This window comes from Capra hircus, chromosome 24, assembly GCF_001704415.2.
Source record: "Capra hircus breed San Clemente chromosome 24, ASM170441v1, whole genome shotgun sequence".
In the NCBI taxonomy this organism is placed as follows: Eukaryota; Metazoa; Chordata; class Mammalia; order Artiodactyla; family Bovidae; genus Capra; species Capra hircus.
The window spans coordinates 5,573,793-5,717,971 of NC_030831.1; positions in this window are offsets into that span (position 1 = coordinate 5,573,793).

Below are 144,179 nucleotides of genomic sequence, written 5' to 3' on the forward strand. Positions count from 1 at the left end.
ATTTGATGGACAAGAAGAGGCAGCACTGACATAAAATTTTCTTGCCCACCTATATGATGCAAGCCAGCTCAGGCTACTCTGCTGGAGAGTCTGCCACAGCCAAATGCTCAAATTCACAGGCCTTGGCCCTGCATGTAGGTGGGATTGTGACATTTAGGTCTTTTCTGAATAAATTTTGAAAAAAAAAATAAAGTCATCACAGGTTTTCCTCTGAAATACTTTTTTCACTTTATGTTGGTTGATAACTCTCCAATTCATTCCATTTTACTTTGAATAATGGGATTCAAAGATCTTCACAATTCTAAAATGAAACACATCTGAAGCTGCCTGGTATGGGGCTGAAACATGAAAAGCCTTCTGAAACTTTTGAAATGGAAATGAAAAAAAAAAAAAAAACGAGCAGATCAAAATGCATTTCATGTTCAAAATTTTTCCAAAGAAACAGACTTCCTGAAACTACTTTTCATAAGTTAGCTTTTGGTTTCAATTGGTCAGTATAAGATAATAGAATCAAACATTACAGTGTTTATTACAGTTTTCTACACACAAAAAAGGAAAGACAAAGAAGCATTATGTTTTTCCAAGCAGTTCTAAAGGCTAAAATTGTTTGCAACACCATTATCTTATATTTAATGCAAGAGTGCTTTTTATTGTTTAATGATTGAAAGTTAACTCTCATTGACTGCTTTTTTTTTTTTTTAATACCTCTGGATACAGCAGTCAGTAATAACGCAAATTGTAAAATAAAGTGAAATGCTGACATTATATTATTGTGATGGCTACTGTTACATTTCCATGTGGCTGAGCCAAGATGCCCAGAAATGCGGTTAAATGATATTTAGGGATGTTTCTGTGAGGGTGTTTTTCAATGAGATTAACATTTAAATTGGTGGACTTTGAGTAAAATAGATGATCTTCCCTAATGTGGGTAAATCTCATTCAATCAGTTGATGTCCTGAATGGAGCAAAAGCCAGGCCTCCCTGGAGCAAGAAGCAGTTCCACCAGAAGACTGCCTTTGGATTCAAACTCCATAATTGCATGAGTCAATTGCTTAAAATAAAGCTCTGTATGTGTATGTTTTTCCTGTTGGTTCTTTCTCTCTGGAAAACCCTGACTAACAGCTAGATAGGTGCTCTGTACAAGCAAAAAAGGAGTGATTCTTAGAAACTGAATGATTTATCATATAAAATCAGAACTTAGTTGAGTTCATTCAAAGGATTCAAAGGTACTTGAACTAATATAAAATGTTATATCTTAATGACTCAGTGTCTAGGGTTCACAAAAATATAATCATGCATTGATCTAGAAGGAATGTTGCTGCTATTGTTTAGTTGCTAAGCCCTGCCCAAATCTTTTGCAACCCATGGACATAGCCCATCAGGCTACCATGTCCATGGGGTTTCCCAGCCAAGAACCTAAAGTGCCAAATACTAAGTGAAAGAAGCAAAGCCACTTTATTGATAATTGCCAAAACTTGGCAGCATTGTGTCAAAAACAGAGTGACACGACTGAGCAACTGAGCAACAATGGCATTCTACACAAATGAAAAATGTGCAGTCAGTAAGAATATGTCAGTGGCTGCCAGAGGCTTGAGGAAGAGGATCCCTATGTAAAGCACAGAGGCTTTTTAGGGCCATGAAAATACCCTGTCAAATCATGTGGAATAAAATCCATTTTATAACTTGCAAAAATCATTCAGTTCCTCTAAGCCTTAATTTTCTGACTGTGTGATAAAGATTAAAGTGATCCTGCCCCATTACCCTGAGAGGTCAGCTTCTAGGTGTGAATTTGTCTTTTACTAATGTTTTCCATTTTATTTAATTTATTTATTTTTATTTTGGTGATAACACTCAGCATTAGATCTACTTCCTTAACAAAATTGTAAGTGTATAATATGGTAGTTGTAACTACAGGCTTGATGCTGCCCAGCAAACCTCTAAAACTTAATCATCTTTCATAATAGAAACTTGATACCCTTTGAGTGACACTGCCCTCACCATTTGCATTAATGGATAAAGGAAATGTGATAAGTATACATCGATGGAATATTATTCAGCCATTAAATGAAGGAAGTCTTTGCCACTTGCAACAACATGGAAGCTCCTTGTGGGCATTAAGCTAAGTGAAACAAACAGAGAAACACGAACATTGTATAATCTCACTTATATGTGGAATCTAAACTACAAACAGACAAACTCACAGATACAGAGAACAGACGGTGGTTGCCGAGGTAGGAGCGGGAGATGGGCAAAATGCATGAGGGAAGTCAAACAATACAGACTTCCAGTTATCAAATGAATAAGTCATGGGACAGTAATGTACCATGTAGTGACTATAGTCAATAATATTGTATTGAATATTTCAAAATTGCTAAGTGAGTAGATTTTAAATTTTCTCATAACAGGAAAAACAATTATAACTGAGTGGTAACAGATGTCATGCACCTTAGCGTGCTGATCATTTTACAAGATATCAAACCGAATCATTATATGGCACCCCTGAAATTAATATGATGTCATATGTCACTGATAAGTCAAGAAAACACACAAAAATAAAAACAAAACACAACCGAAAATCAGTCTCAGCGACAAAATCTTTTCGATACCACATTGTTTCCCTCTCATTATTCTATTCTTCTGCTCACCCTAAAGCAAACCTATTAAAATTGCTTGATACCTATTCGTTCTAGTTTTTCTTATTGTTCACTCAAGCATGTCTAACTCTTGATCTTGCTGACCACAATTTGCATGCCGCAGCTATTCTCAACAACAAAAACGTAAAAGTGAAAGTATCTGTCACACAGTCCTGTCCAATTCTTTGTGACTCCGTGGACTGTAGCCCTTCAGGCTCCTCTGTCCATGGAATTCTCCAGGCAAGAATACTGCAGTGGGTTGCCATGCCCTCCTCCAGGGGATCTTCCAGACCCAGGGACTAAACCCAGGTCTCCAGCATTACAGGCAGATTCTTTAACATCTGAGCCACCAGGGAAGCCCTTTTCTTGATAAATCTAATCCCAAATGCAATGCCTACATTTTTGTCCTTAGGAGCAGGTCTTCCATTTCCTACCTATTTAACTACAGTTCACAAGGCTCTGTTCTTTCTTGCAATCTCACTTTTGTTGGATTTTCTTGGATGCAGCCATCTCCCAGATGCTTTTTCTGCTCTACATTGTCTCCATATTCTACCTTCCTTCTGCAGACTGTGATTACTAAAGATCCTATAGGATAGGCTCCATCACAGATAATTCTTCCTTCTCTTCTCACCTCATTCTACGTGATCACATGCATTCTTATGCTTAAAACAGGCCATTTATATTCTGAAAGAGAAGAACAAACTTGACAACCTAATTCCACATTGGATCTATTCCTTTTGCTCCAATTTTTGTGCTCTGTTGCTGTGCTTAGTCATACTGGTTCTGCATTTTTGTGAAAGAACACTGCCTATATCCGGAAATGTATGGATGTGAGAATTGGACCATACAAAAGGCTGAGCACCAAAGAATTGATACTTTTGAATTGTGATGCTACGGAAGACTCTTGAAAGTCTCTTGGACTGTAAGGAGATCAAGCCTAAACAAATAAACCCTGAATATTCATTGGAAGGACTGATGCTGAAGCTGAAGCCCCAATACTTTGGCCCCCTTAGGTGAAAAGCCGACTCATTGGGAAAAGATCCTGATGCTGGGAGAGATCGAAGGCAAATGGAGAAGGGAGTGGTACAGGATGAGACGATTAGATAGCATCACCAATTCATTGGACACGAATTTGAGCTTAAATGATGTGGTCCATGGGGTCACAAGAGTGGGACACAACTTAAGAGACTGAACAACAACATACTGAGTGGCCCTTTCTCATGGCTCTGCCTCCTAGGCTTGACCTTTAAAGGTGTAACACTTTTCATTTATATAGAGATAAAAAGCTACATAATGGAAAATAACATTGGTCTTGTTGGAGGTTTACAGGAGCATTGTAACCAGACCTATGTGTTCAACTGCCAGAACAGAGATTATCACATCTCTACCAGGATTTGGAGGACTCCAGGAAGCTTGCAACAAGCAGTCACATCCTATCTTCCTTTAGTATAATAGAAGACTGAATTCTGACTCGAGTAAGATGGTTCTTTGGGACAATAACTCAGCGGCTGTCTTCTCATTCTGCTCACTTTCCTAGTGAAGTCACTATTCCTTGCCCCAACACTTTGTCTCTTGATTTATTGGCCTGCAATTCTGAGAGCAGGGCTTCCCTGGTGCCTTGGATGGTCAAAAAATACACCTGCCAATACAGGGGATGTAGGTGCAGTCCCTGAGTGGAGAAGGTCCCCTGAGGGAGGAAAGGCAACCTACTGCAATATTCTTGCCTGGCAGGCTACAGTCCCTGGGGTCACAAAAGAGTCGGACACGACTGAACAACTAAAACAGCAACAGCAAATCTATGAGCAGGAGGAACTTAGACTTGGTAACATACTCTAGTCGACAGCTCTTCTGAGTTCCAGACCAAGGTTTGCCACTGACTCCTCAGTGTTCACCTTGTAAGTCTGAAAAGCACTGCAGGGCTCCCCAGGCGGCACTAGTGGTACAGAACCCACCTGCCAGCCCAGGGGACTCAACAGAGGTTCAGTCGCTGGGTCGCAAAGACCCCCGGGAGGAGGGCCTAGCAACCCAATGCAGTGTTCTTGCCTGGAGAATCCCATGGGCAGAGGAGCCTGGGGGGCTACAGTTCACGGGATCACAAATAGCTGGACACGACTGAGGTGACTTAGCACGCATCCACACACAAATCTAACACACCCCACCTTCACTTCTTGATGGTTTTCCTCCGTCTCCGGTATGCTCCAACTCAATAAAATGCTTTGCTTCTTGTAATTTTTATTTTTCCACTTTTTAGTTCTCCGTTTAAGTAAAAACCTCGGGAGTCCTCCTTGATTCCATCTCTCCGAACACCAACAAATCCATGGCTAAAACTTGCCAAGTTGACTTTATAAATATGTATAACAATTTTCCACTTTGTTTCCTCTCCATTACCACCACTGAGGGTCAAAATACCTGTGTTTACCACTTAGCTTATTAAGATAAACTATGTCTTTGTTGTATCTCCTATAAGGTTACAACCATACTCCATAATGTGATCTTTTACAAATGCATAATTAATCATATTACCTCTCTCTTTGAAACTCATCAGAGGATTTCCAACTCTCGTTTAGATTTAATTCAGAATCTTTAGAGTAGCTGAGGTCCTCAGTGAACTTAACTCTTAGATTTCCAAGTTCGGGTTAGGCAACGCTTCTTTGCCTGCTAACCATAGTTGACATTTTCACTTAACTTCTCAGAAAGGTCTCCCTTGACATAGTCTAAAGAGCCCCACTTTCCCTGAATTTATACTAGCGCTCCTCAGCCTCAGCCTTACTGCAGTGTATGCTGGAGAGCTCTTTGTCGGGATGGGACCTTCCCGTGCGCTATTTAACAGCACACCTGTCCTCTGACCACTAGAGGGCAGTAGCACTCCCACACCCCATCTCTGCTGTGACTGTCAAAACGTCGCTGGAAATCGCCCTGTCTTTGCCAGCCAAATCACCCTTGCATTAGAACCACTGATTGATATTTTTAACAGCATGCAGATTTTTTTAAAAATCAATTTTGCAACAGGGTTTGTTTATATTAGAATTTGATAATTTACTGTATACTGTGATGCTATGCTGCATAAAAATGTAGAAAATATTTTGTTCATTTTTCATGAGATCTCACAATATCTTTATCACAATGATCTTTCACAATGTCTCACACATAGAAACACCACCTAAAATTATTTTTAGTAAATGAAAAAAAAAAGGGGAAATACCTTAATTCCCTGAGAATTAAAGTGGATTATAAACCCAAAATATTACAAAGCTGATCCATGCAAACTCAACTGAAACAGAATCTACTCCCAGCAAACAAACAAAAATAGTAACAGTATTGATTTAATTAACATATATTAAAGGAAGACTGTGCAGAGCAGTTTAAGAACTGTGGAGCTAAGATAAAAGTTGAAAAACAAACATTTGTATAGAATTGAATGTGTTCATGTCAAAATAATCAGACTGAAAATTATACTTTTCTCTCTACTCACAGCAAGAAATACATTTCAAGTGGACACAGATTTTCATTTATTTCATTACGTCATTGAATTTTAAATTTAAAATGTGACTAAATAGCAAAGAGCCATGTGACTTCATGTTATTACACACTAATATGTGTTGAATATTTTGATGTATGCAAGTAAATATCATGCTACATAAATGTTTGTCTTTATATGGAAAATTACTGAGATGCTAAAGAAATAGATTGCTTTACATTATTAAAATGTTTAAAAGCATATGGCATATAAAAGAACATCATTTTGACATATCAATATAGAATGGCTAACACTATTCTAGAATTGCGTTATATATAGCTTAAACTGGTATTTCAATTGTTCTCAACTCCATTTCCTGTCCTAACTGCAATTGCTGTCCTCAGGGTAATCACTTCATATATTTTTGAGGTTTGTACTAAGTTGTCAAGCAGCTGGAGTCAATATAAAGAGAAAAGAAGCATTTTCCTTTCTAAAGGTAAAGATACCTTTAAAAAGTTCAATTTTTTCGGTTCTAGATATGATCGTTCTATTTCATATTCTAATGGGATTGCAAGTTATTTTTATTCTATGAAGACAGTTCACTTTCTATATTTTCTTCAATTAACAGAAACATATTTAATGTCTCAAATAGCCATGCTTATAAATCAACCATGCAGTTTTCAGACCATAAAGAGAGTTTTAATTATTTTCCCCCATTTTATTTTTCTTAATTAAAAAAAGAAAAAGTCAAGTGAGTCAGAAAATCAAAAACTGTAGGAAAAAACTTAAGATTCACATTTGAACTTTGATGACTCTTGTGATTACAAGGGTCAAACCGTCTATCTCTCAAGTAAAGAACAAACGTGGTGTGTTGTAAATCTGCTTGAGATTTACAATATGAAACGTTACAGTCATAATAAGGTTATGGCAACATACTGTTTTCCAATATATTTAGAATATGTGTAATTGTGGCAAAACAGGCCTAGTTAGTTTTTAATATTCTTCCTGGTATTAAATAGAATGTGGCGTACATGGTATCAATATAAACTTTTAATGAATTACCTCCTCTAATATATAAGAGGAGCTGGATCTAGGAAATGCTGTTAAGAGTCTGCTGCTGCTAAGTCGCTTCAGTCGTGTCTGACTCTGTGCGACCCCATAGACGGCAGCCCACCAGGCTCCGCCGTCCCTGGGATTCTCCAGGCAAGAACACTGGAGTGGGTGTTAAGAGTCTAGAGCTGTCCAATCACTTAATCATTTATGGCTCTATAAATAGATGCCATCAGTGTCTTCTCCTCTCACTCTTTTTCTTACTATTTCACTGTGTTTGCGTCAACAATTACATGCTGGTCGTTTACTTTGGAACTAGGGACGGGAAGAGCTACAGTGGGTCTGTCCAATGGCCACTGACCCTTCCAGTGTGTCTGCGTCCTTTTGCTCCCAGGCCAGATGTTCTGCAAACATGTTTCTGGACTTGAGAGGCTGGCTCATCACTGTGAAGACTGTAGGCACAGCTCTGTACTCAGTCCTCACAGCTCTCTACTTAGTCCTCATAAATGCTTTTAGGAAGATACTTCTGTCTGGTCTAGAAAAGTTATTAGAAATAACTTTGAAGTCTATGCATTTATGGGGCACAACTGTTAGGAGAATGGCCATTAATCATGTAGAACTTGTAGGTCAAGAACGAACAAGTGGTAAAAACAGAAATACTTCAAACCTCAGTGGTTTCCTCGTACCATTCTTTACTATATACATTGCCTCTCATCACTCTGAAAAAGGGACTTGGTAACTGCAGCTGAAACATCCAGGGTATGCTGCCTCACTTTTCTGTGCCATCATTAGAATATTGTTGCTGAGTAAGACCTGTAATTTCATGTGAATCTGTTAGACAGCACGGCCCTTTGTAGAAATGCAAAAAATAATATTTTTTAAATGCTAATCTAAGAACATTACTAAGAGAAGACACAGATAGACAGGTAAATAGACAATAGATAGAGATAGATATTTTATTTCTAGACAGATAGGGCTTTTATTTTTAATATGCTGTAATTTTTTAAACACCATTAACAAATAATACGGTCTCTTATGTTTCACCAAGAATAATGTCTCCTTTTGGCAGTTGGGAGAAGGAAAGTTAGATCTTGTTGTCTCTATTCTTCCCCTTTTAATTTATGCCCTATTTTTTCTTTTCTTTTCTTTTCTTTCTTTCTTTTTTTCTGGCCACATAGCATGTGGGATCTTAGTTCCTCAACCAGGGATTAAACTCACAGCCCCTACACTGGAACTGTAGAGCCTTAACCCCGGACCACCAGGGATGTCCCTATCCCCTGATATTCTTGGTGCTGTCTAGGCTTGGAGTCTGTTGTCAAGCACACTGTTTCACGCAGGAATGAAGAGTAGCCGATTTTAGGTCCAGTCATGAAGCTTACCCTCTACCATGATGTGCTATTAGAGAGTGGGTGAGCATTTCAGAGGCAACAATAATCACATTCCAGAAGGACTGATGCCAATACTTTGGTCACCTGATGCGAACAGCTGACTCATTGGAAAAGACTCTGAAGATGGGAAAGATTAAAGGAAGAAAGAGAGGACAGCAAAAGCAGATGAGATGGTTGGATGGCATCGCTGATTCAATGGACATGAACTTGGATGAACTAAGGGAGATGGTGAGGGACAAGGAGGGCAGGCGTGCTGCAGTCCATGGGGCCACAAAGAGCCAGACACCACTTGGCATCTGAGCAACAACAACAAATAATGAAACATGAAACTACTGTTTTGCAGAGGACAATAATAATGACATTTCCAGCTGTGCTACCAGTTTTCTGTAAATTATTGAGTTTTGACTTCTTAATATTCCTGAATTAAATTCTGTCATATGAACAAACAACCCTTCATCTTTAGCAATATTAAACTCAGAGAAAGAAGAGTTTACAAAATCATCTGGAAAGTGTAAGGGGTGTTGTTTAAGTACATAAGTGTGTCCTTATATTCAAGTGTTTAAAATAGACTTTTAGAAAATATTTTATTACCTGTTGGCCCTCTTGAGTGGTTTTTCTTGGTCAATAAAACTAGTCAAGGAGATTTTAGCTAAATTGTGTGAAATATACTAAAATATATTAAAATGAAATTCTGTGAGGAAAATGAAAAAATATATGTATTTGCAATTAGCTATGGAGTCCTGCCTCCAGCCGCTGGACATTCACAACCTGCAGTCACATTACCACCAAGGACATACACTTCCTGCGCTGTGCTCAGCTGAGAACTGACCGCAAGGGGAATGGCAGACGTGAGTCACTTCCGGCAATAAAGGAGCCCTCTAACCGGCGATCTTTGATCACGGCCTCCCGGTTAGTCTGTCCATGGAGATTTCCGCAGGACAACTCTCTAGTCAGCGGTCCTCTCTGGCTGCAACATTTTCCTCCTCCTCTTTCAAGAGTGTCAGACCGTCACGGTCTGATGGCTTGTCCTACTCCCTCTCCTTACAGCTCACAGACGATCCTCACCATAAATGCCTTGCCCTTCTAGTTCTTCCTTGGCATTTGCTTTCCAGACACCACAAACTAGAATAGTTGGAGCCAGGAATGGTCCAGGAGTATAAAAGCCTGAGAAAAGTAGCGGCTCATAGTGGGCAAAGTGAATCCTAGAGAAAGATGATGCTGAAGTCCGGTTTGGTGGGGGTGAGGGGATGGCTATGCCCTCTGAGACCAGAAGCTCTGCCAGAAGGGTTATGTTCCCCAGAAACAGTTTCAGTGGCGTCAGCTTTCCTCTGCCAGAAAGATGGATGGTCCCAGAGTCAGTGTGTTGATAGTAATGAGGGTTATAGGGTTCCAAAGCACTAGAGACCTGGTTGTGGGTTTAACTGTCAAAAGCCAATGGTCACAGTTATTGCCACATTGATCAAGGTCAAAAGAGCAGCCAGGGGGCGTGGTCCCATAAGAGTTGCGGAGTGGCTGATAGAACACAGCATCACTAGAGGCAAAATAGAAAGGCCGCCAACAGAGATGGTGCTTGGCATCTACAATCACACTAAATGAAGAATGGTGGAGACCCAGGGTGTCACCTTAATATGAAGTTTGGCTCAGCGAAGGAATTTGAGCCAGATTTCAAATGTGGCACCCCTCACTGAAGACATGGCTCTGCTTCCAAAAGAAAGAATCTTGCAAAATCACAGTAAACATATATACTGCAAAGATTTCCTATCAAGCAGTTTCAAGGAGTATGCATAATTTGATTAAGAAAAAGATGATGGACATATTTACACTTCTATCAAACTCAAAGGGTCTAGTTTTAGACACCAGTGTGTAAGTAAGTAAATTAGTAGTGGAGCATACGAGAATCCCAAATGTACTTGGGATTAGCCAGGAACTCTTCTCAAAGGGTTGGTATGGGCTTTAAAGGATGACTGTGAGTTCACTAAGTAAATATGAGGTGAGGTGAGGTCTCTAGAGACACTGTGTGGCTGACATTTTGAATTTACAAATGGCTTCTGAAAAGAATTCATTTTGGAAATACCATTTTAGTTTTGCCCATCAGGACTGAAATATATTTTGCGTAAGAAAAAAATGTAGGCTACTTTATGAACACAAAATTTACAAGATTTTTAGGTCCTATTCTCAGTTCTGTTGTTCTTTTATATACCTGATACCTACTCAACACACTTCTTGTTCAAAAGTAGCTGTTTGTTCTTGTTCAAGGGTATCGATGAAAAGTGCCATTTATGTACAAAGGAAAAGCCAGCATCATATGAAATATATTCTTCATGAACTACAAAAGGTAAACCTGAGCAAGTAGTTTAACCACTTAAAAATAGAGTGTTTCTTCTTTCTGTTACTAAGTTGTAGACAAAAACAGCTGCATGGATTCTGTGTAGAATATGAAGAAATTACATTACTGTATAGCCTTAATTTATTTTCAGATTCTCTGTTCTGCAAATGTACATCTATGAATACAATTTAAGTAAAATTAGGCTCCATTGTATTTTCCCCTGATAATGGCTCATTACATTTCTAAATATATTTTGCTAAGATTACAAATTTCAATTCTGGCTTTACTAAAGATTTTGAATTTTTACTAACCCAATACATCTTTATATTTTTTTCTGCTCATATTCTCCCCTTTGGTAGATATAAGGACTTTGCATTTATGTGAAGAATTTTCTCCAATTCTATTAAGGACTCACTTGAAAACAAGTAAAACAACATGTATAAAAAATAGCTATCATACTTAACATAGAGTACAAACTGATGTTACTTATAAAACTTTCAAAGAAACAAAAAGTAATAATTTTATTGATATTTTGATTTAAATTTCTGCTTTATTCTACTTGTATATTTATGTTTATTCTATTATAAATTATGTAATACCAACCATTAATAGGGTTGGAATATATATGAATGTATGTATACATATCTATATACAGGTTAGGATGTTAAAAAGCTTATTGATAGCAATACAAAAAATAATTAAATGACTATAGTAATTTATAAATATGATTTATTTCTTTGCTTCCTTGGTGCTAGTATTAAAAAAAAGGAATGACCCTGGTCTCAATGGATTTCAGGGAAAAGAAGCAAACTACTTTTGGCAATAAATTAGAAAAAGGATTTATTACATACATCCTTATAAAAGTGAAAGTATGGCACAACCCTATTAAAATCCCAGTAAACTACTTTGTAGATATTGACCATCTGATTCTGAAATGTACCTGGAAAGGCAAAAGCCTAGAATAGCCAACCTTATACAAAAGGGGAACAAAGTTGAAGGATTCATGCCATCTGAATTCCAGAATTATTATAAAGCTACAGTAATCACACAGCATGATATTGGCCAAAGAATAGCACATAGATCAGTGAGACAGAACAGAGAGCCTAGAAATGCACCCGCACAAATATATTCAACTGATTTTTGACAAAGGACATTGGGTACAGAAAGGACAGTCTTTTCAACAAATAACACTGGAACAACTGGATGTCCATATGCAAAAAATAAACCTAGACCCACACTTCACACTTTCTACAAAAGTCAGTCAAATCAAATCTGTATCTAAATGCAGCATTGTAAAATTTTCAGGAGAAAATCTATGTGACCCCGAGATTAATAACGAGTGTTTAGATAAAATACACACACACACAAAATCATGCTACATGAAGTAAAAAAGTTCATTTTTTGGAAGTTATTAAAGTTAAAAAGCTCAGCTTTCTGAAACACCCTGTTAAGAGAATGAAAACTCAAAGCACAGACTAGTTGACAACACTATCAAAAATTATCTGGCAAAGCATTTGTCCCAGAAATACCCAAAACACATTTAAAACTCAGTAATGAAAAACAAGCAGCCCAATTAAAAATGGGCCAAAATCTAAACAGACATTTCACCAGAGAAGATATAGAGAATACAGAGAACACATGAAAAGATGTTTGATAGCTTTTGTCATCAGGGAAAGCAAATAACAATGATGAGTTACTACTATATACCTCCTAGCGTGGCCCCCGTCCAAAAACTGACCGTACCAATTGCTGGTGAGATGCAGAGTAAAAGGAATACTCAGGTATTACTGGTGGGTATGCAAATGGTATAGGAACTTGGAAAGCAGCTTCACTTTCACATGAAGCTGAATTCAATCATGGAGCACTATCCAACAGTCACGCTTCTGAGTATTTACCCTACTGATATGAAAATCTAGATCCACACCAAAACCTATTTGCAAATGTGTACAGTAGTTGTGTGCACAATTGGCAAAAAACTGGAAGCAGCCAAGATGTTCTGCAATAGATGAATGGAGAAATAAGCTTTAGGATATCTCTAAAATACAACACCACTCAACAATAAAAAGGTGTGGGATATGAAGCCATGCGTTTATAGACATGGATTTATCTTAAATGCATGATGCTAAGGGAAAGAAGCCAGTCTGAAAAGACTGCATGAATTTATTTATATGACATTCTGGAAAAGGCAAAAACATAGAGATGGTAAACAGACCTGGGTATAAGATATTCTGAGTTTAAGAGGATGCTGCAGACTAGATAAAACACAGAATTTTTTCAAGACCAATGAAACTATTTTGTAGTCTACTATAGGGCTTCCCAAGTGGTGCTAGTGGTAAAGAACTTGCCTGCCAATGCAGGAGACATAAGAGATATGGGTTCGATACCTGGATCAGGAAGATCCTCTGGAAAAGGGAATAGCAACCCACTCCAGTATTCCTGCCTAGAGAACCACGTGGACAGAGGGGTCTGGTGGGCTACAGTCCATAGGGTCACAAAGAGTCAGACACGACTAAAGCAACTTAGCACACACAGTCTACTGTAATGGTCTATACATGACATCATACATCTCCGGAACTTAGAACGAATCTTGATGTATACAAATAATAATATATATTAAAAAAAAAAACCTGTAGGAAGTTGGAGAATGTCTTGATAGAATGCAGAATGTGTCAGAATAATTTTACTGGATTAAAAATGTCTGAAACCACCTCCTTACTAAATGGGGTGGGGGAAAGAACTGTTACCTAACTACCATTGTGGAATCTGTAAGGCTAAATGCAAAAGGACCTTTAGTCAAGCACTAAGTTGTAGGATATAGTTATTTACCGGGGGGTGGGGGTGCGGGGTTCAGGCTAGAGCTGCTTATACTTATACTTCTATATATGAATCCTGAAAGTGAAGCATGAACTCAGTGGCCGGCAGAAAGTGGTGACCGGGTGTCTTCCTGCTGAGTGAGAGGTAACAGGTATTGGGGTAGATACAAGCAGTCTTTACATTTTTAAGGGATAATAATGATGAAAAGAAGAAGAAGAACAAGCATAAGTGGAAGCAGCACCGCCACAAGGCTGTGTGGTCACAAAATCTAACATTTATTATCTGACCTTTAACAGAAAATGTTTGCAGATTTCCGACCTGAAGATGTGGTTTTGTGGTTTCACTTTTCTCTTGTTGTTAAATTATGACAACTCTGTCTATGAAGGTAGGATTGTGGTTTCAGGAAAACTAAAAATAAAAACAAATAGAACTGAAGTTGATAAATTGATGAGTAATACACATTAGAAAATCATAACATGAAAAAAAATACAGCAAAGATGTCTTAAATACAATGGGGAGAAATTATGCTTGAAGCTTAGAAATTGTAAAGTTAGTCACTATCAAGAGAATCATTTAAGGAAGCATCAACTTTTGGGGAGTTATTTCCCTGAGATGTCCTACAGATATATATAGATTCAAAAATGTCTTGCATCTTCCATACTTAGAAAAACACTAAAATCATAACTGAGATATCCATTCTAGCAACCTGCTATTTAGATGTGTGCTAGATTGCACTCACCGTTTTGCAAAAATCATATATATACTGACCCCCAACCCTCTTCTCCAGGGTAGAGCTCCTCAAAACTATCTGCAAGGTGTTCTCCTGGGCTATAGTCCTCAATAAGACAGTGAAAAAGCTAACTTCAGAGCTCTTTACATTGTGCTTGTTTTTCTTTTTTTCCCCAAGTTGCCTTGGAGATACCATGTCTCTGTTCCTGTGGATGATAAAACAGAAGTGTAATCACATGTTCACCTCCATTATACATGTGAGATCACCAGGAAAACTGAGCAAAACCCTGAAATGACCCAAACCATCACCTTAAATATTGTCACTGGATATAAGAAGATGTTGGAGTGGGGGCAGCCAAGGGAGGGAGGGGACCAGGAAAAGCCTAATGAACACAAGACACGGTTGTAATGCAGATTTAAATCCTTGCTTGCTGCATGGATTTGAATTTCTAAAGATATGGTCCTCCTCCTCTTCCTCTTGGTGCAGAGAGGAAGACACCCTTCCAGATGGAACTCTCTTGATAAATGTCAATTTCTCTTACAAACAGATAACTTGTACTCCACTTTCAGAGATTCTCTGTGTTTACTGTTTCTTAAAAATAATGAGCCTGAAATAATCCTTCTGCAGCAGAGGTGTATTTTGGGCCATCAAATTCTACTCTCCTTCAGATGGCCTAATGAAACATATTTGAATATGCCAGTTTTAAAAATAATAGATTTTACATAAAATAGGAAAAGATACTGTTAACACATTCTGAAGGGTTAATATGTAAAACTGAGATTAAAAAAAAGTATCACTTTTTCCTAGTGGAGTTTGGAAATGTATTTTACAAAAATAATCATTAAAAAACATACCATATATTCTGAGCTATTGAAAATTATTTAAGGCTGTGGGGCCCCTCATGACTAATACAATAGAAAGAATAACAGTAATAAAATATTAACATGTTTCTCTATTCCTGGCAATCTTCTTGTTTTGGCTCAGATTTGAGCCTCTTGAACATCCCTGAGCTGTAAAGGAAATGATTTTTGCATGTTTCAAGCCCATCAGAGTAATGTAGATTTCAAACTTAGAAATGAGTTTAAACTCCCAGGGGTTTGAGTTCCATTTACAGTTGGCAAAAATCTACCTTTCAAAAAAAAAAAAAAAAAGGTACTGTGAGAAAAGCAAATTTCTACTACCTGAGCTGTTGAAAAATGTGATAACTGCTCTTTTGAAAGACCTGGAGCCTACATCAACCACCTGCTATGCAGCCCAGCACTGCCCTGAGAAATAAAAGAACACAGAGGCAAGGAGGAGAGCTGAAAGCTGAAAACTCTCTGCAAATTGAAATCTGGATAAGAAGGATGAAGATGTTCTCCAAGAAAAAACACTCTGCTTTTATAAGAGCTAATCCCTAGTTCCTAATTGATTTAAAAGTTCAAAATTATCCCCTCTGCCCTCGGTTTATTAGCAGATGGAAGTAGGAGGCACAATTTCTAACCCAAATATTAAACCTGTGGAAATATCTTGTAAAAAGTTTGAGAAGAGTCAAAAATGAGTTATTCTGCTTTCAAAAATGATTTCATATTCTAGAACAAGTCTAGGAGATGATGTTGAAAACACAAGAACCTCAGTATCATAAAAACTTGGGACACAAAAGATGAGTTTCCAATACAATTTTATTCCTGAGTGCTCATTACCTAACATGATGATTTAAAATACTGACCCTGGCTATGCTAAGCTATATCAATGAAAGCATACAAGAAAAACATGTTATAAAGTCTGTGCAACTACCCTTAGGCAAGGCTGACGTTCAGCTGGGGTTCATTCTGTGGTCTTACCAATTGTTGATATCCACTGTCTATTCTTTTATATATTATTGAAGTATAGTTGATTTGCAATGTTGTGTTAATTTCTGCTGTACAGCAAAGTGACTCGGTTATACATGTATATTCTTCTTCATATTCTTTTCCATCATGGTTTATCACCGGATATTGACTATCGTTCCCTGGGCTCTACCGTAGAACATTATTTATCCTTTCTATGTATACTAGTTTGCATCTGCTAATCCCAAACACTCAATCCTTCCCTCCTCTGCCCCCAAAGTGTCTGTTCTTAATTGCTGAGCCCCACATTGCTCCAGTTTTTAAACATTTTAAGTATTACCTTTGCTTAATGGTATGTCCACTACCACCCCTGTCTACTTGAGATTATAAAGTCCTTGATCAGCAAAAGCTTTACTTAATCACTGAGGAATCCGAGTCTGTGTGTGTTAGTCGCTCACTTGTGTCTGACTCTTTGCAACCTCATGAACTGTAGTGGGCCAGGCTCCTCTGTCCATGGGATACTCCAGGCAAGAATACTGGAGTGGGTTGCCATTTCCTCCTCCAGGGAATCTTCCCAGTCCAGGGATTGAGCCCAGGTCTCCCACACTGCAGGCTGATTCTTTACTGTCTGAACCACCAGAGCAGTCCCAAGAAATCCTTATAGTACTGTGAAATGATTCAAATTTATGGAGTCTGTGAACTGCTTCTGAAGTAAAAAATTTCTCACTGATTCCTATTATTACTTCCCTGAAAAATACTATTAAAACATGTAGAAATGTAAAACTAGGTACAAACACATTCCTAAAATTGGTACTCAGATGTTCCTAACTGGTATCTCATAGTCCCCCCAACCCGTATTCCTCTCCCGGTCTCCCTCAGACCTGCAGCCTGCCCTGAAGCCCCCACCCACAGGGGCGTTGCAGAAAGCAGGGTCCTTGCTGGCAAGACCCTTGGTGTGTCAGCTGAAGCCTATTGAGAAAGATAGGTTTTGCACAGAAACAAAGCAGCTTACTTTTTTTTTCTTCTTCTTCTTTCAAGGCTAGAAAGAGTTTTCACAGTATGGGAGGTGGAAAGGAGAATGGGCAAAAGGCTTGTCTTTGGAGCCTGGAGACTCCTATTCCTCATTCTGGAAGCACTCTGAGAGAGATTGACCCCAAAAATGGAATGGCTTTTTCTATGATGCAGAAAGCAGAGGATCACATCCATGGGGGTGGAAAAAAAAAAAAGACTTTCTCGCAGTTGTACCACAGAAGCAATAGGGCCTTTAAACCTCACCAAAGAATAATTTCTAAACCATGATGTGTATGTGGATGATTGTAGAAGCCTTATGTTTAATAATCCCAATGGGAAGCAGCTCAAATATTTGTCACTAAGTGAATGGACTAAAAAATAAATAAAAGCATGGTGTATTCAAACAATGAAATACTACTCAGCAGTAAAAAGGAAGTAAATAACAATTAGCACAACATGAATGAATCTCAAAATGATAATAATTTTCTCAGTCAACTATAAAAATATTGCCATCTTTGTTCTTTCAGTACCATGTTATATGGGTGGTAATTCAGCTTTCCTCTGCTTCCACATTTACAGCATTGTTCACTTGATCTTCATGTGCTATGAGCTTATCACTTGGATATTAAATGCAGTCCCTTGTTTCTTGATTTGCTAAGAAGTAAAATATAAAATCATTTGGCTGCACAGTGATCATAAACACAGGTGCAAAGAAAAGCGCTGGACTCATATCAGCAATAAGACATTTGGTGGTCATTCTCCCCATCCACAATAGGCTTATTAATCAGTTTTATATTATAATCAAAATGAAAGCATATAATTAAAAAAGAAACTTCTCAGAAAGAAAAATGAGCTGCAATACATCCTTGGAACCCAATTTTAGAATCAGTATTATATTGGGAAGAACACACATATAATCTGAAATGCATCTGTATAAATATATAATATAACTCCACAATTAAATAGCTGTATAACCTTGAGAAACTACTTACATTCTTTGAGAATTGTTATCCTTGTCTGTTGATAAACATAATATTACCTATCTCCTCAGACTTGGTGTGAATTATATTAAACTGCATAGCCTTTAATTATATCAACTAGCTAAGCATTTCTAGATCCAAATACATTTATTAATATGCAAATTAGTGCTGAATTATCATTTCCATTCCAAAGTTAAATACCTATTTTAATAAATTATTATAGCTTGAGACAATTTAAAATGTGGGACTATGGTTCATCTAACACAAAGTCTTTTCTTGGTGTTTCTTTTTTATTTTGTTTAAGAAACATTTAAGAAATAATGGAGCATTGAGCTGTAACCTCAAATGCAGAAATTAGAATTTGCTCAATAAATTTTGGTCCTTAAATTTTAAGCAAGCGTACTTCTTCCTACCTGGGGGAATAGTGATATTGGTGTGGTGGTTTAGCGGTGGCAGTGGTTTAGTCAGTAAGTCGTGTCTGATTCTCGCAACCCCACACACTGTAGCCCACCAGGCTCCTCTGTGCATGGGATTCTGCAGGCAAGAATGCTGGAGTGGGTTGCCATTTCCTTGGGCAAGGGATTCTTCTTGACCCAGGGATCGAACCTGCAACGCCTGCATTGCAGGTGAATTCTTTAATACTGAGCCACCAGGAAAGCCCTTCTAGTGATATTACTAAATGTCAAATATATGTTTTGTATTTTTCTAATTTAATTTTACACACTTATAATCTGGAAAGTATGAGTATTTTTATTGAATAAAATGTTCTTTGAAACTCTCGAATAAACTAAATGAACTTAATAAAATGGAAGTAGTGTTTCACTGTTTTGTGTATATTTGTCCAAAACTACTGAAAATAGGATATGATGTTCAAAGAGAAAAAAACATTCGGTTTCCAGAAAACTGACTATTTCCTGTCATTTGTCCTGTGGCATCTTTTTTTTAAATCCAACTTTGAAATGGACATTGAAAAAACACTAGAGGGAAAAAGCATCAAGGTGGAGTCAGTGTCTCAACCCTAGGTGAGGCAGACTGGAACAAGTGCATATTTAGTGCATCTTGTAGTTTATTGCAATGGTTATTGGAAGTTTAATGCTTAATTTTTTCTTTAATAATGTTAATTTGTAGGAAATTATAAAAATATCCATTTGATAAATTTCATCAATGAGAAAATGTTTAATGATGACAGTGCACTGAAATAAATCAAAGAGAGGCTACACGATAGTACATGAAAGTGTTAAAATCAAAGAAGTCTTATTGTTTAGGATCTTTATGAGATGTAATGGAGTCCCATAACAGGCTTCATGAGTTCACGTGCATTGTTTTCGTTTGGGTGATGGGTTATTGGGTTATTAGGGCTGCAAGAAACAATTCTTAATGTTACTGTAATAATGGTACACTTTCATCTCAGAGGTGATATGGACACAAGTCTGCTTTGGGACACAATTTACCTTCTGCCTACAGTTGCATTTTGTTACTACTGGATTTAAAATACAGGGAGGATCGATTGACTTAATTGGTCCCAGATTTTCTCAATAACCATACACACTTGGAAAATTCATTCAGCCTCTCTTGTTATTGTTTAGTCGCTGAGTCATGTCCGACTCTGCGACCCCATGGACTGCAGCTTGCCAGGCCTCCCTGTCCTTTAGTCTCTCCTGGAGTTTGCTCAGATTGATGTTCATTGAGCACTATCTCTTCTGCGGCCTGCTTCTCCTTTTGACTTCAATCTTTCCCAGCATCAGAGTCTTTTCCAGTGTGTCAGCTCTTCGCATCATGTGGCCAAAGTATTGGAGCAGGCTTTATTTTTTCCCATTGCCTGTGTGAAATGGAATGACCTCTTAAGATGCCTCATAGATCTAAAAATTCTAAGTTATATAATTTTCCATGAAGTCATCCTGAATGATAAATATATTAGTCCAGGTGCCCCAACAAGCATGCACCAAGATGGAATTAAGTTTGCAATATATGTGGCAGGGGCTTGGTACTCATCTCTAAGATGAATTTGAGAGGAGACTAGAAGAGACCAGGAGAGCTATCAGATGCTGCTCTGATCCGTGGGCAAAAGAAGGGAGGTAGATTGCAGTGCAGTCCAGGAAAGTCTTGTCAAATTCAGTAGCGAGCCATTGAGTCACAGTTCCCCATCAGCGGGATCTCCTTTCTGCTGATGTGCTGTTTCATTGGCTGGGAAACTTGATCTGAAAGCAGTGCTTGCTGGATTTCAGAGCTCTGGAGCCCTTAACTGTACTCATCATAGTAGGCACATCCTAGAGGCATATGTTTATAACTGCTATAATTTCTTTTCATAAAAATAGTACTTTTAAGCAAAATTATAACCTAAATGTACTGATGAATGCATACAGAAACTAAATAAATGCAACATAGATATTACTCTATAGTCATAGTCCTCAGTCACTTGGTGAAAGTTGTTCATACAGACAATGTGTGTGTGCTTTGTGGCTGAGTCATGTCTGACTCTTGTTACCCCGTGGATTGTAGCCAGCCAGGCTCCTCTGTCCATGGGATTCCCCAGGCAAAAATACTGGAGTGGGTTGCCATTTCCTTCTCCAGGGGATCTTCCCAACCCAGGGGTTGAACCCAAGTCTCCTGTATCTCCTGCAATGGCAAGCGGATTCTTTACCACTAGGGCCACCTGGGAAGCCCATACAGATATGATAATGCTTCTCAACACTAACGCTCATTTTGGTGAAAATGGTATATAAGATTATTGCTAATTGCAAATGTATAGAATTTTAAACCATTTTTGATTCACACTCAGTAAACACTGAGTAACTAGACAAAAATAATTTTATGACACATGTTCTCAGGTCATATATCCCTGGGGAGTACTTGTTTATTTTATTGAATATGCAGTGTCCTTGATATGCAAAGTTATCACCTCCATTATGTTACTTGGTTTCTTTGTCAGGTTGCTAGAAAATCCCTGGATGTTGTCCATTACAACTGTTGTCATAGTTTACTTTATTAAGTATATGATGTTATATTACCCAAAATAATTTGCTTGAATGATCATGGTAAAAATGAGCTTAATTATAAGGATGAGATGATTTTTCTTCAGCAAAATAGTAACTAGAACTTATGCAATACCCTTTTATATTCATTTTAACAAGTTTTCTAAATGTCATTTCATTGGCATGCAACTAAGCTTCCAAAATCTTGTAAGACATTTTGTATTATTTTCCTCATTAAGCAGCTACCAAAAAAAAGAAAAGAAAAAAATGATTTGACCTAGGTCAGATACTAATTGAGACTGGTGTCTTTATTTGAATAGATCTGCCTTTGGATAGCCTCAGCTAGAATAAAATGTAGGACATTTTTAAACCACATTATTTTCCCCAGGAAAATAATTGTCCCTCAGAATACTCTAGCAATGATATGTACATATTAAAAAAGTATTTATAATTGATTTTTTTATTCTAGTAACTTTACATGTCCAAATAGATCATAATGTTTTGACGGCTTTGACTTATATATTGCAAAGCGGTCCGATATAATTAATATGAATTATGTAGCTTTCCTTTCTTCTTCTACTTCTATATTTTTTTCTAACAAGACTGCATCTATTGACTATTATACAAAAGGATCCTTCACAGATTTTTAAAATTTATGTATTAGACTACAGTTTTAACAGATCTTTTCTATGATGTCTAAGGGCATTTCTGTTAACACTGAATAATTTGGGTAACCTAGTTTTTCTCAAGGCATCTTTTTAGGCACTATAACCAAACTTTTCTAAAAAGTTTGCTGTGATCTCTCTTTTCTCCCTGCTTTTCACATATTCCTCCTCATACTCAAATTGCCAACCATTTCTCTGTCAAAATTGCTTCCACTAAGCTGGGAATTTACCTACAAAAGGTAAATCATAGTTAAGATTCTCCAGGGAAACATATATATATATACACACATACATATATATATGAAGAAGTATATTATATACTATATACTATATACTATATACTATATACTATATGAAGATGTATATATGATTATGCATGCAATCATATATTATGATTTACATATATATTCATATTATGCACATATATTATGATTCATATATACATATATGATTCATATATTCATATTATATATATTTCATATATTATGACTCAGATATATAAATAAAGAGATTTATTATGAGGAGTTGCCCACAAGATTATGGAGGCTGAGAAGTCTCCCTGCAAGACAAAGCCCCAAGAGAGTTGGTGGAGTGATTCCATCTGAGTCTGAAGGCCTGAGAACCAAGGGAGCTGATAGCGAAAACTGCAATTAAACAGCAGGAGAAGAGCCATGAATCCGTTGAGACAGGCAAGCTGGAAATAGAACGGGGCAAATGCCTCCTTCCTCAGCCTTTTCGTTATATTCAGCCGTCTGGCGTCTGGGGGGATACTAGAGGAAGCTAGAGATGATACTAGCAGAAACTAGATACTACGTGATCCTAGAGGAAATGAGCTAGAAACAGGCAGATGGGAACCCCAGCTGCTCTGTTCCTCACTTTCCTTGGTCAACTATTTCCTGATGGGGATTTAAGTTCTCCTAGGATTTCAAAATACATTAAAGGTTACCTTCAAAGCTGCCAGATCTCATGGATTTTAGTCCAGGCTGGGAAGTGGCAGAGACTGAGGGTGTGTTAGCTACTGGCCTAAATGACAGTCATTCAAATGGGGCCAGCATTCCCTGTATTTCAGATGATAAAGAATCTGCCTGTAATGCAGGAGAACTAGGTTCAGTCCCTGGGTCAAGAAGATCTCCTGGAGAAGGGAATGGTTACCGACTCCAGTATTCTTGCCTAGAGAATTCCACGAACAGAGGAGCCTGGCGGGCAACAGTCCATAGGGTCACAGAGTCAAACACAACTGAGTGACTAACACTTTCTTTCACTGTCACTATGGAACAGGTGACTGACAGTTACATTCCACATTGCCACTGCAGTGCTCTTTGCAAATGGAAATCTGATTATGACAAAAAGCCTGCTGTAATTAATTCCCACTGCTTTTTGACCGAAGATCAAAAAGTTAAGTGGTCTGCACTGGTTGACAGGGGCCACCTGCTATTCAGTGCTTTCTGACACCACCTGGAATCCACCCCTTTTGTGCCCCACTGGCCATGGTCTAGAAGTTTCCTTGAATTAGATCACTTCCTGTTTGCTTAGTCACCTCCTGCCCTTCTTTTTACTCATCACTTCCTCTGCAAAATTTCTCCCCCAATTTTTATTACCTTTAGTCTAAAATGTATCATCATATGGTCTTAGAAAATACAACTTTCTGGGATATGATTTTCAAAGTTTAAGCTTTATATTTATTTGTAATATTCTCTGACTGGTTGCTTCTCTGATAGATCTTTCATAAGGAAGACCAAATACACCTGTTTTAACTCCTCTATTGAATTCAATGTGGTTTCACCACTGCCCAGCATAGTGAAACAGTAAAATTGAATACATGTCTTTGAATTAATAAATAAGTTAAATTCTCACTTTAGAGAGTAAAACTGAGATAAGATATTTGACATTCCCTTTAAAAAAAAGCATCTTAAGAGCAAATAGCTTCTTCATATTTATTTCAACCACCAAATAAACAAAATGTGTTTTACATAATTTTTTCAAATATTTTAATATGTCATAAAGGAATAATTAATATCAGGATATAAAGGTGTCAACTATTAAGCCACCAATGTCCCAACTATTGGTTTAGATCCAGATAAGTAATATATTTTGATTTCCTCTCCTTCAGACAATATATCCAGCTAAGAATTTTAATTGAAGCTGGTAGTTGGTCAAACAACATAAACAAAATAAGAGTGTTCTTTTCTTTGACTTAGGAAAGAAAATATCAGACCACAGATGTGATTTTTAATGAAACTATTGTAAAGAGTTGGCTGCTGCCATTGATTTTTCCTAGCAAAATACCAATATATGGGCTGGTATAATTTGAAGCAATCGTGCTGTATTGTATTCCCCTTAAGAGCTTTTTCTCTGTCTAAATAGAAACTGAGTTTCAACAAGAAAATAATGTTTGAACAAATCATATTTGGAAATATATTCAAAAGAATAAAATTGATAATATTTTGGACCTAATGCTGTTTGTCTTGCTTTTGAGTACTACTTTGTATGCCTTTCCATATTTATAGTTATATTCTCTCCCCCCAAATTGGCATTTAACTCACTTGAAATAACAATAGCTTGGAAAATAAACCTTTTTTAAAGAGCATGTTTTCTACAGACAACTATAAACATTTGGAAAAAATTCATGTCTACCCTCTGAAATAAATACAATAAAAAATAAATGTGTTAACTGTATTTCATATGGTTTAAGAGTATGTGTTTGGAATTTATATTAAGCCTTAGCTAGACTCAAAATCATAAACTGACTTGTTAAGCAAGGTATTTCTTGGTATCTTCCATTTATTTTCTTATTAATAAAACTTAAACCATGTGTTAAACATATTCTGTTCTATAGGAAATATTTTTGTATGCTCCATTCAAGGTTTATCAAACTTCAGAAGTGTATTTAGTCATTTTACAGTAATATATCCTTTTGTGGAATAAGGCTTGAATATTATGACTAGTATAGGAATTGTGTACAAGTGTGATTGTCTCTAATATCGTTCACTATTTAAAACCATTAGTTACATGGGCTGTTCTTTCTCTTTCATCTATCTTATAAACTGTTTTATAATAAGAAGCAAACAAGTATACTGCTTTAGTTTTATCTACTTTTATTAAAAACACTGCATTTTTAAATGATAGAAAGATTAGAATTAAAACTTTTTGCAATATGGATGGGAAGCAAACTGACAAAGCTATGGGTGTTATTGAAAAGAAAACTTTTTGAGTGCTTTGCTAAAGTAAAATTTCAAACTATGGGGACTACAGTCATCATCACTATCAGTAATATGCATGGGAGTGAAAAAGCTGGCTTAAAGCTCAACATTCAGAAAACGAAGATCATGGCATCTGGTCCCATCACTTCATGGGAAATACATGGGGAAACAGTGGAAACAGTGTCAGACTTTATTTTTGGGGGCTCCAAAATCACTGCAGATGGTGACTGCAGCCATGAAATTAAAAGATGCTTACTCCTTGGAAGGACAGTTATGACCAACCTAGATAGTATATTCAAAAGCAGAGACATTACTTTGCCAACAAAGGTCTGTCTAGTCAAGGCTATGGTTTTTCCAGTGGTCATGCATGGTTGTGAGAGTTGAACTGTGAAGAAAGCTGAGCACCAAAAAATTGATGCTTTTGAACTGTGGTGTTGGAGAAGACTCTTGAAAGTCCCTTGGACTGCAAGGAGATCCAACCAGTCCATTCTGAAGGAGATCAACCGTGGGATTTCTTTGGAAGGAATGATGCTAAAGCTGAAACTCCCGTACTTTGGCCACCTCATGTGAAGAGTTGACTCATTGGAAAAGACTGATGCTGAGAGGGATTGGGGGCAGGAGGAGAAGGGGACAACCGAGGATGAGATGGCTGGATGGCATCACTGACTCAATGGACGTGAGTCTGAGTGAACTCCGGGAGTTGGTGATGGACAGGGAGGCCTGGTGTGCTGCGATTCATGGGGTCGCAAAGAGTCAGACACGACTGAGCAACTGAACTGAAGCATGTTTAGAATTTTAGCTTATATTATCAAGCTAAGATCATCATTTATCTAAAGATCCAGCTATTTTTTTCTAATCTTTCAAAACAGAAATGTACTTTTGAAATCTTTGTATTAAAATACAGTCTTGGTATGCTTTTACTAACTGAAATGATTTCAAACCACATCTTCATGACTCCCTTTCGCGCCCTGAGTTGGCTGCTTGTAGCTCCGCTATTCCCCAGGGCTCTGAGTGCTGAGCGCAGCTCCACGCTCTGAGATCTTTATCCTTCTGGGAGGGCCCCTCTGACCCATGAGCTCAAGGATTTGATCCGGTGCCACGTTGTTCAACCATGGGAATCATTTATCTTCCTCACTGAGCCGATTGGTCGGGTTCCCGCTTGTTCACCGAGTTTGGGAATAAAATTAGTTCTTCCGTGTTCCTCAGGCCCCTCACCCATCAACACCATCTAACTAGGGCTCTGAGGGTCGAGGCTGGGGCTAGAACAGGGCGATGGGGCTTTTGTCTGTGAGCTCTTATGTGTTGGTTGCTATGCTGGATGCATCGACATGCCCCCTTCCCCTAAGCTCTCTGAGCTGATACCTACTAAGCCCCTTCCTGTCACGGCCGTTGCAGGCTGCCTCACCTTCCTGGCACCCGGACTCTCCACCACAGTACAGGGCCTCCTCCTGGGGGGTTTCTCCATGTCCCCATCATCCGGAGGTCAACTCTGCCACACCTCCAAGGCTTCCGGTCTCTGCTTAGACCTCCCCTTCCGGCCTGGAGACTGCCATGGACTCTAGCGTCCATGGGGTTGCAAAGAGTCGGACACGACAGAAAGACTTTCACCGTCACTTTCCACCCTCTCTTACCCCATTTGCTTATTTGAAGGCCCAAGGTCATCACAAGGCCTGATCCGCGGCTCCTTCGCATCAGTCCTCTCTTGGCCCACTTTTCTTCGTGGACAGGCCATTTTTACCATCTAACGTGCAATATATCCCATGTATTTACTTTCTAAAGATTATGATGTGCTTCCCTCCAACCATAATAATAAAAAGGCTGGGGTTTTTTGTTTATTTTGTGAACTGCTGTTTCTCAGACCTGAAGCAGTGACTTAGAGCTACAGATGATAAACAGATAGTTGCTGGATAAATGCATTCCTTCAGCAGTACTAAAACAAACGATTTTGGCATCTAGTTAGCAAGAAAAATCTAGTTAAATAGAAGGACAGATGGTGAGTGTTATTGATTACACTGACCTGTGAGCCACATAATGAACTGTAAAGCTGTTGAGAGGGTACGGAATCTAGCATGGTTTGTCCTGAGCATCAGAGTTACTGATCTATTTGGCAGAAAATTTCCTCCAAATCGCTGTCACAAGAAGTGCAGTCTTTCACATCATGACCCCACGACTTTGGCCGCTTTTTCTTATTTCACATTTCTCCCTGATATTGTTATGCCTGTATCATATTTTGCCTGGATGATGACAACAAATATTTGACTTTCTATCAATAAGATGGCATATTTGAAAACACTCAGTATAAAAACATATATTTCAAAGTAGTTAGTATATGATTACGTTATATCAATCTATTTTCTAATAATTAAGCATAGATAAAGAACAACAGTTTGGCCTTGCTATTTTATTCTTTTAATGTAGATCTCCATGGTTTATTTTACACAAAGTGACTAGATGACTGGTTTATTCAAAATTGTACAAGAAAATATACAAAATATTTGTATAACAAATATTCAACATAACAAATCTCATACAAATTTTTAATAAAGAGAAGTCAACATTTATTAGAAAGGGATACAAATATTTGGTTGAAGTATATTAAATAAGCACACTGACAAAGGCAGAACAACAAAAGAGCAGCAATAATTCCCTACAAGCACTTTTACGTGACAAAACACATCATAAAAACTGAGAAAGAAGTTTAAAAAGTGGAGAAAGAGTAGTTCCAACATTGTAGTGAGGGCCGACTATTTTTTACTTTTTTCACTTTATTTTACTTTACAAAACTGTATTGGTTTTGCCATACATTGACATGAATCCGCCACGGGTGTACATGAGTTCCCAATCCTGAACCCCCCTCCCACCTCCCACCCCATATCATCTCTCTGGATCACCCCCATGCACCAGCCCCAAGCATCTTGTATCCTGCATTGAACATAGACCGGTGATTCCTTTCTTAGATGATAGTATACATGTTTCAATGCCATTCTCCCAAATCATCCCACCCTCTTCCTCTCCCTCTCCCTCAGAGTCCAAAAGTCCGTTCTATACATCTGTGTCTCTTTTGCTGTCTCACATACAGGGTTATCACTACCATCTTTCTAAATTCCATATATATGTGTTAGTATACTGTGTTGGTGTTTTTCTTTCTGGCTTACTTCACTCTGTATAATCGGCTCCAGTTTCATCCACCTCATTAGAACGGATTCAAATGTTTTCTTTCTAATGGCTGAGTAATACTCCATTGTGTATATGTACCACAGCTTTCTTATCCATTCGTCTGCTGCTGGACATCTAGGTTGTTTCCATATCCTGGCTATTATAAACAGTGCTGCAATGAATATTGGGGTACATGTGTCTCTTTCAGTTCTGGTTTCCTCGGTGTGTATGCCCAGTAGTGGGATTGCTGGGTCATAAGGCAGTTCTATTTCCAGTTTTTTAAGGAATCTCCACACTGTTCTCCATAGTGGCTGTACTAGTTTGCATTCCCACCAACAGTGTAAGAGGGTTCCCTTTTCTCCACACCCTCTCCAGCATTTATTGCTTGTAGACTTTTGGAGAGCAGCGATTCTGACTGGTGTGAAATGGTACCTCATTGTGATCTTGATTTGCATTTTTCTGATAATCAGTGATGTTGAGCATCTTTTCATGTGTTTGTTAGCCATCCGTATGTCTTCTTTGGAGAAATGTCTATTTAGTTCTTTAGCCCATTTTTTGATTGGGTCATTTATTTTTCTGGAATTGAGCTGCAGGAGTTGCTTGTATATTTTTGAGATTAGTTGTTTGTCAGTTGCTTCATTTGCTATTATTTTCTCCCATTCTGAAGGCTGTCTTTTCGCCTTGCTTATAGTTTCCTTTGTTGTGCAGAAGCTTTTAATTTTAATTAGATCCTATTTGTCTATTTTTGCTTTTATTTCCAGTATTCTGGAAGGTGGATCCTCCTGTGATTTATGTCGCAGAGTGTTTTGCCTATGTTCTCCTCTAGGAGTTTTATAGTTTCTGGTCTTATGTTTAGGTCTTTAATCCATTTTGCCGGTGGTCCAGTGGTCAAGAGTCTGCCTTGCAAGGCAGGGAACACAGGTTGGACCCCTGGTTGGAGAACTAAGATCCCACATGCCCCAGAGCAACTAAGCCTGTGCACTGCAACTACTGAGCCCCTGAGGCACAACTAGACAGCCCACGAGCCACAGGGAAAGATCCCCCAGGGTGCAACTAAGACCCGAAGCAGCCGAACATTTAAAAGATTGTCACAAAAAAGGTGTTCACAACTTTGAAAAATCAGATGGTTGGGTAGAAAGATGTAGATTTAATGGTAGCCTAAGTCACACACACACAAAATGCAGATGTAAATAGAATAAAGGTACAAATGATGAGAAAAAGGAATGCATATTCTAAGGGGCTTGTGCAAAAGTTGTTTGACATCCTTAATCTTGTTAATAAATGCAAGTAGGACCATGTTCTTTCTGATATTAGCAAATAAATGTAATTCCATTGGAATGTTGAGAAACAGTCACTTTGGGGCACTGACAGAGTGCAAACTGACCTGTGAATTCTGAATGGTTTTCTTTCTATGATTTCTATTGATGCATGTTTTCTAGTCATTTGTTTTCAATAAATAATCTCTGACTTCGTTAAGATTTAGTTAAATGGGAACACAAAGAATTGGACGTGACTGAGCGACTCTTTCACACACTTTCATTACAATGTATTAGAGTAAATGTTTACTATTAATACTTCACAGTCACAGTTGTGAGAACTTTACATTATTAACTGATTTAATCCCCAGAACGAAACTAAGGTATAGGTTTTATTGTTCTTATTATTTTATTAAAATGAAGCTAAAAGGCATAAAGAAGTTACTATCCCAAAACCTACAGCTAAATAACCAGAAGAATGGTGATTCAAATTCCACAAATTTGAATTAGAGCTTGTTCTATGAAATGGATAATGTTAGATCTCAAAGACAAAAAATGGATAAAATCTTGGTAACCTACTCCAGTATTCTTGCCTGAGAAATCCCATGGACAAAGGAGTTTTGTGGACTACAGTCCATGGGGTCACAGAAATTATGGAACATGACTTAGTGACTAAATAACAACAACAGCAATGGTACCTTATCAAACATTGGTTTGATCATAGGAGTTCTATGTAACTATTGAAGTTGTTTTACATAAGAATATGTATAAAATTAAGTAATATTTAAATAAATATTTTGAAACTCATATTTACTAAATTCACTTATATTTAATTAAATTTAACTAAAATTATATATTGTATATGAGATTAATTGTTTTTATTATTTTTATATCTATTTTTGCTTTACTCTCTAAAGTACAGATGGCTTCATTGGGATACAAGTTTTTTATAAAAGAAAAAATAAATTAAATGAAGTTTTTTTCCTAGGTTGTAGATTTATATTCTACTATTTTTAAAATATTCATAAGTCATAAGTTTTTTTTGAATTATAACTAACAGCCCTCTATAGGCTGGTAAACCTGGTAATGATTGTTATAAATAGAAGTCATCAAAGGTCTAAAATCCTTCTTAATTTTGCCTATAATGTTCATTGATTTATTTTTAAAATATTTAATTGAACTAAACTGGTAATTTCTATTGGTTTTGTAAAATAGAAAAGAATTCTCATTTAACATACCTTGAGGAATAAAAGTCATTTCAACATAAAACTGGAGTTATTTACAAAACCTGGAGAATCCCATGGACAGAGAAACCTAGCTGACTATAGTCCATGGGGTAGCAAAGAGTCAGACACGACTGAGCAACAAACACGTACACACAGAGAGCTTTGATTTAGACTGAATAATATGATCATTTTTTACCTGGTAATATAGCCTAAATATGTAAGTAAATTCAAGATTTAAACTATGTAAAAATTTATGAATTCATGCAGAATATTTTAAACAAGTGTTTGTTCAGGTTAGATCTTAATTCTAATGAAAATATTAGGGAATTTTGACCCACTGGCTTGTTAGCAATATGGAATAACTAATTCCAGAAAAAAAATTTTCTTCAAGCAATCAATTCACAGAGGAGTTGGATGAGGACAGTGTAAATCACTGACTCAGCCAACAGGAGCACATCATAAAGTTTTTTTTTTTTTAATATAAATAATACACTTAATATTTTAAAAAGCATGGCCTTAATATTGTTAATATTAAGAAGAATTCATGCCTTCAAACTGTGGTGCTGGAGAAGACTCTTAAGAGTCCCTTGGACCACAAGGAGATTAAACCAGTCAATCCCAAAAGAAATCAACCCTGAACATTCATTAGAAGGACTGATGCTGAAGCTGAAGCTCCGATACTTTGGCTATCTGATACCAAGAGCAGACTCATTGGAAAAGATCTTGATGCTGGGAAAGACTAAAGGCAAGAGGAGAAGGGGACAACAGAGGATGAGATGGTTGGATGGCATCTCCGACTCAATGGACATGAGTTTGAGCAAACTCCAGGTGATGGTGAAGGACAGGGAAGCCTGGCGTGCTGCAGTCCATGAGGTCTCAAAGAGTCGGACAAGACTGAGCAACTGAACAACAACAAGAACACGCTGTTAAAATTTTGTCTATTAATTAAATTAAAACCAGAACAATGTACACTAATACATCAATCCTTTTGCTTGACTCAGTTTTCCATGTTTTTAATTTGTGGCAGGACTTATTTGAAAGTAAATAAGCATGATTTATTATATGATAAAGTGTTCTCTAATTACTAGATGGGTAGCTTTCCTGGTGGCTCAGTGGTTAAGAATTTGCCTGTCAATGCAGGAGACTCGAGTTCAAACCCTGGGTTGGGAAGATCCCCTGGAGAAGGAAATGGTAACCCACTCCAGTATTCTATTCTTGCCTGGGAAATCCCATGAACAGAGAGCAGTGGGCTACAGTCCACAGGGTCACAAAAGATTTGGAATGGACTTAGCAACTAAATAACAACAAAATTACTACATGAAAACATTTTATTTACATTTATACACGTTAACCTAAATTTAAATTATAGGGGAATATTAAAATATGTCTATTTTAAAATATTTATGTATATTCTCATACATCTTGGAAGAAATAATAGATTTTCATTTGTACCCTGCTATTTGAATTTATATCTACAGGAGTGGTAGGGGACAGCTAACCTACCCTCTTCCTACTGTTTCTCCTAGTTCTCTCATGTGATCTGTCTAGTGGTCTGTTTCATGTCATTGTACCTTAAGATTGCTTCCTGAAGAATGATTCTATGATTTCCAGTTCTCTCATTCCTCACTTTTGGCAGTGTTCTCACTTTAAACTAATCCTATCCAACAAGAAAGGTTTAAAACATCCTCCATTTCATGTATTATACAGAATATCTAGAAATTCCCTCCTAGGGCAGATCGCTAACCTCCAGTTTTCAAAATTTGCACAATAGTGACCTAAGCAATGGACCAGGCAATAATGGTGATCAGGAGGCATACTGAGAGCAGAAAAATAATTTTAGTGCCACTGTGATTTTTCCATGATCTGAAGCTTTTCTTCACTAAACTCTTTTATTATGAGTAATAAAGAGAGATGATCCAAAGAATATCTTAATGCACTGACTCTGGGTCATTATAGCCACATTTCCACAGAGACATTGTTTCATTATAAGAAAGCACTCAGCTTCATATACATTGATTATAATTTCAAGTCCTTTGCTAAATTGCATAAGTAAGTATGGGAATTTTATCACTTAAACAGTTTTAGCATTTTTTAAATTATTCAATTTAAAAAATTAAAGAGGATATTTCAAATAACCTGCCCTCTACAAAATATAAATCTTAGCAATGATGTTAAAAACATTAGTAGCATCTCCCAGTTATTAAATATTTACTCCTTTTAAGCTTAGAGTCATTATATTATGCCTAAGTGGCTAGATGGTATCACTGACTCGATGGACGTGAATCTGAGTGAACTCTGGGAGTTGATGATGGACAGGGAGGCCTGGTGTGCTGCAATTCATGGGGTTGCAAAGAGTTGGACACGACTGAGCAACTGAACTGAACTGAACTGAAGATTATTGTTCAGCAAAATGATTATCCCTATTTTTAAGAGTAAAGAAAAAAAGATGAAACTAAAAAAAGTGACACTTAGAAACATTTTGATAAAGTGTTACAGGAAACATGAATCTGATAACCTGAACTTTGAATCTGCCTTCTGCATCATGACTCGCTAAACACCTCAACCAGCTCTGACACATCCTCCAATTATTGGTCCAAGAATGCTTGGATGCTATGGAACAATGCATCAGAGACAGGGACATGCTTTTACTCAACTCCCTATTCTTCCTTCATCTCAATCTTTTTTCAGCTTGTTGGAAGCTTACCACTCTAAGTCTTTACTAGCAGAGCGGTTCATACTTCCCCAAGGACTCAGCATTTCTCTCAAACAATTCAGTCCATGGGAGAACAGTACCGCTGAGGAAACTGAGGCACTGAGTTGTCATTTGTCCAGGGTCACCTAGCCAGGGAATGCTGGAGCTGAAATTAGAACCCAGGTCGTGTGAACTCGAAACTCATATTCTTAATCTCTCTGTCCTAGTTTTATCTCACCCCATGCATGTCCATCTTCTTGCTGGGGAGACTCAGTGGACGCTCCCACTAGTCTTTACTAGTGGGGCATTTCACACTTCCCCAGGGACTCAGCATTTCCCTCAAGCAAATCAGGCCACAGGAGCAAGTAATACAAGTAGAAAAAAAGTAGAAAAATAAAAGTAAAAAATATTTCCTATCTTGACTCGTTTCCTTTCCTACCTTGACTCGTTTCCTTTCCTACATATCAACAGTCAATCCTTTCCCATAGTTATAAAAGTGATTACTTCAACTTAGTTTCAAAATGTTTTCTTTCCATCTAAACGTGATCACTAGTATTTCCCAGCTCTTAAGGGGATGATAGGAGGTGCGCACTGTAATCTTTTCTTTGTCTGAGAATGGCGTTCTAGGGGGAGGGTGAACGTATTTTTCACTGACACTCTTACAAATTATGATTGTTTCTTTCTGTGTCAGTACTCAAAAGGAAGCCTGGAAATGATAGTTTTACAGATTTAGAAAATAATGAATAGAGTCTCCCAGAGGAGACTCCCATGGGGGCTGTTTGCTCACTTTAATGATGACATTTGACAGCAGTTTTGGTTTAGCACTAGTTTCCCTTGGCAACTGTTTTATTGGAAAACTGGAAACTTGCAGTGAAAAAAAAAAACAAAACTGGGAAAAAGAAAGCACTGAAATATGCATTTTTATTTTAATAGCATTGTTTTTTTTTTCACTCTCTTATTTTTTGCTCCTTTTTACTGTGGTGTAATAATTTAGGAAGATTGACCATTAATCTACCATTAATTTCAGCAAAGCATAGCTATATTTTTAAGGAATGAAAAGAGGCAGGAAGTGCTTTGGCTTCCATAAATTTACCCAGTGTGCATGGTTCTTCTTTAGGATTGCAGCTGTCATGATAAAAATGGTGGGAGGTCATGAGGTTCCCTACTTCCCATTCCAAGTATGATAATGCAGATTTATTTTTCATTGACTGGATGTGTGCTGTAAATAATCACTATGAAAGCCATACATGTCAGGGAGGATCCAGTCTTTTCTTTGAAAGTTGGATCACTGCAAGAAATTACTTCTTGTGTTAAAAAGAAAAAGGTGAAATGATTAATGAAGAGTAGAAGCAAGCATTGCACCATAAAACCTAAGCCGAAGTTTTAATGCGGGTATTAAGTCTCTGTGTAATGAGACTGCAAGCCAGAGTATAATAGAACATTTCTTAATTATAGTCAGTTTAAATTGCTTGCTGGTTTTATCTTCGGTCTCCATGTAAAATATGCTTGCCGATGCCCTAGGAAAATAAACTTCTTACAGCAGGTAGATGACTCTCTAGAGCGAGTGTATATACTCCTGAATCTAACACTTGAATTACATGCCTAAGATTCATTTGTGTTTGTTCAAAACATGCCTGTGTCAACTGAGTTCGTTATTTCTAATATTAACTGAATTAAATATTTTATAATATTATGAACTATACGTTCAATAAGAGATCATTACTTTCCACGAAAATTAAGTAGAATCTGTTGGAAAAGAATCAGTTAATTCAAAACTCTCAAAAAGGCAGTTCTTAAAATAGATGTTGAATGCACAGCCTTGGTAAAATCACTGGTAAGGATGTAAAATGATGTAACAGAAACTACCCAGGAACAAGATCTGGGGTGGGAAAACCTGAACTTTAGTGGATGAGTTTCTATAGGTTCAGTATGGAAAATTTTGAGAGTTAAACATTCCTGGGGACTCAGGTATAGGGAGGGCCCCACAGTGTCTTGAGGTTTAAGGCTAGACCTTGACCAGTTTCCCATGTAAATATCAGAGCAAAATCCCCTTGGGCTTCCTGAAGGAGGAGGAGAAAAGGAACCATTTTGAATACACCAGAGCACTCTGTTATTACAATGCCTTACTGTGAGCATTATCCAGTCATTTCTTCTATAATTTTTGAAGAATTTTGTATCATTGAGAAACAATTCACAATAAACTATATATATTTGGAGTGAGTGAAAGTCGCTCAGTCATGTCTGAACCTTTGCGACCCCACGGACTATACAGTCCATGGAATTCTCCAGGCCACAGTATTGGAATGGGTAGCTGTTCCCTTCTCCAGGGGATCTTCCCAACCTAGGGATCAATCCAGGGCCTCCTGCATTGCAGGTAGATTCTTTAGCAGCTGAGCTACCAGGGAAGCCCATATATATATTTAAGGTGTATGATTTAATACATTTGAACATACATACCCATGTGCACACCAATGAAAATGAGCATAACCAAGCAAATGGTAATATTAATCATTCATAAATGTTTTCTCATGCCAGTCCCTCTAGGTAATCTCTCTCTCTCTTCTTTCTCCCTCCCATATCAAAAAATAAATATATAAAATAAAGGATATTTTACATCTTAAAGGTTTGATTTAAATGAAATCCTAGAACTCTTGTTCTTTCTGTCATGTTTCTTTCATGGAGCCTAAAGTTTTTGAAATTTATTTATGTTGTGTGTGGTAAGGATTCATTCACTTTCAATTATAAGTAGGTTCTGTTACATAGGTAAAGCATGACTCCTATGTTCACTGACTTGTTGGTAGGTATTTAGGTTGCCTCCAGGTTTGGTTGTTACAAATACAGTCACAACTTTATTTGTACATTTGGACATGCAAGCACAGGTTATTGTATGGTCTGTGCTTTCATTATTTTCAGGCCCATAGGAAAAAAGTGTTTGGATTATGTGTGTTTACCTTTTTAAGAAATTGCTAAACTGTGTTCCAAAGAGGTCCTCCCACTTTACATTTCACTAGCTGTGTTTGAATTTCAGTTTTTCCATATCCTCACCAATGTTGACATGGTCTGTCTTTTCAATTTTAGCTATTCTAATGCAGGTTCATTGGCATCTCATTGTTGTTTTAACTTTTATTTCCTTCCTGATTAATGATGTTGACATGCATTTTCGTGTGCTTATTTCCTATGCTTCAGTTCAGTTCAGTTCAGTTCAGTTCAGTTCAGTTCAGTCTCTTAGTTGTGTCCAACTCTTTGCGACCCCATGAATCACAGCATGCCAAGCTCCCCTGTCCATAACCAACTCCCAGAGTTTACCCAAACTCATGTCCATCAAGTCAGTGATGCCATCCAGCCATCTTATCCTCTGTTGTCCCCTTTTCCTCCTGCCCTCAATCCCTCCCAGCATCAGGGTCTTTTCCAATGAGTCAACTCTTCATATGATGTGGCCAAAGTACTGGAGTTTCAGCTTCAGCATCAGCCCTTCCAATGAACACTCAGGACTGATATCCTTTAAGATGGACTGGTTGGATTATGTATCTGATAAAAGGGCTATTCAAATTTCTTAACTGTTTTTTAATTGGGTTGTTTGCTGTTTTCTTATTAAACTTTACACATTATGAATACAAATCTTTTATCGTATATATGATTTCCAAATATTTCTTCCAGACTCTGACAGGTCCTCTCATTCTCTTAGTAGTATCTTTTGAAGGGCACAGATTTTTGGTTTTGATAATGTCCAATTTACAGTATCTTTTCTATTTGATATTTTACCTTAAACGTATTTGCCTAGCCCAATGTCCTATGTCTTCTTTTAAAATGCGTGTTATCTTAAATTCTACATTTAGTATTATGATACTCTTTAATTTCTGCATGTATGGTATAAAGGTTAATGTTCATATTTATACATAAAGAAGTCCAGGTTTTAGCAACATGTGGCTTGAAGAGACAAACCTTGTCTTGAAAGAGGCATATGGATGGGCATGTGGTCGGGAGGACAAAGCATAAGCATCTTCATATCACATGACAAAGCCCGCTGGAGCATACCTGCGAGAGAGGTTAACAGAAGTAACGCCCCAGTGATGCTCATCAGTCTATATCATCCACTCCTGGATTTTCAAAAGGGCCTCCTGGGTGTAGAAATCACACGGCCAGCAACAGGACCAACATCTAGGCCCAACGATGTATGGCCCCCACTCACATAGGCTGATTTAGCCACTGCTGCTGAGGAACGTCCATGCTTCCAGCCATTTAACCCAATGCTAAGCCCTTATGTGACTATCCCACCAGGAAACCAAACCACTTTCTGGTGGCAAGTTGATAATGTCAGGCCCCTTTCATCCTGCAAAGGGACAATGATTCACTCTGACTTGGATATGACACCAGATCAATACAAGAACTTGTATTTCCTTCCTCTAGAGTCTCAGCCAACTAGGCTGAGGAGGTACAGAATGTTCAGTCCACTGAGTGCCAGGTCCTGTACGTCACTGTCTTTGGACCAAGGGATTCGCCATTACAGCAAAATAGGGACACTGGTTTTCTAGATAACACACCACTTAGTGATGATGGCCTGTTGCAGGCAAAGCACTAGCCATTGAATGCTGAAGCTAAGACATCAGGTGCAAGATCAGTTCAGTTCAGTTCAGTAGCTCAGTCGTGTCTGACTCTTTGTGACCCTATGGACTGCAGCATGCCAGCCTTCCCTGTCCATTACCAGCTCCCAGAGTTTACTCAAACTCATGTCCAGGGAGTTGGTGATGCCATCCAACCATCTCATCCTGGGTCGTCCCCTTCTCCTGCCTTCAATATTTCCCAGAATCAGGGGCCTTTCAAATGAGTCACTTCTTTGCATCAGGTGGCCAAAGTATTGGAGTTTCAGCTCCAGCATCAGTCCTTCCAATGAATATTCAGGACTGATTTCTTTACGACAGACTTGTTGGATCTCCTTGCAGTCCACGGGACTCTCAAGAGTCTTCTCCAACACCACAGTTCAAAAGCATTATTTCTTAGGTGCTCAACTTTCTTTATAGCCCAACTCTGACATCATACATGACTACTGGAAAAACCATAGCTTTGACAGACGGAACTTTGTCAGTAAAGTAATATCTCTGCTTTTTAATATGCTGTATAGGTTGGTTACAACTTTTCTTCCAAGGAGCAAACATCTTTTAATTTCATGGCTGCAGTCAACATCTGCAGTGATTTTGGAGGCCCCCCCCCAAAAAAAAAGTCTGACACTGTTTCCACTGTTTGCCCATCTATTTGCCATGAAGTGATGGGACCAGATGCCATGATCTTAGTTTTCTGAATGTTGAGTTTTAAGTCAACTTTTTCACTCTCCTCTTTCACTTTCATCAAGAGGCTCTTTAGTTCCTCTTCACTTTCTGCCATAAAGGTGTAGTCATCTGCGTATCTGAAGTTATTAATATTTCTTCCTGGAATCTTGATTCGAGCTTGTACTTCATTCAGCCTGGTGTTTCGCATGATGTACTCTGCATATAAGTTAAATAAGCAGGGTGACAATATACAGCCTTGATGTATTCCTTTCCCAATTTGGAACCAGACTATTGTTCCATGTTAGGTTCTAACTGTTGCTTCTTTACCTGCAAACAGATTTCTCAGGGGGCAGGTCAGGTGGTCTGGTATTGCGATCACTTGAAGAATTTTCCACAGTTTGATTAAATCCACATAGTCAAAGGCATAGTTAATAAAGCAGAACTAGATGTTTTTCTGGAACTCTCTTCCTTTTTCGATGATCCAATGGATGTTGGCAATTTGATCCCCAATTCATCTCCCTTTTCTAAATCCAGTTTCAGTTCAGTTCAGTCGCTCAGTCATGTCCGACTCCTTGCGACCCCATGAATCGCAGCACGCCAGGACTCCCTGTCCATCACCATCTCCCGGAGCTCACTCAGACTCACGTCCATCGAGTCCGTGATGCCATCCAGCCATCTCATCCTCTGTCGTCCCCTTCTTCTCCTGCCCCCAATCCCTCACAGCATCAGAGTCTTTTCCAATGAGTCAACTCTTCGCATGAGGTGGCCAAAGTACTGGAGCTTCAGCTTTAGCATCATTCCTTCCAAAGAAATCCCACGGTTGATCTCCTTCAGAATGGACTGGTTGGATCTCCTTGCAGTCCAAGGGACTCTCAAGAGTCTTCTCCAACACCACACTTCAAAAGCATCAATCTTTGGCTCTCAGCCTTCTTCACAGTCCAACTCTCACATCCATACATGACCACTGGAAAAACCATAGCCTTGACTAGATGGACCTTAGTTGGCAAAGTAATGTCTCTGCTTTTGAATATACTATCTAGGTTGGTCATAACTGTCCTTCCAAGGAGTAAGCGTCTTTTAATTTCACGGCTGCAGTCACCATCTGCAGTGATTTTGGAGCCCCAAAAAATAAAGTCTGACACTGTTTCCACTGTTTCCCCATCTATTTCCCATGAAGTGATTGGACCGGATGCCATGATCTTCGTTTTCTGAATGTTGAGCTTTAAGCCAACTTTTTCGCTCTCTTCCACTTTCATCAAGAGGCTTTTTAGTTCCTCTTCACTTTCTGCCATAAGGGTGGTGTCATCTGCATATCTGAGGTTATTGATATTTCTCCTGGCAGTTTTGATTCCAGCTTGTGCTTCTTCCACTCCAGTGTTTCTCATGATGTACTCTGCATAGAAGTTAAATAAGCAGGGTGACAATATACAGCCTTTACGTACTCCTTTTCTTATTTGGAACCAGTCTGTTGTTCCATGTCCAGTTCTAACTGTTGCTTCCTAACTTGCATACAGATTTCTCAAGAGGCAGGTTAGGTGGTCTGGTATTCCCATATCTTTCAGAATTTTCCACAGTTTATTTAAACACCTGGAAGTTCATGGTTCATGTACTGTTGAAGCCTGTCTTGGAGAATTTTGAGCATTACTTCACTAGTGTGTGAGATGAGTGCAATTGTGCAGTAGCTTGAACATTGTTTTGCATTGCCTTTCTTTGGGACTGGAATGAAAACTCATCTTTTCCAGTCCTATTGCCACTGCTGAGTTTTCCAAATTTGCTGGCATATTGAGTGCAGCACTTTCACAGCATCATCTTTTAGGATCTGAAATAGCTCAACTGGAATTCCATCACCTCCACTAGCTTTTTTTGTATCGATACTTTCTAAGGCCCACTTGACTTCACATTCCAGGATGTCTGGCTCTAGGTGAGTGATCACACCATTAGGATTATCTGGGTCATGCATATCTTTGTTGTATAGTTCTTCTGTTTATTCTTGCCACCTCTTCTTAATATCTTCTACTTCTGTTAGGTCCATACCATTTCCATCCTTTATTGTGCTCACCTTTGCATGAAATTTTCCCTTGGTATCTCTAATTTTCTTGAAGAAATCTCTAGTCTTTCACATTCTATTGTTTTCCTCCATTTCTTTGCATTATTGCTGGGGAAGGCTTTCTTATCTCTTCTTGCTATTCTTTGGAACTCTGCATTCAAATGGGTATATGTTTCCTTTTCTCCTTTGCCTTTCACTTCTCTTCTACTCACAGCTATTTGTAAGGTCTCCTGAGACAACCATTTTACCTTTTTTGCATTTATTTTCCTTGGGGATGGTCTTGATCCCTGCCTCCTGTACAATGTCACAAACCTCTGTCCATAGTCCTTCAGGCACTCTGTCTATCAGATCTAGTCCCTTAAATCTATTTCTCACTTCCACTGTATCATTGTAAGAGATTTGATTTAGGTCATACCTTAATGGTCTAGTGGTTTTCCCTACTTTCTTCAATTCAAGTCTGAATTTGGCAATAAGGAGCTCATGATCTGAGCCACAGTCAGCGCCTAGTCTTGTTTGTGCTGACTGTATAGAGTTTCTCCATCTTTGGCTGCAAAGAATATAATCAATGTGATTACAGTATTGCCCATCTGGTGATGTCCATGTGTAGAGTCTTCTCTTGTGTTTCTTGCTGGAGGGATGGTCACAGGACCTTAAGACTATGTAAAGCCTTTTGTCTCATCTTGATGGACGTGTTTACTTTAGTCTGTTTCTTAGACCCAGTCACCTGTGGATAGAATAAAAGTATGATTTTGCCCCAAATTCCATGCCCCTTAATTAAATGGGGAAGACTGACAGAGAGCAGAGAGTAACTCCAAATCTTTTGTCTATTAACTACAGGACTAAATTTCCAGTCAATCATTTTACATTAGGAACAAACAGATTTCAGCAGGTCCACTGTACTGTTGTTGATCATGATTTTATTTTCTACCACTGCTTGAAGAAATGTGATAAAAGTAACTCAGCGAGAATTGTTTCTCCTATTGATTTTGAAATGCCCTTCGATTTTGGACAGATTCTGACTATGGGCCAAGTTATGTCAAAATTACTTAGACTTTTCACTTAATAATGCTTTTGGAAATTAAGCTTTTACTACCATCAAGGATCAATGAAATGAGGTTTGCTCTTGTGCAGATAGAGAGATCAATAGATAAAATACATTTTAAAGCATCCTACATACCATTCCAAATATTATGTTAAATATTTTAAAACACTTTAGAAGAGTCAGACACATTCCCATCAAGAAAAGATAAAAGAAAGATGAATTTTCTCCTTCAATCTAATGCCATCCTTTTATTAATGTAAACCCAGCAGTGCAGCAAGGAAAAATGTTGTCCTCAGTATTTCAGGCATGAAAGAAATCGCCAACGATATGACTCTCAAGTATGACATTGATAATTCAGAATTCAACTGATGGATGGGATTAGTTGTACCCAGTTAGTGTCATCACTTACATTGTGCTGTCTTTTCCAGCTACTTGCCTCCGTCGGCAAGCCAGAAACAGAGTGCCTGGGACGGTCTGTGGAAGCACTGCTGGGCTGGCCTGGACCACGTGACGGGATGCGGCTGACACCTGCTTTGATCTGTTTCCAGGCTTAAGTTCTCTCTCCCCTGCTGAACGGTTGCAACACAGGGGGCTCAATCAAGCGTTTGTGTAAGAGCTAGTGCAGCACACACAACCCCCGAGCAGACTTCTTGCCCTGCTGTCCCTGAAACCCCGTGGCCACACCTCTACACATGGGCAGTCTTTCCATTTTGGAAAGAAAAATAATCCTCCGGCTCGAGACAAATGTCAGTCTTACCACTTGCTTATTTACTTTTCCAAGGATAAAAGCCGTCACTAATTATTAATAGCAACACAGAATACCGGGGAGTTGTTTCATCAAAAGTATTCATTTGCTAACTCTAAGGATGTTATTTTATAATAAAGTATGCAAACTAGAATAATGACTTTATTTTTGGATTCCACAATCCTAGAAGTCATAAGTTATGGAGAATTTCATGATAAAGAAAAAAATATTCTTCATATGAACTGTGCTTTCTTTTATAGGACCTGCTTCTACAAGTAACTGAGGATTCCATTAGAAGCGACAGTTGATCAGAAAGTGAAAGCAAAAGTGTTGGTCTCTCAGTCGGGTCCAGCTCTTTGTAATCCCCGTGGACTGTAGCCCACCAAGCTCCTCTGTCCAAGGACTTCTCCTTGCAAAAATTCTGGGATAGGTAGTCATTCTCTTCTTCCAGACTTAGGGATAGAACACAGCTCTCCTGCATTGCAGACATATCAGAAGGAAATCACATATTCTCTTCCAGAGTAAAGTGTTGGTCCTAGGCTTCACAATTGTCTCATATTTCATCACTCTGGTTCTTTTGGCAATAATGGAGAATTATTGCCAATTACTTAATTTCTCTGCACCCAAAAATGATGAATAACATAAACTTGCTTCAACAAAACACTTAATTTTTTAACCAATGATCTCAAATAACCTGGGTTGCAGTATTTTTTTTTATGAATTTGCCATTACATTTTATTTTAATTTAGTATTTAAATTTAAAATAATTACTCAGAATATAATGTATTATTAAAAAAGCACAACTGAGCTTCACTGCACACGCAAAAACATACAATACCCTTTGGCTCCAAGTGGCAGTAGCTTTACATGCTGTCTCCTGCTGATATAGAAAAAAGATGAAATAATGGCTTTAATTTGCATCTTTTGCTGCTGGCGTCTTGAGCTCCAAACATGATATTAGTTAGTCATTGCTTTCAGTGTTTCATAATGAATTATTACATGCACATTGGATCAAATGTTATCATTTCTCCAGGAGAAGAATGTAAAAGTTAGGAGTGTGCCTGTCATTAAAAGACCTGAAGGACTCTTATGCAAATTATGTGATCCGCAGTATTAAATGGATGCATATACAGCATTAACACTTTTCCTTGTTCTTCTCAAGTGATTATTAATATAAAAAGAAAGCATCAAAATTAGCATTGCATTGCCACACCATCTTAGGCAAGCTTTGCCACTGGTAAAACCATGTATTACTAATCCTATTTTAAAATAGTTACATTATTTTTTAAACTAATTTAAAACCAAAGAGTTATGACTAAAATTAGATTTTTACATTCAAAAATACATTTGACTCCTTATCTCTTTCCACTATTAACTGGTTCTGGAGAGCCTTCTAGCCTTTTCAAATTGGTTTCTTTGCCTGTAAAACAATGAGAATAATAACTGATTTTCCTTCATTAAGTATGTGTTTAACATTTCCCATGGACAACTTGATAGTCACCAATACGGTGGAACAATAAGACATATTTCCTTTATAGCCACGCAGCTTAAAATCTGGGAATACTGGTCAGTAATGTACTATACAAGGCTTATAAACATGCATAAAATGTGAGTTAATATTATATATAACTATGTTGAGCCATCAGTAAATAGATACCTGTAGAGTAGTTGCTATGTGTTAATGAAACATCAATAAGCTGCTTCTGTGGAAAAAAAAAAAAAAGGCTACCAGATATTTTTCTAGCAAAAGTTGATATATTCAGGATCAGCAGAGAATGGCTATTCTGGGGTCTGCAACGATGGAGAGCCACATGCAAGTCCCCTCATGGGTAGGGAAGGAAGACACTTTACATAAAGGACAAGGACATTGGGAGTGCCCCATCAAACAGAGTCCAGGATTCTTCATCGGCTGAGTCCTTGCCAGGAAAGATGTGTCTTTCTTCTTCCTATTGGGCTCACTTATCCTTATAGGATGGGAGAGCACCGCTTTCTGGCAGAAAGCTCTACTTAACTGAGGTTTCTACTTATTCATTTTTTCTCAAAACAAAACAAAGATTATCCCTCTTGTGGCTGTTAACATTCTAGTAGAGAAAGGTCAAAAATAATCAATAGCCACTGTAATAAATAAAGTGTGGGCTTTCCTACTGGCTCAGTGGGAAAGAATCTGCCTGCAATGCAAGGAATATGAGTTTGATCCCTGGGTCAAGAAGATCCCCTGGAGAAGGAAATGGCAACCCACTCCAGTATTCTTGCTGGAGAATCCCATGGAGAAGAGCCTGGTGGACTATGGTCCGTGGGACCACAAGAGTCAGACACCACTTAGTGACTAAACCAACACCACCATAACGTATGTATTATGCTGGAGGGTGATGAATGCCACGCGACAAGACAAAGTAGATGGAAAAGAATTGAGACTGCAGAGGTTATGGCAGTTGACAGTGTTCAACAAAGCAGTCAGGGAAATGCTCATTGAGAAGGCGATATTTGAATGAAATACTGGAAGGAGGTGGGAGAGTTACTCAAAGGATGGTTGAGTGAAGGGGGCTGGAGGGAGGGGAGAGCCTGGAAAAAAACTCTCAGCCAAGATTCTCACCTATGTCTTGGGAACCACCTGGGGGCCTGTGTAGCTGAGAAAGTAAGCAAAGTTCTGAGTAATCAAGGTTGAGACTAGTGAGGTAGCTTGGAACCAGGTTGCGTGGGACCTAGAAAAGCATTGCCAAGGCTTTGACTCCTGTCTGAATAGTAACAGGGGCCAACTGTTGGATTTTGCACAGAGGAGTAAGATCTGCATACATTTTGGACCACAACGCAGCAAGGGGAGAAGCAGGGAGAACTATTATCTCCTAAAAACCCAAGGACTGTTTCTTGAGATAAATTTGGGAACATTAGAAGATCCACATTGTTGCTGAGTCATCATGGTCTCCCCAGGTGGTGCTAGTGGTCCAAAGTATCCAGTTGCCTGCGCAGGAAACACGAGACACAGGGTCAGTCCCTGGATCAGGAAGATCCCGTGGAGTAGGAAATGGCAACCATCTCCTGTATTCTTGATTGGAGAATCCCATGGAGAGAGGAACCTGGTGGGCTACAGTCCATGGGGTTGCACAAGAGTCAGACACAACTGAGCAGCTGAGTACACACACACACACACACACACACACACACACACACACACACACACACACACACACCCATTTTATGATCCCTGAAGAGAACACCAAAGTGATTGGCTTCTTAGATATGTGTCAAATACACGGTCACAACAAAAAAGGTCTTCATTGAAGTAGTATATAATGTAAACTTATTTTGGGAAAGATGAGAAAATCATAAAAATGGAAATGTCTTTTCGATTAATGGGAAATAATTCTAAATGTGTCCTTTATATAAAACTCAATAAATAGAAGTTTACTCCAGTATTCATGGGATGCCTGGCACATCCCATGAACAGAGGAGCCTGGCAGGCTCACAGAAGAGTCAGACATTACCTACCGACTAAAGGAACAGCACGCTGTTCTTCGGACATTGATTTAGGTAAAAGTCTCAGAAACAGTTTTCATTAGCTTTCCTTTAGATAATATAAAATAAAACACATTAAACAGACCGATATGCATTTATATAAATTAACTTAAGTTAATTCAAAACTCATTTTCTAAACATTTTGAAAGTCAGGTCAATTCAAATAGCACTCAGTGCCCAGAAACAAGCCACATGAGCAGAACAGTACTTGACCTCAAGGCCAACTTGAGAGACTCTGTACAGAGTTCTAATTTACTCCAAAGCTTGTAGCCTCATAGATTCAAGTTTTTCCATGCTTTTCAAAGAAGTCCTACATTCCATATCATTTTGTTATTTTTTATTTTTGGTTCTTGAAGCTTTATTTTTTTTAATTGAAATTTTTAATTTTAATTGGAGGCTAATTACTTTAAAATATTGTATTGGTTTTGCCATACATCAACATGAATCCACCACAGTGTACACGTGTTCCCCATCCTGAACCCCCCTCCCTCTTCCCTCCCTGTACCATCCCTCTGGGTCATCCCAGTGCACCAGCCCCAAGTATCCTGTATCCTGTATCGAACCTGGACTGACAATTCATTTCATATATATTATACATGCTTCAATGCCGTTCTCCCATATCATCCCAGCCTCTCCCTCTCCCACAGAGTCCAAAAGACTGGTCTATACATCTGTGTCTCTTTTGCTGTCTCACATACAGGGTTATCATTACCATCTTTCTAAATTCCACATATATGCGTTAGTATACTGTATTGGTGTTTTTCTTTCTGGCTTACTTCACTCTGTATAATAGGCTCTAGTTTCATCCACCTCATTAGAACGGATTCAAATGTATTCTTTTTAATGGCTGAGTAATACTCCATTGTGTATATGTACCACAGCTCTCTTATCCATTCATCTGCTGATGGACATCTAGGTTGCTTCCATGTCCTGGCTATTATAAACAGTGCTGCAATGAACACTGGGGTACATGTGTTTCTTTCAATTCTGGTTTCCTTGGTGTGTATGCCCAGTAGTGGGATTGCTGGGTCATAAGGCAGTTCTATTTGCAATTTTTTAAGGAATCTCCCCACTGTTCTCCATAGTGGCTGTACTAGTTTGCATTCCCACCAACAGTGTAAGAGGGCTCCCTTTTCTCCACACCCTCTCCTGCATTTATTGCTTGTGGACTTTTGGATCGCAGCCATTCTGACTGGCGTGAAATGGTACCTCATTGTGGTTTTGATTTGTATTTCTCTGATAACGAGTGATGTTGAGCATCTTTTCATGTGTTTGTTAGCCACCTGTATGTCTTCTTTGGAGAAATGTCTATTTAGTTCTTTGGCCCATTTTTTGATTGGGGCATTTATTTTTCTGGAGTTGAGCTACAGGAGTTGCTTGTATATTTTTGAGATTAGCTGTTTGTCAGTTTTGAACAAAGGAAACTAAGTTTTCATTTCAAGAAGGACTATTTTTTTTTTAAGAGGTGGAAGACATTAAGTTTAGGATGTATTTCTGAGCACAATGCGCAAACTTTTTTGTTTGTTTGTTTAGCTTGATGCACATTTCAATTATTAAAAAAATTAATAAAAAAATGAAAAGCGCCTGTAGTCCAGTTGTGTCTGACTCTTTGCCATTCCATGGACTGTAGCCCAGCAGGCTCCTTTGTCCATGGAATTCTCCAGGCAAGAACACTGGAGTGAGTTGCCATCGCCTTCTCCAGGGGATCTTCCCTACCCAGGGATGGAACCTGAGTCTCTTTCATTTCAGGTGGATTTTTTACCCTCTGAGCCACCAGAAAGTGAAAGTGAAAGTCACTCAGTCATGTCCAACTCTTTTCGACCCCATGGACAATACAATCCATGGAATTCTCCAAGCCACGATACTGGAGTGAGTAGCCATTCCCTTCTCCAGGGGACCTTCTCAACACAGGGATTGAACCCAGGTCTCCCCCATTACAGGTGGATTCTTTACCAGCTGAGCCATCAGGGAAGCAAAATATTAGTGCTAGTTGCTCATTCGTGTCCAACTCCTTGATGGCTCAGCTGGTAAAGAATCTACCTGAAATGCAGGAGACCCACGTTTGATCCCCTGGAGAAGGGAATGGCTCCCCATTCCAGTATTCTTGCCTGGAGAATTCATGGACAGGGGAGCCTGGTGGGATAGTCAGACATGACTGGGCGACTAAACAGTAATGAGCCACCAGAAAAGTCATTAATTAAATTGTAGAAACCTTAATAAACAGACTCTTGAGAGTCCCTTGAACAGCAAGGAGATCAAACCAGTCAATCCTAAAGGAAATCAACCCTAAATAGTCATTGGAAGGAGTGATGCTGAAGCTGAAACTCCAATACTTTGGTCACCTGATGCGAAGAGCTGACTCATTGGAAAATACCCTGGTGCTGAAAAAGATTGAGAGCAGGCGGAGAAGTGGGTGACAGAGAATGAGATGATTGGATGGCATCACCAACTCAATGGACATGAGTTTGGGCACACTCCAGGAGATAGTGGAGGACAGGGAAGCCTGGCGTGCTGTAGCCATGAAGTGGGAAAGAATAGACAAGACTGAGCAACTGAACAACAACAATAAACAGAAATGTGAATTAAATAAAGTGGGGGAGACCTTCCAGAAGGGGATACTGTTGTACCCTGTGAGGACAGCAGAGTCCAGCAGTTGGAAGAAAAACTCCTTCCCTGGCAAGGACTCAGCCAGTGAAGAACCAAAGACTCTCATCATGGTATCCCTCCCAAATCCCTTCATGAAAGTGTCATTCTTCCCTTGCCATGAGGGGACTTACATGTAAGTTTCCATGGTTGCAGACCCCAGAATTGCAAATTTCTGCTGATTCTGAAAACACCCGTTTTTACTGGAGATATACCTGACAGTCTGTTTGCTTTAGATCAACAGTCTTGGAAGGAGTGAAATACCGGGATCGAGAGAATAAGGGGCTGTACTGAGGTCTTGCTGGTCCCTATTATTCTTGCAATAATCTTTCATTAGAGAAGTGAATCATTGCAGCCTTTTTTGTAGCCTTAAAGGCATGAGTAAAGGCCATCGTAAGATTTGACAAGGACTCTCAACACTTTTAATAAAAGAATTAGCTGGCAGTTACTTGTGGATTTGTTAGTTCACCACTGGTTAAAGGCACATGACAATAAAAATGATGAAAATACATAGCAAGTCACTTTCAGATATGAGATGTACAGTTCTTACAAGAGGAAAATGGATTTCAGAGCTTATAAAATGACTCTTCTGAAATGGAATCACCCTTCTTTCATCTACTGTGTTTGTGGTAAATGGGTCATTCTTTTTTTTTTTTTTTCCTTTTTTCTCTTGACTAATGTGAAATAATGTTACTTTCCCCTGTTTTTCATATGGTGTCCCTTTTATTCTTTCCTCTGTTCAAACACCGTTAACAATTTCCCCTCCTCTTTTGCTCTGGGCAGGAGAAAAAAAGAGAAACTGGGTGACTGATAGAGGAACAGAGTTGATTAATAAAACAAGTACATAAATTAAATGCAATACTTCATATTCCTATCACTCTTGACTATTTCGGCTTTGCTGTCAACCTATGGACATGACTATAAGCTTCTTTGAAAAAACTCAGGAAGATCAGGATCAGAATAGGTTTTGGTGTCCATGGTGCATATAGGTGAGGGGTGCGTATTTGGGCACTTGTGTATCTGAGGTAGGCCAGCTTTAACCAGAAACTCTGAGTGAATTTTCCTGACAACTTTGTTTGCAGACTTACCAATAACTTCAAGCTATGTCATTAAGCTGTCTTCATCAAGGGTACAGTGTTTCCAGAGAATGATCTGAAAGCCAAAGTGTCAAGAGACATTTCACACTCAGAGATTCTACCATATTTCAGCTCCTTATTCGAAGTCCACTTTATTTTTGAGAGCTGCAAGTTCAGCATCTTTAACCAGGCCCAATTAAGAGAAAGCCTAAGGAAACCCTAAGGAAAACAGAGAACAGTGATGTAAGTAGAAGAAAGTTGTTCCCTTGGCAAGTTTCAAAACTGATCATAATTTAAGTTTGGAAAGAATTTTTACAAGTGACAATTTTTGTTGTAGTTTCTCAGATTTTTATAGATAGCTTGCAGTTACAGTTTTCACATAATAGACTGCAAAATAATATGTACTTGATATTTACAGGAACTGTATCATCCATTTTCAAAATAGCTTTATTGAGATATGATGAATATGCCATCATATTCATCATTTTAAGTGTAAAATTTAGTGCTTTTAGCACATTCACAAAACGGGCTAGCCATTGTCACTATTTTATTCCAGAAGTTATCAAACTCCAAAACAACCCCACACACATCAGCTGTCAGTCTTCTGTGCCCCAGATTTCAGCAGCCTCATGTCATTTTTGTGTCTATGGATTTTTGCTCCCAGAGGTTCATATGAATCCTGCTTTTGCCGGTTGTCTTTTCACTGTGTGATGTCTGAGGAAAGAAACTTTATATCAAATGTCTTGGTAGTTCCCTAGATCAACTGGCATCTACTAGGTGCTCAATAAATGTGAAATGGACAATATAAATACAAATCATACATAGAAATACATCAAAATGACAACTATAATTGTAAAAAAAAAATCACATTGGCTTTGTTTAAATGTGCATATAGCTAGATCACATATTTCCATGAATATCTTTCCAATACGACTGGACTATTTTTCATTTGCAGAAATTTTAATTTGCTATAACCAATAAAGCTACATCCTGTTTCTTCTTTTTAAAGGAAACATTGTAAACATTTGGTGTAAGTCTGTGCCATCCCCTACTGGTGTGAACAGAAGACCTGCCTACTCTTTAAATAGGTAGGTGATTTGGGGGTAATTTCATAGAAGTATATGTATGTCTTTCTGTGTGTGTCTGATTTTAAATACTTGCATAACTATAATTTGACAAAGGCTTCAAAGAAGCACCTGCCTGATGCAGTTCAGCATATTCCTAAAGATCTGCTTCTTGGGGAAGGCATCATGATTCACTATTACTGTCAGCTGGAGAGAGCATCTTCCATGGCCACCAACACAATGCAACTGGAGAGCACACCCAGAAATGCCATCACAGGCAAATGTCTGTCTTTCAGCACTAAAACACTGTGTAAGTTCCCCACGGTGCTCTTCTCGCAACTGTCTGAGAGAGCGTAGTGGGAATTACTGAAGAGAAGAACAAACGCTTCTCTTACCCTTGCGGCTGGAGAGAAGAAAGAACTGAATTGCTGGAAGATGGGTCTAGGAGAGCAAATGGGAAATCGCCTTCATTTATAACTTGCATTTTTCCAGATGCCCTCAGCTGGATTTACTTTGCATGTTTGCCTTTCCAGGTTTTCAAAGCATCTCATTTCTCTGTTATCAACACACGTGGAGTTCTTGTGAGAGCAGAAATTGTTATTTTTTAAAGACCAGATACGTGTCTTTTGTCAGTTTTGTATGTGGAAAGCTTATGTAAAGTGAGATCTCGGGTGGTGGTGTTGACTGTCAATGAAAGCTCTCCTTTGCTGCTGAAGTTTCAGGCTTAGTAAAGTGAAGTTTCAGGCTTAGTAATGTGGAGTTTCAAGTATTTATTGTTACATGTGGCTGCTGTTATATAAAGACAAATATGAGAGAAGGGAGAAATGCATGTAGCTGCCCTGGGCCATTGCTAATGCCTGTGATTTGCATTTCTCTGTGTGTGTGTGTGTGTGTACTCAGTGGTGTCCAGTTCTTGGTGGCCCCATGGACTGTAGCCCGCCAGGCTCCTCTGTCCATGGGATTCTCCAGGCAAGAATACTGGAGTGGGTTGCCATACCCTTCTCCAGGGGATCTTCCCCACCCAGGGATCAAACTTGCTTCTCCTGCATGACAGGCAGATTTGTTACCACTGAGTCAGCTGGGAAGTGCTTTGCCCTGGCATTGGTCAAATTGTGCATCACCCATGGTGATTTCTGTTCTGTGAAGAGATGTGTGCATTATTGGATGGAGGAGACAAGAATGTCAGGAGTGAATGTGCTCATTGAATCAAATGCCTTCAATGTTCACATGACCTTCATCCCTGCTTTTATGCTTCTCCCCATAAATGGCACCTAAGGGGGGTGGGGGGGGAACATAGTTTCATGGACTAAAAATCTAGTCTGAGTCCACTTTAGAGTTTAAATATTGTCTTTAATCCAAGTATCTCCTCTTTCCCACCTCAGAAAAATTAGTAAAAGCAGAAAATAAGCGGATGGAATAGGAAAATGTTGTTGTTGTTTAGTCGACTCTTTTGTGACCCTGTGGACTGTAGCCTGCCAGACTCCTCTGTCCATGGAATTTTCTAGGCAAGAATACTGGAGTGGATTGCCAATTTCTTCCCCAGGGAAACTTCCCGACTCAGGGATCAAACCTGCATCTCTTACACTGGCAGGCAAATTCTTTACCACTGAGCCTTCTGGGGAGCCCTGAGTACGAAAGTAGTCACATAATAAGTAGAATGTACTTCATTTCTAAAATATGGGGATAATTTGGCTAAGTGGAAATGGTCAGTTTTAGATTCTGGACAGTGAAGGATCATTTCAGTGGTCTTCCGGTCCAAATTCCTTAATGTATAGACAGAGGAAATAACACCCAGGGGGGTGAAGTATGTGTCACTCAGATCCTACACTGAGTCAGAGGCAAAGCTTTGGTGGTGGTTTAGTCGCTAAGTCGTGTCCGACTCTTGCAACCCCATGGACTGTAGCCTACCAAGGCTCCTCTGTCCATGGGATTCTCCAGGCAAGAATACTGTAGTGAGTTGTCATTTCCTTCTCCAAAAGGCAATGATAAAGGCATTTGAGTGGAACCCCGGGTCTTCATAGTGCTTAGGACTATGTTTCAGAGTCATGCTTTTTCCAGTGTTTTTATCCATTTTGTCTCTATTCCTCTATACATTTCCCAGTTCTCAAATTCACAAGGAAATAATACTAGATGGACAATCACAATGGCCCTGTTTACCAAGTGTTGTGTGTATGGTTAGTGATCCAAAAAAGAAGTTTACATTTGTCATTTCCTTATTAGTTTCCTTATTAGAATCTGCCTGCAATGCAGGAGACCCTGGTTTGATTACTGGATGGGAAAGATCCACTGGAGAAGGGATAGGCTACTCACCCCAGTATTCTTGGGCTTCCCTGGTGGCTCAGATAGTAAAGACTCCACCTGCAATGCGGGAGACCTGGGTTCTATCCCTGGATCCAGAAGATCACCTGGAGAAGAGAATAGCTACCCACTCCAGTATTCTGGCCTGAAGAATTCCACAGATAGAAGAGCCTGACAGGCTATAGTCCATGGGGTTGAAAAGAGTCGGACATGACTGAGCGACTTTCACTTTATTAGTTTCTTAGTTATGATTGAGGGCAACCTGTTAATAGAGCACCATTTATTTAAAAGCATAGCTGTACAATATGTGATCTCTTCTGGAAGATGAAGGATGGCCAATGTTCCTTTGATGCCATCTCCCCAAGGACAGAGAGGTGACCCTATGGTCTTCTTCCTTCAATCTGATTGGCCTGTGTTGGTTTGGTCAATCTAGTGAATCTCTTCCACTTTCTGGACTGTTTTGCAAACATACTAGGAGCTGCCTTTCCCTCTCCCTAAAAACTCTCACCCTGGCAACCCTGATCCATTGTGCAAGAAGTCCAGCAACTTCAATGAAAGGATGGGAGTGGAGGAGAGCAGTCCAGCTGAGCTCAGGCACCTGCCACTTCCAACCAGGCACCAGACGTGGCTGAAGCCATCATGGTGTCTGCTCTCCGTCCACCAGCCGTGTTCCATCAGTGCCCTATGATGGCAACGATGGCACTGAATAATTGCTCACTCTGTCCCTGGCCAAATTCCCGGCCTCTGCATTTGTCATGTATTTGCTTCCTAGGTGGCACTAGTAGTAAAGAACTTGCCTAGTATCCAGGAGACATAAGGGACGCAGGTTTGATCCCTGGGTTGGGACGATCCCCTGGAAGAGGAAATGGCAACCCGCTCCAGTATTCTTGCCTGGAGAATCCCATGGACAGAGGAGCTTGGCAGGCTACAGTCCATGGGGTCGCAAAGAGTGGGACATGACTGAAGCGGCTTAGCACTCATATTTGTCATGTAGGGAAAAATAACTTTATTTTAAGCAACGAATGTCCGAGGTGGTTGTGATGCAGCATGGACACCTAGAATAGCATATCCTGAATCACGAGGCTCTGGCTTCTGGGCTGGGGAACAGACGCTCAAGGGCTCTGAGCAGATTGTCTGTAAAGCACTGTTATTTCTTCTACCTGGAATACTCCCCCAGATTTCTGGATGACTAATGCCTGCAGATGTTTACCTCAGTTATGTCCTCCTCTGTGTGATTTATTTCATTTATCACAATGCCCCCCAGGTTTATTCTTGCTGTCACAGACGTCAGGATTTTTTTTCTAATGCCTGTATAATGTGCTCCATTGTATACATACCACAATTTCCTCATGCGTCCCTCCAGCAGTCGGCACTTAGGCCGTTTCTATATCTTGGCTATTTTGACTCACGCTGCAGTGAACATGGGAGTACAAATATCTCTTTCAGATACTGACTTTGTTATTTTTGGACTTTCTACCCCAAAGTAGGCATGCTGGTAAGGTGTGTCTCTACTTTTGATTTGTTGCGGGAATTCCATACTGGTTTCCACAGTGGCTGGACCAACTAGCGCTCCCACCAACAGTGCATGGAGGTCCCCTCTCTGCACATCCTCACCAACACTTGTTATCTGTAGTCTTTTTGAGAACAGTCATCCTTACAGGTGTGAGGTGATGTCTCCTTGCAGTTTTGATTTGCATTTCTCTGTTGTTTATTGTTTATTTTATATCTAGGCTCCAATGGCTTTATCCCAGAACTCATGTGGCTCAAAATACTCCACATTCTTCTGTCTCTGATTTCCTGAGCAGCCAGTGTTCCTGTGACTGTCTCCACATGTGGCTGCTTTAATTGATTCTCAAAATATATCTGAGCTTCATGTAAGTGATTATTTTATCATGAGTGGGGAAAATAGAACCAAAACACCTGAGACAACACAATCTTTAACTAGAAGGTGTTAATGTCTAAGGATGAAGCTACACTTATTCATTCATAATTCAGTGTCTTGCTCTTGTTTACTCACTACGTCATATCTGACTCTTTTGTGACCCCATGGACTGTAGACCTCCAGGCTCTTCTGTCCATGAAATTTCCCAGGCAAAAATACTGGAGTGGGTTGCCATTCTCTTCTCCAGAGGATCTTCCCAACCCAAGGATTGAATTCCGGTATGCTGCTTTTCCAGTGCATTCTTTGCTGCTAAACCGGGGAAAAATTCAGAGTCCTAAGCTTTTACCAGAAGAGATGGTTTGCTCCAATTATTTCCATTAATTTATTATGAATATATTTTAAAACATATTATTTTAGTTGATATTAAGTTAAAAATTAGAAATTAACTTGCTATTATAACAAGGTCAAGCAGTTGATTTTACCTAACATTTATTTCCCTTCATTCTATATAGACACTGAGACCTTCCATCACAGACATGTATTCCATCCTCTATATGCTTGATAAGAAGTTCTGCTAGGGTTGGGAAGATCCCCTGGAGAAGGAAACAGCAACCCACTCCAGTATTCTTGCTTGGGAAACCCAAAGGACACAGGAGCCTGGTGGGCTGCAGTCCATGGGGTCGCCAAGAGTCAGACACAACGGAGTGACTGGCACAGTGGGTCTTTCTATATGTCTTATCGAAACCTTCAAATTGATTTAGAAGAGATATACTTTAAATCCAGTCCAGTATCTATATTACAATATCTGGGGTTTTTTGTTTGTTTGCTTTTTTTTTTTTTCTCATTCCTATCCCTCTGAGTGTGTGCTCATCAATCATACTGAGAAGCTGACTTCTATTCTCCACACTTCGCCACTAACTGAGTTACAGAGCTGAAAAACTTACTCAAAGTTTAAAATGTGATAAACATAATCAAATTGCTCTAGTCAAATTCTAACAGTGGTGAATAGATGACACTAATTACCTTTTCTTATTATGCTACAAATGTGGTTTACTCCATCTTTATTCATGAAGAAATATCTTGCCTGCCACTAAGGGGATTGTAGCAGGATGCAATATTGGCTTATTTGTTTCCTTAGTTTTACTTCTTTCTTTTACCAGCATCCAAGAGATGTAATTTTAAGCTGTAATATATTTATATGCAGTATTTTTTTTTACCCGCTTTGGAAGATAATTGTTACTCACTGCAAAGGTTCACAGTTCTAAAGAGACAAGTGCTTTCAAAACTCCAGTAAAGCGATAACTTTGTGTGTGTGTGGAATCTTATTTTTGTTTTGGAGGGAGTGAGATTGTTTCCAATCAGTTAACGCAGAAAACAAATGTGGCCTTGGCAAGGAAAATGCATCACTAAGAGAGAAATGGTACCATTTTTTTCAGATAAAAATGTAAATATACCACTTTTCAAATGTATCCTATATTATTACATGGGGAAATTTCTCAGTAATTCACCTTGAAAATAATTTATGGACAATATCTAATCAAACTTCCTTACATGAAATTTGGCGTAAATAATTTACTTCGCTATTTCCAGTGGTCAAAATGGAAGTACTTTCCCAGACTTGTCACCTGGTGATTATACACTCCTTCTGCACATCAAATGCTATACAACGAAATGTTTCTGCGAATGCTTGTTTTTATTTGTCAGACAGCCAACCTCTGGTCTGATTGTTTGTTTGCAAGGTGAAACCACCTGAAATTTCCTCAGGAGTCTCCAAAACTTAATATTAAAACAATAAATATGATAACAGAAATACAGTTTAATGAATTTTGGAATCTTGGAATTTTGAACATGCCAGTGGGAAGTTCATTCGCAGTTCAGTGGAGAATATTTAAATAAAGAGGGAAATTTGGGAGTTATTAACACTTAGAAATTAAATGTGTGTGAGCGATTTGTGTTTCCCCTAGAAATAACTCACATAGGGATACAAAATAAGAACTAAAAATTAAACAAAACTTACAAAATGACTGCAGGGTAGAGAAAATATACAACCAGAACACATAGGGCAAGCTGGTTTACACCTGTTTATACCTGTAGTTCCAGCTTATCACCAACACTTTCTTTCAGTTTTAAAAGTGACTTGATTGAGATGGTAAATTAGGCAGACACTCTGCTTACAGACAACTACAATGGAATCATATTTTGTTCTCAGAGGCAAAGAAGTCTTATTATGGTTCTTAAAAGGAAGTGACTTAGTATTACCCATATTGGAAATCCCCTTGACTCTGGGTAAATGATAGAGTGGATGAAGCAGAGAGCAGAATGAGGCCAAGAGTGAGAGTGACTCTAACATGGGGGGAGATGGGGTTAAGGTGTTAAGGGACCCTGGTCTTGTTATCCTTGATAAGCCATGATAGGAAGTTTGAGGTTTTTTTCCACTTTATATAATGCAAAGATTTAGTTAAGGATTAAGTAGATTAATAATAATATCAACGCCATGTTTCTTTAAAGAATGATTTTGGTTTCTGTGTGGAGATGAATTGTAGTGCCACAACTGTGAACAGTGTGTGGTTGACAATGATTGTGATGCTCCAACCAGAAGCAGCGGGGTTGGACTGGGACCACAATCATGAAAGCTGTGGATGGGTATAACGTGTGTGTTGGAGACAGAGTGGACAAGACACACTAATAGGGGCAATAAGGCTGGTAAGGAAGCAGTCTCAAGGATACTCCTGGATGGGATGGTGTTCTTTAGACGATGGTGTAGGAATGTACAGGATTTAGAGATAAAAATGTGATCTGGTTGTAATGGTAACTGGTTAAGCAATGAGCTGAGTGGTGCCCACACATTACCTCAAACCTCCAGACAGGACGTTTCTGAGAACAGACCACAGAAATGTCAGCCACTTTGCAGAAGAAAAGAACAAATACTTGGAGGACACGTGGGTCCAGATGCTTTTCTCCTCTGGCCACCAGCATGTGAGTCCTGATACTCCTTTCAGGAGCAGCTAGTCTAAAGAAGCAAGCAAACCGTGTCAATGCCGGAGACATGGTTTCAATCCCCGGGGTCAGGAAGATCCCCCTGGAGAAGGAAATGGCAACCCACTCCAGCATTCTTGCCTGGGAAAATCCTATGGACAGAGGAGCCTGGTGGGCTACAGTACAGGGGTCGCACAAAGTCAGACATGGCTTAGCAGCTAAACAAAAACAACAGAAACCTTACCACACAAAATAACAATTCCTGGTCGAGATACTTGGTGGTTTTCTCAGCATAGAAAACTGAATCTGTCCCCATAGTGACTGGCCTCTTCCAAAATCAGCTCATCTTTTCCACATCATCTCTGCAACACACCTTCCCCGCTCAGCATGTATTTCTTTATTACTATTTCCATCCTGTCCAACACCCAACACATCACTCACCCTGTCCATCAGTTGGATTGGTTCCAAGTCCACTCCTGTCTGTCTCCTTCCCACTCTCCCTAACGCCAAAGCCAGGCCTTGAGGTCTCATCATGGCTTGAGTAATTATCCCAAGTCCCCTTGATGTGACAATCTTCCCTAGGCCATGACAAAGCCCTCTGCTTACAATGTATGTCTATAGGTAAATTCTGAGCTACAAGTGAATTGCACTGAGTCACACAAGAATACTCCCAATCAAGGACAACATAAGAAATAGTCTACTGATCTCTATTAACTTCCAGGTTCTTTAGTCCAAATATACACTGAAAAATATGGCAAGAAAATGTATTTGGCAAAAATGTGAAAGAAGATTTCAGGGAGCAATAAAGGCTAAACAATACTGAATTGCCTATTTTCACTTTCATTTTGATAGAAAAATACTGATATACTGGAAAGCTTATGTTATACAAGCACATTTTTGTGCAAATATACTTTGTTCCCCTTAACAGTCTTATCTATAAAATATATGAAAGTAGAAATATAAGATACTTGCCCTCTTCATGGAAAGTAAGGCTGACAAACAGAATCACCTGGACAAAATGCAAATCAGATTCACAAATATCATAAATGCAATTCTACTCTTAAAAGCAGTACTTTTCTTAACTTGGACACAAATACTTAAAGGTTCCTCAAAATGTAAAGATATCCATTCATCTTTAACTCTACTTTATTAAAAAAAAAACAACAATTTTCTCTTAGTGCAAATGGGGAAAATAGATCCCACAGATATTGAACCTTAACCAGGGTTTCTCATATGAGTATCTTTCATGACAACATCTGGCCTTGAGCAGGTAGGGGGAAAAAACCCTGCTTAGGTGCAAAGTATACTTTAATTAACTGTCAACACTTCTCAAGGCCATCTTTAAACACTTGTACTTCATTGCAAGACAGAGAAACAGTAATTAATAAAAGAGTCTCTCTAGAAAAGAAATTAGTCAGGAAAAATTCTTTGTTAAAATTCTGGGGCTGATGACATCCAGTATGACAGGTGTTGGCCGCCTCCATCTGCTGTCGGGCCCTGTCTCTGTTCCCAGGACACTGCTCCAAGATTGCCTGGTACCCTCCTTCCATCTAGGTACAAAAGTAACAAGCAGCAACTCCATCGAGTGAATGGAGGTGCAGCTAGCATTGGATAGGCATGAATAGCTGGGTAAAATCATTGCTTGCGTCTGCTCTTTTTTTTCCCCTTTCTTTTGTATTTGAGAATATATATGTTAGACACAGAAATCACCTTTCCCCAGTGACTGCTACATTGGATTCCAACGGCTTTTTCTGTTTCATTAGAAGTGGAAAAATGTGTTCACACTTAATGACTGCCCACCTAATTCACTATTTTAATCAATGAATATAAAATCCTGTTGACTTGATTAGTAAGTTATTGCTTACGACACACGAACCCTGAAAGTCACACTAAATATAATTTGCCCTAAGTTCCAAGAACACAAAGATGTCTCAGCATGTTCTGAATTGCTTTTATTTTATATTGAAGAATAGTTGATCCTTCTAAAGTGAGTAGACGACGACTCCTGTCTTCCTAAAATTATTCTATTAAGATGTTCTTCTAATATGCATCAATTATAAAAAGAAAAAAAAAAACAGAACACTGAATATAGATAAATTTAGTCCAAAATGAATTTGAAGTGTTTCAAAAAATTTAAAAGCCTGCAGAGACCCTAACATAAAAATCTTCAATACATATAAGTTAGTTGTAAGAAGGGGAAAAAAAAGCATGGTAACCAGAAAGTTGTATTTTACCATAAACTTGAATGTCGAAACAGTCTTCTTTTAAAATTCTCACTTCTAAGGGTGTTTAAAATAACAGGTGTTGTGAGAATTAATATGAAATTGGCAACCCACTCCAGTACTCTTGCCTGGAAAATCCCATGGGCAGAGGAGCCTGGTAGGCTGCAGTTCATGGGGTTGCGAAGAGTCGGACATGACTGAGAGACTTCACTTTCACTTTTCACTTTCATGCATTGGAGAAGGAAATGGTAACCCACTCCAGTGCTCTTACCTGGAGAATCCCATGGACGGGGGAGCCTGGTAGGCTGCTGTTTATGGGGTCACACAGAGTCGGACACAACTGAAGTGACTTAGCAGCAGTAGTAAAGAGGGTTGAGTATCCATTTTGAAACATCAGTTTTTACTTTATGGTGGCCATACAGTAAAGGCAGGAGAGCCCTATGAACTTTGCGATCATGATATAATTTCAGTTCAGTTCAGTTTAGTTGCTCAGTCATGCCCGACTCTTTGTGACCCCATAGACTGCAGCATATCAGGCTTCCCTGTGAGTCACCAACTCCTAGGACCTACTCAAACTCATGTCCATCACATCGGTGACGCCATCCAATCATCTCATCCTCTGTTGTCCCCTTCTCCCACCTTCAATCTTTCCCAGCATCAGGGGCTTTTCAAATAAGTTGAATTTTCATTGTGATCCACACAAAGGCTTTGGCGTAGTCAATAAAGCAGAGTAGATGTTTTCCTGGAACTCTCTTGCTTTTTCAAGGATCCAATGGATGTTGGCAGTTTGATCTTTGGGTGGCTGTGTGGCGCTGGAGTGGCTGTGTGGAGACACCCCATGTCCAAGGGAGAAGCCCCAGCAAGACGGTAGGTGGGGCAAAATCACGTTTAGAATCAAACCCCATACCCGCCAGAGGTGCTCAGAGGCTTAAACAAACCTTGTGCACACCAGGACCCAGACGCCCCACAGGCCCCATAGAGACTGAGACAGAACTGTGTCTGAGTGTCCCCTGTGGAGGCATGGGTCAGCGGTGGCCTGCTGCAGGGGCAGGGGCTCTGGGTGCAGCAGACCCGGGTGTGGCATAAGCCCTCGTGGAGGAGGTCACCATTAACCCCACCATAGAGCCACCAGAACTTACACAGGACTGGGAAACAGACTCTCGGAGGGCACAACAGAACCTTGTGTGCACCAGGACCAGGAGGAAGGAGCAGTGACCCCACAGGAGACCGCCCTGGACTTGCCTGTGGGTGTCCAGGAGTCTCTGGTGGAGGTGTGGGCCGGTGGTGGCCTGCTGCAGGGTTGTGGGCACTGACTGTAGTAGCGCGTGCCTGGGACCTTTCGAGGGAAGTCACCATTACCTTCAGTACCTCCATCATAGTTTGGCCCCAGGTAAATAACAGGAAGGGAACATAGCCCCACCCATCAACAGAAAATTGGACTGAAGATTTACTGAGCATGGCCCTGCCCGTCAGAACAAGACCCAGTTTTCCCCCTCAGTCAGTCTCTCCCATCAGGAAGCTTCCATAAGCCTCTTATCCTAATCCATCAGAGGGCAGACAGAGTGAAAACCACAGTCACAGGAAACTAATCAATCTCATCACAAAGATCACAGCCTTGTCTAACTCCATGAAATTATGAGCCAGGTCATGGTGGAGAGTTCTAACAAAAGGTGGTCCACTGGGGAAGGGAATGGCAAACCATTTCAGTATTCTTGCCTTGAGAACCTCATGAACAGTATGAAAAACTAATAATTTACTGAGGGCTAACTGAGCGTCAGTTACCCTACAGGACGCTCAGGATTGCAAACTGAGGATTATGGGAAACAAAGTTTCTGCCTTCACAGAACCGTATTCTAACCATCAAGTGACATAGAGACAAGTGAATACAGAACCAGCCAGGTGTATTTGTGTGTGGGGGGAATGACTCTAGGACACTGTGTGGAGGGCAGGGTATGAAGGACAGTGGTCAGGAAAGTTTCTCCAGTAACGGGGTGTTGAGCTAAGCAGAAAGACTAGGCGGGGAAAAAATGGAAGGGAAAGAAACAATCTGTACACAATCCGCAGTGAGAAAATCAGTTTAAAATTTTCAGTAAGTAGTAAAGCAAACTAAATGTCCCTGATTATTTACATATCAACTTTACATACTGAAACCTGAGTATCAATAGAAATGACCCATCCAGTGAGGGCCCTCTGCTATTTGAACACTTCCTACCCACTGCATGTACTAGATTTCTTAACCTCCAACCTCCATAATCATACCATTTAAATAAATCACCACCCATTATACTCCAGCTCCAGATTTTCAAATTATGCCTTCAAGCATTTGACTCCATCCTACCTTCCTCCAGGGCTTCTCTCATAGCTCATTGGTAAAGAATCCACCTGCAATGCAGGAGACCCCGGTTCGATTCCTGGGTTGGGAAGATCTGCTGGAGTAGGGATAGGCTAGCCACTCCAGTATTCTTGGGCTTCCCTTGTGGCTCAGCTGGTAAAGAATCTCCCTGCAATGCGGGAGACCTGGGTTAGATCCCTGGGTTGGGAAGATCCCCTGGAGAAGGGAAAGGCTACCCACTCCAGTATTCTGGCCTGGAGAATTCCATGGGGTCACAAAAAGTCAGACACAACTGAGTGACTTTCATCATCATCATACCTTCCTCCAGCTTACTTGTAAATGCACCAAATAAAACCAATTATTTTAGTTTAGTTTATTGATGTATAGTTGACATACAATATATTAGTTCCAGTATGCAAAATGATTTGAATATTTTTGTAATTATGCATCATATAAAGTTATAACACTATTATTAAATATATTCCCTGTGCTATATATTATATCCCAATGACATATTTATTTAATACCTGGAGACTTGTACCTCTTAGTCCCTTTCACTTATATCACCATCCCCTGACCCTCTCCTCTCTGACAATCACTAATTTTTTCTCTGATCTGTGAGTATTTTTCCACTTTGATATATTTGTGTATTTTATGATTCCCCATGTAACTAAACACATATATTTCTCTTTCTCTGTGTGACTTATTTCAGTTAAAATAATATCTTCCAGGTCCACCCATGCTGTTAAAAATGGCAAGATTTCATTTTTTATAGCTGAGAGGTATTCCATTGTGTGTAAGCGGCCATGCAAGGTTTTGAGAGCTGAACTGTAAAGAAGGCAGAGTGCTAAAGAACTGATGCCTTCAAACTGTGGTGCTGGAGAAGACGCCTGAAAGTCCCTTGGACAGCAAGGAGATCAAACCAGTCAATCATAAGGAAAATCAAGAATGAATACTCATTGGAAGGACTGATGCTAAAGCTGAAGGTCCAGTATTTTGGTCTTCTAATGCAAACAGCCGACTCATTGGAAAAGTCTTTGCTATTGGGAAAGATTGAGGGCAGGAGGAAAAGAGGGCATCAGTGGATGAGACAGCTGGATATCACCAGTGCAATGAACATGAGCTTGGGAAAACTTCAGGAGACAGTGAGGGACAGGGAGGCCTGGCATGCTGCAATCCATGGGATTGCAAAGAGTCAGATATGATGGGCAACTGAACAACAACAATACATATGTAAACATACTCATCACATCGTAATCCATTTATTTGGGGACAGATAATCAGTTTTATGCCATTTTGTTATAGTATATCAACCAGTGCATTACTTTTCTCAAATTTTATTGATAAACAGGGTGCATTCTCAGGTAGAATATCACAGTGGCAATACATTGGAGGTGTAGTGGCTTCCCCAGTGGTTCAGTGGTAAAGAATCTGCCTGCCAATGCAGAAGCCACAGTAGACACAGGTTCAATCCCTGGGTGAGGAAGATGCTGTGGAGAGGGAAATGACAAGAAACTCCAATATTTTTGCTTGGAAAATTCCATAGACAGAGGAGCCTAGGAGTCTACAGTCCATAGGGTCAAGAAAGCTGGATGCAACTAAAGCAACTTAGCACATGGAGTCATTCATTGCTCTGTTGATAATTTTATGGCTTTACATCATGCTTACAACAAACTCTGGAACATTCTTAAAGAGATGGGAATACCACACCACCTGATCTGTCTCCTGGGAAATTCGTATGCAGGTAAAGACGCAACAGTTAGAACTGGGCATGGAACAACAGACTGGTTCCAAATTGGGAAAGGAATATGTCAAGGCTGTATATTGTCACCCTGCTTATTTAACTTATATGTAGAGTACATCATGAGAAATGCTGGACTGGATGAAGAAAAACCTGGAATCAAGATTGCTAGGAGAAATATCAATAACCTCAGATATGCAGATGACATGACCTTTATGGCAGAAAGTGAAGAAGAACTAAAGAGCCTCTTGATGAAAGTGAAAGAGGAGAGTGAAGAAGTTGGCTTAACGCTCAACATTCAGAAAACTAAGATCATGGCATCCAGTCCCATCACTTCATGGCAAAGAGATGAGGAAACAGTGGAAACATGGAGAGACTTTACTTTGGGGGGCTCCAAGATCACTGCAGATGGTGACTGCAGCCATGAAATTAAAAGATGCTTGCTCCTTGGAAGAAAAGCTATGACCAACCTAGAGAGCATATTAAAAAGCAGAGACATTACTTTACCAACAAAAGTCCATTTGTCAAAACTATGGTTTTTCCAGTGGTCCATGTATGGATGTGAGAGTTGGACTGTGAAGAAGGCTGAGAGCCAAAGATTGATGCTTTTGAAGTGTGGTGCTGGAGAAGACTCTTGTGAGTCCCTTGGACTGCAAGGAGATCCAACCAGTCCATCCTAAAGGAGATCAGTCCTGGGTGTTCTCTGGAAGGAATGATGCTAAAGCTGAAACGCCAGTACTTTGGCCACCTGATGTGAAGAAATGAGTCATTTGAAAAGACCCTGATGCTGGCAAATATTGAAGGCAGGAGGAGAAGGGGACGACAGAGGATGAGATGGTTGGATGGCATCACTGACTCGATGGACATGAGTTTGGGTAGGCTCTGGCAGTTGGTGATGGACAGGGAGGCCTGGCATGCTGCAGTCCATGGGGTCGTAAAAAGTCAGAGACGAACAACTGAACTGAACTGAACTGAAATTATTAATTTAAAAAAGTAAAAAAAAAATCTACTAATCAAACATGGATAGAAACATATTAGTTGTGCAGTAAATGCACAGAAAACAAAAAAACAGGAGGTTAGAAGAAAATGATCATGGAAATTGCAAAATATAAGCATATAAAGATACGTGAAAAAAAATAATAAAGCTCTTTCAAACAGCTTCTCCTCATTGACTGTCCATATCCAGATGGTTTTATGGGTGAATTCTTGTAAATTCACTGGACTAGGTAATTCATCCTCTTTTTTATACCTTTTGGCGGCTCACCGGGATAAAAGATAACTTCCCAATATATTTACAAAACAGTGCTAGGCTGACAAGGATGGCACATGGATGTCTTGCTTATAAATATTGATTCAAAGTCATAAATAAAACAATAACACAGAGAATCAAATAAAACAACACATGAATAATACACTCAAACAAACAGGATTTATTTTGGCAAAGTAGGAATTATTCAGGACTAGGAAATTAGCTATATATATTTCACAATATTAACTGGTCAAGATAAGAAAGAAAAATTTTTACTGATGCTGAATAGGCTTCCCTGATGAAATAGTCAACTGAAATATGAGAAGAGGAATACTTTCTTAGTACAACAAAAAGTGCAGACAAAAATGCAGAAAGCTTAACAGTAAGACATGGAAAGCATGCTAATTAAGAAATAGGAGAAAGATGAAACTTACTCTATTTTTTAAAATTTTATGGTGTTCTGAAATTTCTAACCAATTTAATTGGACAGATAAATAATACAAAAGATATATATGTATTTTAAAATGACTAAAAAGCCAATAAAAAATGAAAAGATGAAAGAATTCAGTAAGTATTCTATTTACAAAACAATCCACATCAAATAAACTTCTAATATACAGAAAATATTAGGTCAGTGGGGAAAATTCCATTTGCAATTGTAAATACAATATAAATGGAAATAAACTTAGCAAAATATGTTCAGTATACATAATCATATGCAAAAGTACAGAGGGGGTGAAAAATTATATACATGGATAAATACAAATTTGAATGATAAAATATTTTGTGTTAATTATCTTAAATTTATTTGAATATTTGTGAAAACCACACAACTAAAAATAATTGAATAAATCCTTAATTTTGAAGTATAGTTTAAGCAGGCAATTAAGAAAGTTATAATATGAGGCATCTTGTTCTACTTAAAACATTTACAGTTCCAATCATACAAACAAAGGAATAATACATTATGTAGATGAAGGAAATAATAGAAAAACAGGCCTAAGAGTATACAAATTTTGTATTTCATAGAAGTTAAATTTTGTATTAGTGGAAAAATAAAAGTAATGCTGGGATCATTGTCTCACTTTAGTCATTACTACAAAACAAACTCAAGATATCAATAAGTGATCAATAAGTGATATGGAAAATATCTTCAAAGAATATATGCATGATACACATGTAATTTTGAGTTGAGGAAAACATTTTAATGATTATTAAGCAACCAGAGTTGATTTATTTCAATATTCCAAACAATATTGGTAGCAAAAATATTTGCCTAATTGACAACACAAACTTAGAAGGTCACAAATGTTCTACTTAAGGTCAACATAGGATGTTGTGGCAAAAAAGATAAATTGCATTTAACGTACATATCTGTGTAGAATTATGTTCATACGCCCATAAAAGAGAACCATTTGGGCCTGAAAAAATAAATCCAGCAATTGTGATATACTTAGATTCTGAGATGTGGTACAAGAGAGATGAAAAATACATTCAATGGAGCTCATAACTGGCCTTTACCTCCAGCTTAAAAAAATAACTAACATGTTATCCTGAAAACAATCAGTTCAACTCAGTTGCTCTGTCGTGTCCGACTCTTTGCCACCCCATGGACTGCAGCATGCAAGGCTTCCCTAGTAGTAGTGAAGTCGCTCAGTCGTGTCTGACTCTTTGCGACCCCATGAACACTAGCCAACCAGGCTCCTCCGTCCGTGGGATTTTCCAGGCAAGAATACTGGAGTGGGTTGCCATTTCCATCTCCAGGGGATCTTCCTGACCCAGGGATCGAACCTGAGTATCCCACATTGTAGGCAGACGCTTTACCGTCTGAGCCACCAGGGAAGGCTTCCCTGTCTGTCACCAACTCCCGGAGCTTGTTCAAACTCATTTCCATTGAGTCAGTGATGCCATCCAACCATGTCATCCTCTGTCGTCCCCTTCTCCTCCTACCTTCAATCTTTCCCAGCATCAGGGTCTTTTCAAATGAGTCAGTTCTTCGCATCAGGTTGCCAAAATATTGGAGTTTCAACTTCAGCATCAGTCTTTCCAATGAATATTCAGGACTGGTTTCCTTTAGGATTGACTCATTTGATCTCCTTGCAGCCCAAGGGACTCTCAAAGAGTCTTCTCCAACACCACAGTTCAAAAGCAGCAATTCTTCAGTGCTCAACTTTCTTTATAGTCCAACTCTTATATCCATACATGACTACTGTAAAAACCATAGCTTTGACTAGACGGACCTTTGTCGGTAAAGTAATGTCTCTGGTTTTTAATATGCTCTCTAGGTTGGTCATAGCTTTTCTTCCAAGGAGCAAGTGTCTTTTGATTTTAAGGCTGCAGTCACCATCTGCAGTGATGTTGGAGCCCAAGAAAATAAAGTCTGTCCACCTAAAAGCAATGGTGGAGCATTAAATCATAATTTTGACGATGTAAGCAACATTATTGGAGAAGGAAATGACAACCCACTCTAGTTTACTTGCCTGGAAAATCCCACGGACAGAGAAGCCTGGTGGGCTGTAGTCCATGGGATCACAAAAGGTTGAACACAACTTAGTGACTGAGTACACAAAACAACATTATTAGATCTGTGCTCTTAGAAATATCATGCTGGCACTAGGGTGTTAAATAAATTAGAAAGAGAGGATGGGAGGCAATAAAATCAGTTAGCCTGCTGCCAAAGCAATTCAAGTAAAAAAATGATAAGAGACTACATTATGGTAGTGGCAGGTGGAATGGAAAAGTGGATAGGTATAGCTCACACTTTGTGTTTTTATTTGGCCCAGCAATTGTTTTGCTTCTTTGCTTGTTTCATTTGTTATTGTTCATTCGGGCCCAGCTCTTTGTTGATTCTCTGGCTGAAATTGCCAACCAGAGACCTGCTCTCCTTGATAGAGGGATGGCTACAGTCTCTATTTTTGACTCATTGAAATCAATCCCTTATGCAATTGTAATTGGTCATAAATGTGCATACATCCCAGGAGGGGGTCAATCAGTGCCTTTATAATTGTCAGAAATTCATGGAAATCGGGGATAAATGCAGTTAACTTGCAATCTAAACAACAAGGTGATAAGAAGCTTATGTTAGTGTCATTATGCAGGTGAATATTTTATAAACAGATATAATCTTGGCATATGAACATATAGGTCAAAGGTAGGAAGAATGATAATATATTCTCCATATATTTACACTTTGCAAACATAGCATCAAATACAAAACAAAACAAATCATAACAACACCATCGAGAACCCCATACAGTATGCAATGATTGACAGATTTCAGTGCATATACAGTTTAAATGTATATATATCTGTTGCTTTATAAAAACCACATTGAAATATTAAGAAAGAAAACTCTTTGGAAATAGTAAAAGGAAGATGATAGGTGGGCATAATGTATCCTTGAAACATTTTTAAAATCTCTTAACTCCTAATCAGAAAAGATAAAAGTCTTCACAGGAAAATGACTAGACGACATGGTCACTCACAAAGAAGAAATGCAAGTGTAAATAAGAAGACAAAAAAACCCCAGCCTCATTAATAATGAAAATATTAAGTAAATGTAACATTTAATAAATAGTTTTTGTACAAAAAGGTAAAAAGAAAAAATGGAAAAATTACAACATCCATTAATAACTGAAAAGTAGATGAAGAGAAACATGGTGGGAATATAATTTGCTTAAGTATTTGGAGTAAAGAACTATTATTAACCCAACAGTACCTCTCAAAAACTCAGTATTTAGTATGCCTTTTAAGTCATAAATCTAATTTACCGAAAGGAAACACCTATGTGTAAAAATTACAAGAAGATTTTCATTATAGAGAATTATATTATCCCAGTTAATAATTGTCATCTTATTTACAGTCATCAACAAGGCTAAATTTTGTTTCTTCCATGCATTGAGATTTATTTCATTAATTAAAAATGATACAGTGGTAGAGTTTATGTATAACATTAAAAATGGAAATACTTCTTCTTGAAACATTGGCTTCCTACTATTATTCATTTGAAAATATCTTCATCAGGGGAAAACACTTCATAATACAGAAATATATAGATTACATCAATAGTTTCACCATATAATGACCGAAAAAATCCAGTAATTAAAGTAGCTAACATATGTCAGCAGTGACATACAAAAGCATCACTAGTGCTAATTTTCATTATTCAGCCTAAAATGTCAAAGATAATTCAGTTGATTTGATATTAAGTTTTGTGTCATCATATTTTTCACTCAGTACTCTGTTTCATGTGTCAAAACCTGCTGCCTTTCTCAACTTTCTCTCTATGTCACACATGCTTCCTAAGAGCTTTTATCTTTGTGAAAATTGGATTTTTATCTATCCTTCTACACACATATTCTCATTCTTTTTACTTTTCCTTCAAACTCTCCTGGAAAGGAAAATTGACCCAATGACAGTCATTTCTTTGGCAGAGCACTTGTACTGTAGCTAAATCATGTACATTCAAAACCCATGATGACTTACACTCAAAGAGCCACTGTTCAGTGATTTGCTATGTAAGCATTAACTCACTGGTATCAAGATAAAGAGTCACAGAGAATGAGTACCTCTGTGAATAATGATACTATCAATGTAGATGAGACCTAGAAAGGACCAAATAAATTAATGATTCAGACTCTTCTTCAGTTTTCTACTTTGAAGGCTATATTGTTGTTGTTCAGTTGCTGAATCATGTTCGACTCTTTGCAATCCCATGGACTGCAGCACACCAATCTTCCCTGTCCTTCACTATCTCTTAGAGTTTGCTCAAACTCATGTCCTTTCAGTCGACGATGCCATCAACCACCTTATTCTCTGTCGCACCCTTGTCTTCCTGCCTTTAATCTTTCCCAGCATCAGGGTCTTTCCCAAAGAGTCAGCTCATCACATGAGGTGGTCAAAGTATTGGAGCTTCAGCTTCAGCATCAGTCCTTCCAGGACTATTCAGGGTTGATTTCCTTTAGGATTGACTTCTTTGATCTCCCTGCAGGCCAAGGGGCTCTCAAAGAGTCTTCTCCAGCATCACAGTTAACAAGCATCAGCTCTTTGGCACTCCGCCTTCTTTATGATCCAACTCTCACATCTGTACATGATACTGGAAAAGCGATAGCTTCGACTGCACAGACTTGGTCAGCAAAGTGATGTCTCTGCCTTTTAATATGTGTCTAGGTTTGTCATAGCTTTTCTTCTAAGGAATGAATGCTGTATTATACATAAATAATCATTGTGTGGTTATTCAAAGTAAAAAATATATATATAAACTTATAGTTCACAGATGTATTTTCTAACTCTTAGTCTAAGTTCAGTATGTAGTGAAAAATTAAGACCAGGTGACCTAATCCCCAATTAGGCCATAGATATTCGGTTAGACATATTTGGTTAAACATTTGTCATAGATATTTGGTTAAACAATAGATAGGGAGGAAAGAATACTTGCTAGGCTAGGCACAAAAGTATGGTAATCAGTGTGATAAGAGACCCAGGGTAAAATATAATGGGTACTGAAGCTTAGAGATATAATAGTATAGCTCTCGTATTCTTGCCTAGAAAATTTCAGAGACAGAGGAGCCTGAGAGGCAACAGTCCACAAGGTCACAAAGAATGGGACACAACTGAGCACACACACACACACGCATCTCATCTTAAATCAAGAAGAGCACTTACACAGACCTTGGGTGGCACGATCAACACATCACTGGCATCTTCTGCAGTTAATTCTACAGGCAGAATGCATCATTCAGAAACACTACTGACCAGCATCAAGTTAAGGAAAATGAAAAATAAAAAATCCACTATGGAGAAGGTACTTACAGTGTCTGTTAAGCAGTGTGGTACTCAGAAGTCTAAGACGTCCACCATTATTCCAGCATCCTTGTATCAAGGCCTTTTTACACCGATTCCTCTTCTTGAGTGTGGTGTAGAAATAAATGAAAACCCATCAAGTAAGTTTTTTTTTTTTTTTTTAAATCTGAGCTTCTATAGCAGGAATCTCATAGCTCAGTTGGCAAAGAATCCACCTGCAATGCAGAAGACCCACTTCGATTCTTGAGTAAGGAAGATTCATTGGAGAAGGGATAGGCTACCACTCTAGAATTCTTGGGCTTCCCTTGTAGGTCAGCTGGTAAAGAATCTGCCTGTGATACGGGAGACCTGGGTTAGATCCCTGGGTTGGGAAGATCCCCTGGAGAAGGGAAAGGCTACCCACTCTAGTATTCTGGCCTGGAGAATTCCATGGACTATGTAGTCCATGGGGTCGAAAACAGTCGGACACAACTGAGTGATTTTCACTTTCTTTCTTTCTATAGCAGGGGCGTGCATTCTTGTTGTTGTTCAGTCACTCAGTTGTGTCCAACTCTTTGTGACCCCATGGACTACAGCACACCAGGCTTCCCTGTCCTTCACCATCTACCGGAGCTTGCTCAAACTCCTGTCCATTGAGTTGGTAATGCCATCCAACCGTCTCATCGTCTGTCACCCTCTTCTTCTTGCCCTCAATCTTTCCCCGAATCAGGCTCTCTTCTAATGAGTCAGTTCTTCACATCAGGTGGCTGAAGTATAGGAGCTTCAGCTTCAGCATCAGTCCTTCCAGTGAATATTCAGGACTGATCTCCTTTAGAATGGGCTGGTTGGATCTCCTTGCAGTCCAAGGGACCCTCAAGAGTCTTCTCCAGCACCACAGTTCAAAAGCATCAATTCTTTGGCGCTCAGCTTTCTTTATAGTCCAACTCTCACATCCATCCATAGCTACTGGAAAAATCATAGCTTTGACGAGGTGGACCTTTGTTGGCAAAGCAATGTGGCGCGAATGCATGCATGCTAAGTCATTCCAGCTGTGTCCGAGTCTGTGCTACCCTACTGACTGTAGCCCTCCAGGACCCTCTGCCCATGGCGTTTTCCAGGCAAAAATACTGGAGCGGGCTGGCATTTCCTACACCAGGGGATCTTCCCAACCTGAGATCAAACTTGAGTCTCTTGTGTCTCCTGCTTCGTCAAGCGGATTCTTCACGACTGTGCCATCTGGGATGGAGAAGGCAATGGCACCCCACTCTGGTACTCTTGCCTGGGAAATCCCATGGATGGAGGAGCCTCGTAGGCTACAGTCCATGGGGTCGCTGAGTCGGACACGACTGAGCGACTTCACTTTCACTTTTCACTTTCATGCACTGGAGAAGGAAATGGCAACCCACTCCAGTGTTCTTGCCTGGAGAATCCCAGGGACAGAGGAGCCTGGTGGGCTTCCGTCTGTGGGGTCGCACAGAGTCAGACACGACTGATGCGACTTAGCAGCAGCGGTAGCAGCAGCAGCAGTGCCATCTGGGAACCCCAATATGTGGCACAGCAGTACACGTATTAGCCTTGCAGAGCTTGAGATTTTCAGGTTCCAACTTGAAACTTCCCTTACTGTGAAAGTATTAAAGTTAAGTATGTATGTATGTGAAGTCAGTAATGCACTTTGAATATTTTTAGCCTGCCAATAAATACTCACTTTCTTTTCTTTTCTTCTCATCTCATGACTTTGCAGTGCAGAGTCAGGTCAGCCTAAGAGTAGCAAATATGCAGATAATTACAGATCATAAGAGAAATGAGCATTTCTCATTATTCTAGTTAGAGATATCTCAGAGTAAATCCATAAATAATGTTTGGTTTTGACTTTTTCTCTAGTAGTTTACCAAAAGAAGTGAATGAATTGTTTCTTGTAAATAATTTCAATTTGTGCTACTGTTGCATTTGTCTTTGTTAACAATAAGCTGTTACTTTGATGTCAAGCCCTGTTGGTGTGCTTTTAATTAACTTTAATTTTCCTTTGGGCTCAGTCATCCGTAGACCCCAGCAAAGACATGTCTCTCTAGGCCTTGGAAGCAAAAGCCATGATAAAAACATGGCTTGATGGAGTTATTCTGAAAGCCTGAGCCCACCGTGCACCCCATCTTTCCCTGGTCCCATGATACTTGGTAAGTGCTTGGAATCCTGCAGTGGAAGAAGAACAAAGGGGGAAAATATACATATGATGGATTTCACACCTCAACTAGTGAGCAACCCAGGTAACAGGAAGAAGGAATTTGAAAAAAAAAAAAAAAATTCTAGCTGATAGCTCTAATAGAAATGCAAATGTCATTTTACTTTGAGGGGTTGAGGGATGTCATGAAGTTTCCCTGTGGTTAAAGTGGGTTCAGGAATAAGAGCCAGCATCTAAAGGTTGTTTATGAGGTTTTCAATAGCCCCCCGCAAAAGATGTGTGACATTTTTCAGCTGATAATTTCAGCTGGCAGTGGAATGGGTCCATTCTTGTTCATGTTTGCGTGTGTTATGTTACTTTGTAAAAGGGAATTTGGAAAAAGAAAGAGGTAATTAGGAATAAGTAACTAAAGAGGAAATATCAATTAAGAAAGAAAAATGGTCTCCAAGAGATGGGAAATAGAAGAGGTGAGCTGTATGATTACTGTGGATTATGCCAGGGAATTTTCCTGGCTGTGTCTGTGGCAGGGGCTGTGGAAACCAGGCAGAGCCCTGCAGTATCCCTGATTTCAGGAGATGATGCTGGAGAACCCAGGGGGCCAAGGAGACCAGGGATTGCAGGGTCTACAGTGTCTCCTCAGGGTACTCAGTTGAGAACTCATCAGCACACTTGCAGGAGGAAACTACCTGAACTGGGCAAAGCATCACTCGAAACACCCAAAGACTACATAGGACCTGCAGGAGTAAACGATCCCCAAACACAGCATGGACATTTCCATAACCCAGAACTCTCATAATTCAGGAGCATCAGTTGCAATCCTGATCAAACTTTGGGAGATGACCAATATATTATTATCTCATTTTGGTGACTGTTTCATGAGTATACTCATATGTCAATACTTATCTAACTGTATGATGAAGTGTATATAAATTACACCTCTTAATTTAAATAAAGCTCTTTATATAAAGACCAGAAGAAAGTTTGTCTTGCTATTAATAGCACTTAAGAAATATTTACTCACATAACAATATGAATATATTTTACAGAAATAATATTGAGCAAGTTTTCATTCATATGAAGTGAAAGAAAGAAAGAAAAAAAGCAAAACTAACTCATTATGAGGGCTTTCCTAGTGGCTCAGATGGTAAAGAACCCACCTGCAATGTGGGAGACCTGAGTTCGATCCCTGGGTTAGGAACAACCCCTGGATAAGGGCATGGCAACCCACTCCAGTATTCTTGCCTAGAGAATTCCCATGGACAGAGGAGCCTGGTGGGCTACAGTCCATGGGGTTGCAAAGAGTCGGATTTGACTGAGAGACCAAGCACACAACACACAAAACAATATATATCCAGGTCTGATCTCTGGGTTGGGAAGATCCTCTGGAGAAGGGAATGGTTACCCACTCCAGTATTCTTGACTGGAGAATTCCATGGACAGAGGAGATGAGTACAATTTAACTAAAAATTTAGACTTAAGATTTGTACCTTTTATATATGTATATAATATTTCAATTGAAAAAAATCATCATCTTTATTTATTTAGTCTTTATAACAAACTGAAGATCAGTTCAGTTCAGTTCAGTTCAGTCACTGAGTCGTGTCTGACTCTTTGCCACCCCATGAATCGCAGCACGCCAGGCCTCCCTGTCCATCACCATCTCCCGGAGTTCACTCAGACTCACGTCCATCGAGTCCGTGATGCCATCCAGCCATCTCATCCTCGGTTGTCCCCTTCTCCTCCTGCCCCCAATCCCTCCCAGCATCAGAGTCTTTTCCAAAGAGTCAGCTCTTCGCATGAGGTGGCCAAAGTACTGGAGCTTCATCTTTAGCATCATTCCTTCCAAAGAAATCCCAGGATTGATCCCCTTCAGAATTGACTGGTTGGATCTCCTTGCAGTCCAAGGGACTCTCAAGAGTCTTCTCCAACACCGCAGTTCAAAAGCATCAATTCTTTGGCACTCAGCCTTCTTCACAGTCCAACTCTCACATCCATACATGACCACAGGAAAAACCATAGCCTTGACTAGATGGAACTTAGTTGGCAAAGTAATGTCTCTGCTTTTGAATATACTATCTAGGTTGGTCATAACTTTTCTTCCAAGGAGTAAGCGTCTTTTAATTTCATGGCTGCAGTCACCATCTGTGGTGATTTTGGAGCCCAAAAAATAAAGTCTGACACTGTTTCTACTGTTTCCCAATCTATTTCCCATGAAGTGATGGGACCAGATGCCATGATCTTTGTTTTCTGAATGTTGAGCTTTAAGCCAACTTTTTCACTCTCCTCTTTCACTTTCATCAGGAGGCTTTTTAGCTCTTCTTCACTTTCTGCCCTATTCCTCAACCAAATAAACAATTACTATAGTAAGACTGTATACAGGTATATTTATACAGTGCTAATATTAGATCTTTAAAAGTTAACTGCTTTTTCACTAAATTTAGAAGATAAAGTAAATGCTTTTAAAATAAAGAATATAATAGTAAGTAGAACTGGCTATATAAAGATTAATTAATTTGAGAGAGCAAAATTTTTATTGCATTCCTTTGTGAACTATTATGAAAGTTCCAATCTTATGAATTCATTGGAGCTTATGATTTATTTTATTCTCAAAATGGTCAAGATAATCACATACCCAAGTAAAATCTTTGGGTATATCTAATTGATTTGAAAACTCTGTAAGATATTTGGTGACGTTGATTATGGACTTAAAGTTATAGTGAAATAAAGAACTCACTCAAAAAGTATTCCCAGTTAAATTTGGTATGTTAAGCAAACTGCACAGGCAGTGAACCAAAAATTTCCTTTATTCCAGCAAGGCTTTGTTCATTCCCATACTTTGTACATTTTTTCCTTTTTATTTAAGGTCAGAGAGTTCACCATCATTGTTACTTTTATTTTTTAACTTTTGACTTGTATTTTTTCTTACTCTTTCTCTTCCTCCTTTTGCTGTATTTGCCAGATTTTCTATTGAAAAGTCTGAATAGAGCTGTGGAGGAATAGCAGGAAAAATGTCTGGGATCTCCTCGCTTGTCAGATAAATTCCAGGGTGCCTCTGCTATGTAACCAACATATTGATTGATTCCTTTACTCCTGAAAGTTAGACATTATTGCACCATTTAAGCTCCAAAATGAAAAGTCTTTGCCTTGAAGGTGCAATGTATTACGGGTACATTTCAATAGAATCCGTGACTGAATGTCACTTTGCAATTTGAAATATCGCTCAACAAATATCACCCAAAGGGAAACACTGGCCAACAGCTTATTTGGATATATCCCATCTATCAAGTGGATATTAATTACCTAGTAACTTAAATGACAATTTTTTTTTTCTTTTTCCTCCTTTGTACACATTTTTATGTCTTTGGATTAACTAATGGTCGTAAAACAAATGGGAACATTATTTTCTATTTAGTGTGGCTGATATTTTAGAAAATATATTTTCCTAAGTAGATTTTAATAGAGTAAATCTATCAAATGTTTTCCATTTGGTATGATTCTACTTCTTTAATACAAGGTTTTGTGCCATTCATTGTTACAAACTCGAATAAGAAATCAATATCATATAGTTAAAAAGTAAACTGAAAGAAATTAATCTATCCATTTATTAAATTCGTGTAAAACATACATACAACGTAATTTGTTCAAATCACTTTACAATGTAGCATTTTCCCTGGGGGATTTCTAAGTATAAAAATAATAAAAAAGAAATTTTAAACTTTAATTCCAGAGGTTTATTTTTACTCTGAAATTATTATTTTATATAGTGTGGGTGTTTACATGCATGCATGCTCAGTTTATGTTAGATTCTTTGCACCCCCCTGGACTGTAGCCCTCCAAGATCCTCTGTTCATGGCTTTTCCCAGGCAAAAATACTGGAGTGTGTGGCCATGCTCTACCCCATGGGATCTTCCTGCACCCAGGAATCAGACTTGAGTCTCCTGCATTGGCAGGCACATTCATTACCACTGAGCTACCTGGGAAGCCCAATACATGTATTAGGAACACATAAATATATAAAAACTATAAAATCCTTAAAAACAGTAAGATTATAATATTAATGACATTTTAATTTACATCTCTTAAAACTAAAAAGAAAAATGTCTCAGAATTTCAGGAAATGTAAGGAATTTCAAAATGTACATGCTGCAATAGTATTCTCCAAATTTAACAACTCATTTAAAAACTGTTCATTAATAAGCATTTAAATAATAATAAGGATGAAAAAGTGATTCAAGGCAACCAATTATCATGCCTTCCTCTAACAATTGTTATATTATGGTTTCTCTTTCCATTCACAATCAATTAAATTAAACTTTGATAATTTTAATCTATGTATGTTGTTCTTTGTGCTTTATCAGATTAAACTGCAACTGTATAATATGAGTAATTCTGAGGTGGCTCAGTCAGTAAAGGATCCGCCTGCAATGCAGGAGACCACCTGCAGCACAGGAGACCAAGGTTTGATCCCTGGCTCTGGAAGATGCCCTGGAGAAGGAAGTGGCAATCCACTCCAGCAGTCTTGCCTGGAAAATCCCAAGGTCAGAGGAACCTGTGGGCTGCAGTCCATGGGGTCGCAATAATCGGACATGACTTAGAGACTAAACCACTCCCACAACAATAAAATATGAAGCTCATGTTCCATATAATAAGAGTCAAACATTGAGCTAACACGACATGAAATGGTAAAGCTGCATAAATATTATATATTTTTACAATGTGATAAAACATGCATAATGTAAAATGTGTCTATCTAAACATTTTTAAGGGTACAGTTCTGGTATTAAGTCCATTCACATTGCTGTGCAATCATTACCACCATCTGGATCCAGAATATTTCTCATCTTGCAAAATTATAACTCTGAAACCACTTAATAATAATTCACCATTCCTGTCCCCCCACAGTCCCTGGCATGCCCCACCTACTTTCTACCTCTATGAACTGATTATAGGTGGCATCTCATGTGCATGGGACTCTACAGTATTTGCTGTTTGTAATGGCTTGTTTCAAGGAGCATAATGTCTTCAAGTCTCACCCATGCTGTAATGTAGGTCAGTATTATCTTCTTTTCAAGATTGGATAATATTCCATGTACATGTGTCCCCCATTTGTTTATCCATTTATCTGATGAAAAACACTTGAGTTACTTGTGCCTTCTGGCTACTGTGAATAATGCTGATATGAATATGGGCGTAGAAATACATGTTCCCGTCCCAAGAGCTCTAAATTCTTTGGGGGAATGCATGCTTTTTTACCATTCCTTTCTACTCACTTCTCATCAGAATTTAATATTTATTGAAATATAACTATGGCCTCGAAAATATATATTGAGTACATGCACTTTTTATGCTGGTCATTTGGAAATTCTTCCAAATTGATGACATACTTTTCTGGGCCCGCTTAGTCTTTTATGTGCATTAGCTTGGACTCATCCCAAGGACATTCTATCAATACAGTATTTCCTATAGCAATACAATGACAAAAAATTTTATCAGTATTTTAAATTTTAAAATAGTCTGAAACCTCAGTTAAGATATTCATATAAACATAAGTTACTAGCATGTTTTCCAGTTATTTGAAAACCCTACAGCTTCCTCCTCAAAATGTACATACACTGAAATAGTTGCATAAATATTAATTCCTTTTAGATTTTAGCTGCATATAATCAAATTCCTGATTTATATACTAAAATTATTTGCTCAATGATTATAGCTTATATTTTCCTAAACAGCAAATTATTTTATTTTCTCTTTATTATAATTTAAATTTTAAATAAATGTAATGATTTACTGATAATATTGATAATCCATTCTATTTATTTAGAGGCTTACTTTTAAAAATTTGTCCATTTTTACTTTACCAGTTTCTTTAATATCATTAGTAAAGATTAACTCCTTGTACTTTCTTCTCAGATGTCATATTTTGAAAATAATGCTGTTAAACTGAAATTAAAAAAAAAACAACTAGTGTTGTTGCCTTTAAAAAAGCATAAATTGGTAATATTTTTCAGTCAAATATATTCTTTTTCTCCAATTTTTTATCATAAGTAAGGAAATTAGACATTTAGCCTCTTTTTAATATGTTGAGTTTTTTTTCAACTTAGAGACTAGGAGGATGGAGTTATTAAATAGTGGTGTTCCAATTTACATCCATTACATTCTAATATGCTTCAAATTTGCTCCTTAAATAGGCTGACATGTGGCAAATGAAATTTAATGTTGATAAATGTAGATAAATGCAAATTAGCCTCAGATATAATCAGCAACAGATAAAAAATTATAGATAATTGAAGTGATTCACAAAGTCCTTGTAAAGACCTTCAATTGTTTACAAACTTTTAGGCATCTTTCTAATCGAAAAAAACTCTGTGCTCTTTCTTGAAATGTCAGAAATTAAATGCAAAAGTCCAAATGCAGCCAGCTACATACCAAGTAATGTTTAATCAGGTTACATTGTTACAAGTTGAAAAATAGTTGCATTATTTTTCTGGCCAAGTCACACATCTTTCAGAAAGTCAAGACAACTCTCTCCCTGTAATGCCTTCTAAAATATCTGAGCACAGAGTTAAGATATTTCTCATACTATCTGTTAACTTCTAGGGTGCAACTGTTGAGCTAAAGACAAGAACCATATTGCAAGAGTGTTCTGGCATCTCAGCCCAACTCATATCTCTGCCAGAGAGAAAGTAACTGCAAAACTCAGTGTCTGGTTGTCAAGGCACTGGTTCCCAGGTCCTCTGTTTAAGACATCTTGTGGTCTTAACCAGGTCAGAAGCTGGGTGTCTTTTTAGTTCAGTTCAGTGTCTTGGGCAAAAACATTCGATTAACAGGTGCTTTCACCTACACAGCTCTTCAAGGAGCAATCAAAACCCACTGACCCATCATAAAAGAATGAAGTAGATATTGGAACATCAAATGCTTTTCTATTTTTGCCAGTTTCTTTAATCTTCACGATCACAGAAACCTGGAGAATATTTTCTTTCAATTATCTCTAGTCTTAAACTCAAAGACTTGGTCCAAAATCCTATTCACAGAACATATATATGTGTGTGTGTATGTGTGTGTGTGTGTGTGTGTGTGAAAACAAAAGTCAAAGGTATGGTTTTTCCAGTAGTCACATATGGTTGTGAGTGTTGGACCACAAAGAAGGTTGATCACTGAAGAGTTGATGCTTTTGAACTGTGGTGTTGGCGAAGACTCTTTAAATTCCCTTGTACTGCTAGGAGATCAGAACAGTCAATCCTAAAGGAAATCAGTCCTAAATATTTATTGGAAGGACTGATGCTGAAGCTGAAGCTCCAATCTTTTGGCCACCTGATGAGAAGAACTGATTTAGTGGAGAAGACCCTGATGCTGGGAAAGATTGAAGGCAGGAGAAGGGGATGACAGAGGATGAGATGGTTGGATGGCATCACTGACTCAATGGACATGAGTTTGAGCAAGCTCCAGCAGTTGGTGATGGACAGGGAAGCCTGGTGTGCTGCAGTCCGTGGGGTCGGGAAGAGTAGGACACGACTGAGTAACTGAACTGAGCTTATATATATACACATGTGTGTGTATATATATATATATTTATTAGAGATATATATTTATATCTCACAATATAAATTAGAATTTCTTATTTGATATTTTAATACTAAAATTAAACAGACTGTGCACTTGTACATATTTTATAGATAAGTGCATAATTGTGGTTGTTTTGTCACTCTGTTGTGTCCATCTCTTTTGCGACTCCATGCTTTCGCTGTAACCCTCCAGGCTCTTCTGTCTATGGGATTTCCTGAGTAGAATACTGGAGTGAGTTGCCACTTTCTTCTCCAGGGAATCTTCTTGACCTGGGCATTAAACCCACATCTCTTGCACTGAAGGTGGACTGTTTACCACTGAGCTACCTGGGAAGACCTATAATTGTGGTAATATGTACTAAATGTTTTTACTTATTTAACTGCTTCCTTTGTTTTTAAAAACAAATGCAATTATTGTGTTATGGATACAATTTAAAATGTTACAGATATACTCTATCTGAGTTTATGTCTTTGGCACACTATCATATATCTTTATAAAAGCATTAAAAAACCAGAAATTACAAACTCGCCTGGCTTCCTGAGTTATAAGCAAATTCAAAAACAGAAGAAATTAACCTTTAAAGAATAAAGCTGCAAGTGACTTTCAATAATTTTTGTGTCAACCCACCTACAACTCTTGGAAATTATAGACCTCAGCTGGTTAACTGCCCCTCTCTAAGTCTTCTCCATGACACTTAACATATAACTACGAAGCTCAGTACAAATATTTCATATAATTAAGAAAGGAAGTGAAGGGCAAAGGAGAAAAGGAAAGATAACCATCTGAATGTAGAGATCCAAACAATAGCAAGGAGAGATAAGAAAGCTTTCCTAGGTGAACAATGCAAAGAAACAGAGGAAAACAATAGAATGGGAAATACTAGTGATGACTTCTGGGATACTATAGATACCAAGGGAATATTTCATGCAAAGATAGGCACAATAAAAGACAGAAAGGGTATGGACCTAACAGAAGCAGAAGATAACTAAGAAGCAGCAGCAAGAATACACAGAAGAACTAAAGAAAAAAGAACTTCATGACCCAGAAAGCCACAATGGTGTGATCACGAGAACCAGACATCCTGGAGTGTGAAGTCAAGTGGGCCTTAGGAAGCATCACTATGAACAGAGCTGGTGAAGGTGATGAAATTCCAGCTGATCTATTCCAAGTCTTAAAAGATGATGCTGTGAAAGTGCTGCACTCAATATGCCAGCAAATTTGGAAAACTCAGCAGTTGTCACAGGACTGCAAAAGGTCAGTTTTCATTCCAATCCCAAAGAAGGTCAATGCCAAAGAATATTCAACCACTGCACAAAAGCATTCATCTCACATGTTAGCAAAGTAATGCTCCAAATTCTCCAAGCTAGGCTTCAACAGAACTGTGAACTTCCAGATGTTCAAGCTGGATTTAGAAAAGGCAGAGGAACCAGAGATCAAATTGCCAACATCTGTTGGATCATCAAAAAAGCAGGAAAGTTCCAGAAATATATCTACTTTTGCTTTATTGATGACACCAAAGCCTTTGATTGTGTGGGTCACAAGAAAGTGTGGAAAATTCTTAGAGATGGGAATACCAGACCACCTGACCTGCCTCCTGAGAAATCTGTAAGCAGGTCAAGAAGCAATGGTTAGAACCAGACATGGAACAATGGACTGGTTCCAAACTGAGAAAGGAGTACATCAAGGCTGTATATTGCCACCATGATTATTTAACTTCTATGCAGAGTACATCATGAGAAATGCCAGGCAGGATGAAGCAAAAGCTCAAATCAAGATTGCCGGGAGGAATATGAACAACCTCAGATATGCAGATGACACCATCGTTATGGCAGAAAGTGAAGAGGAACTAAAAAGCCTTTTGATGAAAGTGAAAAAGAAGAGTGAAAAAGTTGGCTTAAAACTCAACATTCACAAAACTAAGATCATGGCATCTGGTCCCATCACTTCATGGGAAATAGATGGGCAAACAGTGGAAACAGTGTCCGACTTTATTTTTTTGAGCTCCAAAATCACTGCAGATGGTGATTGCAGCCATGAAATTAAAAGACGCCTACTCTTTAGAAGGAAAGTTATGACCAACCTAGATAGCATATTCAAAAGCAGAGACATGACTTTGCCAACAAAGGTCCATCTGGTCAAGGCAATGGTTTTTCCAGTGGTCAAGTATGGATGTGGGAGTTGGACTGTAAGGAAGGCAGAGCACTGAAGAATTGATGCTTTTGAACTGTGGTGTTGGAGAAGACTCTTGAGAGTCCCTTGCACTGCTACAAGATCAAACCAGTCAATCCTAAAGGAAATCAGCTCTGAATATTCATTGAAAGGACTAACGCTGAAGCTGAAACTCTGATATTTTGGCCACCTGATGCAAAGAGCTGACTCATTAAAAAAGACCCTGATTCTGGGAAAGATTGAAGGCAGGAGGAGAAGGGGACGACAGAAGACAAAATGGTTGGGTGGCATCACTGACTCAATGGACATGAGTTTGACAAGCTCCGGTGAAGGACAGGAAAACCTGGCATGTTGCAGTCCAAGAGGTCGCATAGAGTCGGATACAGCTGACCAAATGAACAACAGCAAGGTAGCTCAATGTACTTAATAAATGTTGTTGATCAAAATGGCATGCTTACAGGAAACTTTGGTTTATTGCCAGAGACAAAATAGTCAAATGTTTAGGATTATGTATTTCACAATGTACACATTGGATATCCCATTTAATCTTAAAGAACCAGACAGCTAAATTAGATATTACTATTCTGTTTTACAGTACATCACATATGAATACAGAGCATGGTTAATTTCAATCTGAACACAATTACAACTGTATAATTAATTATAAAACTTCATTCAGGGATTTAAAAGAGATGTTTGTAACTCTTTATAAGTCATACACATGTAAATGTGCATCAGTGTTTACAAACCATGATAACTGAAAACCAAACACAGTATCAGGATGTATAGATACTTTTGCAATCATGACTAAAATAAAAGAAAGTGAAGTAGCTCAGTCGTGTCCAACTCTTTGCGACCCCGTGGACTGTAGCCCACCAGGCTCCTCCATCCATGGGATTCTTCAGGCAAGAATACTGGAGTGGGTTGCCATTTCCTTCTCCAGGGGATCTTCCTGATCCAGGGGTCGAACCCAGGTTTCCCGCATTGCAGGCAGACGCTTTAACCTCTGAGCCACCAGGGAAGCCCAAATCACATTATTAATTATATAATTAAAATTATAACTGAAATGTAGACATTTATCCAAACTATTACAGATGAAGATACTCATGAATATAATGTATTCATTAAATATACAATAGAGAACCAATATCCAAACTATATTCAGAGAGTTTAGTTCAAAAACTGTTTTTTTTTCCTTTGTAAAGCCTTCATTAGGTTGAATTTTATGTCTATTTACAGTAGAATAACATTCTTCCCAACAGACTTGAACAGAGGAGTGCTAATCTTTATTCATAAGGCCAATAAATTTGTTCAAAGAACACATCTGCTAAAGGCTAAAATGACTCTGAGCAAGATGAATGGTGACTTTGTTTCGCTGTCTAGTGACAGCTATTATGCAAGGTGTAGGTTATTTATTTTTGGCTTGCTGCTAAAGACTGTGGTATGGTAGGTGAAATACCAGATAAAAATGCTTTCAGGGTTGGCTTTTTAATTATATCCCCAAGAGGAAAAAATAAACTGTACATATACATACACACAATTTCAGTTCAGCAAGGGAAACATTTTAAGTTTTATATAAGTCCGTGTGCAATATTATGATTTCTTTGGGGAATGACAACCAACCATTCACAGTTTATATTGTTTTACTTTATTACTAATGTTTCTAATAATTTTATTATCTGGGTTTTATGACACATTATCCTGAAAGAAGTTACTGTGTTACCCAGCAAGAATAGAAAAGTTTTTTACTTTACATCTAACAAATCAGTGGAGACCCAAAAGATTAAGTAGCATTAAAATAAAAGATATTTTCATGAATGGATTATGGGAAAGTACTTTCACCCTTAGAGAAAATAAAGTTGCTTACTGTTTGTGATACTTGTATATAATTGCATGTTTCTTTTTGTGTGTCCATTGTTTATGGACGATGTCTTTGTGTCCACTATTTCCATTTATGGACAAAGAGTTGGACGCAACTGAGCAACTGAGCAACAATGTTTATGATTCTTGCGGCTTGCCCAATAGAAAGGCAACCTATACCTTCATCCAAATAGGTAAACAACTTAAAATAATTTTTAAAACAACTGCAAATAATTTTTGTTTTATTTTGCTTTGGCTTTAGTAATTGGGAGTTCTTTATGAGTTATTAATATTTGCAAAATATGCTTTAAGCTAAAATTGGAATCTAGGCATTTTCTCCCTGTTATCTAATTCAGGTTTCATAATAAAGTTTTGAAAATGTATGGTTTATAATTCAATATAAATGCAGAAATATATCCCAAAGTAATAAGTACATACTGGATTATAAATTGTTACAAATTCCCTTTATAATAGTTAATATTAAAATATTCAGGCTGAGCGCCAAAGAATTGATGCTTTTGAACTGTGGTGTTGGAGAAGACTCTTGAGGGTCCCTTGGACTGCAAGGAGACCCAACCAGTCCATTCTGAAGGAGGTCAACCCTGGGATTTCTTTGGAAGGAATGATACTAAAGCTGAAGCTCCAGTACTTTGGCCACCTCATGTGAAGAGTTGACTGATTGGGAAAGACTCTGATGCTGGGAGAGATTGGGGGCAAGAGGAGAAGGGGACCACCCAGGATGAGATGGCTGGATGGCATCACGGACTCGATGGATGTGAGTCTGAGTGAACTCTGGGAGTTGGTGATGGACAGGGAGGCCTGGCGTGCTGCGATTCATGGGGTCGCAAAGAGTCAGACACAACTGAGCGACTGAACTGAACTGAACTGAAGAAAACATTCAAATTGTGACAATAATACAGGACTATTAGGTAGTGGGTACTTTCTGATCTGTGCTTGGGGTGCTTGCAGTCACAACTCATATTTGCTCTCCTATTTAAAGGAATAGCATCTAATTTTTACATGCTGAGCTTTTTGTGTAACAACATATCATCTTGAATCACGGTGCTGAACTATCATTCTGGTCTCTTTTGTTGATATCTGATTCAGGATCCGATTATTGCCGATCAAGAACTCCATCTAGTCACCACTAAATCATCTCAGCTTCAGTTGAACTATTACATTTTTTAAAATCCTGCTATAGCCTGATCGATAAAAGTGTGTGGAGATTGAAATCATCATTAAACTATTTTCTCCATTTTTTATACTTTGGGAAAAAGCAGTATGTTTCAAAGAAGTATCATTAGATCAGAGGAGAGAAGGAAGAGGAGGGTGCAGGAAAGGAGGAGAAGGAAAATGGGAAAGGGGGTGAGAGAGGGGAAAGAGAGAGGAAGTCAGAAGACAGGATGGAAGGAGACAAGTTGCTCTAATTTTCTGTTCAGGAAAGTCAGAGGCAGAGTAAGATCATGCATTAATGAATGCTCCTGGAGCTGTCTTTTTTGATTTATAAAGCCTATAAAAATATGATTGCCTTAAAAGATTTGTGAGAAAGAGATGGCCCCAAAACCTCCACAGGCAATTTAGACATTCACGCCACAAAGTGAATGGTTAAGAAACTTTTCCATCGAAACAAATGATTTTTACTGCCCTGCATAGTCACCTTATGTCATTTAGGTGAGACCGTGTTGTAGAAGTTGCCAGGCCAAATGAAAAAGAGAGAAAGAAAGAGAGCCCTTAATCACACTGTTACATGCTTCCATTTGTAGGAAATACTCGTATAGCATAGTCAAAAACATCGAGATCACACATCACCTTTCCTTTGTGGGCTCTCCAAAAGAAATAATTGCTGTAACTTTTGTATTCATCTGTATCTTCCTGTGGGCAAATGATTGCTATTTATCCATTTAACAACTGTTTATTGAACTTCTGTCTTTCTGGGTACAGTGTACATAGCTATCAATAAACTGCACTAAAATTTTCATTCTCTTTGAATGAATATTATGACAGAAACATGTAACAAACATAATTTTAAAAGAAACTAGATGTTAAGTGATAAGAGGAGAATATGAAGGGTGAGAGGGAATGTCACATGGGGGTAGGGATTTTCATTGATGATCAAGAAGGTCTCATTGAACTGACACAATCTGAAGAAAGAGTGACTAGTGGGAGGCATGACATCATGGACACATCTGACAGGAGAATGAATCCAGCAGATATATTAAATGCAGAGCCTGATGGCTCAGACAGGAAAGAATCTGCCTGCAATGCAGGAGACTCAGCTTCAAAATTCCTGGAGAAGGGAATGACTTCAGTATTCTTGCCTGGAGAATTCCTTGGACAGAGGAGCCTGGCTGGTTACAGTCCATGGAGTCACAAAGAGTCTGACATTGTAGTGGGAAGCCCTACTAATGTACTTTCACAGCCTTGAGAAATTCTACATAAATAGCACCTGGGAGGATAGCATTTATTAAGAAATTGTGTTAATGATTACCTTTCATGTTTTTCTTAACAATAATCTCCTTGTTACAAACCCCAGGGCCAGACCCAGAAGAGAGTATCGCAGGGATCATGAAAGCGTGGGCCTTGGAACAGGTCGGCGTCAGGCATGGATGCTGCCTGGGCACTTGCTGGTTGTTCCTGAGACGAGCCAAGGGGGAATGGCCTGGGTTGTAATAGCAAGGAGATCTGCACTGTGTCAATATAGTGTCTTGGGAAAGATGAGATCAAAGAAAGTCTTGTAGTGTGCAACTAGGGGTAAAGTCTGGACTCAGAGTGGACTCTGCATCTCAGTGCAGAGGCTGGAGGTCCCCTGACCACTGCCCCAGGTCTCTGTTCTGTCTTCATTCTCGTCGCTTGCTCCCAGACCAATAGGACAACAGGAGATGACTGAGCTTTCCTTTCACTCTTGGAACAGGAAAATGGTCATTCAAAGCATGACCGGAAAGCACAGAGTGGCTGAAGTCAGAGCGGGGACAGCAGACGTTAGAGATGCATGGAATTTGGGACATTTCTGTAGGAACGCAGGGAGCACTGCATAGACTCTGGCTTTGCTCTCACTGAAAACAGGGGGATTTGCAGGCATGACTGACTTGGTGATGGAATGTGAATATGACAAGCATCCAGTGTGATCTCTTGATATGGGCTTTGAGCACTGGACACAGAGAACCATCGCTGAATGAGATGAGACATTCCTTGTGAGGTCTACTGAACATCTGAGTGAAGAGCCTGCCTATGAAATTGGATACATGAGTTATGTCCAAGCTATAGATACAATTTTCATGTATTTGGCAAGTTCCATTTTTAAAGAATGTGCAATATCCATGGAAACCAGTTACTTCTGGTGTCTTATTTGCAAACATTGAATTTCACCAGATGCTTTGAAGAAATTTCTCATTTCATTCAAATATTATGCTCCTTCTAAAAATTAGAATTTTTTTAAACCTTTCATTTAAATAATGAAGTAGACTTATTTGTTGCTGGAGGGCAAATTTGGCCATTAGAGAATATTTCCTCTCGTATAATATGTCTCTTATGAGAGGTGGAAATGTAGAATAGCACATAACATGTTTACAACCTCTATCCTTTATCCACTCACCAAGTACATTTGGACTAACAAGACAGTAAGAAAAAAACAATGGCTGTCATTGCCAATGTCAAATTTCCATAATTGTGTCTGTGAGCCTTTCCACTCCTATGTAAAATGTAAATGCTTTTTAATGAAGGGTTTCAATAATTTTCAAAAAGATCTAGAGAATTCATAGATGCTATTTTTAACATTAGAAAATTCACTTGCTTTATATGATGATAAGAACCTACAAGGCTCTGGTCTTCCCAGTGGTCAGATATAGTCGTGAGAGCTGGATAATAAAGAAGGAAGAGTGTCAAAGAATTAATACCTTTCAACTATGGCAAGAGGAGACTCCTGAGAGTCCGTGGAGAGCAAGGAGATCAAACCAGTCAATCTTGAGGGAAATCAACCCTGAATACTCTTTGGAAGGACTGATGCCAGATGCCAATTTTGATCATCTGATGCAAACAGCTGACTCACTGGAAAAGTCCCTGATGATTTGAAAGATTGAGGACAGAAGGAGAAGAGGGTATCAGAGGGTGAGATGGCTGGATAGCATCACTGATGCAACAGAGAACTTGGCAAACTTCAGGAGATGGTGAGGGACAGGGAGGCCTGGCTGCTGCAGTCCATTGGGTTGTAAAGAGTCAGGTGACTGAACAACAACAACATAACTTACTGTATGTCTCTCTGTTAAAGATTATGATTGCTAATGGTTTTTGAGTTTTGAGTGGCCATCATGTCCCAGAGATGAATCTAATAGCCTTAGAACCTTATCCTATGGATTATTTGGTAAACACATAGCCTAAGTAACATTTTACCAATGGAAGAATCTGGATTAAGAAAGTTTAAATAACTTGCTGCCAGGTAAAAATGACTAACTGTTGAAGATAAATTTTAAACCAAGAAAGCAAGGATTCAGAGCATGTTCACTAAAGTTGATTTGCTACAATCTACTAGATGGAATCGATTTAGGACTTATTTAAAGGAGAAGTGTCCAGAAATAAAGACCACAAAAGAAGAGCATCAGAGGGTCTATTCACTAATAGGAGCTGGATTCATCTGAAAGTCAGCAGAGGTTTTAATGTCACAGACACTTGGATTGGTTAAAAAAAAAAAAAAAAAACGAATGTAAGAATATGATGTATGAAGTACAGAAAAGGTTCCTTATCAGTTTTTACAAGTGGATGGCTTCAGGACAAGCAGTCTAGAAAGTGCATTCTATATGTTTGATTTTCACAAGAAAAAGGGTGTATGTAAACAAGTGTGGGACAATACAGTCCACACTTTCAGGCTCAGGAAAAAAAAAATGTCCAATGAGGACAGTAAATGAATTGCTTCCATTTGTATCCATTTCTCCTTGCTCAAATCATATGCAATAGTTATGGAAACTGTATCCGAAGCTTCTTAAAATCTTTAGCCTCAGACTGTGAGACATAATTTTAGTTCAATGATCTTGAGCTCTGAAGTAACTAAATAACACTGTCAAATTAACCTCTTTTAAATATAAAAGCAATATCTCTAAGTCCCTAAGACAGAATTTGAGAGACTATTGACTAGAGACAAAGTATCACTTATTTCATCGAGTTATCAATTTCAATTATCAATTTCTAATATCCTTTTTTTGTGTCATTTTAGTTTACTCTTTCTCGAGGAAACGTGTAGACATTTTATATAGAAAATTTACTCTCTTTAGTCAATGAAGTTCTAATCTGTTTTCTAGTAGTAATGGCATATTTTATTCAAATCAGAAACATGCATGGATTCCCTACTGTTGAAAGAACTGACTGTAGCCACTGTGTGGCATACTATGATGAATGAGAAATAGAAGCTCAAATTCAAATAGATACATACAGATTTTGTTTATGTGAATGGAACAGTAAATGTTGTTTTATTACACAGCATGGATCCATAAATTCCATTTAGTCTGTGTAAATTCTTGAGTGTGAAAAAACATCATTATTAGTAATAAGAAGAGATATGTGAACATATGAGGCACAGTTTAAAAACTGTAGTTCTAATTCTGGAGTCCAAGCATGTAATTTACCTTAATAAGCTCTCCCTGCTCTGAAGTGCCTACACGTTCAAACAAGTACACGAATTCAAGATTGTCAAGATCCTCACGTAGAACTTTCATATGGGCCACAGGCAAATTTAAGTTATCCTATACACATAATTTCATGTAACAGGGAAATATTTTCAGAAGCAAAAGGAATAAAGCTTTCTCTTGGTAAAGGTAGCTTCTTACTTCTTAGGATTTCCATGTGGCTAATAATTTTAAAACAGCTCATAGCTACCTCCTACTTTAAATTTCTTGGAAGACAAAAGTAAAATTCAAGAGAGAGAAAGCATGACGTGCACAGTTCATGGGAAGTCCGAGTTTGCCTTCCCAGAAAAGTGGGTTTCTCTTTGAGTACCTTCTCATGTTTGGAAGGATAAGATATAGCTATTCTCCAACTGTTTTTTTTTTTTTTTTAATCTACCCATGGGAATTAAGCTGAGAAGACAAGCCCGTTAGAAGAGGCAGTGAGGGTTAGAGCCAAAGTTCAGGATTCAAATAAACAGCTCCATTTTCCCAGTTCATCTCCATTTTCTATTGTCTCAAGATTTAGTGGTAGGGAATCAAATTTGGTCAACATTTTATACATACATCATCCTATTGCTCGTCTCAATATTTTGAGATAATAGTAGTACTCTATTTAGGGAAATTTTATCTTTTAAAATATTATTTGGTAAGTTAAGCATAGTAAATATTGATTTGAATTATGTTTTAATCACATAAGATATATAAAATCAAAGGCTTTCAATTATTATTAATGTTAAAGAATATTATTTAATATATTAAAAATAAACTAAGAACAAAAAAAGGCCATAAAAAACACATTGTTACAAAATATACGGTATTTAAAGATGTATGGATACACATTAAAATGGGGAGGGAAATGATAAGCTACTCCAGTATTTTTCCTTGGAGAACCCCATGGACAAAGGAGCCTGGTGGGCTACAGTCCATGGGGTCACAAAGAGTTAGACATGACTGAAGCAACCAAGCACATATATACATTAAAAATGCATTACAAACAGAAGAATGAGGAGTGATTACAGTTCCTTTCCTAATAGTATGAAAACCTATTGAGTGCTTTGAAAAGCACTCTTCTAAGAAAGACAACAGAATCCAAACACTCCATCATGTATCATTCACAAAGGACCATTTTCTGATAAAAGCAAATAAATAATAAAAGCACTAGACAAATCATGAAACAGGAAAACATGCTCTATAGACAGTAAAAGTAACAGCTGATTAAAAGTGAATACAAGATGGCCTGGATGTGGGATGAAGGAGACCAACATTTGAAAGAAATTCAAAGAACCAAAAGAAAATGTGTTCAGATAAGTAAATAAAATGTGTTCTTAATAGGGAAAGACTCAATAAATCTTAGCAAAGAGGGTGAATTTTGAAAAAGTATTAGAACCAAGGGTAAGCTTATGGTCAGGAAAATGTCATTAGGGAAGGATTTTTTTCCCACTATTAACAGCTGAAAAACTCGACAGATATGAGTCAAGAGCTTTAAGACATTGAATCATTATGAGGACAACACTATCCTCCTGAAAGAAGGAAAAGACATATGGTGATCTTTTTGATCGTTGTGGCTTTTAGCCTGGAGTGCCTCTCTAGATCATGGTTCCAGGAGGGCTATCATGAAACAGAGCACAGCCTCTTCCTGAGTTGGGGGGACAGAGATCATAGTTCAGGAACCATAGTGGCTGAAATTTGCAAAGAGCTGCAGAAATCTGCAGAGTCCCCTTGATTCTGATAGTTAAGCCATGCATGTATGATTTGACAATCTACAAAATGGATGAAAAATAACCAGATTGCTGTTACCGCAACAGTTCAGAGATGACACATGACAGAGATACTTGGGAGGTCCAACCAGTCCAATGGACCCACTTCTTACGGCTCTGAGTCTGGTTCCCACTGGAGCAACCCTGCCAACCTTGCCAGGGGTGATAACATATCATCACTTGGTCACTGTAACCCCAAGATTCTATCATTCTTGTAGAATTCCAGCAACCTACTTGGATGTCATTATCCTTTCACATCTCTCTTGGAGGTTCTCAAGGTCCCTGGGCCCCTTGTTAAGAATGTATTTCTCCAGCTCTCCCGAAGGGAATGTCTCCTGAACAATAGTAAAGGACAAATTTAGGGCATGCGTAAGTCTTACAAGATATGTCTACCTTAACATTCTAATCTTCATAAATCTTCGGACACTTTTCTTTATAATAAACCAAGGCTGGCATTTTAAATTAATTTAGTGTAGGCCATTTTTACATTCACATTTCATTCCATGGAACAATCAACCATCATAGCCACAGTCAGATTTGTAAATAAACACAGTGAACCAAGAATCCCTGCTTAGTAAACTCGTATAGAGATAATTTCTCCTTGATAAACCACTGCATTCCCATAACACTGATCCAATGCACTTAGGATCTACTTTCAAATGATTTAACCAGTTTTCTGTCAATAAATCAGCAGATGGGCCTTCAGTTGTTTCTCACACTTGGTTAGACTCTCACATTGTAGAATCTCACAATGACCCTCTGGGATACACTGGGAAACAAATTTATTTATAGGACTAGGGGTAATGGGAAATTGTAAGAACAGGTCCAGAAGAAGCTCAGGTTTTTTGTAAGAAGCACCTACTGCAGGGGAGATGATTTCAACTTGAGGCAAGATTAGACAGCTTCCTCAACCAAAGAAGGCTGCGGTCTCTTCTGTTGTTAAAGGGAAACTGGTAGCACTGGGGCTTTAAATGCTCCCAAATTCAACAGAATCTACCCAGCTCCTACCTGGGTATTAAGGGTCTCACACCTTCCAAATCAATAGTCTTATGTCCTAACACAACAGATCCCATGAGGTCGAGGATTAAGTTTTTGTTTAATTCAGCCACCAATAGGATTCAATTTTACATCATATTTATGCAAATCATGGCCACGAGGATAGGGAAGATAAGGTTTTCTTTTTAGTGAAACCATAGAAGTTGCTGGTCTCTTACCTGGATGCGGAATTGCTGATGGATGCTCTTATTTTTTCATCGGTTTCTCTAGTACATCTGGAAACAATTAAACATATTACATTTCTTGTTTTTATTAAAGAGTCCCATCACGGCAACTATTTTGTCACCCAAAGGAATTTCTCTCTTGTCGTTTGATGTCAGTGTATCTACAGGTGACAATGTAAGTAATGGTTTTATTACTATATGATGTATAAGTAGGGTAGTAGTAGTAATGTTGGTCACTCAGCCATGTCCAACTCTTTGTGACCTCTTGGACTGTAACCCGCCAGGCTCCTCTGTCCATGGGATTCTCCAGGCAAGAAAACTGGAGTGGATTGCCATGCCCTCCTCCAGGGGATCGTCCCACCTCAGGATCAAACTCACGTCTCCTGCATTGGCAGGTGGATTGTTTACCTGTGAGCTGCCAGGGAAGGTAGGAGGAGATACTGGACCACTAATATGCTGAAAGATGACTTCTGGCTTTAATTGCAGGCTTTAAACAAAGATTAATCCCTTTCATCCTGTCACTGTATTTGTCTGCAGCATCACTCACTCCTCTAACTCCCAGATGCCTGAGACATTTACTAATCAAGACCTTGAGAATGAAGGTTCCTTCAAGCTGAGAAAGTTCCTGGAGAGGGACTCAGCTGAGGACAGCCCTTTGCCCTTTGAACTTTGCCCTCTGAACTTTCTTGTCAAACTTGCCTTTTGAAGACTTGTATGAGAGCCTCAGGCTTATAAAAGACATGGGCTTCAGCACAGAGCACAGACTTGTTTCAGAACATTTACAAGAAGGAACACTTCCCAAGGAGTCACTGGGCCTGAAAATGTTGTCACAAGAATTAGAAATTACAGACTGATATCCATCATGAATTCTTAACAAATATTACCAAATCAAGTCTAACAATATATAAGACTAGATGCACTGTAACTGGGGAGCAGGCAGTATAGCAGTTTGCTTTAATATCCAAAAATTAGACAATCACTATGCAGAAAGAAGAAAGGAGATGATTCAGATGCTCTTTTCAATAGATACCAAGAATGTTTTTGCCACAGTTCAGCACAAATACATAAATAAAGATGCATGGAAAACTAGAAACAGGAAAAAGTAATCTCCTCCCAATGAGTTACCTGTGTGAAACCTACAGCAAATATTATACATAAATGTGAAATATTAAACAATTTATCCCTTGTGGTTAGAAACCAGTTAATGGTGTCTGCTCTCACCACTTCTGCTCAACACTGCACTGGTGCTTCAAGGGAGCACAAGACAAAAAAAATGCATATGGGATTAAGATTGGAAAAGAAGGATAAAGCTGTACTTCATCACAGATGCCATGAATAATTTTCAGGAAAGGATTCTAATATATCAAAAAAATTGCTTAATCTAATAAATAAGTTTAGCAAGGTTACTGTATATAAAGTAACATTGATACATGAATCTTATTTCTATATGAAATCCACAAACAATTAATAAATGAAATTAAAGCAATTACCTTTAAAATAAGAGCTGACTCATTGCAAATGACCCTGATGCTAGGAAAGGCTGAAGGCAAAAGCAAAAGAGGGGGAGAGAGGATGAGATCATTAGATAGCATCACCAACTCAATGGGAGAAAAGTCTGGGAGATAGTGAAGGACAGGGAATCCTGGTGTGCTGCAGTCCATGAGGTGGCAAAGAGTCGGACACAACTTACCAACTGAACAACAACACAACCTTTAAAATAGTATCAAAATGATAATAGCATTGATAGCTATTAACAATTCCATAATATATACTTAAAGAATATTACTGATGTGAATAACAGAAGACATATAAGTAAAATATTTTTTATAAAACTATACAACCATTCATGAGATTTAAATATAGTCATTAATATCAGTGGATTTTATACAAAGTATACAAGTGTTATTTACTTTTAAAATTGTTATTTTACTTTGCCATGAACATTATGAACCTTTTTTCAGGCAATACCTTCAATTCAGAATTTCTTTGTTATCGTTTCTTTCTCCTTCACTGTTTTCCCCTACATAATCCCTCCTTCTTCACCATATTGCTGCTGCTGCTGCTGCTGCTGCTGCTAAGTTGCTTCAGTTGAGTCTGACTCTGTGGGACTCCATAGATGGCAGCCCACCAGGCTCCCCCATCCCTGGGAGTCTCCAGGCAAGAGCACTGGAATGGGTTGCCATTTCCTTCTCCAGTGCATGAAAGTGAAAAGGGAAAGTGAAGTCGCTCAGTCCTGTCTGACTCTTAGTGACCCCATGGACTGCAGCCTACCAGGCTCCTCCGCCCGTGGGATTTTCCAGGCAAGAGTACTGGAGTGGGGTGCCATTGCCTTCTCCAATCTTCACCATACTCTGGACATATAAATCACTACCTATATTTTGTATTTAGATATCATTCAACAAGTTCCTAGTTACCTATATACTTTACTCTCACTAATTCAATATCTACCAAACAATCTATTATATAAAGTATTATATCAAATTTCTAGATTTGAAAGCAGGAAAAAAAATTATAAATATGATGAAGACAGCCAAGCGGGTAAGTGGAAAAACGAAAATATAATTGCGTGCTTCTGTTACTTCGAAAGCTGGACTAATCTGTGCACCATTTTATATGCAGGCTGAAATTCTTTCAGCTATTACAATGTATATCCAGAATATGTCATGAAAACAATGAAAACAGAAGAAATACATATGTTACTAGACTATAAGTGTCCTAACTTGAAGCATTAATAGACATATTTTACACATATATTAAAAATAGTTTGTGTTAAAATTTATTTTCCTGTTGTCATAATATCAAGTTACTTGATAACGTCCACATTAGCTCCTTGCCTAGTTATGAAAGTACAGGTATTTTGACTAATCCAGCTGTTCCATAAGTTTTGAAGTAGATATATAACATATATGGATCAAGGTTAATTTTTCTTCAGTTTTTTAACAGTGACTGTGATAGTAATTCAATACCCTAACATACTAAACAAAGATCCTTTCCAAAATAGAATGCCATTTTAGATTATAGAATACTCTGAAAATGGTAAAGTTTTAAATTAACATTTTAGAATTTGGTTTTTATTTTCCCTTTTTTTATATTTTTTTATTTTTTTAAATTTTAAAATCTTTAATTCTTACATGCGTTCCCAAACATGAACCCCCCTCCCACCTCCCTCCCCCTAACATCTCTCTGGGTCATCCCCATGCACCAGCTCCAAGCATGCTGTATCCTGCATCAGACATAGACTGGCGATTCAATTCTTACATGATAGTATACATGTTAGAATGTCATTCTCCCAAATCATCCCACCCTCTCCCTCTCCCTCTGAGTCCAAAAGTCCATTATACACATCTGTGTCTCTTTCCCTGTCTTGCATACAGGGTCGTCATTGCCATCTTCCTAAATTCCATATATATGTGTTAGTATACTGTATTGGTGTTTTTCTTTCTGGCTTACTTCACTCTGTATAATCGGCTCCAGTTTCATCCATCTCATCAGAACTGATTCAAATGAATTCTTTTTAACGGCTGAGTAATACTCCATTGTGTCAGGAAATCTGTAACCGAATCTAATTTTTATGCTAACTTCAAATAGCAATTGTAATGAACATAGGTTCTTTTTATCTTAAAGAGTTATATAATCTCTTGCTTTGTTTACATTAAGTATCTTGAAATCTATATTATGAATTTATGCTGACAAAAACCGAGAAGGAATTAAGGAAGGAACATTTTCTTAAGTAGGACCAGACAGATTTCTAAACAGTTTTAGAAGGGATCACACTGAAGTTAGAACTTCATTTGCAATAGGAATCAACATTAACAGATTGTGATACTTTTTCATGTAAAGACTATCATGAATATTCTATGCTGTCTTAATTTTAAATTACTTATGTGTGCAATTTATATTAAACGGCATTAAATTGAGATGCTCTCTTTTTTATACTCATGTTGTGCCTTAGCCCAGTTTCTCTTCCGTTTTATTAATTCATAATGCATGACTGTTTTCTGCAAGTCTAGGAGCGCTGCAGACAATTATTAGTGTTCCCCACGTCTGCCCTGTGGGCATGGTTTCATTTACTTCCTATCTTACTGCAGTGTTTTCTGAATAAGTGGCAGGTTAATAAATGATGAAAATAAGAGTCTATTGGTTAGTAAACTACTCCCCCTTTTCCTGGATTAGGCATCATGGGGAATTAAGTAAACTTTTTACATCCTAACTGAAAAAAACTGTTTACCTTGAACTTTCTTGGGACCACTGATCATGTCAAACTGGCAAAATCTCATTTTGTTCAGTTCAGTTCAGTCACTCAGTCGTGTCCGACTCTTTGTGACCACATGAACCACAGCACGCCAGGCCTCCCTGCCCATCACCAACTCCTGGAGTCCACCCAAACTCATGTCCATCAAGTCAGTGATGCCATCCAACCATCGCATCCTCTGCCGTCCCCTTCTCCTCCTGCCCTCAGTCTTTCCCAGCATCAGGGGTCTTTTCTAATGAGTCAGCTCTTCGCATCAGGTAGCCAAAATATTGGCGTTTCAGCTTCAACATCAGTCCTTCCAAAGAACACCCAGGACTGATGTCCTTTAGGGTGGACTGGTTGGATCTCCTTGCAGTCCAAGGGACTCTCAAGAGTCTTCTCCAACACCACAGTTCAAAAGCATCAGTTCTTTAGCTCTCAGCTCTTTTTATAGTCCAACTCTCACATCCATACATGACCCTGGAAAGTAATAAAAACAACTTCAAGAGCTTCCAGGGGGAATCCCTTTCCTTCCTATAAATTTAGAGCATTGTGAGATTGCCATAGTGGGGCAGCTGGAAAAAAGAAAAAATGTGTGGTCCCAACATAAAAGCTCTAAAAAATGGTCTATTTGTGACTTAGCTGTTGAAGGTGTGAATAGTGGAAGCAAAGTAGAAAGAGAAAAGTTCTCTGAAAACAAAACAAAACAAAACAAAACAAAACAAAACATGGCAACCCTACTTATGAGAATGTCAACAGTGAAGATCTGGCAAGAATGAAGCTGAGTCATTTCTGAAAATAGAAAATGGCACTCTTAAGCCAAATATTGTGATAAGGACAGAGAAGTAGCTATCATAACACCTGTGTAGGGGAACAGAATTTGCCAGCCTAATATATCACTGCGGCACGCAGATTTTTTGAGCTGAAAACTGTCAAGGCTCAAAAGTCTCAGAAAGAAACCTTAACCACCCCCCTTGCTGTCGCTAAACTGTACATCGTGGACTTGCTCCTGGAAGGGGGCCATCACCATAACCTCTAGTATGACCTAGGTGTGGAGACAAGGGGGGATCTAACCAAGTCTGCTCCTTAAATTTCCTCTGTGTCCCATGGTTTCTGCCAGACCCTTTTGTTTACCAAACATTTGCTTTCCCATCTTCACGAAATTGCCTTCCGGCCCCTTTGAAACACCAAACCATTACGTCCACATCTTCTTTTGTCTTTAGCTGAAGATGTTATTTATGGTGAAGAGTTTCAGCCATTCTGATGGGCTGACTCAGTTTTCCTGGGTCTTTCTCATGTATAATTGCTGTGACACTTTTGCCTCATTTTCTCCTGTTAATATACCCGATGTCAATTTAGTGCTTAGACCAGTCAGAAGAGCCTAAAAGGGCACGCAGGCAGTCTACCGCCCTGACTGTAGGTTGTGCCGTGAGGCTCATGGAGGAGGGAACACATCGACCCAGACGGCAGACCACGCCTTCCAGTCTCTCCCCCAGACCTGACCTTCCGTCTTTGCTGACCCACTCTCGGCCCTTCCACCACGCTCTGTTCTCCTGCAGGTCTGTAGTCACATGTGACAGTGGGGAGTTTAATTGCGCTACTGCCATTTAGATTCAGACACCTGTGAGGCACTGACAGACGGGAAAAGACAGCCAGCTCCCGTGACCCTTCTGGCACAGTCCTCACAGTCTTGGGAAGGGCAACTGCCTCATAAGGAGATACTAACAGTCCTCAAAATCTACCCTTCTCACTTGTTGACCCCTGAGTCACAACTTGAGTTAGATCCCAAGTTTGCTAGACAGTGAAATACAACGTCTCATACTAAAGAAGATAAAAACGTTCAGTCTTTTATTTCTGTGTTACATGCATAATAACCAGTTTACACATAAATTTTAATATACTGTTTCCATGCATTCATTCATGTATGTGTGTGTGTGTGTAAAACAATTATATGGTAACAGAGTTGCTTGTGGATATGTACACTCCTCTTGGTCATGTGTGAAAGTCTAAACAGACGAGAATTGATGTTTTAGCCATCCCCGAAGAGTACGCATAATACAGAACATTTAGTGCACAGTTTTGCAGTAAATTCTTATAGAAAAAAATGACATTAATGTGAGTTATTATAGCTCTCAACCAGATTCAATTCTAATTATTCTTTTCTTGTCAAGCACTGTTATGAAGAATAATATTAGTGGTAATACCAAATTCAGTTTGGACAGCATGTTTTAACTTAAACTATTCACTTTAAATATAATTCAGTTAAATTGATCGCTTAGTTTATATGAACACATGGTTAGGTTAAGAGTAAAAACTCATCTTGTCATCTAATATGGCAGGAGGCCAGTAGCAGGCACTCAGTAAGCACAGTTCTTTCTGCCCATAACCGCTTCCTACTCTGTACTATGTGAACTGCCAGGCACAGCCAAACCATTGCCCCTGCTATGTTCTGGATTTTCTCATACATAAACAGGCTCTTTTTGAAAGCAAAACTCTACCTTTTCCATAAAATCAGAATAGAAATAAGATCTACTGGCCACAAAAAAGTAGTACACTGTTGCATTTCCATTCCCACCATGGTAAGCGTGTAGGTGTTTGAACAAACCTTGAACTCTGGTGACTTTATATTTAACCTACGTGTGGAAAAGAAAAGTTATACAACCAGCCCAGCTATGGAGTGGTATGAGCATTAGTTCTAACGCCACAAATTATTTTTCCTTGTATGTTAATTTTTCTCAGCTTTGTACTTACTTCTAGTAGTTATAGTCAGTCATGTCAATGTATTATTAAAAAGTGCAAGATAATTGGGATATAAACAGATGCATGGTAATAAAACACAGTGATGAATCCTTTGCCAAATAAGTTTGTTCTGAATATAAGACAAATAGAAAAACAGAAATATACTTTATTATGATGCTATAAAATATTAAGAGGCTAAATAATCTTAATTGGGTCATCATTATACTGCTAATCTCTATCTGAGAATTTCACAGTTTTGAGGGTGCAGACCCTTAGTGTTATATATGAAGGTGAGGTGAAATCGCTCAGTCATGTTCGACTCTTTGCGACCTCGTGGACTGTAACCTACTAGGCTTCTCCATCCATAGGATTCTCCAGGTAAGAATACTGGAGTGGATTGCCATTTCCTTCTCCAGGGGATCGTCCCGACCCAGGGATCGAACCCAGGACTCCCGCGTTGGAGGCAGACGCTTTAACCTCTGAGCCACCAGGGAAGTTATATATGAAGGCTGATACCAATTGGTTTGTTTTTCTTCATAATTCATAATCCATACTGAGTAGTTTTGAGAAGGACGTATGCATGTTTTAGTCCCTGGAATATGACATGGGCCATCTTTGTCCACTCTCTCTATAATTGAAGGATGAACTGGAGCTACATAGACATTTTGGGACCATGCTTTTCCTAGGAACTCTGTACCTCCTCTGCCACTCTATCTGGTGCTGAGGTTTTAAACAGATAATTATGAAGCTGTCTTCCACAGTCTTTTTCCAAGTCATGATTTACATTTAAACATCTACTGAAGCCAATCATTTAAAACAGTTGTTTCAATATAGCAATACTAGAAAAACAGAATTTTCTGTGGTTGGTTTTAACCTAAAATAACCATAAAAACTTGTTCTCCATCCTCCTGAATTTCTTCAATATTCCTTTATATCACTGATTATGGCTGAAATATTAATAATGTATATGCTTATAGAGAGCTTTTACTCTGCACCAAGCTAAACAGTATATTTATTACATTTATTCACACTATCTAACACCTTTAAAAAGAGTAGGCACTCAATACACAAATTTTTGGAAAAATTGTAAAATTTCACTGTTCACATAGAGAGCTATTGATTATTTCTGTGTATTCATAAGCCACATATCCTGGTTTGAATATGCTCCCAGTACAGAAAGAATACTATCTCACCAAATAAGAGAGAGGCTCTTTAGCTTTACATGCTATGAGAACAGCAAGATACATACAAAGTGTGTACACCATTAAGACCTCCTTTTCCTGATCAATTTCCTGTAAAGTAAAATAGAAAGATAAATTTTTATCTACACTGTCAGGAAAACCAGACTAATGTGACTGCATCACTATAATCTAAAATAAGACAAAGCATTGAGAGGGAATTCAGAGTGCAACTGGACACCCTGTTAATTTCTATGTCCATTTTAAGCAAGAAAAGGAATACAGGCAAAATACAAATAGAGAATCCAACCAGCTGATGAAGTCTAAAGTGTCTAAAAGAATTTTGCCTATGTTTCTGCTCAGCTATAGAGACTTAAAAGATGACTTCCCTAAGAATCTCAGTTCAGAATGGACTTATGATGTAGCACACTGCAGATCTTTCTGTCCAAGCTTCTCCATCATTCAGTGTAAGTTTCACTAGACTGTGGACTTTGCACTCATGTGTTCTCAGAGCCTCTCACTGTGTTTGGAAGCTGCTACTGCTACTGCTAAGTTGCTTCAGTTGTGTCTGACTCTGTGCGACCCCATAGATGGAAGACCACCAGGCTCCCCCATTCCTGGGATTCTCCAGGCAAGAAAACTGGAATGGGTTGACATTTCCTTCTCCAAGGCATAAAAGTGAAAAGTGAAAGGGAAGTCGCTTAGTCGTGTCCAACTCTTAGTGACCCCATGGACTACAGCCTACCAGGCTTCTCCATCCATGGCATTTTCCAGGCAAGAGTACTGGAGTGGGGTGCCATTGCCTTCTCCAAAGTTGGTTTGGAAGTTGGTAGTTGTTATTTCATACATCCTTTGAAACTAATGAATACATTGTGGAAAGCATCAGATAAAGTGACATTGTTATGTTATTGGTGATAACTTGGAAATATAGCTTCTTGACAACTAAGAGCATGCAAATTAAAACAAGTAGTGAAATGCATCAACCAAGACTGTATGGTGACTAAGGTGATTACAATTCACTATAATTTATAAATCAAATTCATTATCTATTCAAGAATTGTTGAGGAATGTGGAATTATTTTGCCAAGAATATTGTTCTTAAAATTGACAAAGAATATTAATTTTTTGAATTATATAAAGTGCACAAATATTTTTATGTGTGTAAAATATATTTTCTACAAAGAGATTCTTATAAAAACATTTAAATTGAGAAAAAATTTATCCTATGTCATAATCAATAGGAACAAATTTCACAGCTTTAAATATGCCTAGAATGATTGAAAGTGAAAGTGAAAGTCACTCAGTCATGTCCGACTCTTTGCAACCCCAAGGATGTACAGTCCATGAGATTCTCCAGACCAGAATATTGCAATGGGTAGCTGTTCCTTTCACCAAGGGATCTTCCCAACTCAGGGGTTGAACCCAGGTCTCCCTCAATGCAGGTGGATTCTTTACCACCTGAGTCATCAGGGAAGTCCAAGGATACTGGGGTGGGTAACCTATCCCTTCTTCAGTGGATCTTGCCAACCCAAGAACCAAACTGGGGTCTCCTGCATTGCAGGTGGATTCTTTACCAGCTGAGCTAACAGCAAAGCCCTCAAGAATGTTTAAAAGCATTCAAATATATCAAGTGCTTCATTAACTTAGAAGGGAGCAATTATCTGAACCGACCAGTACATGAAAAGTAAACAATACAATTGCCTAGGAAACAAGCCATTCAGAGATTTAATGTAAAGCAAAAATTATCTTTGTATGGGCTACAGAGGAGAAATGCAAAAAAGCAAAACGGTTGTCTGAGGAGGCCTTACAAATGGTTGTGAAAAGAAGAGAAGCAAATAGCAAAAGAGAAAAGGAAATATATAAGCATCTAAATGCAGAGTTCCAAAGAATAGCAAGGAGAGATAAGAAAGCCTTCCTCAGAGATCAATGCAAAGAAATAGAGGAAAAGAACAGAGTGGGAAAGACAGAGATCTCTTCAAGAAAATTAGAGACACCAAGGGAACATTTCATGCAAAGATGGGCTCAATAAAGGACAGAAATGGTAGGGACCTAACAGAAGCAGAAGACATTAGGAAGAGGTGGCAAGAATATGCAGAAGAATTGTACAAAAAAGATCTTCGTGACCCAGATAATCACGAAGGTGTGATCTCTCACCTAGAGCCAGACATCCTAGAATGGTGAAGTCAAGTGGGCCTTAGAAAGCATCACTACGAACAAAGCTAGTGGAGGTGATGGAATTCCAGTGGAGCTATTTGAAATTCTGAAAGATGATGCTGTGAGAGTGCTGCACTCAATATGCCAGCAAATTTGGAAAACTCAGCAGTTGCCACAGGACTGGAAAAGGTCAGTTTTCATTCCAATCCCAAAGAAAGGCAATGCCAAAGAATGCTCAAACTACCGCACAATTGCACTCATCTCACACACTAGCAAAGTAATGCTCAAAATTCTCCAAGCCAGGCTTCAGCAATACGTGAACCATGAAATTCCAGATGTTTAAGCTGGTTTTAGGAAAGGCAGAGGAACCAGAGATCAAATTGCCAACATCCACTGGATCATGGAAAAAGGAAGAGAGTTCCAGAAAAACATGTATTTCTGCTTTATTGACTATGCCAAAGCCTTTGACTGTGTGGATCACAATAAACTATGGAAAATTCTGAAAGAGATGGGAATACCAGACCACCTAACCTGCCTCTTGAGAAACCTATACGTAGGTCAGAAAGCAACAGTTAGAACTAGACATGGAACAACAGACTGGTTCCAAATAGGAAAAGGAGTACGTCAAGGCTGTATATTGTCACCCTGCTTATTTAACTTCTATGCAGAGTACATCATGAGAAATGCTGGGCTGAAAGAAGCACAAGCTGGAATCAAGATTGCTGAGGGAAATATCAATAACCTCAGATATGCAGATGGCACCACGCTTATGGCAGAAAGTGAAGAGGAACTCAAAAGCCTCTTGATGAAAGTGAAAGAGGAGAGTGAAGAAGTTGGCTTAAAGCTCAACATTCAGAAAACTAAGATCATGGCATCTGGTCCCATGACTTCATGGCAAATAGATGGGATACAGTGGAAAAAGTGTCAGACTTTATTTTTTGGGCTCCAAAATCACTGCAGATGGTAATTAATGCCATGAAACTAAAAGACGCTTACTCCTTAGAAGTAAAGTTATGACCAACCTAGATAGCATATTGCAAAGCAGAGACATTACTTTGCCAACAAAGGTCCGTCTAGCCAAGGCTATGGTTTTTCCAGTGGTCATGTATGGATGTGAGAGTTGGACTGTGAAAAAATCTGAGTGCCAAAGAATTGATGCTTTTGAACTGTGATGTTGGAGAAGACTCTTGAGAGCCCCTTGGACTGAAAGGAGATCCAACCAGTCCATCCTAAAGGAGATCAGTCCTGGGTGATCACTGGAAGGACTGATGCTGAAGCTGAAACTCCAGTACTTTGGCCACCTCATGTGAAGAGTTGACTCATTGGAAAAGACTCTGATGCTGGGAGGGATTGGGGGCTGGAGGAGAAGGGGATGACAGAGGATGAAACGGCTTGATGGCATCACTGACTCGATGGACATGAGTTTGGGTAAACTCTGGGAGTTGGTGATGGACAGGGAGGCCTGGCATGCTGTGATTCATGGTGTTGCAAAGAGTCGGACACAACTGAGCGACTGAACTGAACTGAACTGAACTGAACTGAAGTTTGTCTGGGAAGTGGCCCCGCTGACTCTTACAAGTAATAATGACTATAATTATTTGGCAATTAGTAATGTCTACATGGCTTCCCTGGGGTTTCCCTGGTGGCTCAGATGGTAAAGAATCTGCCTGCAATGCGGGAAACCCATGTTTCATCCCTGGGTCAGGAAAATTCTATGAAGAAAGGAATGGCAACCCATCTCAGTATTTTTGCATGGAAAATTCCATGGACAGAGGTGCTGGTTGGCTACAGTCCATGGGGTCACAGAGTCAGACATGACTGAGCAACTAAAATTTTCCCTTTTCACAAGGCTTCCCTGGTGGCTCAGCAGTAAAAGAATCCACCTACCAATGCAGGAGACACAGATTTGATCCCTGGATCAGGAAGATCCCCTCATCAGGAACATCCCCTGGAGAAGGAAATGGCAGTCCACTTCCGTGCCTGGGAAATTTCATGGAGAGAGTAGCCTGGTGGGCTACAGTCCATGGGGCCTTAAAGAGTCATTCACGACAGCAACTGACCATTCATTAGCAACAGGGCATTTATATTATTATTCCTTGGGTATTCTACGTAAATGTGTATTTCGCATCTATTTTTCATAGTCTCAAATTTTATCATCATTGTTATTTGTCCAAATTCTGGAAAAAAAAAACAAAAACCTGAAAATGTATTCTTAAAAACAAGCTTGGCATAGCTTGGTGAAGCTGCTAGTTTCATTTCTAGGGAGAAATGCAAGTTCCATTTCTCCGTTGTTTTCAATAAGAGAATCCGTACTTTTAACAGGCCTTAGTCAGAGGAGCCTGGTAGGCTACAGTCTCAGTTCAGTTCAGTTCAGTCCCTCAGTCATGTCTGACTCTTTGCGACCCCATGAATCACAGCACACCAGGCCTCCTTGTCCATCACTAACTCCCGGAGCTCACTCAAACTCACGTTTGAGTCCATTGAGTCAGTAATGCCATCCAGCCACCTCATCCTCTGTCGTCCCCTTCTCTTCCTGCCCCCAATCCCTCCCAGCATCAGGGTCTTTTCCAATGAGTCAACTCTTCACATGAGGTGGCCAAAGTACTGGAGTTTCAGCTTTAGCATCATTCCTTCCAAAGAACACCCAGGACTGATCTCCTTTAGAATGGACTGGTTGGATCTCCTTGCAGTCCAAGGGACTCTCAAGAGTCTCCTCCAACACCACAGTTCAAAAGCATCAATTCTTCGGTGCTCAGCTTTCTTCAGTCCAACTCTCACATCCGTACATGACCACAGGAAAAACCATAGCCTTGACTGACCTTAGTCGGCAAAGTAATGTCTCTGTTTTTGAATATGCTATCTAGGTTGGTCATAACTTTCCTTCCAAGGAGTAAGCATCTTTTAATTTCATGGCATTAATTACCATTTGCAGTGATTTTGGAGCCCCCCAAAATAAAGTCTGACACTGTTTCCCCATCTATTTGCCATGAAGTGATAGGACCAGATGCCATGATCTTCGTTTTCTGAATGTTGAGCTTTAAGCCAACTTTTTCACTCTCCTCTTTCACTTTCATCAAGAGGCTTTTGAGTTCCTCTTCACTTTCTGCCATAAGGGTGGTGTCATCTGCATATCTGAGGTTATTGATATTTCTCTCAGCAATCTTGATTCCAGCTTGTGCTTCTTCCAGCCCAGCGTTTCTCATATAAGTTAAATAAGCATATCTGAGGTTATTGATATTTCTCTCAGCAATCTGGATTCCAGCTTGTGCTTCTTCCAGCCCAGCATTTCTGCATATAAGTTAAATAAGCAGGGTGACAATATACAGCTTTGACGTATCCCTTTTCCTATTTGGAACCAGTCTGTTGTTCCATGTCCAGTTCTAACTTTTGCTTCCTGACCTGCATACAGATTTCTCAAGAGGCAGGTCAGGTGGTCTGGTATTCCCATCGCTTTCAGAATTTTCCACATGGGGTTGCAAAGAGTTGGACACAATTGAGAACACGTGCAGCACTTTTAATAGGACACATCGTGGGCTCACTGTCTCCACTGCAGCCACCTGTGGGGCTCTGTTGACCATCTGGTTAATTGTGATATACCCAGAGTTGCCTCAGCAACTCTCTGCTTGTGTCCCTAGAGATGAGTGGACCCCACGTTTAGCCTCTCTGTCAGCTCTAAGAAGGACAGTTATCATGAGGGGTGACGTGGTGCAGCAGCTAAGCCCACACAGGTCTGTTTAAGTGGTCCAGAGCGTGAAAACAGAATGGGACTGGATGCCTGATGCCAGGCAGGTGATAATATTACGCTGAACACAAAAATGAGAGAAAATACAACTTTATGACATTGCTTTGCAGACAAGGGTTAATATAGTAAAAGCTATGTTTTTCCAGTAGCCATGGATGCATATGAGAGATGGACGATAAAGGAGGAGGAGGGCCAAAAAGTTGATGCTTTCAGATCGTGGTGCTGGAGAAGACTCCTGAGGCTTGTGGACTACAAGGAGATCCAACCAGTCCATCCTAAAGGAGATCAGTCCTGAATATTCATTGGAAGGACTGATGGTGAAGCCGAAGCTCCAATGCTTTGGTCACCTGACGCTAAGAGCCTACTCATTGGAAAAGACACTGATGCTGAGAGAGATTGAGGGCAGGAGGGGAAGGGGTGACAGAGGACGAGATGGCTGGATGGCATCACCAATTCAATGGACATGAGTTTGAGCAGACTTCAGGAGATAGTGAGGGACAGGGAATCCTGGCATGCTGCAATCCATGGGGTTGCGAAGAATCAGAGACAACTTAGCAACTGAACAACAAAACAAGTTAAAGTCACTGTGGTCTTTTGCTTCAGTTACAGGTGATGATGGGTACAAGGCTCAAATAATTAAACCAAATAAATATACAAATAAATGAATAAATAGAAAGATTTTCCTATCAACTATCCATTTTACCTCAACTTATCTATGCAGTTTAGGATGAAGTCATGGCCCCTCTTCCTCTGAAACCTTTTCAAGGAGATTGCTATTTTTCGGTATACTCTCTGAGACCTACTAGTGCTTTTTTGCTTAAATAATTTATAACAGACAATAAGTGCAATGTGCTGTTTAAATCATGCAGTCTTATTTTGTAAAAGCATCTATATGCAGGTATGCACATTTCTACCCTGTGTTGTAATCCTGAGACAGCATGCTTCAGAGGATGCTATTGGAATCTTTCCTGTTTGAGTGCATCCAGGTTCTCATTCTCACATTGGATTTGGTTTGATACCCACTCACCCACAATCCTAAAGGGAATCAACACTGAACAGTCATCAGAAGGACCAATGCCTACACCGAGGCTCCAGTACTTTGGCCACCTGATGCAAAGAGCTGGACTCATGAGAAAATGAGTCTGATGCTGGGAAAGACTGAAGGTGGGAGGAGAAGGGGGAGACAGAGGATGAGATGGTTGGATGACATCACCAACTCAATGGACATGAGTTTGAGCAAGCTCCGGGAGATAGTGGAGGACAGGGAAGCTTGGCATGCTGCAGTCCATGGGGTCACAAAGAGTAGGATACGACTTTGCGATTGAACAGCAATGACAAGCCCACATTCTACTCCTCCATCCACAGACAGAACTGAACACTTTCAGGGGCCGTGCTCAGTAGCTCAGCCTCTGTCAACACCCAGGGGCACGTCCTGCTTTCCCCGGTTATTGTCATACACGGACACTGGGAACAACGTCCTCACATTCCCTGACCCTGCACACAACCAGCGGGGATGCAGCCCAGGAGAGCTGAGTGGTCAGAACGCGAACAGGCACAGTGCGGCTGAGGCGTCCTCATGGGACCTGCCCTGCTGACAGGAGTCTTCACCACTTGAGCTCCCAGGCTCCAGACGACCAGCTGTCCAATTGATCTTTTTTTCCACAACCACTCCTGCCCCGTGCTCTGGAATGCACAGGTGGTTATTAGATTTGCATGCTTCCCTTTCGTCCGGTGGCCCTGAACTGTGGCATTACTACTTATGAGGTTAGATGATACAGAAACAGCTACCAGAGATGGCTAGCTTCATACAGGCCTTGATGCCACCATCCTGGATAACAGGACCCTAGACAGCAGCAGAGTTTGCTTCAGTTACACGGGACTAGGACAGGCTACTTTCTTGGCCTAGAAGAACAATAAATCAGTCCCCGGTGAAAATCAACTATTTTCTTCTCTTCAAATATGTTACTTCCATTTTAACATTTTTTGGTGATACATTAAGCAACATTTTTTTTTGTGAATTTTCTGTTGTGCTTAGAAACACCCCTTCGGTGTGATGTTATAACATACTCTTTGTGTGTATGTGTTTACAGATCTTATAGATCTTAGAACCTGAGCTTTTAATAATTTTTACTAGAAAAGGTTGAATACCTCTCTGAGCCATAAATTACATTCATATTTAATTTTCCCTGAAATTTTGGAAATTTGCTATTTAATATTCTTCAGGGAAAAACAAGTGTTACAAAACTCATGTAGTAAAGATAGCTGATTTGATGTACTTTATTTTATTAACTCATGTGAACTTATGAATTCAACTATCACTTAACTGAGGCATTTACCCAAGGCATTTAACTCATTCAATTGCTTTACACTTATTACTTTATTCATCATATACAGCATCTGCTATCTTATAGGGTCTCATTCTAAATGTAAAATTTCCCCATGGCGGATTCATGTCAATGTATGGCAAAACCAATACAGTATTGTAAAGCAAAATAAAGTAAAAAAAAAAAAAAAAAAACCATCGAAATAAATAAATAAATAAAAGCTTACCTTACGCAAACAGAAATTATAAAAGGTAGCTCCTCACAGTAAAAAAAAAAAAAAAAAAAAAGTAAAATTTCTCAGGTTTCAATAGTTTCTATCTAGATGTTTATGATTTTCCTCCACATAGCTCTTAAAAGACAATTATTTTCCACTAATCGAGATTAATGTAGGCAAAAACCTATGGTTATTCCCATCTTGTCAGTGTAATGAGTATTCATGGACTCATCTCCATGTGCAAGGATGTGAACTGTCCAAGGTCCAGGCCCAGAGAACTTTTCTTTTTTAATTTTGATGTTTAGTTGAGGAGGTTCTAGAAATCCTGAGGAGGTCAGGCACTCAGGTATACGGAAACCGCTAGTAGAGTAGCAGGTGGGTTTGGACAGTCCTTGGAAGGTGGTAGGTTACTCAGCCTCAATGGCAGAGATATAGGATCATTCTATGCTGACTCACGCCTAGAGACACAGAGGCGGCCTGAAGGCCAGTTCCGAGCACAGCTGCCCTGAACTCCTTCAGTTATACAGGGTTGTTCTGACGAGTGTCTTGAAGTCTCACATGTGTTTCTGAGGAGGTTGAGAAGCCTCTGTGGCTGTCCCTATTTTCCCTGTCACTATTTTAGTTTAAAACACTCAGCCCTTATCTTCCCTGGTGGCTCACGGGTAAAGAATCCACTTTTCAATGCAGGAGATCAAGGTTTGATTTCTGGATCGCGAAGATCCCCTGGAGAAGAAATGGCAACACATTATAGGATTCTTGTCTGGGAAATCCCATGGACAGAGGAGCCTGGCGGGCTACAGTCCATGGGGTTGCAAAAGAGTTGGGCACAACTTAGTGATTAGCAACAACACAAACAGCTCTTACCTACTTCCTAGAAAACATAGTATCATATCCCTGTAAAATTTTCCCTTAGATTCACAGAAATTGCTATGTTATTCTTTCAAAGTCTCATTTGGGTGTGTTGTATTCAATAAGAGGGGTATGTGGCTACTTTGTGCATCTGGATTCAAACTTCTGCGGCTGACTTGGAAAGTAAACCTTCACCTCTTTCTCCTTCCTGCAGAGCATATTGACATTTAAGAGTGTCATTCTCATCCTGGTTTCAATTTCTGTATATTACTTGGGGATGAACAGGAGTAGTATTCTTTCAGAAATAATTTACTAAGAGCAAGCAACACACAATTTTATATAACACATTCTATGAATTCTTCACTTGGCTATCATAATTTTTATGGGCTTCTCACAGTTATTAAACACCATTTTCAAGTATCTCTGAATAATCTCAAAATTAGATTTTTAACAGAAATTAAAAGACATAAGAGAAAAATGCTTGCAACCTGGAAGCTTCACTGGACTTGGGCTTCTTGAGTCAGCCTGATAACAAATCTCCTGTCCTTAAGCCAGGAAGAGGCATTCATGGGAATCCTCTTTTCATCAATATCAGAGCCTGTATGTGCTCTGCTTTTTGATACCACTCGGTACTTTGGCAACCTCATCTGAAGAGCTGACTCACTGGAAAAGACTCTGATGCTGGGAGGGATTGGGGGAAGGAGGTGAAGGGGACGACAGAGGATGAGATGGCTGGATGGCATCACTGACTCGACAATGGACGTGAGTCGGTGATGGACAGGGAGGCCTGGCGTGCTGCAATTCATGGGGTCTCAAAGAGTTGGACACGACTGAGCGACTGAACTGAACTGAACTGAAGGCATAGGGAGGAGAAGGCAATGGCACCCCACTCCAGTACTCTTGCCTGGAAAATCCCATGGATGGAGGAGCCTGGAAAGCTGCAGTCCATGGGGTCACTGAGGGTCGGACATGACTGACTGACTTCTTTTCACTTTTCACTTTGTTGCATTGGAGAGGAGATGGCAACCCACTCCAGTGTTCTTGCCTGGAGAATCCCAGGGACGGGGGAGCTTGGTGGGCTGCTGTCTATGGGGTTGCACAGAGTTAACTGAAGTGACTTAGCAACAGCAGCAGCAGCAAGGCATAGGGCAGGGAGGGGGATTCTATGGGCTGATTCAGTTGCCATCATTACAAACACCATCACCTGCCTGCATGCTGTCTCGTGGGCACTTCGCCCCAGACAGTTCCTCTCCTGCAGTCAAAGCACATAAAGATATTTAATCTCATGCTACTTTGCACCTGATGCTGACTTAGGTCAGGCTGCTATGAAATATCACCACAGATTGAAACACTTTAAAAATACTGATTTATTCCTCACAGTTCTGGAAGCTGGGAGGTCCTACGTAGACCTGGCAGAGCTCAGTTTCTGGTGAGCACTCTCTTCTGGGCTGCAGGTGATGTCTTCTTCTCTTGCCCTCACATGGTAGAGACCAAGAGATATAGTCTCTTCAGTGTCTCTTCTTACCTCAATCACGAGGACTCCACCCTAATGACTTAATCACCTGTCAAAGGCCCTGCCTCCTAGTATGATCACAAGGGTGCATTAAGATTTCAGCCTGTAAGGCTTGTGGGAAAACAAACTTTCAGTTCGTAGTTGTTGTTGTTGCTGTTCAGTATCTAAGTCATGTCCAAGTCTTTTCAGCTACCAGAACTGCAGCATGCCAGGCCTCTCCATCCTCCACTATCTCCTGGAGCTTGCTTAAACTCATGACCATTGAGTTGACGATGCCATCCAACCATTTCATCTTCTGCCACCCCCTTCTCTTCCTGCTCTCAATCTTTCCCAGCATCAGGGTCTTTTCCAACTAGTCAGCTCTTTGCATCAGGTAGCCAGTTTAGGAGCTTCAGCTTCAGCATCAGTCCTTCCAATGGATTTTCAGGATTGATTTCCTTTAGGATTAACTGGTTTGATCTTGCATATTTTCCCCCCTGTTTCAGACTTCTATGAAAGCCCTCTTCAGACTGTCTTCAATTTGTGTGGATCCCAAGATGCGCATCTCCAGATCACATGTCAACTAATGTTTACACACGTTACAGGATCCAAGTTAATTGATGCCACAATTTGTTTAGCTCTGGATGTAAGAATGGGTTTGCATTGAAAGTATGCTTTTGAGAACAGTTCTCATTATGCAAAGGCAAAAGAACTGACAGCTTAAGATTGAAAACTCCAATGTGTCTGGTCCTTCTACTTACCTGTGTTTGTATGTGAGATACAGGTGGTGGACATAAACCTATAAGCATGCAGCTAGCTATACCAATTTCAAAAGAAATATAGACACATGAGATATCAAACCATTTGTGTAGCATATTCAGCTACATTTTTCCTTTGCAGAGACCTTATTTCTTCCATAAGAACCTGATCTTTACCATGAGAATGCTTTTGTAATGGAAGAGAGTGAAAAAGTATGCCTAATATTTCATAGCAGATAAAGACTCCATCCTCTGCATGGATCAGAGCCTTGTCCCAGCAAAGGGGCTTCCATAATTCAATGAAGATCTGAGTAGTGCCATGCAGGGCCATCCAAGATATAGTGAAGATTTCTGACAAAACGTGGTCCACTGGAGGAAGAAATGGCAACCCACTTCAGTATTCATCCTTCAAGAACCGCATGAACAGTATGAAAGGCAAAAAGATAGATGCTGGAAGATGAGCCCCCCAGGTTAGAAGGTGTCCAAAACGCTACTGGGGAACAGTGGAGGGCAATTATTAACATCTCCAGAAAGAAAGAAGCAGCTGGGCCAAAGCAGAAATGACGCTCAGTTGTGGACGTGTCTGGTGGTAAAAGTAAAGTTCGATACTGTAAACAATATTGCATCAGGTCAGTTCAGTTGCTCAGTCGTGTCGAACTCTTTGCAATCCCCAGAATCGCAGCACGCCAGGCCTCCCTGTCCATCACCAACTCCCAGAGTTCACTCAGACTCACGTCAACGAGTCAGTGATGCCATTCAGCCATCTCATCCTCTGTCGTCCCCTTTTCCTCCTGCCCCCAATCCATCCCAACATCAGGGTCTTTTCCAATGAGTCAACTCTTCACATGAGGCTGCCAAAGTACTGTAGTTTCAGCTTTAGCATCATTCCTTCCAAAGAAATCCCAGGGCTGATCTCCTTCAGAATGGACCGGTTGGATCTCCTTGCAGTCCAAGGGACTCTCAAGTCTTCTCCAACACCACAGTTTAAAAGCATCAATTCTTCGGTGCTTAGCCTTCTTCACAGTCCAACTCTCACATCCATATATGACCACAGGAAAAACCATAGCCTTGACTAGAGGGACCTTAGTCAGCAAAGTAATGTCTCTGCTTTTGAATATGCTATCTAGGTTGGTCATAACTTTTCCTCCAAGGTGTAAGCATCTTTTAATTTCATGGCTGCAGTCACCATCTGCAGTGATTTTGGAGCCCACAAAAATAAAGTCTGACACTATTTCCACTGTTTCTCCATCTATTTGCCATGAAGTGATGGGACCGGATGCCATGATTTTCGTTTTTTGAATGTTGAGCTTTAAACCAACTTTTTCACTCTCCACTTTCACTTCATCAAGAGGCTTTTGAGTTCCTCTTCACTTTCTGCCATAAGGGTGGTGTCATCTGCATATCTGAGGTTACTGATATTTCTCCTGGAAATCTTGATTCCAGCTTGTGTTTCTTCCAGTCCAGCGTTTCTCATGTTGTACTCTGCATATAAGTTAAATAAGCAGGGTGACAATATGCAGCATTGACGTACCCCATTTCCTATTTGGAACCAGTCTCTTGTTCCATGTCCAGCTCTAACTTTTGCTTCCTGACCTGCATACAGATTTCTCAAGAGGCAGGTCAGGTGGTCTGGTATTCCCATCTCTTTCAGAATTTTCCACGGTTTATTGTGATCCACACAGTCAAAGGCTTTGGCATAGTCAATAAAGCAGAAATACATGTTTTTCTGGAACTCTCTTCCTTTTTCCATGATCCAGCGGATGTTGGCAATTTGATCTCTGGTTCCTCTGCCTTTTCGAAAACCAGCTTGAACATCACAAAGTTCACGGTTCACGTATTGCTGAAGCCTGGCTTGGAGAATTTTGAGCATTACTTTGCTGGCGTGTGAGATGACTGCAATTGTGCGGTAGTTTGAGCATTCTTTGACACTGCCTTTCTTTGGGATTGGAATAAAAACTGACCTTTTTCCAGTCCTGTGGCCACTGCTGAGTTTTCCAAATTCACCTGCATATTGAGTGCAGCATGTTAACAGAATCATCTTTCAGGATTTGAAACAGCTCAACTGGAATTTCATCACCTCCTCTAGCTTTGTTTGTAGTGATGCTTTCCAAGGCCCACTTGATTTCACATAAAAGGGTGTCTGGCTCTAGATTAGTGATCGCATCATCATGATTATCTGGGTCGTGAAGATCTTTTTTGTACAGTTCTTCTATGTATTCTTGCCACCTCTTCTTAATATCTTCTGCTTCTGTTAGGTCCAGACCATTTCTGTCCTTTATCGAGCCCATCTTTGCATGAAATGTTCCCTTGGTATCTCTAATTTTCTTGACGAGATCTCTAGTCTTTCCCATTCTGTTGTTTTCCTCTATTTCTTTGCATTGATTGCTGAAGAAGGCTTTCTTATCTCTTTTTGCTATTTTTGGAGCTCTGCATTCAGATGCTTATATCTTTCCTTTTCTCCTTCGCTTTTTGCCTCTCTTCTTTTCACAGCTATTTGTAAGGCCTCCCCAGACAGCCATTTTGCTTTATTGCATTTCTTTTCCATGGGATGGTCTTGATCCCTGTCTCCTGTGCAATGTCAGCAACCTCAGTCCATAGTTCATCAGGCACTCTATCTATCAGATCTAGGCCCTTGAATCTATTTCTCACTTCCACTGTATAATCAGAAGGGATTTGATTTAGGTCATACCTGAATGGTCTAGCGGTTTTCCCTACTTTCTTCAATTTGAATCTGAATTTCGTAATAAGGAGTTCATAATCTGAGCCACAGTCAGCTCCTGGTCTTGTTTTTATTGACTGTATAGAGATTCTCCATCTTTGGCTGCAAAGAATATAATCAATCTGATTTCAGTGTTGACCATCTGGTCACGTCCATGTGTAGAGTCTTCTCTTGTGTTGTTGGAAGAGGCTGTTTGCTATGACCAGTGCATTTTCTTGGCAGACTCTAGTAGTCTTTGCCCTGCTTCGTTCTGTATTCCAAGGCCAAATTTGCCTGTTGCATTCCAGTCCCCTATAATGAAAAGGACATCTTTTTTGGGTGTTAGTTTGAAAACGTCTTGTAGGTCTCCATAAAACCATTCAACTTCAGCTTCTTCAGCGTTACTGGTTGGGGCATAGACTTGGATAACTGTGATATTGAATGGTTTGCCTTGGATATGAATAGAGATCATTCTGTCATTTTTGAGATTGCATCCAAGTACTGCATTTTGGACTCTTTTGTTGACCATGATGGCTACTCCATTTCTTCTGAGGGATTCCTGCCCACAGTAGTAGATATAATGGTCATCTGAGTTAAATTCACCCATTCCAGTCCATTTTAGTTCGTTGATTCCTAGAATGTCGACGTTCACTCTTGCCATCTCCTGTTTGACTACTTCCAATTTGCCTTGATTCATGGACCTGACATTCCAGTTTCCTATGCAATATTGCTCTTTACCGCATCGGACCTTGCTTCTATCACCAGTCACATCCACAGCTGGGTATTGTTTTTGCTTTTGCTTCATCCCTTCATTCTTTCTAGAGTTATTTCTCCACTGATCTCCAGTAGCATATTGGCCACCTAGTGACCTGGGGAGTTCCTCTTTCAGTATCCTATCATTTTGCCTTTTCATACTGTTCATGGGGTTCTCAAGGCAAGAATACTGAAGTGGTTTGCCATTCCCTTCTCCAGTGGACCACATTCTGTCAGAACTCTCCACCACGACCCGCACATCTTGGTTTGCCCCGCGGGCATGGCTTGGTTTCATTGAGTTAGACAAGGCTGTGGTCCTAACAATATTGCATAGAAACCTGGAATTTTAGGTCTTTGAATCAAAGTAAATTTGATGTGGTCAATCAAGAGATGGAAAGAGTGAACATCCACATCTTAGGAATCAGTGAACTAAACTGATGGTCAGTGGTGATAGTAAGAACACAGTTTACAAGATAGTGGGAGTGAAAGGCAGAAGTCCATTGAACAGAGACATTGAAGAGAGGTTACAGACAAGAAGCTGAAGTGGGGATGGCTGGAATGAGCGTGTTTCTCTTCTAGGTGATGGAGCTGAATTCTTCCCCAGTGAGATATGGGCCAGACTTAGTTCATGTTTTGAAATAATAGATTCTGTAAAAGATAACAGGTAGTTTTAAAAGAAATGTGGCAATATCTTGGCCATGTGACTGCTGTTAACATCACTTGGGGTAAGTAGGGTTGACTTATGTATCCCCATAAAGGATATGATAAGAAAAGATATTTTCACCTGTGTGGTATTCTTCCCCAAAGAATATAACTGCAGTATATCCTTATAAAAAATCCTGCTCATCTTTAAAGACTCTAGACAAATGAGAACAAATTTAAAAAAGAAATAATAAATGTTAGACCAGAATTCTGTGAAATAAAATATAGGAAAACAATTAAAAAAAATCAATCATGTCAAAATAGTTAGAAGATCAATAAATAAATGTTGGTATACAGATAAAACAGGGAAGGAAAAAATAACAATATATGGAATGAGAAAGATATTATTACAGATATTACATTTTTAAAAGATAAAAAATGTATATTATGAAAAACTTATAGCAATAAAGTCAACAGTTTATATAATCTGGACAAATTCCTTTAAAGAAGACTAACCAAAAATCATTCATGAAGAAAGTGAAAAACATGAGTAAAACTATACGTACTTTAAAAATAAAATTTTAGTTACATACCTTTACACAAAGAAAACTCTAGGACCACATACGTTTACCGCAGAATTTTATTAAATATTTAACATTTTGCAGTGCTTCATAATATTGTTAATGTTTGATAATATTTAAGAAACAATACCAATTCTATACACATGTGCAAAAGGAGAGAATATTTCCTCTTTTTAAATTATAATCACACATAGAGATTACAAGCACATAGAGATTATATGGGCTTCCCAGGTGGCCCTACTGGTAAAGAACCTGTCGGCCAGTGCAAGAGTCTTAACAGAGGCTTGTTCGATCCCTGGAGGAGGAAATGGCACCCCACTCCAGTATTCTTGCCTAGAGAATTCCATGGACAGAGGAGCCTGGCAAGCTACAGCTCATGGGGTCACAAAGAGTTAGACACAACTGAAGCGATTTAGCACAACACACACATACATATACACCCAGAAAAGACATAAGAAAATACTTATCCTCAAATTCAGAGATAAATGTTGCATTTCATATCTATTTGAAAGGAGTCTTTTCTATATTTTCAAGTCTATAAATAATCATATATTAATGGGTATATTGTGGCTTATTTTATTTACATTTTAAAGAATGTCTATTAATAATGTGGTCTATAAACTTTAATATCAGATGTAAAAATAATATTAGCTCTATTTAAACATTTAAAAAGTATCAAGTGGCAAAATATTAATAGCTTTCTCTGGCTAGTGAGATCTGGGCATTTTTGTTCATTATCTTTTTAAATTTTCTGCAGTTAGCATATATAATCGTTATAACAAAAATAATGTTAAAGTAACTACTTTACTTATAAATTATGCCTATTTAATATAGAGCTCTACAGAGGATACACACATATACCCACACATACACAAATCATTAGCATGTCAAGTAAAGTTAGAAATATGAAAACATTAGGACTCATGATTGTGCAGCTTAAAATTTAGCAGAGTTTAGGAAATAAGTACATCCTAGTTGATTATCCAATTTAAAGCTAAATAAGAGCTCCAGATAAAGCACTCTTGGGGTTTAACTGAACCCCACAGGAAAAGGAACATTTGGTAGGCAAGATTTTGAAAAGGCTTTTTGTAGGTGATAGCATTTGATGAGCCTCTTAAAGACTCTATAAAATTTTGATGTGCAAAAGTGGGATTAAGAGCATTCTGAGCAGTTAAAGATCATGTGGAAAAGTACAACTGTGGGAAATAAGGAATGCATTAAGAACAGCTGAGTAATGTCCCCGTAGGGAAGTCACGTATCACAATGTGTCATACACAAAATCAGTGGTCATTTTGTGGGTGACCTTGGTTGCCAGAAAGAGAAAATTGCACTTACTTTGGTCGGCACTGGAGAAAGTTTAAAATGCATTAGAACAGATAAAAGGAATCTGTCATTTGTGTACCTATTACATGTCAGGATGTTCCTTTGGGTTTACCTGCAGATGGAGTCTGAGACAAGGGTTTGTGTGCATGTAGTTTATTTGAGAGGAGGCAAGTGGTGGCTAGTGGTAAAGAGCCTGCCTGCCAATGCAGGAGACATAAGACACGTGGGTTCGATCCGTGGGTTGGGAAGATCCTCTGGAGGAGGGCCTGGCAACTCACTCCAGTATTCTTGGCAGGAGAATCCCATAGACAGAGGAGCCTGGCAGGCTACTGCACGTGGGGTCACAAAGAGTTGGACACGACTGAAGTGACTTAGCATACGTGCACCCCGGAGGACAGTGTGGGAGTGGAAGCCTGAGACAGAGAGGGAAGAAAGGGTGTATATGAGTGTGACTCATACATGTGGTACTGAGTGATTTCTGGAACACACACAGAACGCTTCTCAGGCTGTGTGCCTGGAGGAAGTGAGGATGGGGCAGCTAGTCATTGGTGCTCTGACACACCGTTTAGGGGTGTTAACTAACTCACCCACAGTTCCACGGAAGCTGCTTGTGTGCAAAGCATTCAGAGGAAGGGCTTATCCTGGGACAGATAATAGAAATTCATCTGGTGCTTAGAATGGATGTTTTCTTCTTGAGTCTGAGAACCGAAGGAACTTTCTATCATGGTTGTGAGTAAAAATGGAAGTGTGTTGAGGGTGGTGATCTCCAGAACTTACCTCATGTGATGTCTACCTTGTGAAATAAGCATTATGTCAACTTACGCTGAATATTTTAGGTCATCCAAGTCAAAGCAATCTTTTAGTCTCACTACATACCTCCCACTGAAAACACCCTAAATTCTCACCAGTACTTAAAAACATCATTTGCTTTTATATCTTTGCGTATACAACGCCAGTATTTAAAACATCCTTCTACACCCAGGAGGAGATTCTTTGTTTCATTCATTTTTTAGTGCCATAAAAGCTATTACAATGCCTCGCTTATAATGGTCAGTCTTCTTTGCCTTCTAGCACAAACCCTGCCAAATTTGCACATTGATGATATTTTAAAAGAAAAATTAAGTGTGACCTTAGCTATAGGCTCTGTAGTTACTATTCACAGATTTTTTGGTAAATGCACCACCTTCTTGATCAACTAGCAGTTGGGATAATCATAATTAAAATTCACTTTAAGGATGAAATATTCTTAATTTTGTCTTGATCTGATTAATAATTTATTCTATTCTGCTGGTGTGATATTACATCCTTTATATTTGCACTCATCTCATTCTGCTTTTCCTACTACTTGATTAATTACTAACATCCTTTATCTTTAGTTCTGAATGTTTATGACACTGAAATATTTTATTCTTTTCCTAGGGAACATGTCTATAACAGGGTAAGACACTGATGGCAGAACACAGCAAATAGCACGTTCTTACCTTTCCTGGCCTTTCTATACTACAAGTATTCTGTGGGACCAGCAGAGATCTTTATCTGCAAAGTCTTCACATGCCTTTTTGTTAATGGCCTAAGTCATTTCCAATGAGAATTTCCTAGTGAGGGTTTATCTCCAGTAAAATGGTACTTACAAAGTAATATGTCCAATAAAATAAGTATACTATGAAGGCTACAGGAAGAAATCAATATAAAGCAAAATCAGTAGAGTTCATGTTGTGTCTCTGGGATGTTATTTTTATCTATTCCTCCTTTCTGACTCACAGTTAAAAGTACAGTATTTACCACCTCTTATAAACATACCATATCAGAGTTGTGGGATAATTTATGTGTCCAATTGGATAATTAATTTCTCATCACAAATGCACTTTCTTATGACAGTGTTTATTATGAAATTGTCTCTGATGCCATCAGAAGCATAGTCCTTTTATTTGAACCCTGTAATTGTGAATTTTGTTATTTTATCTGACTACATTGGTCTGATAAACAAGGCAATGCACTTGGTTGAGAGTCTGGTTTTAGGAAGAAAAACTATTTCAAATTGTTAGCAAATTTATTGGATTCACTACAGAAGAAAGTAGTTCTGAAAAAAAAAACAGTGCAAATATAAAATTTTGGGCTTTCCTGATGGCTTAGCAGATAAAGAATCTCCTTGCCAATGAAAGATACACAGAAAATGGGGTTTGATCCCTGGGTCAGGAAGATCCCCTGGAGTAGGAAATGACAACTCACTCCAGTATTCTTGCCTGGGAAATCCCTTGGACAGAGGAGCCTGATGGGCTACACTCCACGGGCTTGCAAAGAGTCAAAACATGACTGAGCGACTAAGCACATAAAAGCTCATGTTAATATTGTTACCAGTCTATTCACTGGAATGAGAAGAGCTGATGAAACATTTACAGTATTAATGAGACCTTTGCAAGCACTGAGTATTTATATTGGTTCAAATCTTATGGAACATTTGATCCTGTGTCTTAAATTCATCCAAATCAAAGATATTTTTCCATGTAGCCCCAGACTTCTCTGTTCAACATGTTCTACCTTCAGCCTCATCCAGCTGCCTTAAGTTTCAACTAGACTCTCCCAGTAGCCTTCTTTCCGAAGACTGACTCCAAGTTCCCTCCTCGTCTGTCCATCCTAACGGCATTTCCAGGATCATCACTTTGAAGCCCAACCACAACTTGCCATTTTCTTCTTAGAATCCTGCAATGGAACTTCATTATCTAGCAATTTGCAAACAAACTTCTCAGTGTGGCATGTCCCAGTTCCTCCTGGGATGGCCTCAGTTTCCTATTCTAATATCATTAAGTGATCAGCCTGGACCCCAGAGAGAAACACCCATATCACAACCCTAGTTCTGTTGCTTATAAGACTGGGAATCTACTTATTTTGGATTGTATATTTATGTCCCTCAGTTCATTTGTTAAACCCTAATATCCAATGTGATGGCACTTGGGAGTGGAGGTTTTTTGGGGGAGAGTAATGAGGTCATAATGGTGAAGTCTTCATGATCAGATGAGCGCCTGCTATGGTCTGAATGTTTGTGTCCCCAAAATATTTATGTCGAAGTTTTGATCTCCAAGATGACAGTGTTGGAAAGTGAAGCTTTTCGGGGTGATGAGATCATGATAGAAAAGGACCCACAGAACCCCTTAGCTCCTTTCACCATGTGATGGTACAGCTAGAAGACCGCATCCATGAACCAGGAAGCATGTTCCCACCAGACGCTGAATCTGTTCATGCCATTATCTTGGACATTCCAGCCTTCAGAACTGTGAGGAATAAAGATTTTTTTATGCCATCTGATCTATGACATTTCATTATAGCAGCCCTTTGTTACTGGTAATGGCATATTAAAATTATATATTAAAGCAATATTAAATGGTGAAAATGACAAGAAACAAGAGTCTAGATGTATGTCAAACTATTCAATACTGTTAGGGAATTATGAACCATATGCATGTTCTTTTAGTTTCTTAAATACTCTGAAAATATGTTTTATTTTCCACACAAAGCTGCCTGCAAGTTTTAACACATTCTATACTTTCCTTTAGGAAAGGAAAAAAAAAAAAAAAAAACACAAAACTTCTTCTATCCTTACATAGAAAAACAAATGAGGATGGCTCAACCCCATGGAATTCCTATGATTTAACAAATGCATCTGAACATAAGGTTTGAACTCCCACAGGACTGAAGTCAGCACAGAAAGGTATTCCCATATGGTTTGTTATAGGAAGCTTCCCTCCAAGTTACACTAATTATTTTACAAGCTGAGAAAACATATTGGCAACTAACTCTACCAAGCAGGCTGTATAAGTCAAAAGAAATAGTTTGTTCTACGGGAAGGGATACAAATGGTTACGTATCACAAATCCCCATTCTGAACATTTGTACGAGATATGTTAACATATAAAAAATGATTCAGGCATTTGTCCTCTACCATGCAGAGAGAAAGAATATAACTGCCTTTGAGAATTCTGGTGTTTGCATTTATATTAGGAACCAGGTTGCTAAGTATCCGTTTGCAACTCATTTAATTTCTCAGAGCATTTTAACAATGACTTTGGCTAATACAGGAACTATGCAATTTTCCTGTGGCTTCTGTGCTTATGCCATAATAAAGTACCAAAACTTGGTGGCTTCAAACGATGGAAATTTGTTGTTGCTGTTCAGTTGCTAAGTCGTGTCCAGCTCTTGGCAACCCCATGGACTGCAGCACACCAGGCTTCCCTATCCTTCACCATCTCCCGCAGCTTGCTCAAACTTATGTCCATTGAGTCAGTGATGCCATCCAACCATCTCATCCTCTGTCGCCCCTTCTTCTCTTGCCCTCAGTCTTTCCCATAATTTTTTATTATCTCATACACCTAGAGGGTGGAAGTCCAGAATCAAGGTGTCACAGAGCTGAACTCTCTGTGTAGACTCCAGTGGGGAATTTATTCCCTGCCTCTTCCAGCTTCAGGTAGCTGCCAGGTGCCTTGGTTTGTGGCCACATCACTCCACCTCTGTGTCTTCACACTGCCTTCTCCTCTGCATCAAATCCCCTTCCACCTCACTTTAATGAGGACACCTATTGCTGGACTCAGGGTCCTCCTGGATAACCTAAGCTTCTCCTCTCAGCATCCTTATTTTAGTCATATATTTTGCCATATGAGGTAATAGCCACAGGTTCAGGATATGGACATATATTTCTGAACCATCATTCATAAATGTTAGTTCTGACTCAACAAATACAGTGTGTGGAAGCATAAATGGTACAATGTTTGAGAAAACGCTCTGTTTTCTGATACGGTTGCTTTAAGGAAATGTTCGCTTTAAATTGAAAATAAATAAACAAGCAAACCAAACCTTTCCTTGGGATTTCACTGAACTAGGATGGTGTTCTCAAAATCTTGTAAAAGTGAAAATGTGAGGCTCTGTGCCCTTTTCTTCCCAGCAGTGGAGTTCCAGTTCTATTTATAACAAATTGATTTATTTAAAATGAAGCCTGAAGTGATCTCTTGTTTTTCTTCTCTTTTTCAAGCTTTCAAATATAGACTCTTGGCTGATTTTTTTTTCTTTTAGTGCAGAAATATATCTTAAAGGAAAAAATCATGAAGGTTCAGATCATCATGGTAGCATTTACATACATTCAACTCTGCCCCCACGGGGCTCTTGGATCACAGTTAAGGTGACTGCACCTTGGTGCAGTGTGCAGTCAGTTTTGGAATTTAAATTTCACTCTTCTTTTTGGCACACATATTAACGTGTCTATAGAAACAGATTGCTCATTCTATTTATAGAATTTGAAGCCCTCCAGCTCCTCTTGAATTGTTTTAATACTTTTTCCATAAACAAATACCATTGAATAGGGCTGTCAGAAGACTCAATATAGACATTTTTTGGCTTGAAAATAAACATGATGACATTGAGGCATGTATATAAGGCAGTAGTTGTAGATAGATTTGTTTTCCAAATTTGAGATTTTCCCAGAGGGTTTTCTGCAGTGTTTCAAGTTGTTATAGATTAGTCAATGCAGTCGAGAATAGAAGTTAAAGTAAAACAAACTCCCAGAATAAGAATAAATGAATATTCAAGAAAGATGATATGTGTTTCCTACTATTTGCAAATAATCTCAAATAGTCTTTTTGAGACTATTGTTTCATAGTCTTTTTCTAATTAGTCTTTTGTTTCATAGTCTTTTTTTAACTATGAAACACTTTCTTGTATCAATTATGTACAATTAAATATCTGTGAGTGAAGAGCTAATTTTATTGCATTTTCTGCCTTACATATTCTATGCTTTAGAATACTATTTCCTGTTTGAATATCTCTTCTGAAATAATTCTTACAACAAATATGTTTCAAATCTAAAATGGGGATCTGTAATCTATTTTTCTCATCACACACATTAAAGTTACAAGAATTAATGAAACACTAAAAAAATTACTGGGTAAATAACAAAGTTCCAAAAAAAAGGGATGGCTTCATTATTTTTCATTTCCTGGAATAATTTTGAGCTATTTAGAAAGACAATTTACCTTTTTACAAAAGTACCTTACTTTAAAAATAGGAACATTTTAGCACTTAAGAAGGAATGCAATACAAACACATCTTTGAGTATCCAGGGATTTTAGATTATATTTCAACATTCTCAGTATTTATAACATCACAATATTCTCTCAGCATCCAGTTGATACTGGTATCATAAATAGAAATGGTTATCAACAGGAAAATTAAGTTGCGATCGAATGACCTTTCCAGGTTTACACTATTGTCAGTTTACATAATGGTCTGTTGATTTTGGGGACTGAAGGTGATACCAATGGACACACTGCTTCCTTTCTCCAGGCTGCAATGCCCTGTTTTCCCCAAACTCACAGTCTCTGCAATGCTTAGTATGGTGTCTTTTCTATATTGAGTTCTGAAAACTGAATTAGCACTGATTTAGAAATTTCATGACTCCTGGTGCAAAATAGAAACTTCATATCTGTCATCTGTAATAACAATATCTTTGGTGTTTTCTAAGCTTAGCAGAATATTATATTAAATTTTGTGAAAACATTTATACATTGCACTAAGTATATATATAAGGAAAGATAAAAGCATCTGAATGCAGAGTTCCAAAGAATAGCAAGAAGAGATAAGAAAGCCTTCCTCAGCCATCAATGCAAAGAAATAGAGGAAACGACAGAATGGGAAAGACTAGAGATCTCTTCAAGAAAATTAGAGCTACCAAGGGAACATTTCATGCAAAGATGGGCTCGACAGAGGACAGAAATGGCATGGACCTAACAGAAGCAGAAGATATTAAGAAGAGGTGGCAAGAATACACAGAAGAACTATATAAAAAAAGATCTTCATAATCAAGATAATCACAATGGTGTGATCACTCACCTAAAGCCAGACATCCTGGAATGTGAAGTCAAGTGGGCCTTAGAAAGCATCACTATGAACAAAGCTAGTGGACGTGACGTAATTCCAGGGGAGCTCTTTCAAATACTGAAAGATGATGCTGTGAAAGTGCTGCACTCAATATGCCAGCAAATTTGGAAAACTCAGCAGTGGCCACAGGACTGGAAAAGGTCAGTTTTCATTCCAATCCCAAAGAAAGGCAATGCCAAAGAATGCTCAAACTACTGTACAAGTGCACTCATCTCACATGCTAGTAAAGTAATGCTCAAAATTCTCCAAGCCAGGCTTCAGCAATATGTGAACCGTGAACTTGCAGATGTTCAAGCTGGTTTTCGAAAAGGCAGAGGAACCAGAGATCAAATTGCCAACATCTGCTGGATCATGGAAAAAGCAAGAGTTCCAGAAAAACATCTATTTCTGCTTTCTTGACTATGCCAAAGCCTTTGACTGTGTGGATCACAATATACTGTGGAAAATTCTGAGAGAGATGGGAATATCAGCCCACCTGACCTGCCTCTTGAGAAACCTATATGCAGCTCAGGAAGTAACAGTTAGAACTGAACATGGAACAAGAGGCTGGTTCCAAATAGGAAAAGGAGTACATCAAGGCTGTATATTGTCACCCTGCTTATTTAAATAATATGCAGAATATATTATGAGAAACCCTATAATGGATGAAGCACAAGCTAGAATCAAGATTGCCAGAGAAATATCATTAACCTCAGATATGCAGATGACACCACCCTTATAGCAGAAAGTAAAGAAGAACTAAAGAGCCTCTTGATGAAAGTGAAAAAGGAGAGTGAAAAAGTTGGCTTAAAACTCAACATTCAGAATACAAAGATCATGGCATCTGGTCCCATCACTTCATGGGAAATAGATGGGGAAACAGCGGAAACAGTGGCTTACTTTATTTTTCTGGGCTCCAATATCACTGCAGATGGTGACTGCAGCCATTAAATTAAAAGACACCTACTCCTTGGCAGGCAATATGACCAACCTAGATAGCATATTAAAAAGCAGAGATATTACTTTGTCAACAAAGGTCCATCTAGTAAAGGCTATGTTTTTCCAGTATGCATGTATCATTTCTTTAACAAGCGGTGCTGGAAAACCGGTCAACCACTTGTAAAAGAATGAAACTAGATCACTTTCTAACACCATACACAGAAATAAACTCAAAATGGATTAAAGATCTAAACGTAAGACAGAAACTATAAAACTTCTAGAGGAGAACATAGGCAAAACACTCTCCAACATAAATCACAGCAGGATCCTCTATGATCCACCCCCAAGAATTCTGGAAATAAAAGCAAAAATAAACAAATGGGATCTAATTAAAATTAAAAGCTTCTGCACAACAAAGGAAACTATAAGCAAGGTGAAAAGACAGCCTTCAGAATGGGAGAAAATAATAGCAAATGAAGCAACAGACAAACAACTAACCTCAAAAATATACAAGCAATGTATGCAACTCAATTCCAGAAAAATAAACGACCCAATCAAAAAATGGGCCAAAGAACTAAATAAACATTTCTCCAAAGAAGACATACAGATGGCTAACAAACACATGAAAAGATGCTCAACATCACTCATTATCAGAGAAATACAAATCAAAACCACAATGAGGTACCACTTCACACCAGTCAGAATGTCTGCGATCCAAAAGTCTGCAAGCAATAAATGCTGGAGAGGGTGTGGCAAAAAGGGAACCATCCTACACTGTTGGTGGGAATGCAAACTAGTACAGCCACTATGGAGAACAGTGTGGAGATTCCTTAAAAACTTGCAAATAGAACTTTCATATGACCCAGCAATCCCACTGCTGGGCATACACACCGAGGAAACCAGAATTGAAAGAGACACATGTACCCCAATGTTCACCGCAGCACTGTTTATAATAGCCAGGACATGGAAACAACCTAGATGTCCATCAGCAGATGAATGGATAAGAGAGCTGTGGTACATATACACAATGGAGTATTACTCAGCCATTAAAATGAATACATTTGAATCAGTTCTAATGAGATGGATGAAACTGGAGCCAATTATACAGAGTGAAGAAGTAAGCCAGAAAGAAAAACACCAATACTGTATACTAACACATACATATGGAATTCAGAAAGATGGCAATGATGACCCTGTATGCGAGACAGCAAGAGAGACAGATGTGTAGAACGGACTTTTGGACTCAGAGGGAGAGCGAGAGGGTGGGATGATTTGGGAGAATGGCATTGAAACATGTATACTGTCATGTAAGAAACGAATCGCCAGTCTATGTCCAATGCAGGATATAGCATGCTTGGGCTGGTGCACGGGGATGACCCAGAGAGATGTTATGGGGAGGGCGGTGGGAGGGGGGTTCATGTTTGGGAACTCATGTATACCCATGGTGGATTCATGTCAATGTATGGCAAAAGCAATACAGTATTGTAAAGTAAAATAAAGTAAAAATTAAAATTAAAAAAAAAAAAGAAAGCTGAGCACCGAAGAATTGATGCTTTTGAACTGTGGTGTTGGAGAAAACTCTTGAGAGTCCCTTGGACTGCAAGGAGATCCAACCAGTCCATCCTAAAGGAGACCATTCCTGGGTGGGTGTTCATTGGAAGGACTGTGCTGAGGCTGAAATTCCAATACTTTGGAATTTTACCTGATTCGAAGAGCTGACTCATTTGAAAAAACCCTGATGCTGGGAAAGATTGAGGGCAGGAGGAGAAGGGGACAACTGAGGATGAGATAGTTAGATGGCATCACCAACTCGAAAGACATGGGTTTGGGTAGACTCTGGCAGTTGGTGATGGATAGGTAGGCCTTGGGTGCTGCTGTTCATGAGGTCACAAAGAGTAGGACATGACTGAGCGACTGAACTGAACTGAACTGAACAGCCTTTACTGCAATGGAAAATAATTCACATTGCTTGTCTTCTTTTTTCCACTAAAAAGAAAAATGTTCGGAGCTATGAATATATTGCATTTTTTTCTGTATATCCTACATTTGATACTTTGCATGTAGCACAGAACACATTGCAGATATTAAAAAAAAAAAAACTCAGATGAAGACAAATACATCATTAGCTTCCATGGAAAAAAATATTATGACATTATCTCATTTCATAAATATATAAGAAGAAGTCTTGTCTTTTTGTCTTCAAATACAAACAATTTATCTTCTTGCTCTTTAGGAAAAAATGATAACAGAAAACTAGCACTCAAAGGGCTTCTAAATTTGTCTATCTAATCAGCCTTCATTTCAATTTGAGGGAAGAGAAGCTCTATGTTATTAAGTGACCTTTTCAAGTATCTGATTAGTGACACAGGGAGGAACATCTACTGATTCTTTGCTCTGTGTATTTTAAGTCCATATAACCTTTCAAGTCACTCCCTGTTTTGTGGCTGTATAAACAACCTTCTTATATTAAAAAGTGTACTTAACTTTTTCAAAATATTCATTTAGTGTCTACAAGCATATTGGACCTCGATGAGACATAAAAAATACGGGCTAAAAAAATTAAGCTATGATAAATGTGTCAAGGTTTAGTTGTGAGGTTATTCATGCCCTGTAGAAACCATGAGTACACACTTTTTACAAGTTGTTTCCATCAACAGCACATTCTTCTATCAAGAAATATGAGGATATAATGAATCAAGGAATCCCATGTTGTTTGGTACATTATTTTAAATGTTTGCAGTTATGGTCATGTTATACCACTTAAGGATTAACAAGATTGTTTAAAAGGTGGCGTATATATAACAGAAGAAAAAGGGATTAAAATATGTTGAATGAGCAAATGGAAACTGTAACACTGTGGACACAGGAATTCAAATTGTAATGATACTTTAAAGATGTATATGGTACAGAATTATCAGAAAAGTATTTATGTGTTAACTCCATGTTTTTAGCTGTATTAATTCCAAGCTTTATATTTTCTGTTTTATTTTCTGAGTCTACTGTACATGTTATCTAAATTTTGAGGCAAATATTTCAATTTTAGAAATCATTTAAAATATAGATATTTATACAGTGAAATTGTAATAACATTTTTCCTAGAAGACACTTTAATTACAATTTTTATTAAGAGCATTTCACTAAGATTTATTAAAATGAAAAATAATATGTATTTTTTAATAATATGTATTGAGAAGAGGAAAATAATACAATCAGGAGAATACAAACCATATGAAGGATACTGTATAATGCCAGAGTTGGAAAGGGTTATTTCTAGAAATAACTAGATAATGAAACATATTCTTCTGTCTCAAAAGGATAAATATTTTCAAATTGCAGTAAGGATTTGCAAATAGAATCTGCTTGTAGCTATTGTAATCATATAAGTTAATAGACCCAAGTGATTTAGTCACTCAGTCATGTCTGACTCTTTGCGACCCATGAACTGTAGCCCACCAGGCTCCTCTATCCAGCAAATTCTCTAGGCAAGAATACAGGAGTGGGTAGCCATTCCCCCTGCAGGGATCTTCCCCAAACAGGGATCAAACCCAGCTCTCCTGCATTGCAGGCAGATTCTTCACCATCTGAGCCACTGAGGAAGCCCCAATAGCCCAAACTAGGAGCTAAGTTTAATTTTACTCTAATACTACAAACTGTACTTCCACAAGATGGAAGTAATTAATGCAATCCCCAAAACTCTTATATGTAGAAAGAGTATGAGCTTCTAACTGATGACTGAATTTGAATCTTGTATTTCCACTGCATAGAAAATTGAGGATGTGATGTCATCTTTCTTTGCCTCGGGCCTCATAGCTAACACAAGATTAATAATTCCAAACTTACTTGAGTACTAATATTACTGAACAATAAAATATGTAATAAATGCTTGTCACAGAACAAGAGTTCAGTGGATGATATCCATGAGGAACTGAATAAGTAGTACTTTTTAAAATTTAAATGTATGAGAAAATGTACAGAAAATGATAAAGCAGTGACATGCCCTCCTGAATCTGAGATGTTTACCTTTTCCCCCACATTTGTGTCAGATGACACTTCTCTTAGGAAACGATAAAGTTATCAAATGATGAATTCATTTAAAGCCATTTCACATTTTTTCTTGATTTCTTATACTCAATAGATGACCATTCTTTTAAAGAGTTAATATCACTCTGATGTGTATTTTATACTTTGTATATATCATAGACAGTTAACATTAGTTTTATTGATTGCATTTTCTAAAAGTTTATCTTATATACATATAATTTTTGCAACCATTTTATGTTTAGATTCCTCCTGAAATAAGGAAGAACCATGGTGTTCTAGAAACCTTGGAGTCTAGGAAATGATTTTTTTTTTCCTTAGAAAGGGTATGATATTCAAAGGAAGTTGTATAAAGCAGCATTTTTTTTAAAGGGATGGGAAAAAAATGAATTTCCCTAGATCCTTGAAACTCATAATGAAAGTGAGTCCTCATGATCATTTCAGCAGAGAATCAGCAGGCTCTGCCCCAGTTCCCAGCAAAGGAAATGCTGAGCAAGGAGACCTATATTCCAACTTCCTCTTTCTATTACCTTTTAGGCATTTTCCCCTTTGCCCATTTTATGATGCTCTTTTATGGTGTGTCCCTTTTAACATCAGGGTTGGTGGGGCAGGCGGGGGTGGTGGTGGGGCACGAGGGAAAAGGATAAATCCTCAAAGGTTAATTACGTCCTTGAACTTCTTCAATGATAAATGATGAATCTCTCCAATAATGCCAGGGCTTTCAGACTTCCAGGGTGAGCTGTCCTCTTCGTTCCATCCAGCTTCCTTCTGCCAGCCTTCTCCTTATGGCCCCCATGGAGGGCCAGGTCAACAGGACACACAGCAGTGAGATTCAACCAGGTACCGGGGCTAGGGTATTTTTCAGGTCAACTATTAATCTCTTGGTGGATGACCTGTTTCTTATCTGGCTCTCAGGGCTAGATGTTCAGTCTTTCTCTGATCAAGTATTTACCATTTAGAAAAGACAAATTCTCACGAGGGTCCAAAATTTGCCAACTGCTGTGTAAGAGGAAAAACGCAGCTTAAAAAAAAAATATCCATGACATTTATGTTTAATATGTAGTATTCTTAATATTATATTTAATCTTGTATAATTATTCTTATCATGATACCCTGAGCCATCTGATGCCTATGGATCTTAAGGCATAATGAAATAATGCGCTGTTTCTACGGGTTAGGATTTAAATTCCCTGAATCCTCTACAATAATACCCAAATTAGCAGATGGATTTTGAGTCTGGATTTGTATTAAATTATCAGTATGGATTCATATTAAAAGAAAGATTAAATAAAATTTTTCTTATGAGTCGTAATTTATTTTACATGTCACTTCCCCTGTTTTTCCTTTACCTATTAATTTACGTGATCATCTTCATCGGTAGTCATTAAAGTGCAGAGCTAAGCAGTATGGGTTTTGAAACCTGTTCCTTCATAGAATCTCTGTTCTTTCCTGAGCACCTTGTTCAGCTTTCTGTGCTTTTATTTCTTCCAATGGAACAGTAAAAGAGGCGATGTGAACATCTACCTCAGAGGGTTGCTTTAAGAACTAAGATAAAACAATATAGTCTTGCTATAGTATAATTGATGCTTTCAAATTGTGGTGGTGGTGAACACTCTTGAGAGTCCCTTGGACTGTAAGGAGACCAAACCAGACAATCCTAAAAGAAATCAACCCTGAGTATTCATTGGAAGGACTGATACTGAAGCCCCAATACTTTCGCCACTTGACGCGAAGAGCTGACTCATTAGAAAAGACCCTGATGCTGGGAAAGATTGAGGGCAGGAGGAGAAGAGGGTGGAAGAGGATAAAATGGTTAGATAGCATCACTGACTCAATGGAGATGAGTTTGAGCAAACTCTGGAAGTTTGTGCAGGACAGGGAAGCCTGGTGGGCTGCAGTTCTTGGGGTTGCAAAGAGTCAAAGAGGACTTAGTGACTGAAAACTAGTATAATATGTGGGATGATGTTATTATGAGATTTATGAAATAACCAGGGAGGATTTCTACAGACAGATTTCTTAGCTGCCCCGAAGACTGAGAGGTTGAACTAAATTCTTCCAAATTTGTCACTGTCCCAGGAAATCTTGCTATGTTCAGGTGGGCATGGTCAACCGTGGGTGAATATATCCTTGGGTGACTGACAACTTTGAGATTCTGACCACTCTACATCCCATTCAATGCAGTCTTTTTCTGTCCCCTCATCTCCACACCAAATGGCAACCCACTGTAGTATTCTTGCCTGGGAAATCCAAGGGACAAAAGAGCCTGATGGGCTACAGTCCAGGGGGTCACCAAAGAGTCAGGCATGAGTTAGCAACTAAACAAACATTTCCACACCTAACCTACACACTCTCATTAGAAGATAAGGGCTTTCATTTTTATTTTTGATAGAGCAAGGGGAAGAGAGGATGGCTTAGGTTTGCAGAGGTGATGAGTTCAAGGTGAAGGATAAGAGTAAGCATGCATTGTATCATAAGCCCATCTGATTCATCTCAGTGCTCTACTATACTTGTAGAAAGAGATTAGAGAGCTGACCTGTTGTAAGCATTACACAGAGTAGCTGTCATTAGAACTAGTAGTATCATCACTAACATCCTTTATTCTTCCAGTATTTCCTGGCACATAATACCTCACAATGAGTTCCTGATTCTGCAATTACGTGTAGTTACAAAATTATCCATTTTATTCATTAAACAGTTAGATCCCGGAGGCCAGTTCCCATATTATTTGCTTAAAATCTTTGTGTCATTACACAGGTCATATACTCAAAAATGTTTAGCAAATAAACATATATTTTAATCACCTTGGGAAATATTGGTATGAAATTAGATAATAAATGAATAAAATATATAAATGTGTCAAAATGAAAAATAGAAATGAGATTTTATTGAATATCAGCATTGAATATATTAACATTCTTTGGAAAGATGAAGACTTGGGAAAGGAAGTTATTTGTGTGCCTCGGGGCTGGGGGGTGGTGACTGATGGGGGAGATAGAAATGAGAGGGTAAGTTAGGGGGAAATAATTAAAAAGTCATTTCCTACCCTTAAGACTTCAAGCTCAGGCCTTAACCTTTAGTTCAGGAACTAGATTTGAGCCTTTGCTCCTCTTGCTCATGGATCTAAATCCTTGCAGACACCACTGCTTGAATCCTCCACCATAGCAATGAAAAGAATAATGGTGGACCTAGCAAGTACAAGAAGCTCTAGATACATTAATAGATGCAGTAAATAATAACAATTTGTTTTTTGCTCCAAACAATGATGGACATCCAGATATTACAATTTAATCCTCCAAATAATCTTTTTTTTTCAGTCCAAAGAGTACTCGGTAAAATATTGAACACCATGACCTTCAATACTCCTTAGCTAAAGAACCATCTTACAAAAACTCATAGTTTGAGAGATGTGTACAAAGAATTTGGGCATTTCATGACTGTGACCAGGTCTGCAAAAGACAGTTTCTGTCCTTCATTCCATGGATTTCTAAATAGTCCAGATTTATAAGCTCTTCTATTTCATTTAGACAATACTTGACAACTAGACTTTCTCTAGATGAAATGAAAGTCTTAATGAAAGTCAAAGGAATCTGCAAGGAACTTCATTTTTGCTGATCAAAGATGAAAGACAGATGAAATAACCAGATGAAATAATATTCTACTTGGAGCTAGAGGAAAGGAGAAGATCTAAAAATAGAGAAAATATTTGTACAAGTAGATAGTTCTGCACATCACAAAAATTCCAAAGATGTCAAAAAATACATAAACATTTCAAAAGAGGGTTCCCAGAAGACATCAGAGTAGGAAGCATCAGGAATCTGTCTCCCACCTACACCCCAACTGAACTGGCAGAATCTTCTCATGCAACTCTCTTGGAACTCTGGAGTTGTTGAAGACTTCCATAGTAACTTAGGGTCAACTGTGGTCAATTTCAGCTCTTCCTAGTCAGCCTTTATAAGGAAAGTATTTAAGAGATAGTTTACCCTACTGACTCTTAAGAGCAACCATCTTGTCTGTTTGTCTAACCCTGGTACACATTATGAAGTAGCTGAGTTGAGGGAGTATGATATAATGTCTGACCATATCCCAAGGATTCAATAAAATGAGCTCTTGAATCAACTTCCCAACAATTGATCGAGTCATCAACAACAAACATTAAGCTGTTTTATTCATTGTATTCTAACACAGGAATGCAGTTCCAAGAAAGTATATTGATTTGATTATAATAATTAATACTTTGTCTGCAGACATTATTCCAGGTTGGAAAAGCAACCCCTGGAGGGTTCTAAAGATGCTGTTCTGTTGTGTTTTAGCCTCCATGATGTTATCTAAGACTTCTGATGACTCTGATTATACTGCATACAGTCTTACTTCGTTATTCCTTTCTGTCTGGTAAAAACTATTTAAAAAACTTACCTCTAAATTCCATTGTATTATTCATATCATTTTACATATGGTATTACATGAAGGACTGAATAAATATTGAGAAAAGAGCAACATATTTATTAAAATATTGGGAAATTATTTATCTCTAAAATTTAAAAAATAGTAAAACATCTAATTTTTTAATCAATATGAATTCAACTAATAATTGGTATTTTACAGAAAACAGAGAAAATATTTCTACTAAGAGTAATTTGATATTATAATACCATATAATATATAGTATATATTATAATATATATACTATATATATATACCATATATTATAAATATATAATAAATATGCTGTAGAAATAAACAACACATTTAATCACTGTGATTGGCAAACCATAGGGAAATTTTATCAGGATAAATTTTAATAAAATCTAAATTTTATTTGCTTTATTATCTCAAGGTTTATTTCACAGAGCAATTTAGCTTCACTAAGCTCTAATATTGTTTTTAATAAGTTTGATTACAGAAAAAATAAGGTTTGTATTTTTCATATACTATTATTACTAAAGGGAAACTGTATTAAGCTAATTCAAGAAGACAGTGAAGATGCTGAGTGCTTATTTACAACCACTGTATAGCAGTAGGTGACTGTATTTGTAAAAAAAAAAAAAGACAAATTCAGATGTTAGATAAATTGGATTTATCAATTTTGACTGTGTAGTAAAGGCATCCTTAAATCAATATTTATCATTTTATTTTCTACTCAGTTTACATGACCCAAACATTTGTTTTTCTCACAAAATATTTTTCCCTATTAGGAAGATGGTGCATGATTATTCAACTAATTTTTATATCTATCATGCGCTATTTGAAGCTTTAAAAGAGATTTGCATAATCAAATTCATAAGCCATGTTACTGTGACTTTTATTCAAACAGTAAATTGGGGGAAAGTGAGTCACAGTGAGTGAGAGAGAATGTTTTGTGTATTCATTCTTGGTAAATGAAAATTATTTGTATAGAATTTTAACACAGTCACATTTAATGAAGGCCATATTTTGGTCAGAAAATATTAGTCTTTCATATTTCTCTGTGTGTTTGTTATCATTTTCTTTCTGGTATGTGTTCCTCAATGAAGTATGTTTGAATGATATCAAAAAAGAATCAATCAAGATATTTTGAAATCAGGTAAAAAAAATTTTTACTTAGATTTGACTAAAAGGACTAGACAATTAATGACATTTTATGTAGTACCTCCTGAAAGACTTTCTATAACAAGACAGTGCCTAACGATTGTCACATAAGAGGTGACATAAATAATGGCTCGTTCTTCATCTTTTCTTTACTCATAAGGTACACATTGAAGATATTTCTCCTGAGATGGCAAAATTATCATGGAGTTTTGTATATTTGCCTACCTCGAGACAATGAGTGCAGCCTGTGCTCAGATTAATATTTGCCTGCAGAATGGCAGTTGACAGGAAAATAACTATCATTAAGTTGGGAAGCACTCTGTCCTAAATAGCATGTATAGCTTTCATGTTTTGGCTTCACTCCAAAATATAACTCTGTTTAACCCCATTTGAATGTGGATTTTCAAAAATAAAATGACATAACTAGAAAAAATATATATATATACACACACATGTGTGCACAGGATGAACTGCAAACTTTGCCATGAGGCTTCCTCGGGCTATTTTAAATTGCATAATACCTCATCACCCACTGGCTCAGCCCCAAACAGCAAGCAGCCAGTAGGGCACTGGCTTGAAGCTATAGTAAATAACAGGTTCAAAATGCTGACATCAAAATTTGTGTCACGTTTAAAACGACAAGGAAAAGAAAGATAGCAGGCAAGTTTCCCCCCCACCGCCTTTTTTCCTTTAGAAGGTTAGAAATTGGACTTGCTTTATATTCTTTTAAAAATATGGTAGTGGTGGTTCAGTTGCTAAGTTGTGTCTGACTCTTGTGACCCCATAGACTGTAGCCCACCAGGCTCCTCTGTTCATTGGATTTCCCAGGCAAGAATACTGGTGCGGGTTGCCACTTCCTCTTCTACAGGATCCTCCCAACCCAGGGATCAAGCCAGTATCTCCTGCACTGCAAGCATATTCTTCACCACTAAGCCACCATGGGAGCCCATATTTTGTGCAAACGAACTGTTTTCTAATATTCTGTTTCGTGAAGCACAATGAAGTGTTATCTTATGAGAGAGAATTCAATCAGTTCTTAAGGATTTCAGTTTTCCTGGGATCATTCGAATCAAGTTGAAAACTTGCTATATGACATAGGGGGTACTTGAATTTATTATAAACTGCATAAATATTGTATGCTTACTTAGTGTGATCCCCTGTCCTCTGTTATCCTGAATCTACTTGTCTTAAAAATAATTTGGAAATAAATTCCCAGGATCATTAAATACAATTGATATTTTCAAGGTAAAAACAAGTGGTTTGTTTCTGTTTTGACACAAAAATCCTATTGATATTTCAGAGCCTGATCTTCAATATTAGCTACAAATTCAACCCAAGATGTATATTAATGTTATATATTCATTATTAAACTTGAATGGAAATTCTAAAGTAGTGATGATTCTCCTTGACCCTAAAAATCCTGTTATTTTAGGGAAATGCCAGGCAATAGGAAAATGCCCATTTTATAACGTGCAGCCCATTGGATTCACAGATTCTGACTCAAATATCCTCTCTGTACACTGCCTCACTCATCTGTGAAATGGGCAGGTTGGAGACCAAGTCATGGAAACATACAAATTATTATGTCAGATTCACTCAGTTCCAAAGGCATCTGTCACAAAGCACGTTGATTATCAAAAACGACATTCCTGGAAAGAACGAGGCAAAAGCCACTCTGACTTATTTCTGGAGTCTTTACCATTCTGAGGAGGGAGCTCTTTACTTCTCGGGCGTTCATTAAACTATAACACAGCAGGCTGACAGGTGGGGCGGAGGGCTCAAATACGGCCGCCTTAGCACCGCATCTGGCGTATGTGTGCAGGCGGTTTCCCCGTCAGCTGCAAAGTGACAGGGAGTCCACATCCCGCCTTTTGTATCTGGGGGGTACGTGTTTGATCAGGCAGCCTTTGCTGTGTCCTTTCACAGACGAGAGACCCAGGGCAGTTAATTGAGGTGAAGTGACAGGCAGTCATTCGAGTTTCTCAGGTGTGGCATCACGCATTCTACAGGGCAGAGGAGAAACTGAGCGGAAGTGGAGGTACAATGGTTGAATGATGGGGAAGAGCAGAAATTTAGGGGGAGCAGAGATTCAGTTCTTTTGAGATATGACTAAGCCCCCAACCCCAGAGTATCATAGTCATTATTTGGAGCCAGAATTCTTTCAGTAAGAATTTTCCCGAAATAATTTTAAAATAGATGATTAGAGTAACACAGTCCAAAAATACATTTCCAAAGGAAATGGCTATAATTAAGATGTGCAAAGAAAAGAGAAGGAGAAAAGTTAAACAAGGGCATTCCTTTATATTTGCCTTTCTATAAAAACAGACTTTATAACTCATGAATATATGGGGTTTCTAGTATTACAGGATATTTCCAGAAGCAGGCTAAAGTCTAACATCAAGTCAAGTGCTTTACCTTAAAAAAAAAATCCTCTTTTCATATGGTTCTAAGTATTTTTATACATGTATATTCCCTACTATGTGCATTTATTTCTATAATAATTCATTTCAGTAATTGTAATTAACATCATGTTCCTGATGAATTATTAAAAAATAAGACAGTTGGAAGACACAAAGGACTTTATCCTCCATAAGGACAGAGGCCTGAAGTTAAGTCCAATGAAACAGGAGAATCCAGGACCAGGCCACGGGTATGCCAAGAGAAGACATCTTTGACGATTCTAGAAGGAAGCGCATTTTGGAGGCTAAGAAAGGACACAGGGAGGTGACAGCTAAGATTGGCTGATAACACGACAAAGTGCAAACATTGCTGGGAAGGTCCATGGAAGAGCTGGCAGCCACAGTGCCTCCTGGCCAGAGCCCCTTTGCAAACGTTCCAGGAGAAAACTCTGTCTACTGTGATTTATGATCTCTGTATTTTACTTCGCCCTTGGCCTTTCAGGATCCAGCAATGACCACGTCAGCAGATCTGCTAGGATTTTAGACAGGATGTACCACGCGTATATTTGCATGAAAGCCCAGGAAGGAATTTCTCATGGCACGAAAGATGCGTCTAGCTTGTCTTAAATCAGTGGGTCAGTATCACAGAGAACCACTGCTTTTGATCAGAGTAGAGTGAGTGAATGAGATTTGTGTACAGCTCTCATCCCACTGTTCTGTAAGGGAATCTGTCAGACCCTGATGAGAGAAAATGGAAGATAATCAAGTTATTTAAATATGTATTTATACTTGAAAGCACAAGTAAATACTGATATGTTGCCTAAGCCATACAGTTTATAACAAGCTCAGATGAAAGATGCTTCTGTCTACCTAAGAATTCTCTTAAAATATAGTGGAGTATGAAATAGAGAGTAAGAACATGGTACATTCAGTTAATAGCTTTGCAAAAGCTAAAACTCAAGCAATTAGCCAATTGTGTCTCAATATGAAGCAGGAAAAATTTATGTAAAACAATATATCAGAATTTCACAGTGAGGCTCAACAAGAAAGAAATATTAAGAAGGGGTGGGGAGTAGGGCATGTTATGTGGCTAGAAATCTTATGTTCACAGGTACACATTTGGAGGAAATTTAGATGGCGGAGTATTCTGGAATATGTGTGAGTTAAAAATGGGAATTTATTTACTAAATCTCATGCCTAAAGCCTGGGATGGAAAAACTCAAATAGTTGGGGACAGGCAGACTTGGTCTTAGATCACATTCTCTTATTTCTATGTCTGAGATGTCAGAGTGTATTAAAAATATATATGATTCAACTATATGCTGCCTAGAAGAAATTCAGTTATACATATGTGAATGAAAATAAAAATGCAATGTATCAAAATATGCAGGTACCATTACGTAGCAATGAAAATGGCAATGAGTAGATTGTAAGTAGGTATATTGTATTAATAACAAATAAAGCAACCACTAATAAAGTTACATAAATGAATACATGGAAAAAGAAATCACAGAAGGATCCTCTATGACCCACCTCCCAGAATACTGGAAATAAAAGTAAAAATAAACAAATGGGACCTAATTAAAATTGAAAGCTTCTGCACAACAAAGGAAACTATAAGCAAGGTGAAAAGACAGCCTTCAGAATGGGAGAAATAACAGCAACTGAAGCAACTGAAAAAAAATTAATCTCAAAAATATACAAGGAACTCCTGAAGCTCAATACCAGAAGAATAAATGAACCAATCAAAAAATGGGCCAAAGAACTAAACAGACATTTCTCCAAAGAAGACATACAGATGTCTAACAAACACATGAAAAGATGCTCAACATCACTCATTATCAGAGAAATGCAAATCAAACTCACAATGAGGTACCATTTCACGCCAGCCAGAATGGCTGCTATCCAAAAGTCTACAAGCAATAAATGCTGGAGAGGGTGTGGAAAAAAGGGAACCCTCATACTGTGATGGTGGGAATGCAAACTAGTACAGCCACTATGGAAAACAGTGTGGATACTCCTTAAAAAACTGGAAATAGAACTGCCTTACGACCCAGTAATCCCACTGCTGGGCATACACACTGAGGAAACCAGAATTGAAAGAGACACGTGCACCCCAATGTTCACTGCAGCACTGTTTATAATAGCCAGGGCATGGAAGCAACCTAGATGCCCATCAGCAGACGAATGGATAAGAAAGCTGTGGTACATATACACAATGGAGTATTACTCAGCCATTAGAAAGAATACAATTGAATCAGTTCTAATGAGGTGGATGAAACTGGAGCCTATTATACAGAGTGAATTAAGCCAGAAAGAAAAACACCAATATAGTATACTAACACATATATATGGAATTTAGAAAGATGGTAATGATAACCCTATATGTGAAATAGCAAAAGAGACACAGATGTATTGAACAGTCTTTTGGACTCTGTGGGAGAGGGAGAGGGTAGAATGATTTGGGAGAATGGCATTGAAACATGTATAATATCATATATGAAACGAATCACCAGTCCAGGTTTGATACATGATACAGGATGCTTGTGGCTGGTGCACTGGGATGACCCAGAGGGATGGTATGGGGAGGGAGGTGGGAGGGGGGATTGGGATGGGGAACACATGTACACCTGTGGCAGATTCATGTTGATGTACGGCAAAACCAATACAATATTGTGAAGTAATTAGCCTCCAATTAAAATACATAAATTTATATTAAAAAAAGAATGATCAGTATTGGGAGAAATATTTAGAAAATTGTGTACATTGAAACTATAAACCTATTTACAATTTTAAAAACAGAAGAAATTCTTAGATTTAGGCCTGGGCAAAGAGAGACCTGACATCAAATAAATTATCCATAAAAGAGAAAAAGAAAAAGAAATTATAAACTGAAAATCATTTATTTAAAAAAAAAGCCTGTTAGGAAGATGTAGAGAAACTACAGACTAGGAGAAAATATTTGCTATTCGTATATAGGGCAAAGATGTATTATCTAGAATATATAAAGAGCTCTGAAAACACAGGCATTAAGAATCAAAAACAAAATAAACTAATTGGAAAGGGGCAAAAGATTTGAAGAGAATTTACTTAGAACATACAGACAAAAAATAAACAGATGGTCAATCTGTTTAAAAATAAAGAGATGGTCAATATATTTAGTCCTTAAGGGAATGTGAAATAAAAGGATACAGAGATATCACACCTACAAGAACAGCTAAAGTTTTAAAAAAATGGAGTCAATTTCAAACGTAGAAAAGAATGTGGAGAAACTGATCTCTTTGCCACAGGGATTGCAAAATGGTGCAGTCCTTTTCGAAAAGTGTATGGAAATTCTTTTTTCACTAGACAAAAATGTGTCACGTAATCAAGCAATTTTATTCTTGCATGTTTATTCTACAGAAATTAAATCTCATACATCACAAAAACCTGTACTCAAATATTTGCACTATTTTGTGTGTGTGCTCAGTCACTCAGTCACATACAACTCTTTGTGACCCCAGGAACTATAGCCCACCAGGCTCCTCTGTTGATGGGATTTTCCAAACAAGAATACTGAAGCGAGTCACCATTTGCTTCTCCAGGGCATCTTCCTGACCCAGGGATCGAACCCTCGTCCCTTGCATTGGAAGGAGGATTCTTTATCACTAGTGCCACCTGGGAAACCCAGTGTTATTTGCAATAGACCCAAATTAGAAACAGCTCAGATATCTTTCAATTGGAGGATGCTATAATATATAGAGTAAGTCCATATCATTCAGCAAAAAAAGGAACATATTATTGACTCAGCAGTTTATAGATTTCAAGGACTTTAAGCTGTGTGAAAATTCATACTGGTTGTTGCCAGGGAGGGAAGTACCTGTGACTTTAAAATAAATGCTGGTGAAACTGATGAAATCCGAATAAGACTGATGGATTGAATCAATGCCATGTTCCTGGTTATGATACTGCACTACAGTTAGCATGATGTTACAACTGGGGACAACCTGAATAAACATCATAGAGGATCACGACCACCTTATGTTCTTCAGGGAAATCTATAAATATGCTAAATTAATACATTTCTAACAATAAAGTGATAGCAACACACTGAGCTGGATACATCGAGGTGAGCCAACTGAATGTGAAATTAAATGCCATTAACAAAAATATTTTGTCTAGGAATAAGGAAAGCAAAATCATCAGAGCCAGTCAGTAGGAAATATTAGGTTTCTATGCTGAACTGTGATGACAAGTCTGATGAAATTTAAAATCCTGGAATTGCAAATAAAGGCTTGAATTTGAAGATGAAAAAATACATTCTAATTCAAGGGGAAATTGCCTAGGACCTTAACTAGACATCTATGCATTTATTCTCATTTGTGATATTAACAAAGTCCTTGATATATCAGTAAACTTTATTTTTTACCTAAATTCTGGAAAACATTTTTAATATTGAGAGACACTCATTTGGACGGAAGGGGAATGTTAAAACCTAACAGCAATCTGATTTATATATTTGAGGGTGTTTATTGGGTTTTAGAAAATTTCTCATATGTAATTATTCTACCATAGTTAAGAACAAAATCTTGTTTCATTAGCATTGAAAACCATGCATGGCCTATTTTATTATGACCATACATGACCCTTAATAGCTATCAGACTTCTAGATTGCAATTTAAAATTCTGTGAATGACGTGCCTTTTCCCAAATATGCAAGTAAAAACTGGTGTTGATGATGATTTTAACAAGTATGCTCTAGTTATCCTTACATATAACTTAAAATCTGCTTAAGATAGCATATTTAAGGATTCATTTAGCTAATAGAACTAACTGAAGTAATTCTTGCACATTCCACTCTATTTCAGTTTGTTCTTTCAAAATCCATCATCTGGCTTAATCTCACTGCCCTGGTACTCGTCCCTTTTTCCCATGCCCATATGGCATTTGCTGGAATGTTCTATTATTATCTATCTTTGTGTCTGTTCTAGCAACTGCAGAGCAATCTATGGCCATTTCCAAAAGAAGCTTCATTCTATGACTACA